At 41.3% G+C, this 122965-nt stretch overlaps 4 protein-coding genes across 14 annotated transcripts; 2 read left to right on the top strand and 2 right to left on the bottom strand.

Annotated features, from left to right (window-relative positions):
• Positions 1-21303: 21303 nt before the first annotated feature.
• On the bottom strand, positions 21304-57358 carry sh3glb2a (SH3-domain GRB2-like endophilin B2a). Of its 6 annotated transcripts, none has more exons than XM_071481778.1 (13): positions 57064-57352; positions 56387-56528; positions 50092-50103; positions 43853-43981; positions 41999-42132; positions 40711-40803; positions 38313-38375; positions 36959-36982; positions 36384-36473; positions 34625-34725; positions 32701-32902; positions 23903-24011; positions 21304-23424 (listed from the first exon to the last, which is right to left on the bottom strand). In XM_071481778.1, exons 1-12 carry the CDS (start codon positions 57124-57126, stop codon positions 23904-23906), a joined length of 1161 nt encoding a protein of 386 aa, XP_071337879.1. In that variant the 5' UTR covers positions 57127-57352; the 3' UTR covers positions 21304-23424; position 23903. The 6 variants fall into 6 exon arrangements, with proteins under 6 accessions (XP_071337879.1, XP_071337882.1, XP_071337886.1 ...); XM_071481781.1 differs by having other exon boundaries at positions 21304-22088; XM_071481785.1 differs by lacking the exon at positions 57064-57352 and adding an exon at positions 56704-57023 and having other exon boundaries at positions 21304-24011.
• Positions 57359-60943: 3585 nt separating this feature from the next.
• zfr (zinc finger RNA binding protein) lies at positions 60944-84642 on the bottom strand. Of its 2 annotated transcripts, XM_071481777.1 has the most exons (20): positions 84484-84642; positions 84225-84306; positions 81638-81920; positions 80536-80674; positions 79856-80074; positions 78254-78495; positions 77802-78005; positions 77059-77377; positions 75428-75621; positions 75205-75324; positions 74879-75024; positions 74636-74801; positions 73124-73326; positions 71383-71533; positions 70671-70812; positions 68396-68493; positions 67468-67563; positions 63733-63844; positions 62555-62652; positions 60944-62223 (listed from the first exon to the last, which is right to left on the bottom strand). In XM_071481777.1, the coding sequence occupies exons 1-20, from the start codon at positions 84518-84520 to the stop codon at positions 62041-62043; spliced, it is 3234 nt and encodes a 1077-aa protein (XP_071337878.1). In that variant the 5' UTR covers positions 84521-84642; the 3' UTR covers positions 60944-62040. The 2 variants fall into 2 exon arrangements, 1 of the variants encoding a protein (XP_071337878.1); XR_011691538.1 differs by lacking the exons at positions 60944-62223; positions 62555-62652; positions 68396-68493 and having other exon boundaries at positions 63800-63844.
• Positions 84643-88061: 3419 nt separating this feature from the next.
• uqcc3 (ubiquinol-cytochrome c reductase complex assembly factor 3) lies at positions 88062-90484 on the top strand. Its single transcript, XM_071481776.1, has 2 exons — positions 88062-88313; positions 89775-90484. Exons 1-2 carry the CDS (start codon positions 88197-88199, stop codon positions 89904-89906), a joined length of 249 nt encoding a protein of 82 aa, XP_071337877.1. The 5' UTR covers positions 88062-88196; the 3' UTR covers positions 89907-90484.
• Positions 90485-100365: 9881 nt separating this feature from the next.
• sub1b (SUB1 regulator of transcription b) lies at positions 100366-104498 on the top strand. Of its 5 annotated transcripts, none has more exons than XM_071481772.1 (5): positions 100366-100449; positions 102146-102215; positions 102610-102729; positions 103715-103823; positions 103968-104498. In XM_071481772.1, exons 1-5 carry the CDS (start codon positions 100373-100375, stop codon positions 104045-104047), a joined length of 456 nt encoding a protein of 151 aa, XP_071337873.1. In that variant the 5' UTR covers positions 100366-100372; the 3' UTR covers positions 104048-104498. The 5 variants fall into 5 exon arrangements, with proteins under 5 accessions (XP_071337873.1, XP_071337872.1, XP_071337874.1 ...); XM_071481771.1 differs by having other exon boundaries at positions 102143-102215; XM_071481773.1 differs by lacking the exon at positions 100366-100449 and adding an exon at positions 100464-100522.
• The last annotated feature ends 18467 nt before the right edge of the window (positions 104499-122965 follow it).

Genomic DNA, 122965 nt, shown 5'->3' with positions numbered 1-122965 from the left:
ATTTAAAAGAACCATGGGACTGTGCTTATTGCACTGTATTAAAACAGATTCATGGTTCATGCAGCTTTAGCTTCGTCATTGCAGGAGGTCATTAGGGCCTTCATCTGCTTTTAATTGACCAGGAATTTTGTCTTTCTCAACCTGCTTCTACTCTCCTACATGCTCTTTTAAATCTGTTATACAAGGAGACAGATTTGTACTCCTCTTCTGTCTGGAACTCAGAGGTGCAACTTTAAGATAGCGGTACAGAGAGAGTTAAAATGGTCGATGCGAGAACGCACCATCTGTGGTTGATTTACTCTGGAGGACACTATCAAATGCAATTCATAAGTGGTCTGATACATAAAGGTCAATAAAATTAATTGTAGCAGTATTGATACCATGAGTAAAAACCAGGTCCAAAATATGGCTACGCTTACTGCAGGTCTTGTAATATGCTGTATCAGATCAAAAGAACATCTAATGTGTAAATCTAGATCAGTGAAACAACTGTAATGAGGGGACAGGTCAGTACAATAAGGTTTAAGTTGGGAGATTCCTCCTGCTTCAGTCTCACTTCTAAGCAGTAAGACTAAAACAAAGATATGACACCTTTACAGCCCATAGCCCACCTTGGAGCCTCACCAGGGTTGCGGCTGGAAGTTTGTCTTCAGGGTGACACTAGGGGAAACTCAAAACAAAACATAAATTGTTCATTATTTAAGGAGCCTAAAGGAGCTGAAGGAGCAGAAAAAATGTTGTGAGTTCAGCATCAGACTTCATCCCTTTACTCACCGACAGCTGTCTCCAGCTGTGGAAACAACCACCAAGACCCAGTCCCAACATCCACCCTCATGGACTCGATGCTTTTATATGCTTCTTGCCTGTCAATCTAAATATTTATAAATATCACAAAATATTTCCCATTATTCATGCTTGGAAGAATCTTGAAGTACAACTAAGCATGGAAGGAGCGAACCCAAACGTCAAAGTTTGAAGAGGAAAGGTGTAAGACAGAACTCAGTGTGTAGTCATTTCTCTTATGATGACATGATGATGAACTCCAAATCTGCTTGCATCAGGTCTACTGTTGTGTTTACAAACAGGAAGCAGAGGGAGGGGATATAAATTTTAAAATCAAACGTCACAAACCCACAATTGTCACAGCATGTTTAAGTGTCGTCAAGGTAATGTGAAATGTCACAAACTGCTCTCCCACCCTCTTTATTTGAGCTCTTGCAGCCTCTCACACTCACTTCACTCCCTCATCAGGTGACATCAGTGAAGTCTGTGAGGGTTCAGGGCTCAGGCCTTAGGGGGAACATGGAGATTGAGCCATATGTTAACTTTTGTCTTTTCCACTGAAGTTAGCATGCTAACCAGCTAGTCCCAGCCTGTCTCATCACTGCAGCCTCCAGACTGTCCTGAAGATGTAGCCACTCAGAGGATGTATTATAACCTCTGGTCTTATAAAGACAACGATGGCTGAGGCTCTTGTCAAGCAACAATCACCACCTGCTCCTGACAAGAAACCACGTTCAGCAGCAGAGAAAAATTAGTAGCCCCTTTGAGGCTGGTGATTCTATTATTTTGATATGGGCATCCGATCACATATAAGAACATGTAAGTCAATCAATACTTCCTCACTTCCCTACACCACTGGCTCCTGCTGACGATATGAATGTTTAAAAGCACGTCACACATATTTAGACTGATTTTTAAAAAGCTCAGTCCCTTCCCAGCTGAGCAATGTGGTTTTCATCTTCATTCAAAGAAATAGAGCATTTTTTGGGCACTATTTTCAGTGGCGTATAAATAAAGTAAATCACAACCGTTGATTTCTGCTTGTGACCAAATCAACCAATCAGCGATTCTTTTTGATGTTATATTTGAATATTATTAAAAGAGATCAAACTATCAAGAAAAAATATCAAATTGAGAAACAGAAATATGTTTTTTCTGCTCTTCTATCTTGTTAATCATCTCACAGCCTCTGAAGGGTCTCTGAACCCAAGGTTGGGAACCACTGTTTGGTGCAGCAGGACGGTGTGTGTGTGTGTGTGTGAGTGTGTGTGTGATTGTGTGTGAGTCATTATAATTACATAATAATGAAGGAACATGTCACAAGAGCAAGTGTGAGTTAATGATGTGTGTTTTTGGAAAGAATGGGGCTCTAGAGGAATAAGATATGTCAGGCTCTGACACACACACACACACACACACACACACACACACACACATCTATCTTTGTGAGGACACTCATTGACATAATGCATTCCGTAGCCCCTTACCCTAACCTTAACCATCACACCTGAGTGCCTAACCCTAACCCTGGCCCTAACCTTAACCTAAACCTAATTCTAACAGTAACTCTAAAACCAAGTCTTAACCCTCAAAATGTGATTTGAAGGTGTCTCAAAAAGTGAGGACCGGCCAAAATGTCCTCATTTTCCCAAAATGTCCTCACTCTGTTAGTAAAATACTTTTTTTGGTCCTGTTACGTCCCTATTTGGCCAGGGGATGTGGGGAGTAACACAAATTTAAGCCCAGGGAAAAGGAGAGGAGGAAAGCAGAAATATACAAAAAAAAAGATAATTTATTTACAATGACTAAACACAAAGAAACATTAACGAAAAGCGGACTTCTTTGGAAAGAAGCGGTCGTTCTGCCTGAAACAGAAATACAACAAAGAATTAATTTAGCACCAAGGTCTGGGTTACCATAATCTACCGAATCCGGTACACAACTGCTCACAGCTCACACACGCACAGCACTCAAGCTGCCGACTGGCCCACTGGCACCGACTAGGTTCCTCCTCAAACTTTAAATACCAAAGCCACCTGATTAGTTAAGTGAACACTGGTGGGTTCACTTACCATGAGAACAGGGGAAGGGAAAAAAGGCGGATACCTGGAATGAGAGGAGGGAAAACACACAACCACACCTACACACGGCTTAACAGCCGTAACACCCCCTCCCATAAGAGCAAACGTCCCGTTTGCTAAAACTATAGATGAATCATCACTATTTTGGCAACCCACAATACATAGTTAGCATGTTAGACCGATGCTACTCACCACCAGATTTCAGGAAGGACACAGCAATGCAATCCCCTTACCCCCGGGAGAGTGCGTCAGCCACTACATTGTCCGATCCCTTTTTGTGCTGGATCTCAATGTTAAACCCCTGTGCCAGCAGAGCCCAACGCATCAACCGCTGGTTGTGGTTGTACATTTGAGATAGAAAAACCAGAGGATTATGGTCAGTGTATATGATCACCGGAGACGGGCTGGAGCCAATATACACTTCAAAATGTTGGAGAGCAAGGAGCATGGCCAGTGTCTCCTTCTCGATGGTGGAATAATTTAACTGATGTCGTTTGAACTTTACGGAATAGTAACACACTGGGTGGTTTATCCCATCTTCGCCATCTTGCAGCAGCACTGCACCAGCTCCAGAAGCACTAGCATCCACCTCTAGTTTAAAGGGGAGAGAGAAGTTAGGAGCAGCCAAGACAGGAGCGCTGCAGAGGAGGGACTTAGCAGCATCAAAGGCATATTGACATTCTTTATCCCACACAAATGGAACGGCCGGACTACACAGCCTAGTGAGTGGAGCCACCACCACTGAGAAGTTTTTACAAAAACACCGATAGTATCCCGCTAGGCCCAGAAAACTGCGAAGCTGACGCCGGGTAGTGGGAGCAGGATATGACAACACCGCAGCAATTTTTGCATCCACTGGACGGACTTGACCATGTCCAACCTGCTTCCCCAGGTAAGTGACAGTAGCTTTTCCAAACTCACATTTGGCGAGGTTAAGGGTCAATGAGGCCTCCGCTAGCCGCCTAAATACTTCTGCCAGGCTAGAAAGATGTTCCTCCCAGGTGTTGGAGTACACCACTACATCATCAATATACACATTACACCGGGGCACGTCCCCCAACACCAAATGCATCAAGCGCTGAAAAGTAGCCGGTGCATTTCTCATACCAAAGGCCATCACTGTATACTGTAAAAAATGGTCAGGTGTCACAAATGCAGAGATGTCGGAAGCTCTGGGGGTTAAAGGAACCTGCCAGTACCCCTTTAGCAAATCTAGCTTTGTGATGAATACCGCTGGACCGATGCTGTCAATACAGTCCTCTATTCGGGGCAAAGGAAAAGAGTCTGGTACTGTCACTGTATTAACCTTACGGAAGTCCGTACAGAAGCGGGGAGTACCATCAGATTTAGGGGCTAGAAGACATGGGGAGCTCCAAGGACTATGACTGGGCTTGGCTAAACCGTTTTCTAACAAGTACCCAACCTCTTTTTTCATTACTTCTCTTTTTTCTGCTGGACAACGATAAGCATGTTGTTTAATGGGCTTGGCCGAGCCAACATCAATGTCATGCTGTAACACACCGGTACAAGATGGCACATCACAGAACAGAGTGGGGCAGGAATGGAGTAACTGAACTATATCCTCCTGCTGATGCCTGGGCAGGTAGGACAGTTGTGACTCAATAGTGGACAGAAACTCAGAGTTGGACAGCCTACCACACAGCTGACTCTCACAGAGCTCAGTCAGACAATCATCCTCAGGCCAGGATTCAACACAAACCAAAGAAGCAGATGCCACACCGGGAGGAGCTGTTTCTGCAGTTTTTTCCTGCTTCCCCTGAGCAGCTTCTCTGGAATGGTACGGCTTTAACATGTTAACATGGCACAGGCGCGTCTTCCTTCTCCGCTCAGGAGTGTGGACAACATAGTCAGTTTCAGACACTTTGCTTTTCACTACATAAGGGCCTGAAAAACGGGCAGTGAGGGCAGAGCCAGGTATGGGTAATAAAACCAATACCTGGTCTCCAGGTTGAAAATGGCGGGCCACTGCTTTTCTGTCAAACAGTCTCTTCATGCCAGCCTGGGAGGAAGAGAGGGCTTCTTTCGCCAGAGTGGAAGCATGATGTAACTGTTCCCTGCACTGAGAGACGAAATCCAAAACATTATTCTCTGGAGAAGAAACAGACATGAACTGTTCCTTAAGCACTTTCATAGGGCCACGCACATTGTGACCAAACACCAACTCAACTGGACTAAACCCCAGAGACTCCTGCTTAGCATCTCGGATGGCAAAGAGAACAAAAGGTACTCCCTCATCCCAGTCTCTACCTGTATCATAGCAGTATTTTCTCAACATCGATTTTAGAGTCTGATGCCACCGCTCTAGTGCACCCTGTGATTCTGGGTGGTATGCACTGGACACCGAGTGAGTGACACCAAGGGACTGCAAGGTTTTCTTGAAGGTTTTAGAGAGAAAATTAGTTCCCTGATCAGTTTGTACAACCTTTGGTAGCCCAAAGGTTGTAAAGAACTTGATCAGAGCCCTAACGACTGCTTGTGCACTGATCTTCCGTAATGGAATGGCTTCAGGGAACTGGGTGGAAGCACACATGATAGTCAAGAGGAACTGGTTACCAGACTTTGTACGGGGCAATGGACCAACACAATCAACAATGACACGTTCAAAAGGCTCACCTACCGCAGGGATAGGCCGCAGAGGAGCTGGTGGCACTTTTTGGTTCGGCTTTCCCACAATCTGGCAGGTGTTGCAGGTTCTACAAAAACGCACTACATCAGCCTTCATACCTGGCCAGAAGAAATGTCTCAGAACACGATTATAAGTTTTAGTGACACCCAGATGACCAGACCATAGGTGCTCGTGTGCTAATGCTAACACAGGATGTCGACACTCAGTGGGAACTACTATCTGGTGCACATTACCCCAGTCTTCACCTGCAGCACCCAACTGAGAAACCCACCTACGCATCAGCACCCCATCATTCACATGGAATGATTGCCTGCCACCACCCTTATGAGCGCCCTCAGCAGCAGCAAAACACTTGATCAAGGAGGGATCACCTTTTTGGGCACTGATGAGTGCCTCACGAGTCAAAGGCAGGGGCACAGAGTCTGCCACACTCTCAGAGGCTACAGGAACATGATTTACTGACTCACCTACAGGGGGCAGTTTTTCTTCAGACAAAACAGAAGAAAACAAAGAGTCGGACAAATCAACGTCCTGAGCTTGCTTTCTGGCTTGGGCTCGGGTAAGAACACAAGCTGTGAACACCTCCGGATGACACTGGGCTACATCATTATGGGCAGACTCGGAAATAGGAACACTAACAATTTCAGGCGCGGGGTATACTTTACCTCCAGCTATGTCATTCCCCATTATGAAATCAACGCCATCAACAGGAAAACATGGGCAAACAGCTACTGGAAATATACCAGTGACAAGGTCAGTCTCTACATGCACACGGTGGAGAGGCGCAGGCACAAAACTCATCCCGATACCTCTAACCACAGTGCTTATATCACAGGCAGATTCCATGCTCAAGGGCAGGACGCTGGCAAGTATGAAAGACTGAGAGCCCCCAGTGTCACGCAACACAGTGACCGGGCGCCGGTCCTCTGGCTTACCTGTGAGAGACACATAGCCAGAAGAGATAAAAGGTTTAAAACATTCATCTGGCACCTTCGGAGCAGTGGTCTGACCATGGGAAAATTCAGTTTTAATTAACCCAACACCTTTTGGCTGCTTTGCAGTAGCTGCTTGCTGCTTGTGTTTTAAAGTCAAACAGTCAGCCACCAAATGACCAGGCTTATGACAAAAAAAACACTGTTTTCCAGGCTTCACACCAGACATGGGTGAGGAGGCACGAGAGACATCCCCAGGTTGCTGAGAAGAATCACGGGTAATAGAATCGCGTTTGGTAAATACAGCTTTATGTGTAAGGACAAACTCATCGGCCAGAGAGGCCGCCTGCTGCAGGGTGGTTACCTTCTGCTCATTCAAATAAACCACAGTGCGCTCAGGTACACAACTCTTGAACTCTTCAAGCAGCATTAGCTCACGCACTGAAGCAAGGTCATCAGCCTTACACGCTGAACACCAGCGGTCAAACAGCAGCTCTTTCTCCCTAGCGAAGTCAGCGAATGTCTGGCCTGACGTTTTCCTGAGGCTCCGAAAACGCTGCCTATAAGCTTCGGGTACTAACTCATACACTCGTAAGATTGCACCTTTCACCTTATCGTACACAAGGCTGTCTTCCAAAGAAAGAGAAGAACACGCTTCCTGCGCCTTACCAGATAACTTACACTGTAAGAGTATTGCCCACACATCTTTTGGCCAGTGTAAAGCATTAGCAATGCGCTCAAAAGCACTAAAATATGATTCCACCTCAGATTCGCGAAAAACAGGTACCAGGGAAATATGTCTGCTCACATCAAATGTGGTAGCTGAATCTGGGACAGATTGTGCACTAACAGGAGGAGTGCCCTTCTGTAGCTCTAACTCGCGCATCCTGATCGCAGTTTCCGCCTCCAACCTTTTCAACTCCAACTCCCTCCTGAGCTGGAACTCACGCTCCTCCCTCTCTTTCTCCATGTTCAGTCGAGCAATTCGCAGTTTCATCCGGGCCCCTAACCTGGAGCCAGGAGACGACTCAGCAGAGTCTGGATTGAACCGTGGCAATGTGACCGGCTTTTTCCCTGAACCAGTCTCCTGCACATTGGGAGTAACAGCACGTTCGGTCGCTTCCGCCCCTGGGGAATCAGAGTGGCCAGCACCTGATAATACTGTGGCCATACCCTCGGCACCTGTACCAAGATTTTCGACCTCTGACGGTAAAATTAAAATGCCTTTACTGGTCAAACCATTTAAAAGTACAGATTTTAGGTCACTTTTACGCAGAGAAGTCGAGACAGGAATGCCATAGAAGTCAGCAATAGCCAAGAGATCAGCCTTCCTACAGTGATCAAGCTGGCTCCAAGTAGGATTAGCCACAAACTCTTCCAGAACAAACGCCATACTGATCTTGAAGCGAACAATAGGCTACCATACACATGGACGGCACCACAGGATCCACCAGGTCAAACAAACAGGACTAGCTAGGCTAACACAATAGCCTGACTACAACAACTCACTATACACACCGCACAACTACCAGCGGTTGACACAATGATCCTGATGCCGGATGCCACACACAAAATGCTCAGCCTTAAACAACTTCCTCAGACCCTGCCTAACCCAAACTTTACCTGCATATCTTCTGAGGCGTACCGGGCCCGAGGCGACTTGAAAGGCGAAAACTTCAGCGGCCGAAACCCTGAAACGCCTACCCCCACCAGGGAACTGGATCCCCGCCCAGGATTACCTCAAAAATAAGAAAGGCAAAATAACAAAGAGAGTGCCCGTCGGAAGGACTGAAGCAGCCCAGCTGGACACTCACCTGCCTAACTGAGGAAGCTTAGGAAAGGCCAGAGAACACCCAAACATCAAAGTTCACTGCAACAACCACTGAAGACAAAATACCAAGACTCCAACTTAACAATAACAATTTCAGGCTTACCAACCTTCCTTTTCAGATCCCGGACGAGCCCCCAATTATGTTACGTCCCTATTTGGCCAGGGGATGTGGGGAGTAACACAAATTTAAGCCCAGGGAAAAGGAGAGGAGGAAAGCAGAAATATACAAAAAAAAAGATAATTTATTTACAATGACTAAACACAAAGAAACATTAACGAAAAGCGGACTTCTTTGGAAAGAAGCGGTCGTTCTGCCTGAAACAGAAATACAACAAAGAATTAATTTAGCACCAAGGTCTGGGTTACCATAATCTACCGAATCCGGTACACAACTGCTCACAGCTCACACACGCACAGCACTCAAGCTGCCGACTGGCCCACTGGCACCGACTAGGTTCCTCCTCAAACTTTAAATACCAAAGCCACCTGATTAGTTAAGTGAACACTGGTGGGTTCACTTACCATGAGAACAGGGGAAGGGAAAAAAGGCGGATACCTGGAATGAGAGGAGGGAAAACACACAACCACACCTACACACGGCTTAACAGCCGTAACAGGTCCTTACTATGTAGCAAGTACAAGTGCACACTCATTCACACACACTACTTGTTAGTATGAAACATGAATCCGTTTACAGGATTTATTGATAAGAAAAATGGACAGAGGGATTTCCTTTGGCCTTTCTGAACCACTTTTCCTTGACTTCGATGGAAAACATCATGAAAAGGAAAAGAAAACCACTTTCCAGAGAAAATCTGACTGTGGATGTTTGTTTTTTTTAAACAAGCAGAACTGAAATGTTGAAAGAAGATAATGTGAAAGAAATACAAAGTAGTGAAAGTTCAGCCATTAAAATAATAATAATACTGATAATAATAATAATAAGCTTTGTTTGTATAGCACCTTTCATACATGAACTAAAGCACCAAGTGCTTTACAGCAAGTAAATTACACACATCAAGTGCATCTCATGATAATACATTAAAGGAAAATATAAACATGTTTAAACACTGTAGAATGAAAACCTTTCAAATAAAATGAGATGGAATAATAAATACTAAAATAACAGCATTGTTAAAATAAATTAAGGGGGTTAGTTAAACAACATTTATGTATGTAGAAAGAGAAAGAGAAGAAATCTATACTTCTCCATAAACTACTCTGTTGTTTCTACATTGGCCTCGGAGCAGCTTCATGCTGCAGTGATACTGGTGTGAAAGAAAGTCTTCCCTTTCTTGAGAGTTGCTCATTCTCTGAAGAATTGCAGTGTAGTGGACATACCCGGCCTGGCATCAGCCACAAGCCATTAAAACAAGTTCAGAGGAAGGACATCTCTTCTTTATGATTCTTTAGATAAAAGAATCATTCTTTAGTATCATTCTTTAGATAAAAGAATCATAAATTAGGCCACAAGCCACATTCCAATCCTCACTAGGCACCAGCACATCACTCTTCGCAGACACAGATCTAAGTAAAATTATAAAACCAACTATCTGACTATTCTGTAACCAAGGTGATGTGTTTGTGTAATAAGCCAATCCCTGATCTTCTTTCCTCTATAACTGCTGAGGTGTAACATATAGAGTTAAAGATAATATCTTTCATATGACCAAACTATCACCAACCTTCACACAAGGTAAAAGACACTACAGACATCCACACTGTCTTTATTATTGTTACTATTATAATTAAATGACTACTGTGTAACCCACATATCATAGCACAGAAACAGCTCTGGTTAAGGTCACCAATGATCTCCTCATAGCCTCAGACAATGGACTTGTCTCTATACTTGTCCTACTAGATCTTAGTGCTGCATTTGACACCATCGATCATAAGATTCTATTACAGAGACTAGAGCATATGGTTGGCATTAAAGGAACCGCACTAAGCTGGTTTAAGTCATATTTGTCAGATGGACTCCAGTTTGTTTATGTTAATAATGGCTCATCTATCATCACTAAAGTCAGTCATGGGGTTCCACAAGGTTCTGTGCTAGGACCAATACTTTTCACTCTATATGTGCTTCCTCTAGGAAACATTATTAGGAGGCACCAGATAAATTTCCATTGTTACGCAGATGACACCCAGCTGTACTTATCCATGAAGCCAGGTGAGACTAACCAGGTAGCCAAGCTTCAGGTGTGTCTTCAGGACATAAAAACCTGGATGACCAGTAATTTCTTACTCTTAAATTCAGACAAAACTGAAGTTATTGTAATCGGCCCAAAAAACCTCAGAGATACAGAAAAAGTGTTTGCCCCCTTCCTGATTTCTTTTTTTTTTTTGCATGTTTGTCACACTTAAATGTTTCAGATCATCAAACAAATTTAAATATTAGACAAAGATAACACAAGTAAACACAAAATGCAGTTTTTAAATGAAGGTTTATATTATTAAGGGGAAACATAAATCCTAACCTACAGTGGTGAACCTTCCCAGGAGTGGCCGGCCGACCAAAATTACCCCAAGAACGCAGTGACGACTCATCCCAAAAGACCCCAGAACAACATCCAAAGAACTGCAGGCCTCACTTGCCTCAATTAAGGTCAGTGTTCATGACTCCACCATAAGAAAGAGACTGGGCAACAATGGCCTGCATGGCAGAGTTCCAAGACGAAAACCACTGCTGAGCAAAAAGAACATAAAGGCTCGTCTCAGTTTTGCCAGAAAACATCTTGATGATGCCCAAGACTTTTGGGAAAATACTCTGTGGACTGACTGGAAGGTGTATGTCCCATTACATCTGGCATAAAAGTAACATGGCATTTCAGAAAAGGAACATCATACCAACAGTAAAATGTGGTAGTGTGATGGTCTGGGGCTGTTTTGCTGCTTCAGGACCTGGACGACTTGCTGTGGTAAATGGAACCATGAATTCTGCTGTCTACCAATAAATCCTGAAGGAGAATGTCCGGCCATCTGTTCGTGACCTCAAGCTGAAGCGCACTTGGGTTCTGCAGCAGGACAATGATCCAAAACACACCAGCAAGTCCACCTCTGAATGGCTTAAGAAAAACAAAATGAAGACTTTGGAGTTGCCTAGTCAAAGTCCCGACCTGAATCCGATTGAGATGCTGTGGCATGACTTTAAAAAGGCGGTTCATGCTCGAAAACCCTCCAATGTGGCTGAATTACAACAATTCTGCAAAGATGAGTTGGCCAAAATTCCTGCACAGCGCTGTAAAAGACTCATTGCCAGTTATCGCAAACGCTTGATTGCAGTTGTTGCTGCTAAGGGTGGCCCAACCAGTTATTAGGTTTAGGGGGCAATCACTTTTTCACACAGGGCCATGTAGGTTTGGATTTTTTTTTTTCCCCCCTTAATAATAAAAACCTTCATTTAAAAACTGCATTTTGTGTTTACTTGTGTTATCTTTGTCTAATATTTAAATTTGTTTGATGATCTGAAACATTTAAGTGTGACAAACATGCAAAAAATTAGAAATCAGGAAGGGGGGAAACACTTTTTCACACAACTGTACACTATGTGATAATATACTGACTCTGGATGACATTATCTTGGCCTCCAGTGCTACAGTCAGAAACCTTGGTGTCATTTTTGACCAGGACTTGTCCTTTACTTCACATATAAAGCAAGTCTCTAGGACAGCCTTCTTCCACCTGCGTAATATTGCAAAAATCAGACCCATTCTCTGTCTAAAGGATGCTGAAAAGCTAGTTCATGCATTTGTTACCTCAATACTGGACTACTGTAATTCTTGTCAGGATGTCCCAAAAATTCAGTAAAAAGCCTCCAATTGATCTAAAATGCTGCAGCACAAGTACTGACAGGAGCTAGGAAACAAGATCACATCTCTCCTGTGTTAGCTTCTCTGCATTGGCTCCCTGTAAAATCCAGGATAGAATTTAAAATCCTCCTCCTCACCTACAAAGCCATTAATGGTCAGGCACCATCGTACCTTGGAGAGCTTATACTTCCCTATTTTCCCAATAGGACACTTCGCTCTCTAAATGCAGGTCTACTTGTGGTTCCCAGAGTTTGTAAGAGCAGACTGGGGGGCAGAGCCTTCAGCTATCAGGCTCCTCTCCTGTGGAACCAGCTCCCAGTGTGGGCTCAGGGGGCAGACACCCTCTCTACCTTTAAAATCAGGCTTAAAACTGTCCTCTTTGGTAAAGCTTATAGTTAGGGCTGGCTCGGGTATGTCCTGAACCATCCCTTAGTCATGATGCTATAGAGCTAGACTGCTGGGGGATTCCATGATGCACTAGTCTGTCTCTCTCTCTCTCTCTCTCTCTCTCTCTCTCTCTCTCTCTCTCTCTCTCTCTCTCTCTCTCTCTCGACTACTTTATGCCATTAACTTTGTATTTTTTTTTTCTCTCCTGTAGTTTGTGCTTCTCCTCTCTCTCTCTCTCTCTGTCCTCATTCTGCAGGTATCTCTGCCTCTGGAGCAGCAGGATCCAGATCCACCACTACTCATCATTTCTATTAACCACTGTTATCTGTCATTATTATTGATAACACTATTACCTATACAGCTGTTCCTGGTCTCTCTCTCTCTCTATCTCTTTTCTCCTCTCTCCTCCCCCCAACCCCCTTTTTTTTCTTCTCCTAAACCCAACCGGTCGAGGCAGACGGCCGCCCACCCTGAGCCCGGTTCTGTTGGAGGTTTCTTCCTGTTAAAGGGAGTTTTCCTCCCCCCTGTCGCCAAGCGCTTGCTCTTTGTGGGAACTGTTGGGTTTTTCTCTGTAACAAAGTAAGGTCTCAGCCTTACCCTGTAAAGTACCTCGAGATAATGTATATTATGATTTGGCACTATACAAATAAAATTGAATTGAATTGTTGTTTGATCAGTTAACCACTTGTATTATACTTACTTTAAGGGTTTGAAGGATGGAGGCCTCATATGAAATCCGTGTTTGTGTTGTTTTCTTCTTGTCATTATTAATGTCATTAGGTTTATATGTTGTGTCCTTTAATGTGTTATGGTCATGGTGGAATGTGGATGTGAATTTTTAGATAAATTCCAAATTAAACAGTTCAAAGGTTCTATAGAAAGTTACTTGTTAATGCCTCCAAAACATGCGCTAACTCCCAGGGGATGAAACTGTGGTGATCATGTCTTACATTGTTTTTAGCCCCTGGCTTTTAGCCTTCGGGCATTTGCTACCACGCTTTTTGCCACCGACTCTTAGCCATGCCTTTTGCCACTCCATGTTGCACCAACCATGAAGCTTTGCTTCTGGCTCTTTGCATTTCACTGTTTTGTCTGCATACTCTTTGTCTTTCTTCTGCCACATGCTCTAAGTAATTTCTCTTAGTCTACATGCCAGCTTTTATTTTTATAAGCCAAGTCAAAAACAACTGAATCAAAAGGCAGACTATTTTTGTAATTTTTTAATCGTTTTCACAGCTCCGATTTTTTAAGACAGCTGACAGTTTTAGAGGCACCTGGTCAACACCTGTCTTCTCTAAAGTTAGGCCTAAAGTTAACTATTTAGAGCATTATCTCATATCAAGCCATGAGAGACACAGACAGACAGCTGATCTGCCCACGACCATCTGCAGAGAAGCCAACGAAGAAACCAAGAGTGCCTCAGAAAGAAAGTCTGCTGGCAGACTTCACCTGAAGCTGAAAACATGGAGAGACACGGGCAGAACCATCACCTTGGTAAGAGACGACGCCTGCGGGAGCATCCACCTGTCAAGATTACTGATCAACTGCTTTGGTTCCAACCGGGTCTCCAGCTACAGCAACCCACAGTAGGCAAGATCTTAACATTTGCTCATCACTGGGTTGCTGTCAAGACAAAATAATATTCAATCATCAGATTCCATTCATAGATATGGAGGCTTATCATTTAGTTGTATAGCATATTTGTAAATAGCCACCACACATGCTCTCCAACCACTGCTTAAACTGTTCTTCTGCTCCATTTTATTCCTGCTAATCACTGCCTTTACCCTGTAAATTGTAGTGTAGCTAATAAATCTCTAAAAAATCAGTTGCGCTGTTCGTTGAAGTAGAGACTGGAGATTGAACAATTGAATTCATGGATTCATAAACTTTTGTCTCTTCAGAGACTGGTGCCTCATTCAACAAGGATTTCAAATTATAATGATGTGGCTTTGGTACGCTACAGCAGATGCAGTGTGATGAATCAAATCTCTTTAATACATGCAGCATCCTGTAGTTTTTTTTTTTTACATTTTGGAACTCCAATAGATGTGCATGTGAAGGGGTTCAGACTTATTCTCTGGCCCACCTCTGAGCTTCTCAGCAACAATCCTCACACTCAAACCCACAGAGAGACCAAATCAATACATTAATTCCTGAATCCTAAGTGTTCATTTCCCACATTCCAACCTTTTGACACAAAGTGTCAACACAATACATTTGGGAAGTTAAAATTTACATAATTCTGAAAATGTATAGTACCTTACACCTATCATGTATGTAGTCAAATACTGAACTAAACCAACAACTGGATCTAAGCAAAGACAAGTTTTACTTCAAGTTGAAGGAGAGGATTCCAATTTACTAGAGTACTTTGAATGTTTAAGACAGTGGTGTTAGGGACATATAATCTACTTTAGTCCATCCAATAAAAGAATACCAACTACTTTTTTCAACAGACCAGTCGAACAATTCTTCTGCCCGCATCAAAACCCCAAGGTTTCTAATCCTTGTAGTCAAACAGTTGATCAGCTGTTCTGTTGTGGTTTTTGTGGTGACTTCTTCTTCTCCTGATCCTGTGTGAGTGGCATGCCAATGCCACTTCTGCCATCTGTGTCTTCTTGCACCCTCGGTGATAACATTTTTATTCCTCTGATGATCAGGAATGGGTGTAGGTGTATCAGTATAAATGACTAAATATCAGTTTGATGAATTCAAGTGTATCAGTATGTAGTGTGAAGGTTGTGAATGTATGGGCTCTGCAGTGGTTAGCGCTGTCACCTCAAAGCAAGAAGGTTCGGGGTTTGAGTCCCGGGCCTGGGGCCTTTCTGTGTGGAGTTTGCATGTCCTCCCCGTGTCTGCGTGTCTCCGGCTTCCTCCCACAGTCCAAAGACATGCACGCTAGGTTGATTGGTGACTCTAAATTGTCTGTAGATGTGAATGTGAGCATGAATGATTGTTTCTCGCAGGTGGCATAGACTGTCATAGACTGGTGTTCCTGTCCAGGGTGTACCCCACCCTCGTCATCAGCTGGGATTGGCTCCACCCCCCATGACCTGGTTCAGATAAGAGGTATAGATAATGGATGGATGGATAGTTGCAGGCTCTTTGGTTTGTAGAAGCCATCTTGCTGATGACTTGATGGCCAGCTGTGAGTACACCAGCTGTGTTGACCAATCAAATAAAACTACAGCCAAAATCTTATATCAGAATTTCCCATCAATTTCCTATAGATCAGGTCGTCTTTTTGTCGGATGAGGCATCACTGAGAAAAGGTTTTGTATGCTCTGAAAGGCCTAAGCAAGGGGAGCTAAGAAAAGTCACTTTAAGTCAGTGAAAGCTCTCAGTGCCTAAAGAGTCCACAAAAAAGTCGAAGTCAAAAAGTCAGTCATGGTTAAATGTCTTCCCTATGCGTGATGTTGTACAGGGGTTGGGAGATCTCCACAAAATTTTGAATCCATCGACGGCAATAGCCTGCAAAGCCCAAAAGGATTTGTTTTTTAGTTTGTGGTTTTGGAACATCCAAAATTTGGTCTGGGCTCAATATACAACCTTCAGGAGTGATTACATGACCAAGAGTCTGCTTTTGACACAAGTTGCCCTTGTCTTATGAAACCTTATGACCATTTTCTCTCAGAAAACAGATCAGAGATACTGTCAGTTTGATGATCCTTCTGTGTGGAGCAACACACTAAAAGGTAATCCACATACTGAACAAGTGTACTACAGTGGCTGCCAATGTGACAGGTTTTCAGCAACAGCCACAGCAAATAGCACAGGACTGGAGGAGAAACCCTGTGGTATTCATGTTTATGTGTATCATTTACCACTAACAGTGAAAACTAACCAGAACTGTGAGGCGGGAGGAACAGGAAGGCTAAAATATACATTTGCTAAATCAGTTACAGAAAACCAACAGGACTCTGACTCAACCTGTGACATTAGTGTTGCAACATTTGGTACAGTTGGGGCTGGATATTGAACAGATCTATAAGAGACTGAATAACAGGAGCAATGCCTCCAACAGCTTCAGAACTGAGTACATGTGGTCACTTACAAGGTCTAAAGAAGATTTTGGCTGAACAACAACAAGAGATGCACCATTTTATATTTCCAAAATCAAACTTGCTATGAGCCCATAATCTGGGAGCACTTTACACTGGATTACAGAGACTTCTGCTCCTGAGTCTACAAGGAATGCCAGATTAGCACCTTGTACATTAAGAGTCATTCTAAGGGGTGTCTTTAAGTCTAGTGTTAACTGTACATTGCTGGTGTGTGATAACTGGTTGTTCAATGTCATTATTTGTGTGTACTTGTGTGTTTGTGTCTGTGTATTACTCAATGCTCTGACCTGCCTCCACTGTCTTCTACAGTTGTGTCAACTGGTTTCCTGGAGAATGAACAGACAGTCCTTAGGTGGTGTTGTTTATGGTATTATTTTCATTTCTAGTTTCTTTTTATTTTCTTTTTTTCTGGAGCCAAATACTACACATAGAATTATGTTGACTCACTACCAAAAAGGAATTGCATGAAACTTGGTTCCCATAACACAAAAGAATTTCATGGGAACAAGATATTCAATTCCACGAAGGAATTACATGACCTGGCAAACTTTACACTTCATATGATTCAGAACACCCTATCACTTATCAAAATAGATGGAGTGTCTGCTGGTTGCTGCCCGTATATGATGTCAGGCGGGATCCTGTCCTCCATTTCTCGGAGCAGACTCCCGCCGGTGGCTAACCTTCAGTCTAGACTCAGGCCTCGAGCAGCGGAACGTCTATCCCAACCTGGTCGCCAAATATGTGAAGGAAATTCCTTCTTTTCTTGAGAATTGCTAGTTCTCTGAAGAATTGCAGTGTGATAAATCAAATCTCTTTAATACATGCAGCATGGAGAGAGGACCATAACATGGCTGTTCTCCAAAGACTTCCAGGGTGTCTGTTAGGCAAACAAAAGGACAGCATACATTAAGGTGTTGATCGTGCCTTTTTCAGACACACTGATATTAACTTCTTGTCTGGCTCTCATGTGACATCTTCACACTCAAACCCACACAATGACACCAAATAAATACATTAATTCCTTAATCCTAAGTGTTCATTTCTCACGTTGGCCTGGTATCGGTCTGTGGTAGGAGAGAATGCAAAGCCACAACACCTAAACCTGAATTAGTGGTTAATCCTCATTCCAGTTGACAGCAATCAGAGTGAAGATGTTGCCTGAGGGGAAAAACCCTGAATGACTCAGAAAGGTTCAGGCTCGCTGAGGCCTCATAATCCAGAGAAGAGCAAACTGAAATTGTTTTAGTACCTGAAAGGCCACAACCACAGGGGTGGTGGGGCAGATCCAGAATACACTGGAGAAATAATTTCTCCCAGCTGGTCTGGACTACCTGCAGATTCCCAGAAAAGAGGAAGTTGCAGGAGATAAGGTTTCCATTGTCTGCCTGTAGTGACTCACTGACTTGAGCACCTTTCTTGTAAGTTGAGTAGATGTTTCTGAGAGGACTGTCCCACTGTTTGACAGTAAAACACAATTCACACAAACAAGACATGAAGTTATGATCTTTCAGGACAAATCAGGAATGTTCCTGCCCAGGAAGCTGTGTTTGGAGCTGCTGCATTGTTCTGTTGTGGCTGCAGCCTCATGTTGTATCTTATGTTTCCCTATGTTCCCCCTTTGTCTCTTTCTCTCTCTCTCTCTCTCTCTCTCTCTCTCTGTGTGTGTGTGTGTGTGTTTGTGTGTGGTTGTGACGCTCCTTCCCTGATTCTTGGGCTGCAGTGGAAAAGTCTTTTCTTTGTAGGAAGGTTTAAACTGGGTGAATGACCCATAAGTACCTGAGTGGCAGCCATGATAAGAGCTGTACTTATTCTCTAAATGATGAGGAAAGGAGCTTCAGTGCTTCCTATGTTATCTCCTTTAGCATAGGAAAGGTTGGACCTTCCTTTATGAAAGGAAAGAAGAAAATGCCGTCCTACAATTGCTTGCTGCAACAACATTTAAAGTGATGCACCATTGTAATTTCAATGCAGCAGACCCACACCATGTAAATGAAGAAACAGAGCATCTGTTTCATGTTTGTGACACGATCCAACACTAATGAAAATCCTTTCCTGATCAACTGAGCTCCAAATCCAGACACACAGATTTCTTCTCTTTAAATCTGTCAATCTGTCATAACAAATGTATAAAAATGTCAAAAGTTCTGACAGGATCTTCGTCTACTTATGTCTGAATATCATTTTGCTTAATAGTTTGTTTTGCTTTGTGGTTAGGAAAGGAGGGTTTATGGTCCACGTGTTATAAATAAAGTTAACACTCCTAGTGTAAGTGCTGTTGGATTCTCTAAGCACCGTGGTCATCGTTTTCTAAGTCTTTATGACCTCTCCTTCACATCTTTCCTTGACATCATGACATCTTCAACTGAGTTTAAGGAAAAGTGGTTAGGAAAGGAGACGATTTTGACTTTTCAGCTTTGGCTCGTGGCTCCCTGCTGATCACACACACACCTGCCTTCCCTCCATCTTCCCCAATTCTTCACTCACTCTTCACCAGATGTGTCTTTCACTTCCAGCCTCTCTAAGTGTTCTTGTTGAAGTGTTTCCTCATGTTATATCCCAAGTTAATTGTGTCTCAGGATCATTACTCACCATCTATCTGTCTGTGTCTGCCAGTTCTCCAACCCAGAGTCATGCCATCCTGCCCACCTCCTCCCGCCCTTCCTCACTGCTCTCCAGTCCTCTTACTCAGCTGGCTACCTCCCAGCTCATCCCACCTCCAGCCCCCTCTGCTCTTTCAGTAAATCCTCTTCAATCATCTCTCCAGGGTGGATATGGAATACAAACACACAGCGACATAAATCTGCAACCAGAGGCTGCGGGTGTGGGAGAGCTGATTAATACAATTGTATATTAATATATTATATAAATGAATAAAGAAATAAAAAGTTTAGTGAAGCAGCCTCACACGTAATGCTTTACTTATTCTGAGTTATTGTTAATAAATTACTTGTTTAGTTCAATAGTGATTGTGGACCTCCTTTCTTCATTATGACCTGAATGACACAGACACACCTGTCAGTCATAGGTCTACTGTGTTTAGATTGTGAGCAGCTCGCTCTGAGCCTCAAAACCTCTTTACAGAAACCTGTGGATGACAGAGGTCACATCCATCTTCATTTACAGTGTATGCTATGAATTCCTGAGTTATGGCCAAAGACGTGTTTTGTGAGGTTACAGTGACCCTTTGGGCCAGCATGGTGGTGCAGTGATTAGCACTGTCACCTCACAGTGAGAAGGTTCAAACCCTGGGCCTGGGGCCTTTCTGTGTTGAGTTGGAGTTTGCATGTTCTCCCTATGTCTGCATGGGTTCCCTGCAGGTTCTCCAGCTTCCTCCCACAGTCCAAACACATCAGGTTAAAGAGTGACTCTAAATTGCCCATAGGCGTGAATGTGAGTGTGTGTGGTTGTTTGTCCCTTTATGTCAGCTCTGTGACAATCTGATGACCTGTCCAGGGTGTATCCTCCAGCCGCCTGTGACCTGGTCCGGATAAGTGGTATAGATGATGGGTGGATGAATGGATGGACAGTGACCTTTGATCAGTTCATCCTTGAGTCCAAGTGAACGTTTGTGCTAAATCTGAAGAAATTCCCTCAAGCTGTTACTGAGATATCACATTCATGAGAATCCATTCTGCACACTATCTGGCTTGAGTGTTCAGTAATAAAGACCTGATTAAAATCAGCATGTAGAATGGATTCAGGACATAACACAGAAACTGAACATACCATTCTGGCAATTGAAAGAGGGAAAGATATGGCTACATAAATACGCAGTAATTGGCTAATGAAAAACAGGTGACAGAAAATTTGAGGGGGAAAAAAACACAAAGGCAGGAAGTAAAAGAACAGATACATAATGCAATTCATTTCAAGATAAAACAGGAAATGCAGTGAATTCATAGTTTTCAGACGCCTTCAGTTTTTCATATTTTGTTATGGTGATGGAGGACTGGAAGGCAGATGGAGCACAAGACTTTTTGCTCAGGTTCCTCAGTTTCTCTTGATCATCTCTGAAATATTTCTACACCATGATGGAGACCCACCAGCCACAACAAGGGCATTGAGGTAGGGTGTGCTGCTGGCCAGGTGGCAGGCGAAGGGAGGGACCTGGATGTGGGGAAAAACTTTTTTTTTTTAATTTAAAAAGGGCAAAAATTTTGTTTTTTGCCTTGTCATTAGAGGACATTGAGTGTAGATTAATGAGATGGAATATATATATATATTTTTAACATAAGACTGCAATGTGATCTCAGAACATACAAAAGGAAATTCATCCACCAGGTGTTGAGATCTTTCAGTACTTAAGGTGGACAAAGTATGTGGACCAAGAACGTTTGTGCTATAACTCAGACAGGAAGAAGTCTTAGAAACTGCAGGTAGCAGGTAGCAGGCTGCAGATTGAAGTGATGAATTTGATTTTAGTGCCTCTGTAAAAACCTTGGAGCCCAGATAAACCAGACCCAGAGTGCAGCTACCAGCTTTAGCCTGGGTAGAGCTTGGACTGGCAGAGAGGGACCACACAGTGACTCCTCTGTGAAACAATGACTCAGAATCACCCCATTATTGAGCAACTGAAACCATGATGTTCTTGTGGTAAAAGATATAGATTTTTTCCACTTAAAGTTGCATTTTACAGTCATTTAGAGGAAGTGTACCTTGAGGCACTCCTGTACTGGCTTCAGCTTTCGACCGCTGTGGTGTTTAGTTGGTTTCCTATGAAGTATTTATAAGGAAGCTGTGAAAAAGTCACTGAATTCAAATAAATCTGACTTTTTATTCAACTCTATACATTTCGTTCATTCAGGATGGTTAAGGAACAGGCAATACATATTCTCACAAAATAATAATAATACAACATGAGGTATAACAGAATCACAACAGCAGTAGTAAAAAAAAAAGCCTTTTTGAAAAGAAAAAAATGCCCTAAAATTTGTGAAATGAGCACAAGAGAGAACAGGGGACGTGATGGGATTAGACTCCTCCAACAACAAGAATTACTAGACTCCGTTCCCACCTGTTTGCTTGGGATTTTCTCTGCTGTCAGATTTTTGCATTTTCAAACATTGTGCTCGTTTCACAAAAACTCCTGAGGCCTGGCTGAAAAAAAAAAAAAACAAGAGTGCATGCATGTACACATACTGCATGTGAGAGAACGTGACCATTTTTGTGCAAACATCTCACATTAACAGACTTGGCTAAATCAATGTTCACACACATACTTGTTGGGCTACACCTGTAGCACATGCAGCACAAAGAAGACACTTAAAGTATTAACAGACAAAACAGGAACACTGCAAATCCAAAAACCACTGAGGGGAAAACCAAAATCACACAAACACGCACGTTATTAGAAGGAGCTGAAGTCTTGCATGCTGTGTGTGGTGTACTCGGAGTCTCTTGACATTGTGTTGTAAAGAGCACATTCTCTGGTTTGCAGCAGATGGCCGAAGCAGTGCCTTCCCAGCGTCTTAAGGCAGTTAAGATGGGAGTGTTCATATTTATGTGCTGCACAGTGTCCACACTGTTCACAGGGACGTCTGCAGCGCTGTGAAAAGGTGTGGGAAGCAAAACAAAAAAAACATGCGAGAAAAGTTTGACTCAGTCAAGCTAAACTGTTACTGGTGATGCTCCTTTCAAGTGTCCACACAATGTTATCATCACTTAAAATAACACAGGAATTACATTCATTTCAATTAGCAGTTAAGACAAATCTGTCTCACATCAGTGAAAAACTTTATTTGCTGTTTCAGAGTTATTGTTTTTCAGTGAAAGTTAAAAAAAGAAGATACAATACATAAGAAATGTGATTCTTTCATGTTGTATTGGAAGAAAGAGGAAGAAGAGGAAGAGGTTTCTGCACTAAAACTAGGAAGCGTTTTTACTCAAGGATTTAAAATAAACCATCAAGGGGCATGAATGAATTTTCCTTGTCTGTCTGGTGATTACAGGAAAAGTGATATGTGGAAACATTGTAATGACCAGTCATCACATGGTCACAATGATCTGCAGCCTGTTTACTTTTTCACTGAGGAGTCGGTTATACAGAGATGATCTGTCCTTAAAGGTCCATCCAGTCTAAAGGTAGATGTCCATGTGTTTTTGATTATAAAGCAGGTCTAGGTTCTATATTAATACTGTGAAAGTATCAAAGCCTCAGTCCACAGAGAAATGCACACAGCCTGTATTCAGACACTGAGCCTTAAAACCAGATGTCAGGACTTCTGGAACTTTGTGATGTCACAACAAAGCAGTCACTGCTCTCAGCCACAACCCAAACCACACCAACCTTGACCCACCATCCAACCTTGCAGGATTTGGTTTCTCTGAGTGTTTACCTGAAATCTGCTGTATTTTTATTTGATCACTCAGAAAACCTGTTGTTACTAGAGCTCCAGAGAGAAGCCTGAGAGAGGAGATATAAAACTACACTGAGATGATTTTTGGTTCTTAAAACCACAAATATATCTTCTGATGGAGATCAACACTTCATATAAAACACAGAAGAAGAGTAAAACATGGGCCTTTAACTGACTTAACTGAAGGACTCGTCATCGCCCCTGAAACCAGGATTTGTTGTTATTGCATAAAAACTCCTCAGTCAAAGAGAGACAGATCAGTGCGAGCTCACACTTCAAACCTCGACACAGAATTTAACACAAAGTCATGGTGGAGGCATCACGACTCTTGCACATTTTCCCGTCACAGTTCAGCAGTATATTAATGAACAAAGGCAGCTTTAACACACAACAAAGACACTTAAAAAAAACAAAAAAAAAACCCAAATCGTTACAACAATATCATTTGGTTGGAAATCCCACTGAAGACAGTGAGTCACAGTTTGTCAGAGCTTCATCCAACCATGGAATAGTCGACCTTTGCACCTTTGGGATACACAAATATAAATAAAAAATAAATAGGAAAAAACATCATTGTATTAAATCACCAAACAAACCTAAATAGAAGGTAACCCATGCCCCATCCTGTGCTCACTGTAACAGTGTCTCCATCATCACTGCTGACACTATGATTATACTTCACTAGGGACGAGTGTGTAATGAGTGGAGGAGGTTACAGGATGTGTAATTAATGTAAGTGAATGACATGTCCTCATGGCTTCAGTAGTAGCTCTGTGTGTGTGTTTGTTTTACTATATTCGTGGGGTCTGAAAACTGGGAGCCCATGAGTTTAAAGGGCTGTTTGAGAGTTAAGACCTGGTTTAAGGATGAGGTTATCATTCAGTTGTGATGTTTAAGTATGCGGTAAGGGGCTAAAGAATACATTATGTCAGTGACGGATCCCCACAAAGATAGCACTACAAACAATTTGTTTGTGTATGTGTGTGTCAATCTGTGTGTGTACTTTAGCTGAGAAGCTCCAAGTATGTGACAGGCACTTTTCCTTTCTGGTTTCCTCTCTCTCCGATCAGCCAGTCAGAGTCCATCCCCGGCAGCGTGTAGACTGTGATCAGCTGCAACACACAGACACAACACCGATTCAAAATCAACAACTACACAAAAGGTTAACAGAGGTACAAGAGGATTGAAACCAACTGAAAAACATTAAGAATCAACAACCTCCTCTAGTTTCATGGCAGTCATGTTCTGATTCTTCAACACACATTAACACCATAATTTCCGCTGTCTCTAGTCCTGACGTTTGTGGAGGGTCAATAATCTACTTGGCAGAAGAGTAAAATCCTGTTTTACTGACTGTAAGTCAATGTCTCACTGTTTCCTGTTAACTCTCCTTCAGCCACATCAAAGCTGGCTGAAGTTTCTGCTAATGTTAACCCCACATTGCCTGCTGATGCTCCTTCAAACTAAATTATCTAACTTGCAAAACGGACAGTTGCTTTACTGTCAAGCTCCATTTAACCCCTAAACCCATCATCAAAAATCCATCTACAAAAGAAGACGATGTTTAGCTTTTTCCATCAGCCGATCAGATCTGAACAGTCGAGGAACAGTCCGGAGCAGCTTTAGGCCTCACCCATTAAGTTAAAAAAAGAGGAAACATTCTTTCATGTCGTATTGGAAGAAAGAGGAAGAACAAACGTTTCTGCACTAAAACTAGGAAGAATTTTTACACATGGATTTAAAATAAACCATCAAGTGGCATGAATGAATTTTCCTTGTCTGACTGGTGATTACGGGTAACGGCCTATATGTCATCACACCAATCTGCAGCCTGTTTACTTCTTCACCTCAGCAGTAACCAAACCCTTTAACTGTCATGTGGTAAACTAATCATGCTGTGTGCAGCAGAGAGTCAGACTGCAGCTGCTGTTATTACTGACGTCTTTGGCTGCAGCACTAAACAGCTCTCAACGTCACAGCCAGTAACCAGAGAGAGACAGTGTGTGTTATGTTTGTGTGTGTGTGAGAGAGAGAGAGGCACTTTTCATTCAGGTGTGGCCAAATCAACCAACATAACAAGGTGATTTTACACTGAGCTCAGTAGACTTTACACACACTGAGTTATCAGTTTATTACAGCTCAAGAGGTAGAACAGCTCCACTGTCAGCGGTTCAATTCCCAGCTCCTCCAGTCTGTGTGCCAAAGTGTCCTTGGGCAAGATACTGATATTTTCCACTTAGAGTGGCATTTTACAGTCATTTAGAGGAAGTGTACCTTGAGGCACTCCAGCTCTGGCTTCAGTCATTGACTGTGGTGGTTTTTAGTTGGTTTCCTATGAAGTATTTATATAGGAGCTCCTTCCTGTCTGAACAAGTTTTAGGATTCTTATGAACTGACAGTAGGCAGATCAAATCTGCAGTATAGAGGAAAAATACCTAAAAATCACTTCTAATTTTCAACATTTTTACTATTCACTGACACTGTCACAGTGACAATGTAGGATCCTGTATTTTCCTGCCTCAGTGTTGTTAATCTTCCTGAATCTTGAGGAGGAGTCTTGAGGAGTCGTAACATTTATATACTGACAAACATCCTAATATGAACAAACATTACACTGCTTACTGCTAGCTAACTAACTAGCTCTCTCTCTCTCTCTCTCTCTCCTCCTATAACAATATTCTGTCTCAAATTTACTGCAGATCTCACACAGAGATGATAAATCAGTGTAATCTGCTTGTTTTCTTGCTGCTGCTGCCTCTTAATGCTTAATACGCAGGTTTAGTTTCCACACGCCTGCACATGCGCATAATGCTGTAATATCATAACTGATCTCAGAACAGTAGAAGCAGAGTCACAGACAGTTTACCTCGCTCACTTTAGCTGTAGCTAATCACCAGTCAAATCCAATAATCCAAGATTATCCTCAATGATCAAACCTCCACATTAAGATGCGTCCTCTCCACCTGAAGCTAAAGTCTCTGTCAACAGGACACGGTCGCACCCACGGAAATCACAGAAACCATAGCTACAACAGCCGGAATGCAAGCTAGCTTTCAGAGGCAATACTGCTGCTGCCACCAGAGGGTGGTAAATTACATGATGAATGAAACAGGCATCAGATCCTTTATGGGACAGGAAGCTGTTCTGAGATCAGATCTCTGATATCAGAGATATCGCTTCACTTCAGTATGGTTCTGACTGATGTCTATTTTTAGCTTTAACTGGGGAAACCCTGCTCGTCTTGCTTGTCACTGCTGTGATATATGTGTAGATGAACGTGGTGTGTACTGTAAAGTGATAAGTGGCTTCTAAGACTAGAAAACATTCATGATCAGCTTGGAGGATGTAGTGTGTGCTGCTGTTGAACTGTATGTCACTGCTGTTGTCTGGCCTTTACGCACTGATATTAATGGTGTGGACATGATCCTTAACAGTTGTCAGGTGTCTGGTTTTTTGTCATGGGGCTGCTGCTACAGGAAATGTTGAAGAATTATTAAAAACGAGTGGCAGTGAAGACATTCCTGCTGCTCACAGTGAACAATAGAGTTTGTAACTTCCCACACAAATCTCTGGTTCCACTTCCTTTGAGTGGGTGGTGACCTGTGAGTGACTTAGCCTAAAACATCATCATCTCATATCAACTCTGTAAGAATTAACAGTAGTGACTCAACAGAAACAGTTGAACAGGTAAAATATCACTTTATCAACACAAGCTAGTTTATTTCTGGATTTTCTGAGCAGCTCAGTGGACAGTTTCCACCTCGCTTCCTATCTAATCTGAAGTTTGTTAGTTAGGGGGGTGGGGTGGTGGTGAGCTACTCTTGGCTCCAGTGTGGAATTCCAAACTTATTTATCCACTCAGATTTCTCATGTTTTCCTGAGTCAGATAACTAGTTACACAACCTGGAGGATGTCCAACCACGATCTGATATTCACATAACATCAGTGAATGGATGTATGCTTTCATTTTTCTTGTGCCAGTTTTCTTAAAATCCAGTGGATTTACTGGAAACCAGTAAACCAGAAAATCAGGGTGATGGAACTCTTTTCACTAGATTCACTAGATTAAAGAGGTTTTTTTTTTTTTCTGGTGACTGGTGTCAGAAAATCTGATTTAATCCCCTGGGATTAAACTGTAAAACAACAAAATAAGAGAAAGTGTAAGGGCTGAAGTCTGAATGATGAAATTTCCTTCGAACAATGGGAGGGGTTCAACAGCAAACGTTTAATCCCACCCACCGTGGTTTTATTGGTTTAACTGTCGACTTTTGGCGGGGTTCGAGTACCCCATCTGGGCAGTACCCCACCTGATCAAATCATTTCTGAGGTAAAGAGAAACTTTTTAGCTGGTTTTGGCCAACAGTAGTGACTGTACCCTCCTTCCACAACCTGCCTGACCAGATTTCACTGGCATGGAGAGCAACACATTACCTAAGTGTCACACTTCTTTTCATTGAAGTGGAATTCAATTACTTGTTTCGACTGGTTTGTCCACATCATTTGAAACCATCCTGGTAGCTATCTGAAATATAGAGTTCAGTTCAGTTCACCTGTCAGTCATTTTATATTATGTATTTGTATACTGGTGGTTCATTTTTATGTGGTTTAGACTTCTATTTAAAATAAATACCTGAGATAAAATGTGTTAAAAATAAACCATTGCTTTATATAAATGTAAATCATTCAATGAAATAAGGAACATTTACTTTAACCAATTTGATTCTGTAATTACAATGAACTAAATGACATCTCAAAATTGAAAATACTCCTAGAGAAGGAGACAAGGCACATCTTGCTGCTTGTGTGTGTGGCTAAATTGTATTTTCTGAAACTTTCATGCCAATCAAGCACCTTGGAATTCAAATGAATATAGATCATTATTCAGATTTTATACCTGGCTAAGTATTGGAGGTTGAGCTTTTGCAGTCTGTAATTTGTTGCAGTAACTTGCCACATATGATAAAAGCCAACACTAAAAATAATGTTTTTTCTCTTTATGTCTTGTGCAGGTGCAGAAAAATGCATCACAGAGTGCTGCAGCAAGGTGACAGCGAGCAGTACATGGAAGGGCCCACGAGCTACCCCTGCTGCAAATACACCAACTTGACCCATCTGGTGTACTGTTACATAAAAACAACAGTAGCTACTCAGATAGTATTCAAACTGAGTGACACTGAATGAGACTCATTTTGCAGAACAATTGTACCTGTCAGTGTTATTATTATTATATATGATGATTATGTTTTTTATTACTGTTGCACTAATATGCATGTTGCATTTCACTGCTGTAGATGTTTAACGATGAGCTTATTTTAACTACTTTCAATACTGTTGGGTAGTTCAATCCACAACAATGCATCTGTCTATAAGCTCTGTTTTCAATGCATTTTCCAGCTGATCCAAGTGTTTATTTTCAATTATTTAGAATTTTTTTGAACGCATGAAGGAAATCTTAATCCTTCAGTTCATCCCAAACATTAGGGGGAAAAAAAAAATTGGAGATACGTAGTTGTCATTGAACAGGAAGGATATGAAAAGTTGTAACCTGAGAAGTAACTTTGCAGATTCATGTAGTGGAATAAAAAGTACAATATTTCCCTCTGAATGTCGTGGAGTAGAAGTATAAAGTTGAATAAAATGGAAATACTCAGAGGACAACTCCAAGTTGTCAACTCATAGTTTAAAACAATCATTATGTTTGAAATATGAAACAACGTAAATATGTTTGCAAAAGTAGCAGTTCCTGTCATGACACTGTATTCACTGACGGCCCAAATTCAATAGATGCATAAATAAAACTTCACTTTCATTATGCTGAGGCTGAAGAACTCATGCCTGACCTTCAACCTTTTCACCTCTGCCACTCTTTCACTTGTTTCTTCATTCACTGGGAGTATCAAACAGGATGTGACTGAGAGGATGAAAGGGAACTAAAACCTGGTAAACACATGTGCAGGATTAAAAAGAGACCACATGAAACCACATTCTGCTGAGGGAGGAAGTCCTCTCCTCCTCCAGAAAAAAGGCAGGTGCTTTAAGGGACAACATGGTTCACTCGCGTCCGGATGACTGTGAAACTGATGTGAATCACATTGTACAGGGAATTTTGTACAAAAGCCTGAGTCAGTGCTCTCACCACCATCGTCATCATCAAGACACCAAATGAGGAAATATGTTTTGGAAGAACGGTGCTCATGCCTCCAGTAGATTTCCAGTATATTACTGGGCATTATCAGTGCACAGAGTACCGTATATCGATGTTTGTATTCATTATTTATTCCTTTTTATTGCAGATTTCCTCTGAAGGGCCCTTAGCAATGACACAAAGTTCTCTCAGAGAGCTGGTCCCCCTGACACAGAACTGATTCATTGTCATCTACTGTTGCCTTAGTAACCAATGGAAAACACCACCACCTGTCCAAAGGTCATCCATGGATACAACATTACAGACAGCATATAGTGTGTCCATTTTCATCCACAAGGTTTTGCAAGGGATGTAATATTTTAGTACGCAATCAGACTGAGATAGCAAACAAGTGATACAAACAATGTGGTCCGGCCGGTGACAACTTCAATGTTCCCATCATTGTCTTATCACAGTGATCGGCCTTAATATGAGAAAAATTATATGTATTAATTTGTTAAAATATCATGTTTTAAATTAAGTGTTTCTCAGACTGAGTGTCAGAGTGAGCACAGAGCCTGGTAGAGAGTAGTGTACTGTACATGTGCTGTTTTCAATATTAAATCAACTCACGTAAATTCAAACATTCTTTGAATCAGCTGTTTTACAGTGTTGTTGGACTTCACTGTAACAGACCATTACGGACACTGTCTGCTCACGTAACTACGCCAGTCGACAGTTTATGATGAAGCTAATGGTTAGCTTGCCCTGAGACCGTGCTAAATTTCCTCTGACACAACGGACAAAAGAGACAAGTGTTAAGATAACATAGTCACCACAACTAAGACTTGTAGTGCCTTCGATGACATCTGGCCAGTTTACACGTGTGTGAGTTGAGTTTGATGCCACATGAATAGCACCACATGTCCTGCAATGTGTGAGGAACAAGGGCAATGGTCAAAACAACAATCAAAACCCTGCATCTCATAACGACGATCAGATGGCAGAGTGGATAAGTTAACACCAGTGTTTTGAGTAGCGTCCCGGTTGGCTAGACTCTTTCTCACATCTACTGCCACATTTCCCGTCTCTTGTCAGTGTCCTATCTAAGAAAGACATGAAAATGCAGGTCTGGACCTGACTCTTTACAATATTAAGTTACTCCAGAGGTTTTGTCTTTCTCCTTTTAAAACCATCTTAAGGAGCAGGCAGGGATGACAAGGAAACACTAGCTAATAAATACCAACTACTAAAGAAATATTATTTCTCCTGATGTTTCTCGTTATAACCCTATTTGATAATAAATGTCTTTTCATATGCCAGTATATACAGTTTGAATGCATTGTAAATAAACCTCCATTTATACAGGACTCTGTGTGTATGTGCAGTAATAGCATTTTATCAAATTTAAATCCAGGTGAATTTAATGAGGTTATTGTTTTAGTTCCATTTTCAAGTAACTAAAGGCTTCAACAACAACCACTCAGATGTCTGATCAGCTGAAACCCAACAGTGGCAGCTCAACTGATATTTACAACCTGAAAACGAGATGAGCTTCCTGCTCATTAAATGTACAGCTGGGGTCCAAAGTTTGATGGGAAAGTGGTCTCAGACTTTTGGACCCCAGCTGTACCTGAAACAACAGCTGTGACCTTCTGTTCTTCATCAGCCACTGACTCCAAGCAGTGAAGGTTCTGATGATCAGCTCACCACGGTGTTCGTCCATGGTGGACCACAAACACACACAGGCAGTCCTACAGTGGTGTTACAGAGTGAGGAGTCTTTTCCCCTCACAAACTATCTTTGTCTGAATACAGACCGGCTGCAGGACCACATCAACAAGACAATGCAAACTTTTCATTTTAGCTGTCATTTTTGCTCAACAGTTGCAACGCAGCCTCTGCAGCCACAGATGGTTACTACAGGACGTCAGCACTGTAACCCATTTAGACTGGATGTGACGTACACGCGCAGAACATGATTACGGTGTTTTTAAGACATGTGACCAATGAAATGCATTTGTGATTCGTTGAAACCCGTGTCTGGTAGGGAAATGTATTTCGCAGGGTTTTAAAAAAAAAAAGTAGTTTTATCCCACAAGAAAGTTGCAGTTTGTACAACAGCTGACAACATGAGCGAGGATAGTGATACTAGAGCAGATTACAGGAGTTACCTGGATTAAAACAACCAAAACAACAATGTAGAAGATTAAGACTGACAACCTGTTAAGCTGTTTACCAGCTAGTCTATTGCTCATGGTGAGACATGGAGGAAGAGGATGGGGAGGGGGATCGCTGAGTGAGGTAAAGGTGTGCTAACTAGAGGTAAAGGTTCACCTGATGCAATGTGTTCACTAAAACTTTTATTTCTCAGCCTCTGAAACAGAAACATGAAATTAAAACCATCTGAGACATTAAACCTTTGGTTTTTATTGTAATTGTAATTGAAAACCCTCCAGTTTTAGGTTGTTTTCATACAATGCTGGTTTTAGAGCACACCTCAGGTCTCAATGGGTTAAACTGTGTTGGGCACCACGTGTGAGTGGGGAAGAGCAGTGAAGGCCAGGTACCCCAAAAAGCTAACAGCTCATGCAGAGAAAACAAAGCCTGTTAAAAGCTCCTGCCACAAACACAAAATCATCATGTCAATAGAAACCAGCAATCGCACAGAGTTTAGAGTTACCCTACGGCTGAATCTGATCTCCCAGACTTAAAGCATCTGAATACACAGTGGTTGTGTGTTAAAATATAGCAACTCAGTGACCCAGTGACTGCCCAGGACAGGCAGGGGTCTTCTCTTGGCCGGGGTGACAACTGAAGTCATTGCAACACACAGTGCTAGTATGTAGCTTAGCTCTGCTGATAAAGCTAAGTTACAAATGACAAGATAACAAGCTAATGAGTGGCAGAGCTACTGTACTTACATAATATCACATTGACTCATCTGTCAGAGTCCCTAACCCTAACCCTCCACAGACTCTCAGTGAGGAGGATCACTGAAGCTTCAGGTCAGTAAAGACCTTGGTGTCAGGACTCAGTTCTACATCTGTTTAATCAGTGAAGGAGATCAGGTAAAGAAGTGAAGTGAAAGTCAGAGTCAGAGCTAGTTAGACATGTAAGAGAGTTAGAGGTGTTAGGAGGGGAGATGCTGTCTGAAGAGAGGAGTCTTCAACAGGGTCTTGAAGACAGAGAGGGCGCCCCTGCTCTGACAGACTTCAGGAGCTGGTTCCACCATCAGGGAACCACAGAGCAGAACAGTCTGGACCGAGACTGTCTGTGTGCAGGGATGGTGATGACTTTTTGTATATTTGAAGTTTTGCTTTAGGGTTAGTTATCCAGAGCTGATATAATGTGTCTGTCATTTTAACCAGTCAAAGGGAAAGTTGCTACTTATTTGTCGTCCATTGCCCTTTGCTAATAAACCTTTTTTTTTATTAGTGTGAGTCCAGATATTTCGTCAACCAGGAACTGGATCCAAAACTGGATTGAAGTCTGAAGTCCCCAAGAACTAGTTGTAATTTATTCAGGGATTAAGACAACAAAAAACAGAAGCACTGCCGTCAGGAAAAATGTCGACACTCAGGAAATCAAATGCTAACCTTCAGGGAAAAGGACAGACACATTATTTGAATCGGCAAATCCCACATGTGAGACTACAGGTTGATGATGAATCCTCACCTCATCAGCTAGAAGGGAGAGCTCACTGGAGTCAGCAGCATCATAGTCGTACAGGACTTTGGCCTTGCGGGTCCCTGTGGCTGGTGCCTGAACTTCCTCAATCTTCAGTGTGTCTGTCTCCACAGGGCTGCTGATGCCCTCTGCTGCAGAGCCGGCAGCAGCCATGGAGTGAGTGGAGTTCAGAGCAAAAGCATTGGGAAGCCTGAGGGAAGGTAGGTGTGATGGTAAGAAGATACAGTTCAGAATACAGACACACAAAAACAACACAAAAAACAGTGACAACAATATCAGCACACCACAGGAAACTGAGTGTATCATGGGAAAAAAAAATTGTAGGTGTTCACAGTTCAATGTAGCAGTGCAAAGTGTATATACAAAAATAGACCAGAGGGTGTTCTCCTGGGATTCATGTTGTTGTTTGCACAAACTGTTTTTTTAATAATTAATCAGTAAAAGCAATAAAGAATAAATAAAAGGATTTAGTGCATCCATGTGTACGACTGCATCAATTTGAGGCAGATGTTCTGATGTTTTAAATTGTGGCATCATGTGGGATCATGTTGCATCATGTAGGAAGGTGGCACAGTGGTGCAGTGGTTAGCGCTGTCATCTCACAGCAAGAAGATTCTGGGTTCTGTGTGGAGTTTGCATGTTCTCCCTGTGTCTGCGTGGGTTCCCTTCGGGAACTCCAGCTTCCTCCTTGCTGCCAGTGGAGTGATGCTGGGCGAGAAACAACTTCTTCTTCTCAGGTGCAACATTTAAGACCAGATTTCCACAAAAATACCAATAACTGGTTCAAATGAATGAACTTCATGCACCTGTCTACACCTCTGCACTATACGCTCTCCGCTGGCCATCAGAATACCACACTGACGGGCAAAGTGCATTTCAAGGTCAGGGAAATGCCAAACTGTTGGAACAGCATGTGCTGCTTGTTGTGGCTCTATAAAGACAGAGACTGAGCTCAGTCCCAGGCTCTTCCTGAATAATATCTGCTCCTGATGTAACCTACTGCAACAATGATTTCGAGTCTCCAGCACTGACTGATTTATGCTGAATGTATATTTAGAAAGCAAACGTGTAGGTGAGAAAAGATACACAGAGGGAAAACAAACCACAGCATACTTACACATCCTCATCAGAGCTGAGGGCGTGGGACAGTGAAAATCATCATGATTGGATGAAACCCAGAACAACGACCAGGCTGCTTTTTTAACAATAAATGTATCAATACAAAAATCTAACATGTCTGAAGTATTAGATCTCTACACCTCCTCACTATATGTAATATTATACTTTCATGAATTAGAGTTGTTGATAATCAATAACTGACTGATGAAGATGACGCTTATTTAATACAATTTAAATACATGGATCTTAAATAAATTATAAATAAAGAATTAATGATTTGAATCAGGACTAAAATCTCATGAAATATTTGGCTGCCTGTTGTTATACAAAATTCCAACAAATATTAAAAGAAAAAGATTTATAAATCATAAAGTCATCTAGCTTTAAAGCTTTTCTGGAGAACTTCAGTTCAATGTGCTTAAACTCAATAAACTTAATTCATCCTTTGATCAACAAAAATAGCTGTAGCCTAAAGCTGCTGACTTCATGCAGTAACAGAGGAGATCAGTGAGTCAGTTGACTGTGACGTCTGGTCAAAATACATTAGACCAGATTTGCGAAACAGGACGTTGCAGTGAGGAATGAGAAGCAGCCGCAGTAGTGAGTGAAACTCAAGAGCTGCAGACAACAGGTGCTGACGTGTTTATACTGACGCTGAAAAAAACATGTTCCTGGAATACACTAACTGTTCTGCCAATTGTTTGCACCATCTGTCACTTTTCACAATAATGAACCAGTCATCAGTAGCTGTTAACATCCATCGTGAAGCATAAAGATGAAGTCAGCTGCTCACCTGCCCAGCTCTTTCTGAAGTTCTTGCATATGGACGTGACACTGCTTATAATAAGCTGCCTGGGCCTCCACAAACTCGTGCAGACAGCGCAGGTGATTCACCTGCAGGGAAGCAACAACACAAGAGCACTGATTATTAAAACCTCTCTGGACTGATGAAAAAGCTAAAAGGTATCACACACAAGCCACTTTGTCTTAAACATATAACAGAATTCTGGCTCCCGCAGAAAGCAAACCCCTAAACACTAGGACCAAATGGAAGCAAGACCTGGACTGAACTTCTGATGGAATCCCTATGTGAGAAGGTCCTCACCTTCTCATACAACAGCCACCAGTTGAATTTTATCAACAGAATCTATTTCACACCAGAAAGACTCCACGGGACAAATCAATCAACAGATAGAACGAGCTCTGCCCAAGATGTAAAACAGAGACAGGTAACTTTATTCACATGTTCTGGAAATGTAATAAATTATACCTTAATTTATACAAATGTGAGAAATTACGTAACTGGGGCTTGATATTGGAGATTACTGGGTTTGAGATCCCTGGTTCACCCACACTAGCCTTACTAGGCCACAGACAAAGCCTATAAAAAGTATTCACCCCCTTGGATGTTCTCCCCTTTTATGGCTTTTATAAATGGAATCATGGTCAATATAATTTGGCTTTTCCGACATGAATTAAGAAAAAAAAAAAAAAACTCTAATGTCAAAGTGAAACAGATTTCTACAAAATGATATTAAATAAAAATATATAATGTAAAATAAGTGGTTGCGTTAATATTCACCCCTTCAAGTCAGTATTTAGTGGATGCACCTTTGGCCACAATCACAGCACTGAGTCTGTGCGGAAAGATCTCAATCAGGCTGGCACATCTGGATACTGCAATCTTACTCCATTCTTCTTTGCAAAACTGCTCTTGCTCTGTCAGGTAACATGGGGATCAGGCGTGAACAGCCACAAAGTCTCTACTGGATTCAGGTCTGGGCTTTGACTCAGACACTCCAGAACATTCACCTTGTTGTCTTTAAACCATTTCTGTGTAGCTTTCGCTGTATGCTTCAGGTCATTGTCTTGCTACAAACTAAATCTTCTCCCAAGTCGTAATTCTCTTGCAGACTGAATCAGATTGTCTTCCAGGATTTCCCTTGATTTTGCTGCATTCATTTCACTCTCTACCTTTACAAGCCTTCCAGGGCCTGCTGCTGAGAAGCACCCTCACAGTATGATGCTGTCACCACTATGCTTCACAGTGGGGATGGTGTGTTTGTGGTGATGTGCAGTGTTTGGTGTCAAATGCTAACTTCAAGGCTGTGAATATAATAATTATGTACATGTTATATTTTGTTTTTTATTTTTAATAAATTTGCAAAAGTTTCAAGCAAACTTTTTTTCACTTTGTCATTATGGGGTATTGTGTAGAGAATTTTGAGGTGAAAAATGAATTTAATCCATTTTGGAATAAGGCTGTAACATAACAAAATGTGGAAAAAGTGAAGCGCTGTGAATACTTTCCGGATGCACTGTATGTACATACTGTATATTGTATATACATGGATTTAGTATGTAGTATAAGATGTGACTATAGGTATTTAAGTACAACACAAAGGTGAATAAACTATTTTGTGTTTATATATATATCATTTAAATCAAATAAAAAAAATATGACTGGTAAAAATTCAATTTTTTAAAACTGTGGTTAGAAAAATGATATCACTGTGTGCGAGCTGATAGTAAATGTGTTGCAGCCGACATACATGTGTACTGCTGATGCCCTCCAAGAGCAGCCGTGTAACCTCTGCTTGGCGATCGAACTCTGTTTGGGCAACTCGCAGCTCGTGTTCAGCCTGAAATAGGAAGAACAATGTTAGTGACATGAGGTGTTTGGTACAATGATACAATATGAAAGACTGAGCAGTAAAAATAACCTGATAGGTCAGGTGATTTAACTGTTATACAGAAAGTCTCAAATGTTTTCATGACCCACAGCTTTCAGAAGACACATTTAATAAGGGAAGAGTTTGGTTGTTTTGTATTACTGAATTATGTATACACTCTATTGATGATAGGAGTAAAGCCTGATCCAGTCTGGAGATATGGATCCATACAGTATAAATGTATAAGTGAGCCTTAAACGAAGAGTTTGTCCGATTGTGCAGTAATGTGTGATGTAAGTGTCTGCTGTCATGTCCATTTCAGTGTGTTGGGAGTTGTCTTTGATTGTGTCAAACTGAGACAGGTAATAAACACTGGTCCTCCTAGATGTGGTCAGAAAATGGTTCATTTGAAACTGAGGCCTTAAAGTTCACAAACACAACACAGCTGTACTCACCTTTTCTACTTCCTCACTCCACAGCTGAGAGGGAAAAAAAAGAGGAAAATACAAGTTATTGCAAGGATTTCTCAGAAGGTCTTCAGAGTTCAGTTAAGTATTGACTTTGAATCTTTCCAAGATGTTGGGAACTTGCACATTATCAGATTATTTAGAGCTGGATGTTCCTGAAGAGGTTAAACACAAGAACCAGTGCAGAGTATCGTACAGCAGTTAAAGACAGAGAGAAACCCAAGGAGGTCGGCCATCATGAGAAGTGAGGAGTGGTACCATGAAATCTGTGATATGATTGTCTTAAGTCCCGAAGTTCACTCCCAACCTTTAAAATGTTTGAAAAGATGGACTAAGTCCGACCATGGTCTCAGACCTTTGGACTCTGCATGAGGCTTTAAATCAGAGCTACACTGATAATCAGCCAGGCTAGTATGAGCTCACTGCGGATCCACTGGTATCAGTTTGTTGGTCAATAAATACGAAACAGCTTGTCCATGTTACATGTTCATGTAAAAAAAAAAAAAAACAGGCAGATTCAATGTGATCTGATATCCCAAATTAATAGTACAGGCCTCAAATCCAGTATCAGTCAGTCTACAACACAGAAGATTATAGTTCTAATGTCCGTTACTGTGCTCATGTCTCAACTACAGTAAATGCACGTGTGTGTTTTTGTTTCTTCAGCTCTGTCAAGGCACCATTGCAAATATGATTACTTATTCTCTGTAGCACTCCAGCCTCTTGTTGGTGCTGACCTCCTCCTCCTGGTTTAACCTCGTGAGTTAATGAGAAACTTCCATCTAGGCCGTCAGACACTTGTTATCTGTGGTATGTCAACTTTCACCATTACAACATAGTATCAGACATGACACAGAGGTCTGGTATGTAACTCTGAGGCCACTGTTACAGAAGGAAACATCTCCAGACTGAACAGTACTGAAGGATAGATTCATAGCTACTTACAAACAGTAACTGGTACTATACAGTACATGCACCTGAAAACTGTGTTAAAGGTCCATATTTTAACTTCTCCTGTGTTTTATTTGAAGTGTTGATATCCATTTGAAGATATATTTGTGTTGTCTTTTGTTTTTGTTTTTTTTAATGAAGTCATTTTTTGGCCATTTTATGCCTTTATTAGGACAAGTGTAGAGAGCCAGGAAATAGGACAGAATGAAGGGGAATGACATGCAGGAAAGAGTCCGGCCAGCTGGGATTCAAATGTGGTGTGCGCCCGAACCACTCAGACATTGGGTCGCCCTATATTTGTGGTTTTAGGAACCAAAACAATCTCAGTCACTCAGGTCATGTCATTACATAACATTATTACATTATTTTTAAGGGATGATTGTCACCTTACCGCAGAGGCACTGGCAGAAAGCACATAGTTGCGGGGTCTGGTTTCCTGAAAATCTGGAGCCATCTACAGAAACAATAAGGTTATTTATAGATGATGCACTCAATGTATCCATGGCAACCACACTTCAGCAAACACTGTGCAAACAAACAACCAGAGAGCAGAGTAGAAATGAAACCATGAGGTTGATGAGTTACACACGTTTTTAGTATCAGTGACTCACTTCCACTACACACACCCATTTGCACTTTTGTGTTAGGTGTGTCTCACCTGATAAAAGGAAAGGTGCAGAGAGGTGATGAAACACAGCTGTATGTAAACATCCTCTCCAACACCAGTGAAACTCATGACTTATTTTTAATTCACTGACTAATCCTCTGCAATTGGGACAGTCATTGATATTACTAACCTTAAGGCTAGTTAGCAGTAGTTTACCATGCACATGCTAACATGCATAACGACTGTCAACATCAAACTGATAAAAGTCAGACTTTATTCTGTCCAACAGTGAAAACAAAAAAAAGTTTCAAGAAAAGCAGGAGTTCTGATATTCATTCATTCATTCATTCTTACATCATGGTGAAATGGTGACAGGCATTTTCAGTTAGGACCTTCTGTTTCAGGTAATTTGAGGGGGAGGAGCCAGGGATCGAACCACCGATCTTCTGCTCTACCTCCTGAGCCACAGCCGTCAGATTTAAGTACAACATCTTTAGTCTTATGGCAGCTGCTGGTAAAAGGATATCAGTCTGGAAACGTCTTAGAATGAGAAAAACTGGATTTTCTAAGACAACAGATCGAAACAAACTGTGGTCTGTCAAAGATGTTCTATTGGCCAACTAGGGACGTCCTCATGCACGGAGTACAATGAACTATAAACCATCAGTCTGTGTTTAACAATGAAATCCTGTGATTAACAAAACTTTGGTCGTTGTCTTGTCACATGAGAATTTATCAGAAGGAGGATGCATACTGAAAACTTTCATCATGGGCTTTGTCATTTGTCTGTGGCCTGTCATTAGTAATTGTGGTAACAGCTGCGTGGGAAAGTTTTTACTGCGTTTACCGGCAACACATTGCTCTTGGATTATAAAATAAATTTTTCTAAAATCTTCAACCTATTAAGGAAATATGTGACTCATGAGCTTTTTTTATCTTGAGCATTTTCTTCAGTAAAAACTCCACTACTGAGATAAGTTTAATCGAGTTTCACTGAGTACAGTAGGTACTGGTTTATTGGTTTTTTGTTTAAGGTCTCACTCATGTCTCACTCGTACACGAAGACGTCGTCAGTGTGTTTGTGTGTGTGCACCAGCGGATGCCTTCAGACTATATCTGCCACATTTTAAGATGCTGCTATTTAGTCCTGGCTCAGACTAGAGCAGTTTTAAAATCTTAACTGATTTTAAAATCAGGTTGCATCACACACATAAGAAGGAACTCAACATGTTATCGTCTCTCTAATCTCAAACATGCACGCTCTACAAGATTTGAAAATAATGGTGCATCACACACTACAGGATGTTATTAAGATTATCCTGCCAGAGGAAGACTGGATCTGTAAAACGCTCACATTACCAGATAATCTGGTCTGAACATCAGTCCAGGACCAGATTTAAGGGTTAAATCAGGGTTAAATCCGGCTGGTACCCCAGTAGTCTGAGTCCGGCCTTACAGCAGCTATTACACGTACATTTGGTTAATTATTTCTAATTTACAATCCAAATGTATTGTACTTAAATCTCCAGTCACAGAAAATAAAGCAAATCTTTCCACCATGTAGCAAATATCAGCATGAAGTCCATGCTGGTTTTTAAATAAAGACATTCATGAATAAATAAATCATCACAAATAAAAATGATTTGAACACACAGATCCTTTCAGCAGAGAGTTCATCATGTAAAATTTATATTTAAAGATCCACATAGTTTTTTTTATTTTAATTTCAATGCACCATCAGATTTTAGTACAGTTGTTTGAACACTGTTAAATAAACCATAGGAGGTGGCTGGTGGAAACATCCTCACCAGGCACAGCCCACAGTTTTTCTGAATTTGGTCGGTGGCTGGTGTTTATTTCCCATCATGCTCTTTCAAGCTCTCTCTGCAAAGAGTCAGCTGTTTTGTTGTTTTTTTCTCAGTCATTAACAGTTTCTTGCCACTAGTAAATGAATGGCACAGAAAATAAATACAAAGCAAGTGAGACGGTAGAAACGTAACGTGTGCATCAAACTCAAAGTCTTTAAAAATATCTTTAATACTCACTTCACCCTCGCACTGAAAAGGTTGTGGATACAAACAGAGTTAGTCAGCACCAGCAAAGGTTTAATCACATTACACATTAGAGTACAGGACATGTGTGGGGAAGGGGTTAGGGCGGTGAGAGGCAATCAAGGACTCACCGCAGCTTTTGCCTCAGCTACTTTAGCCTTCTTCAGACGTGTTTTACAAGCATCCAGGTCCAGGCGAAGATTCTCCAGAAGACGTCGCTCTTTCTGAAACACAAAATGACATTTCAGAGCACCATTAAAGCTCCATATTTTACTCCTCTCCAGTGTTTTATGTGAAGTGTTGAAATCCATAAGAAGATACATTTGTGGTTTTAAGAACCAGGTGGGGCTGGATGGTGGGTCCAGGTGGGCGGGGTTTGGAGCACGGCTGAGGGCCATGACTGCTTTGTTGTGATATCACAAAGTTCCAGAAGTCCTGACATCTGGTTTTAAGGCTCAGTTTCTGATAACAGGCTGTGTGCATTTCTCTGTGGACTGAGGCTTTTATAGTTTCACAGTATTAATATAGAACCTAGACCTGCTTTATAATCATATATCATATATAATATGGGACCTTTAAATCAGGCCATACCAGGCCCATGGACAAACAGCAATAAGCTTCCTAAAACCTAACACTCATTATTATTGTTATTATCATGATTATTGATAACACCATTACCTATGGGTATTACTGTTACTAGTATATGCAGCTGTCCCTGGTTTCTCTCTCTCCTCCTCCAACCCCTCTTTTTCCTCTCAACCCAACCAGTCGAAACAGATGGTGACCCACCCTGAGTCCGGTTCTGTTGCAGGTTTCTTCCTCTACACTGTTGCCAAGTGCTGCTCGTGGTGGGAAAAGATTTTCTCTTTCTTTCTATTATAATAATGCATGGTCTCGACCTTACCCTCTTCAGTGCCTTGAGATAAGCTATATGATTATGATTTGGCACTATACAAATACAACTGAAATGAAATGACAGGACTTTATCTATTGTATCAAGTAGAGATCCCAAAATTTCCAAAGATGTACATTTTGATAAATGTGTATAAAACAAAAATTATATTATAAATTATATTAATATTTTAATGTTCATTCTAATTAATTAGGTGACACGAATTGCTCCATCGCTGTAAACAATCATGATGAAAAACAGCGATTAGTCATGTTCAAATGTTGACTATTAAAAATATGACACACCATTTCATGTATACCTTGGATAAAATATAATCTGAGCCTTCAGCTGCCACAGATCTGTCTCTACAACTGTAACCTTGACCCAGTATTGTATACTGAATAAAAACATGAGAAATAAAAAAAAATCCTTCAACATCATCCAGAAGATGTGAAGTCATGGGAGAAGTTCTTATGTCTTCTACTGGAATGCAACAACCTTGATGATACTGGACCATTAGGACTCACTGAAATAGTCTTCCAATCTCCTTCCAGGAAGTTCCTGAGGGGGGTCAGGAAGCTGATGGCTGACATTTGGAGGAACTCCCTCTCTGCTGCTCCTAATCTCCTCTCACAATCGCCCACCTTGATCAAAGTGCTCCCTGCAAAAACACAGATTAGATCCAGTCACCACAAAGTCTTCACTACAGGACAGTTGAAGATACTCTAGTTTACAAGCCCCTGAATCGGCACCTGGCTTCTTCTTCTGTCTGTCATAAGATGAATCCACCATTTCTGGCTGAAGAAAGCCTGTTAGTTAGACTCATTTCAATAGTCATGTATTTGTTTCTCAAAAACACTTTCCTTATATTATTTTCTGCTATTGCCTTCTTTGCATCCATATTTCTGTCCTAATTTTGGCTGTAGTGCTTTAGAGGAGGTTCCAAAATACTGAGAAATAACCTAAAAATATTGTGATATTATTTAAAGGCCATATCTCCCAGCTCTGTGTATGATGGAGACAAAATGTGGACTTTTATCACCTCCTGTTTCTTGACTCAAAGTTAAACATAGATTCAATAGAAGTGCTCTGGGGGAAGGAACGGGGGCCAAGGTCCAGTGGCTCTTTGTAATCTACACCTCATAAATAATAAAAAGTCTGCAGCCATGATACTGTGGCACAACAACAACAACAACACACAGAGCACAATGTTGTCACCTGGACAGAAAAAGTAATTCATTGAACCAAAAAAGTTAAACGTAACTATGAGGTGTGGACACAGGGCAGAGGTCACTGGTGTTTTGTGCGTCCTACAATGCAACCAATCACAGAGACAAAGAAGGGAAGTTGAAGAGTTAAAACTGAGTCTCCAGTTAGAGTGCATGGACTTTATTGTCCACCTCACTGGAAATTTGTCTTTGGCTTCTCCCAAGTAGAGTAAAAATAAATAAAATCCATGTAACACAACACACCAATACATACATTTATAACATAAAATAGTGCAGATGAGCAGGTAGCAGCAGACAGGTTATATAAGTACTGGAGAGCAAATCTCAAATAATGAGACAGGTAACACGTGTTCCCTGATGCAGTCATTCTGTGTTCAGGGCCTGTACAGCATCTGGAATGAAAGACCTCTTTTATATCCTACAGCCTGGGTCCCTGCTGCAGTGGCCAGATGGAAGCAGTTCAGACTCTGCGTGTAGTGGGTGTTTAGTCTTCCTGTGTACAACATGGTTAAATATATTGCAAAGGTGTTGTTGTGACTTGTCAATCACCTTCACTGGAGTTTTGTAGGGCATGTTTACTTCTGCACCAAACCAAGCTGACCTGTAAGAGTGACGTTATCTTTCAGGAGAGGACCTGATCATGAGTGACAGCTGCTGCTCCCTCACTCGCAAACTACAGTCAGTCAGCCTTATTCACAGACAACATGTTGACATGTCACAGTAGAAAAAACTCAGGTTTAAATAATAACCCCCTGCCCCCACTGTGCCGAACTGCAGTTGAAGAAATAACCAGTGTGTATTATAGGAGAATACCAGTTCACTTGTGTGTCACGGCATTTCATCATTTGCACTAGCACAAAAACAAAGCCAACACCTGTGCCTGGATACATCTTCATCATACGAGTGAGTGAAGAGGAGCAGGCAGACTTGTATCGAGCAGTCAGGCGACCTTTCAACTCACTGCGTAGATTCTTTCTGAAGAATGCAGTTCCATGTACAGCTTGTTTTTACACTTGGCTGGGGTTCACAGACATTATGAACTAGGTCGCGTCCAGATGTGGTCTGGCCAATTCGATCACATTGCAGACATTTACAGCTACTGTTAACATGTTTTCCCTGAGGCATATTGTGTTCAAGTGTTTGCAGACTCACCATATGGAGTTCCTGGACCAAACTCCTTTGCAGCATCCTCCATATATTGACCCAGCAGCTCTGCATTGGTAATTCTGGACGGTGCCTTCCTATCCAACTTTTCATAGAGAAACTCCTCAATTCTGGCACCTGCATTGAAAGTCAAGAAGAGTTTAATGTACAGCTCAGATGGGGAAGAATCCAGCTCATGAAACCTTTAGTTCTTTTACTCCTCACTCTGATTAAATGAAACTACACCCAAAAATAATTACGTATGTATTACACTGTTCCAACAAGTAGGAGATAAACTGATCATCTGATCGACAAAATAAGAGGAAGTCATTATTTTAATAAAGGAGTTTGGAACTGGATAAAAAAGGCATATGAAGACAACATCTTGTGCACTGTGAACATGTGGCCTTGGTAGTCAAACATCAATGGACTAAGTAGAAGTGATTTACTACGTAAATTACACTATTACATAACCACAACAGATGAAAGTAAAACTGCTCATTTTGCAGAACTTTAGCGGCTGCGGAACATGTTCAGATGTTGTGTAGTAGCTTTCATTTTAAATTGATAAAATTGTAATTTTGTCCACCAGTCCACTCTCAGTAACCCACACAGACAAAGTGAAAATAGGTTTTTAAATTTTGTTTTCCAAATTTATTAAAAATCCAAAACTGAAATATCTCATTTACAAAACTCTTAAGACCCTTTGTTGTGGCTCCAAACGGTGATCAGGTGCTTCCTGTTTGCTTTAATTATTCTTGACATGTGTCTACAACTTGACTGGAGCCCACACACCTGTTCATATAAGGTCCCACAATTCACACTGCATGTCAGGACAAGGACCATGAAGTCCTGTGGACTCCCTGTAGACCTGTGATAAAACTGTGGCAGGGCTTAGATCAAGACAAAGGTTTAAAACCAGTTCTAAAGCTCTGATTGTTCCCAGGAGAACAGTGGGAACAATAACTGTGAAGTGGAAGAAGTGGACTCTTCCAGAGTTGGTGTCCGGACAAACCAGAACATGGGAGGAGGAACCAGGGAAGGAACTTGGTCAGGGAAGAGACCAAGAACCCACACTGTGAGTGAAAGACACATGACAGCCTGCTAGAGTTTAATCTATTATTACACAGCTATGATTATATACATTTTTCCACAAGTATATTTAGGAGCTGCAACATCTAATAAGATTTCTGCTCAATATTACAAAGCCTCATGTCGAGGTAAAGACATCAGAGCCTCCTTACTGAAGGTCTCTCATGTTTCTGGACAGTCTTATTCTTTGAATTATTCTTTTTTATTTTTTTGCTCACATCTTTGTTATTGATCAAACCAACACAAGGGTCATGACTAATTTTGGTCAAACTGATCAGAAAATTCACTGAGGCTTTAAGAGAGGACTCAGTAACTGCTGTGGCAGAAATCTGCAGCCTGCACCATGTGTGCACAGAAATGGTTAACAATGGTTTCTACACTCCACATACACAGACACATCACCACACTGGAGTAATGAGGGAGAACATCTTCAACCAGTAGGAGATGATGTGAGGACAATATTAACAGGATGAGAGAGAAGTGTGTGAAAAGTGGGCAGCCCTGCTCTGATTCTGGATCAGCTCCTCTTCTTCTGTCTTTCACTGTTCAATCTAATCTCTTACAGAGGGTGTCTTTCATCATTCTCTCTGATGACGTTAGATATGACTGTGTGGTTTTCTGTCCACATTCTGCACTAAACTCCTGTTCAGGCTAACAGACTATGAACTATGAGGCTTTAGTGTCACATGTGCATCTGTGTTGATAAGTAATATTCAGGCTCACTTCTCATCTCAGCTCCAGTAAAGTGCTGCTGGATTGACAACAGTAAGAGAGTCCAGTTTTACAAGTTAAAGGAACAAGATTCTCTGGTCTGATGAGACAAAAACTGAAACCTCTGGTCAGAGATCCAAAGACTTTGTCTGCTTATCAACTGGCGAATACCATCTTTATGGTGGTGGCAGCTTCATTCTGTGGGGGTCAGTTTTGTTTTTTTTAATAAATTTGGCAAACTTTCTGAAAACATGTTTTCACTTTGGTTACTAACTGTATACTGATGGGCAATTATCCATTAAATCTACAACACAATAAAGTGAAGGGGTCTGAATACTTTCTAAAACCACTGTATCACCTTCACAGTGTTAAATCATTGATGCATTTACCTGAAAGCAGCATTTTACTGTTGTAGCTGCCCTGCTGCTGAGTCTGACTGTGGTATTTCTACACTGTTGTTGGATAGTTTATGTTTATTAAGTGAAATCTTTATCTGCAGAGAAACCTGTGAAGGAAGTCTAACATTTATTTTTGAAGTAAAAGTGCATGAAACTGCACAAAATCATCCAATCATCCAATCAGGTGTGTGCTTAGTGTATTACTTTTTTTGTGTTTTCACTGTAACTTAATTGTGCTTAACACATGTAGAGTCCTATTTGGGAAAGCTTTCACCATCAGCCACTTTTGGGTGTAGTATTTATTTAATCAGGACATGAGAGGCTCCTTCATCCACCTTCAGCATCTGTAAATACAAAGTAACTATTGCAGAAAAAACATGGAGGACAAAATAACATGAACTCCTTGCAATACATCAGGGTGTATTAACTACTGCATGTTTCAGTGGTCACCAGAGGAACTTCACAAACATGACTAAATGATGACTTCAAAACAAGACAAATTGACTTGTTAATCCCTCTGACACGGTCAACACAGATGTAGTGTAAGGTTTCTGTTAGTTTGTCCACTTCCTGTCATGTGATCAGTAAATAAACATCACACACTATAACCTAGAAACTCTTAGAGTCAAAACCTCCGACTCACCCCAACATTATAAAAAGAGCAGGTGATCTTTTGATGTCCAACCCCTGCATGTGATGTACAATTCACACATGACTGTGACGTCTGTTAGACTTGGGTGGTATATTTGTTTTCAGACCAAAACACCTCCAAACATGTACAGGACTGTGATCCACCAGGAGGCATCTGATTGGTCCAGATTCATTCTGTAGCAGGACAACAAGTCCAAACACACAGCCACAGTCAAAGAGCTATGTTCAGAGACCAGAAGAACAAGGAGTCCTGCAGCAGATGGTCTGGCCCGCACAGAGCCCTGACCTAAGGATCATGGAGTCAGTCTGGATCACATGAAGAGACAAAAGAACTGAGGCAGGTTCTCCAAGATGCTGGAACAACATGCCTGCTGAGTACCTGAAGAACTGTGAGTAGGTGTACTGAGGAGAACTGGTGCTAAAACTATTCAACATTATTTTTATGAACTTTACTTTTAGTGCCTGTATGTTTAAATCTGATTGGCTCTGTGCAGGTTGCGGGTTCCAGCCAATCAGCCAACAGTTATTTAGTGGCCGGACATTACAATGCAATAATAGGTAGGTCATTATCAGATATTCTTCTCCGAAGTTAGTCAAGTCCACCTTCCTCTCTACGGTTAGTTGGTGTGGACCAGGTGTCACTGATCGGTGGTGGAGACCTCCTGAAATGTTGTGGATAATGAAATGGTTCCTCATGGCCTAAATATTTTGTTCACCTTTAAACCTTTTCTGTAATGTTTTGCATTTATTTTAAAAGTGTCTTTTTTTTAACCATCAGCTCTTAACAAGGCTTTGCTGCCTCTGACTGTTGTTGTCGATGCAGAACTCGTGGAAGTGGTTTTGTTTCTTTTGGGTGGGGGTGGAGGATTGTTGTCTGTAGGTTGGTAATCACATGATACATCCTTTATGAAGAAAAACCTCACTCCTGTCACATGCCTTATGTAGCATCATATCAGCTGATTTGGTCACCCACTGATTGTAAATAAATTTGTCCAGGACATTCTTACGTTCTTCTCTATTTTTTGCTGTTTCCTGCTTTTTTTCCTGAACCAACTGAACCTCACTGTGGGTGAAGCTTGTCTGTTTCCTCTTATGAAATACTGGACTTTTATTAATCAGGTGATCAGAAACACCAAGCCTCAGCTACAACAGATTTCCTGCCCCCTAGTGGACAACAGTAAGTTGATGGCACTTAAAGCAAACTGGTATGGTACTTTCTGGTATGGATTTAAAACACCTTATTACCATAACACCACCCAAGTCTAATGTCTGCCACTCAGGATAAATTCACACCATGGAATAGTTTAATCTATTATTACACAGCTATGATTATATACATTTTTCCACAAGTATATTTAGGAGCTGCAACATCTAATAAGATTTCTGCTCAATATTACAAAGCCTCATGTCGAGGTAAAGACATCAGAGCCTCCTTACTGAAGGTCTCTCATGTTTCTGGACAGTCTTATTCTTTGAATTATTCTTTTTTATTTTTTTGCTCACATCTTTGTTATTGATCAAACCAACACAAGGGTCATGACTAATTTTGGTCAAACTGATCAGAAAATTCACTGAGGCTTTAAGAGAGGACTCAGTAACCAGCTGGTTAACAGGTCAGACTGTACTTGTGGAAAACTCTGGATGCTGTGGCAGAAATCTGCAGCCTGCACCATGTGTGCACAGAAATGGTTAACAATGGTTTCTACACTCCACATACACAGACACATCACCACACTGGAGTAATGAGGGAGAACATCTTCAACCAGTAGGAGATGATGTGAGGACAATATTAACAGTATGAAAGAGAAGTGTGTGAAAAGTGGGCAGCCCTGCCCTGATTCTGGATCAGCTCCTCTTCTTCTATCTTTCACTGTTCAATCTAATCTCTTACAGAGGGTGTCTTTCATCATTCTCTCTGATGACGTTAGATATGACTGTGTGGTTTTCTGTCCACATTCTGCACTAAACTCCTGTTCAGGCTAACAGACTATGAACTATGAGGCTTTAGTGTCACATGTGCATCTGTGTTGATAAGTAATATTCAGGCTCACTTCTCATCTCAGCTCCAGTAAAGTGCTGCTGGATTGACAACAGTAAGAGAGTCCAGTTTTACAAGTTAAAGTCGGTTTACTTGTGATGAGGATCACAGCCTGTGAAAACAGTTGTATTATGGGAAATGTAGGATCCAATGAGTCTGGAGCTGCTTCTTCTGCTGCTCTAGTATGAACCAGTCTTTTCTTGTGAGCTGTCTCTTACAAGTTACTGAAGTTAGTACATCACAACATTTTCTAAATCAGGAAATGATCTGCAGGAACTCTTTGGCAGAGAAGTGATTAAAACAAAAGCAAAACAAGAGTTAACAGTGATGTTTGTTTCCACCTCTGGAGACAGATGTTGGTGATCAAAGGAATGAAGTTTGATGCTGTACTCACATTTCATTCAGACTGGTGAGTAAACAGCTGTTAATGCTAACATTAGCTATGTAGCAAAAGCAAAACGTACAAATAGCACTTTTAATTGATGGGACTCATCACACTGTGTATCATTTCTTTTCTGTGCTCATGATATTAATATTTTAATATCATTCTTATCTGTAGTTTCCTCTACATCTGTATTAGGTTCAGTCAATGTTTTTAGGTGCTTCCACCCTGATGAGACATTGTGATCTCTCAGGTCAACTTCTCTAACTACTGTTAATACAGTTAAAACTACTGTTAATACAGGCTCACTTTGCTCTGGTTAAGAAGCTGAGGAGAATTTCCTTTCTCTGACCAGTTTTTATCTTTAAAAGCACCTAAATGTTCCTTGGACTTACTCCAGAAACCTAAATTTCTTCTCTGTGTACTTTTAAGTGAGGGATTTAACAAATGATATTTTGTTAGTTTGTACTGAATTTAAGCCAGAGGGGTCTCTACACTACTCATCATGTTCAGGCTCCTCTTGGTCTGGATATAACAATGACAAGTTCACCAATCTGACAGGTTAAACCAGTAGTAGATCCTCTGAACATGGACAGAATACCAGTTATCATGCTTCAGTTTATAGCAAGAAAGACAAGCTTTAAAAAATCCCTTCCATAACAGACAAATTAAACTGTCCGGTCAGGCCCAGTGGAAGAGGTGTAATTAAAAGGCACAATCTGTGGTTAACCCACGTACGTTATGTGCTGACTCAGAATCAGCTGTGAGTCAGAGCAGGATTTAACTCTGGTCATGTCCTGCTTGAAGTGATCAGCCCTGAGGTCACACTGATGCTCTGAGTCTCTGAGCTTAAAAATGGATTCAACCAGCTTTGATCTCAGCACCATGTTCATCAGTGATTTCTCTTCTAATACTAATTCAAAGGCATGAAAGGTTTCCACAGCAGGAGACTAGAGTCAGGAGGCAGGATACTCACCAGTGTGATCAACTGTAGCATGAAGAATCAAAAAGTCACACATTAGAGCCCCCCACTCTCCAGTCAGTCATCCCATATAAACCTATAGATAGTGCTAATGTGCTACATTATGTACAAAGTGTTTGTTTTACCACACCAGGACCATACCAGTGGTTTGTATGTTTCAGCCTTTTAACTACAAATTTCATTTGCCTTTATTTTTTTGTCAAAGTTGCATTTGCAAGCTGAAGCTTTTCTGTGGATCCCTGTGGAGTTTTTGACCGTTAGTGGCGCTGCAGAGCAGCAATTTTCTGATAACTGCCCAACAGTTGGTGGCAGCAGTGCACAGAGAAGCCATGTGCCAACAAAGCAGTGAAGGAAAGTCTAGTAAACATGGATCTAAACTATGCACGTTTCTAAATATTTAAAAAAGCGGCTTAGCACACAAACAGTGACTTCAGAAAATATTCAGATCTTTTATTGTGTCGCAGATTTAACTGTAAATGGATGAAACTGCTCATCATTCTTTTGTACTGTCCGATTATTACAGTTTAAGGAGCAGTCTTTGGACATGAAACAGTGCGTTCAGAAAACATGCACCACACGCCCTCTCACCTGTTTACAGTCAGCTCCGCCCAGTGAACACAAACCAACTGGACAACAGAGATACATGCCCAAAAGAAAATGCCACATTTTTGGATGGAAGAACATTTTCAAAGACTCGGATATCAACAGGTTTTTGGATATGCACAAATATCAGAGCAACAATCTTTTAATTGGAGTTAATCAGAACATGAACTGCTGCATGTAAACCATGATATTAGTGGAATATTAATTTTCATCAGCCGTGTAACAGCTTAGAAGGAATATCGTCTTTTTCAGATAAAAGCAAAAGCTGGAAAATCTTGTGCTTGTAAACATAGTGATTTTAATGTTTGTCACAGGGATTACAATTAACTGAAAATACATTTTACCTAGGCCTGTCAGGACACGACTTATTGTACAATATATGGATATGACTTTGATCATTTTTGCCTGTTGTGTTTTCATGTGTGTTTGTCATAAGAATGTCAACTACATTTTAACCAACAAGATGCCAGAATAAACAGCAGGGTTTCTTCTACCATTATAAGATTTTTTTTCTCAGCGCTAAATAAGCAGAAAAAAATCAATGCTGAGACACGTTTCACTGTCATTTCTAGTTGTGCTGCATAATTTCAGCCTAAAAGTTTGTCAGAGTAAGTTCAGATGGACTTGGTTATAAAGCTGCACTCCACAGCTCAGGTGTGGGAATGAGAGAGGAGAGCCAGCGTTTCTTATATACAGGCTCTACCTGAGCAGCCAACAGGTAGATAACATCACTCAGTTTCAACTTGATACAAACATCATATAATGTCATATTAGTAATATAATATTAGATAATATTATATAATTATGTTATTATAATCTTTGAATGGGTGTTCTTACATTATTATGCTATTATATCATCATCAAATTGGAGGCATAAAATGGTCTTGACGATAATATCGTTTATTGTAATTATTTCTGTGACAATATAACATTCAACAAAAGCAGTTACCATGAAAGGCCCTGATGCACCTGACCACAGAGTAAAGAGTTTAAATGAGAGATTTATGTTATTTAATTTAATAAATTTGGAAACATTTCACGCTTTCATTTGATCATTATGATTACTGAGTGTTTTCATTTCCCCTTAAAATGAAATCAACAACACACAAGTGTGTAAAAAGTGAAAAGTCTGAATACTCTCTGGGGCCACTGTACATTCAACACATTTACCTGACTTCAAGGCTTCATGCATGTTGGTGAGAAACACTGAGTTGTTAACAAGAAAACTCCACAGGACACATTTAAAATTGCTGTAATTTTAGCAAATGTTACTAAAAGTTGACTTTATTCAAAATGAAAAATTTGACTTCTCAAATGTAATGAAGGAGTGAGGTCTCTGCCCCGTCACAGCTGTTTACAGCAGCTCAAACATTAATCCTGCAACAACAACAGTGTGTGGGAGAGTACATCATTATACCTTTCATCAAACTGGTTTTGACAGGTCCCCTGGTCCAATCATAAGGTGCCACGTCACCTAAGTCCCTCCCCTTTCATCCAATCAGGGAGCTATATTTTACTATAAATCCTGCCTGTCTGAACCAGTTTGTGCGTGCCAGTCATAGATGGGGGTGGGGGGGATGAAAGAACCAGCCAGCTCTGTTTCACTATCAGCTTAGCTTATCTAATCGAGCCTAAACTCACTGATATGCAGGCTGTAGAGCAAGGGAGAGATTAGCAACATCTCGCTAAATGATCAGATGGCCGTCACCTTTTGAGAAATTTGAAAAACTTGTAAATTGTGGTGTTTTAGGCACACACATGTGTGACCATTTACGGACAATGGGCATGTGCAAGCTGGTGTAAAAAGGAAACTACTGTCTACTCTCAGTTGTACTCAAGTGATTAGTTGCAGAAAATATTACAAAACAAGGAGAGCAAAGGCAGTTGTAGCATTAACATACAGGATTTCAATGAATAACAACTGCTAGCAAAGACAACAAGGTGAGAAACACTTGTAATTCATGTTTTCACTACTGGTGGCTAATAAGAGCCAATCAGGGAGAGACCTGATTTAATGAGCCATTCGCAGTTTCACTGTACCGGCCGTGTTTACGTCATCGTTTCCATAGGTTTCAGTTTTTGCCCATCCAGACTACAACGCAACCCCGGAGTTTCCAAACTAAAACGGAGCCAGCAGCGTTTCCAAAACTCAGTTTCTCGAAAACTCTGGAGTATGGACAGGAGGCGAAAACGTAGCAGAAGTGATGCATTTTTAAATGAAAACATAGTTGTAGTATGTACTAGAACCTAGTGCTGCATCTGACACCATCAATCATAAGATTCTATTACAGAGACTAGAACATGTTGTCGGCATTAAAGGAATCACACTAAGCTGGCTTAAGTCAGACTTATCAGATAGATTCCAGTTTATTCATGTTAATAATGACTCTTCTATCATCACTAAAGTCAGTCATAGAGTTCCACAAGGTTCTTTGCTTGGACCAATACTTTTCACTCTATATATGCTTCCTCTAGGAAATATTATTAGGAAGCACCACAGTGTTTCCCACAGACCAGGTAGCAATTTGTGGTGCTCCACTGACACCGTTGGGGGAATCAAGTGTCACAGTGTCGTGGCAGTCGGTGGAGTCAGTCATTGTATGCAGAGTGTATGCAGACGAGTGTGTGTGCATGCACCAGTGACGCGCTGGTTGATTTTCCCGCGCACTGCTGGCATATGCGTGCTTGTCTGTGTGTGTGTGCGTGTGCGCGTGTCTGTGTGTGTCCGAGAATGACAGAGAAAGAGCGCTATGCGGAGATGAATGAACGGAACGATATTACGTTGAGAGCATAGACTAGAGGGAAAACAACAACAACGGGAAAAAAAAACCAAAAAAAAAAATAGAATCATTCTGTGGCAGTTGGTCTCCATTCTGTGCCGCACCGCCACAGAATGGTCTATGTATGGGAAACACTGCACCAGATAAATTTCCATTGTTATGCAGATGACACCCAGCTGTACTTATCCATGAAGCCAGATGAGACTAACCAGGTAACCAAATGTCAGGTGTGTCTTAAGGACATAAAAAACTGGATGACCAGTAATTTTTTACGCATAAATTCAAACAAAACTGAAGTTATTGTACTTGCCCCAAACACCTCAGAAATACACTATGTGATAATATACTGACATCACCTTGGCCTCCAGTGCTACAGTCAGAAACCTTGGTGTCATTTTTGTCCAGGACTTGTCCTTTACTTCACATATAAAGCAAGTCTCTAGGACAGCCTTCTTCAACCTGCACAATATTGCAAAAATCAGACCCATTCTCTGTCTAAAGGATGCTGAAAAGGCTAGTTCATGCATTTGTTACCTCTAGACTGGACAACTGTAATTCTTTATTGTCAGGATGTCCCAAAAATTCAGTAAAAAGCCTCCAATTGATCTAAAATGCTGCAGCATGAGTAGTGACAAGAACTAGGAAACAAGATCACATCTCTCCTGTGTTAGTGTCTCTGATTGGCTCCCTGTTAAATCCAGAATACAATTCAAAATCGTCCTCAACTACAGAGACATTAATGGTCAGGCACCATCATATCTTAAAGAGCTTACAGTTTCCTATTTTCCCAACAGGTCACCCCGCTCTCTAAATGCAGGTCTATTTGTGGTTCCCAGAGTTTATAAGAGAATCGTAGACAGAGCCTTTAGCTATCAAGCTCCTCTCCTGTGGAACCATCTCCCATTCTGGGTCCAGGACCTACACCCTCTCTACCTTTAAGACCAGGCTTCAAACTGTCCTCTTTGATAAAGCTCATAGTTAGGGCTATCTCGGGTATGTCCTGAACCATCCCTTAGTTATGATGCTATAGAGCTAGACTGCTGGGGGATTCCTATGATGCACTGGGCTCTCTCTCTCTCCATCCCTCTCTACATTTACGTATATCATACTTCTTTATGCCATTAACTTTGTTTTTTTTCTCTCTCCCTTAGTTTGTGCTTCTCCACTTTCTCTCTCTCTCCGTTTCTGCAACAGGATCCAGATCCACCACTACTTATTATTGCTATTATTACCACTGTTATCTATTATTATCATTGATAACACCATTACCTATAGTATTTACAGCTGTTCCTGGTCTCTCTCTCTCTCTCTCCACCCCCTCTTTCTCCTCTTAAACCCAACTAGTCGAGATTCTTGTGCCGTAATTACTCTTTTTCTTCTTCGCTCATGTCGGGGAGCGCGTTCCCGTTGTGGCGATCGGCTTTTCTCTTAGGCTTGGTTTTTCTGCCCTTGTTGTTTTTGTTGTTGTTGAAATAGATACTTCTTAGAGAGACTCTTATCAGGACTCTTAGTATTCACATTTCGCAAATTCCCCACTCCCTACTCTCATTGGTGTTTAAGTTTATTTATTGTTTATATTCATTGGCTCACGAATTCCCCTACCACACATTGGTCCCTACGGAGGCAGGACTTATAGTAAAGTACAGCTCTCTGATCGCTCAAGGGGGAGGAGCTTAGTTGATGATGTGGCATCTTCTGACTGGATGAAGGGACCTGTCAAAATCAGTTTGACAAAAAGTATCATGATATACACTTTTGTGTGTTAGACAAGTGATGACTTATTTGCCCTCAGGTCATATGAGAAATTTATCTGCAGTTGAGCAACGGGTGTTTACAGATGGCTACATTGAAACAGAGCAAATACACAGAGTAAATAAGTACCATGTTTTTGAGGTTTTATAAAATGCACATTGCCGAGGAGATGGACACCACAACTGTTAAACCAAAACAAATACAATTTTTTTTCTCAGGTGAATTTCAGGTTCAGGTCATTAAAATGCTCTTGACCAAAAAGGGAGAAAATCTAAATTTTACTTGCATGCAACTTATTTACCATGTGAAATGACTTCATTTTGACACAAAAACAAAGGTAGGTTTATAAGGTATGTTTTGCAATACGATCAGAGGTTTTATGGGTGAAAACAAGCAATGCCACCAGAGTGGTCCTATCAGGATTTTTTTTGTATATTTTTTTTAGTAATATTTAAGTATGAACTGACTATTATATGAGTACTACTACTATTGTACTGTCTAATAGTATTAATGACACTGATGGCAAAAAGAAATGCAAAATTCACTGGATTAGACTGAAATTTCATAAATACCTATAACAAATATAAAGTGTTCTGTTGGTACAACAGGCCTTTAGTGTTTCCATTAACAGGTGACACACAGTATTATCCCATTCCTACAATGGCCATCTGTCACCCTCACAAAGAGGTCATAACCACCACCTTCATCTTTATCTTTTCAAAAGTGACCCAGTTGAACCCACAAGGTCAAACAGCACCAGTCATGCAAAGGTTGTAGGGTCTCACTGTATTGTTTGTCAAAGGCATTACAATAAATTGAAAATGTTCAGTCATAAGTGCTCAACCAATTACTGTCCAGAAAACATTGTTTCATTTTTCCATCAGTGTGACCAAGTCCAGTTTGGACTTTAGTTTGTTGTACATTATTGATATTTGCATCACATGGCAAATATCAGGAGTATAACGTGTCTCTTTTTAATGAACTCTTTAACCACCATTATGAGTGTTGTATTAATGAGTTAATCATCCTCTAATGCTGCATTTTACAACAGTCATGCATACTCTATAAGGAGAAAAAAACTGCACAGCAGTAGCTGTGCTAGAAGATAACATGTAGTCTTGAATAATGACAGGATTGGTGTGTTTGTGTCATACTTGGGTTGGGCTGCAGCAGGACCTCGGTCTGTCTGTAGATTTTCTCAGTCCAGTTTTTGGTGCAGTCTGCGCGGCTCATCAGGTTCTCAAAGTGAGCGTCCAGCTCAGTCTTCTCCGCCTGGCCCAACTTCTCCTCTGTGAACTGAGGTCGAGCAGACACACAACAACACACACTCTCACAGGTTAACACAACTGTTTCTTATTAATTATGACTGAAAGCTTAAGGAATACGAAATGACATCATGACGAGTCTACTCAGTCTCTACTCAGTTGACATCCTCTTCCGTGCCCTCCCCACTTGTCACCATCAAACTTACCCAAACGAATAAAAGCTAATGAATCAGGTGATACATCTGTTACAATTTACTCAGCGTTTTTAACCGACTCCGTGGTTGTTTTGTATCAGCGACCGGTGCGTTAGCTTGCCTTAAACATAACGTATCATTAAAGTGGCTAACAACACTGTCGGTAACAGCATTCACACGGCGCTACGTTTAATTACAATATCGACCGTTAACTGTTATCAGGGTGTAGCTGAATGTTAGGTAACTGGTGTTTTTCTATGCTAACATGTACCGTAACGTTAGCTCAGATACTGTACCGGAACCGTCGGTAAGTAACGTCGGTAATGGCTGCCTATCACGAGGCGTCAGCACCGTGCACGAGCATGTCATTACCTGCACGGCTCGCGTGAAGAACAGCCCGGCACCGGAGGCTAATTTCTTCACGTTAAAATCCATCGTGTTCGGAGCCGCTCGCTGCTGGCGCGACGCTGGGAGCAGACCACTCGACACCAGCTGCTGTGGCAAACGTCAGAAACCACATGACCCCCGCAGCATAAGGGTAGTTACGTCAAACGTGTCTCACCGACAAACCCGCTGGAAAGAAAAGCGTTAAATGTGATATCTCTCTTTATTTCAACAGCACGCTAAGGATAGACAATGCTGTTTCATTATGAGGTTATTTATTTACTTTTTCAAATAGTGCAGTACCAAAGGTTGGTCGGTAGATGTCACCATGTTGGCTGTATAAAAGTACCGTCTACGGCGCAGGGCTGTAACATTACAGAAGGCTTCGCTTCCCCAGCTCTAATGCAATACTAACTGCTAAGGAACATGAAAAACCTCAAAAGATGAAGATGTGTGTGCCAGCTCTCTGTTGACACTTGGTATCCACATTTTTCTTTTTTCACCCCCTTCCTGTCAGCCCTGGATTAAAAAAAAAAGCGGAATTTCTGCAGATCTATTTGAGCTTTTTATTTTGAATGTTTACCGGAAGTGTTAGTATGCTGTTGTATGATAGCATATCAACCTTCTGGCCCTATGTCTGGGTCCTCGGCCATACTTCCACATCTGTGCAGATTCTGGCTGTCAGCTTGTATTGGCTGAAACCTGGAGAACTTTCTATGTGTGCGCCAGAATTGGGCCAGATGTGGAAGTAGCATCTGAAAATCAGGCTGTATGGAACAGATAAGGGCTGTGGAACCAGGAGTATACTGGGCCAGAAGAAAACAAGCATGTGGCCCAAGTGTGGGCCGGATTTATTTGTCTATAGAGACTCCTGATAACCACAGCTGACTCTGTCAGCATCAAAGCCAAGGCATGTGGACCAGAGGACCTTTCACTTCTCATCCATTCTGTGTCTAAAGGATGCTGAAAAACTAGTTCATGCATTTGTTACCTCAAGACTGGACTACTGTAACTCTTTATTGTCAGGATGTCCCAAAAATTCAGTAAAAAGCCTCCAATTGATCCAAAATGCGGCAGCACGAGTACTGACAGGAACTAGGAAACGAGCTCACATCTCTCCTGTGTTAGCCTCTCTGCATTGGCTCCCTGTAAAATCCAGGATAGAATTTAAAATCCTCCTCCTCACCTACAAAGCCATTAATGGTCAGGCACCATCGTACCTTGGAGAGCTTATAGTTCCCTATTTTCCCAATAGGACACTTCGCTCTCTAAATGCAGGTCTACATGTGGTTCCCAGAGTTTGTAAGAGCAGACTGGGGGGCAGAGCCTTCAGCTATCAGGCTCCTCTCCTGTGGAACCAGCTCCCAGTGTGGGTTCGGGAGGCAGACACCCTCTCTACCTTTAAGATCAGGCTTAAAACTGTCCTGTTTAGTAAAGCTTATAGTTAGGGCTGGCTCGGGTATGTCCTGACCCATCCCTTAGTTATGCTGCTATAGAGCTAGACTGCTGGGGGATTCCCATGATTCACTGGGCGCTCTCTCCCTCTCTCTCTCTTGATGACTTCATGCCATTAACTTTGTATTTTTTTTCTCTCCCGTAGTTTGTGCTTCTCCTCTCTCTCCCTCTCTCTGTCCTCATTCTGCAGGTCTCTCTGCCTCGGGAGCAGCAGGATCCAGATCCACCACGACTCATCTTTACTATTAACCACTGTTACCTGTCATCATTATTATTGATAACACCATTACCTACACAGCTGTTACTGGTCTCTCTCTCTCTCTCTCTCTTCTCTCCTCTCTCCTCCCCCCACCCCCTCTTTTTATCTTCTCCTAAACCCAACCGGTCGAGGCAGATGGCCGCCCACCCTGAGCCCGGTTCTGTTGGAGGTTTCTTCCTGTTAAAAGGGAGTTTTTCCTCCCCCCTGTCGCCAAGAGCTTGCTTGTTGTGGGAACTGTTGGGTTTTTTCTCTGTAACAAAGTAAGGTCTTGACCTTACCCTGTAAAGTGCCTTGAGATAATGTATATTATGATTTGGTGCTATACAAATAAAATTGAATTGAATTGAATTGAATTCAATCCAAGAGGCTTCTTCAGTTGTGCTTTTCATCCTGTGTGGAATTATCCTTCCTTTGCCTTCAGGAAAGCCATCTGTTCTCCTGGTGTTGTTGACCTGTACCTGTAGGGTTTGGAATTTTTGTGTCTCCAGAAATCCTTTTACCTTTATTCTGTTTATCCCAGGTTTAATGTGCATCATAAACATAAACCTTTATCCCTCTTGACTGAGGACGGTAAAAAAAAAAGTTGGCTCACCTTGTGCAGTAGCTGCCGTGTCCCGCTCTGTCTCCTGTTTCCAATTGTTTTCACTGTCCCACCCTAATTTGTTGCACTTCTGTCTGATTGTCTCCCCTCTCCTACTGCATTAAGGCCCATTCCCAAGTCCCCTTTAAGGCCTGAGCCCTCTCAGACTGTTCTTATGTCACCAGGTAAGTGATTGAATGTAAGAGGCTGCAAGGGCTCACAATGGTGTCAAGAGGAATGAGACAGAACTTTGTGACATATCACGTAACCTTGACATCAAAACATTTTTGTTCTATTGTGGGTTTGGGACTTTGTCACTCTCCCTTTTCTCCCTGTTTGTGAACTCAACAGTCATGTTGAATCAGATCTGATGACTGCAGATTTGGAATTTATCATCATGTCATCATAGGATAAATAACTGAACACAGTTGTGAAGATGAATCACCGGTGAGTGAACTGTTGGCATCATGGGTCCTTAGCAACAATCTGAGTTGAGCTGCGCTGAGCTCAACGGGCCTCTTTTGTATTTGGAACAAAGAAGCATGTGGTCTCACAGACCATTCTGGTTGGGCTGAAGCCCAACAATGATGTCACAGTGAAGTTAACCTTTGACCATTTAGATATAAAATGACACTTATCATTTTATCCTATTAAACATTTGTGTTAAATTGTGTCATAATTAGCATATGAATTCTTGAGTTATGGCCAAAAACTTTTTGTGAGATCACAATAACCTTTGACCCGGGACCACCAAAATCTAATCAGTACTACACAACGTTTGTTCCTGATAGACTGCATTCACACGAACAGGATGGACATGTTGTCACGTGACCTTTGACCACCAAAATCTAATCAGTTCACCCTAGAATCAATGTAAAGATTGATGCTGAATTTGAAGAAATTCCTTCAAGGGATTTCTGAGCTATTGTGTCCATGTGAATAGGATGGACGTCACAGCTGTTCTCTTGTGTGGAGTCATAAAAATATGAAGATATCTCGAGTTTTACACAAGGTAATTAAATATTCAAACGGGTGTAATCGGTCTCAAAACACAGACCTGCAACTTACCTGAGCTGTGATCTGTAAAGAAGAGGAAATTACCTATCTGACTCCTTCAGGCAGAAAATGAGGGTGTGAGACACTGAAACTCAAGGTGAGTTGAAGTAAACCTGTCGTGAGCAGGTTGTGGTCACAGAGCAAACCGCTGGAGAAACAAAGTTTATCTGAATTATACTTTCTTTAATTTTGGGTCTTAGCAGCTGGTAAAAATTTCAATCTGCAACTGCTGTGTACCACCTGAACCATGTGGTCCAGATTCACATCCCAGCTGCAGTACAAGTGGTGGGTCATTAGGGTCCTTGTTTGAATGCAGCTGCCACTACACTTCATAATTCACTCTGTGCTCATCTCCACTTCTCTCTTTGTGCAGGCTGCTGACAAACCAGTGAGCTGCAACACAGAAAGGGAGCTGAAAACGTTCAAAATACTAGTTTGTAAAAAAGGTTTGATGCCAACCCTAGCCTGAAATATTGTTTACATTATACACCATAAGAGAAACCAAGATACTCAATTGATTAGTCTGGAAATGTATTTATTCTGCTGTTGGCACAAGGCAGAACGCAGAGCACGGCAGTCATTCACAATAGGACCTACGCTGAAGAACAGATAACATTACTGTCCCTTCCAGTGCCAGTCATGATTTTTACTCTTTTTTCCAATATTGAGTTGAATTTAGCACCTAACCAAGTTAAAAGGCAAGCAAGCCAATAAAGATCCTTATTAACCAGGGAAACTCAAATTTAAAAGCCAAAACAGTCACAATGTGAACATGGCCATGTTTTCCACAAATCAAAGATCTTTATCCAAACAATATACAAATACTTTCATATTTATGAAAACAAAAAGACAAAACTACATTTAGGGATGACAACTTCACTACGAACAAAGATCTATCAACAGATTTTAAGTTCTTCTGAATCTTTGTGCAATGCCTCAGAGGTCTTTTATCTTCAGTGTAGCATTGCAACACGCTCTGTACAGCTACTCATGTTCCCCAGAGGATCGATCCTAATGACTTTATTGATCCCCTCATGTTTCCACTTTTCCTTCTGTCTTTTATCCTAAGTGTAGCACTGGGACATAACAAGACCACAGCATCGAGTACATTTATACATATTCAAAAGTGGAACTTTTAAGTTGAGTTGGCCAAATTAATGCTTCACAAGAGTAACAACACAGCCCACCTCTGAAAGCAACTATACAGATGAATGAAGGCATTGACATTTATCGTTACTTTTCCTCCTGATCCACGACACAGAAGTCTGGCTTCAGTTTTGATGCAATGATTTTACCTTCCCCCGCAACTTAAAATCAACACAGTTCAGAGGGGAGCAGCAGCATTCATCAACACTTCTATTTAAGAAGCACATCAGGTAAAAACTGCTTCATCTAGTACAGAGAAGACTGAACCTCAGCTTCCAACAAAGAAATCTACAACTAAAACAGTACACAAATTGACATGTTTGTGTAATACCAAGTGAGGCTGCAGTTACACCGGTACATCTGTAGCTTAAAAAGAAAAAAAAAAAAAAGCCAATACACAGCAGACAGCGCATACAACACGTTAGTACATTTTTGTATGTAGATTACTTTAAATTAATAACCAAGGAGCTTAGAAACTATCATAGTCTTTCTTGTCTTTTTTGCCTTCACCCTCAAAGCTGTCTGTTCCATCACTGTTGTCACGGCGACGCTTGCGGCTGTTACGGATGTTGAAGCGAGGGTTAATCTGCGGCAGAGGATCCATGCCCAAAACTTTGTGGATCTGACGGAACGCCAGCAGCCTCAGAGCGAACTGCACAGAGACAGAGAGAATTAGTTTTTTTAGCAGAAGCCACAGGAAACCTCCAGCAGGGGGAAACTCGTCTTTATGAGAAGGGATGAAATCAAAACAAAAACTAACAAGTCCCCAAAAGCCTAACATCTCCTCGAGAAGAGCTGCTGCCAAAAAACACATAATGACAATTAAACACCTGATGGTTCCATTCCCTGAAAATACAAGAGACATTAATAACTGGCACTAAGACATTGTCCTAGTTAAAACACCACCTGAAGCCATGTTCAAATCTAATTTCTTCATGTCTCAATTAGCTTGATAGCTGATGTATAAATGTAAGAGCTTGTACTTGGGCACTTGAGGTGATGTCCTCTCTCTGTTGCTCTCCCATAGATGTCAGCGTATCCACTGGCTTCTTCTCACAGGGGTCTACCAGTCCTGGCCCACCTGTTCAAAGTAAACACTTCATTAGGTGATGTTTTATTTGATGTTTGAGCTGGGAGCTCAAACTTCACCCTGGCTTTATGGTGATGTTTTATGAGAACATGTCTGCCACAGGAAGTTTGAATATTTACATCACACAGACAGGGCATGTTTGTATTGTACATGTTACACTGAGGCATTTCTTGTCACTACATTACTTATATTAAAAAGATGTTCATTAACTTTGCACATTTTGAAAAGCCAACAGTGATGACTTAAAAACTGACCAGTGGTTACAGTGAAGTAAGACTCAACTCTCTGGGACCTTCTGATGCATTTCATAAGAGTTTCTGATCATTAGCTCCACCTACTTTCATTAACCTCAAAAAACAATTAAAAAAAAAAAAAAAAAAAAAAAAAAAAAAAAAAATTATGAAAACATTACATCTGCTAAAAAAAAGAAACCCAGGGCTGCAGATGAGTCTGACATGACTGTTGTTTTAATAGAATCAATGCTGTGGAAATGGACACCATACTAAATTCCCCAGTTGAGCTGCTGTAGTAGACTACAGAAAGTTCCACCTACCCTAAAACAACTGGCCTTAATTTGTGAGCCACTTGGCCATTTGAGAATTTACAGCATTTGCCTTTTCCCCCCCAGACACAAACTGGTATTTGTAAAACCAGAATGTGGGTGTGCACCTCACCCACACTTAAACCCAGTGATAAACATGGTTATCTAAAGCAAACTGCTGGGGGCAGCCAGTCTAACACATAACAACCTGTACAACATTGAACTGTTGTTTTACACTTTTGTTTTCATGCAGATTAATCAAACAAGATATGTCTCAAGCAAGCTTTAAGGGGCAGTTTGAACTGCTCGCAACACACCGAAGCAAAACCAAAAGTGAGCCATTTCTGCCATAACACAGGATTTACTGAAGAGAATTCCTTAGAAAAGGTCATTAGGTTCTAAGCTGGGTTACTGCCAAAAGATAGGAAAGCTAACCTTCAGCTGTTTTTGGTCCATAAGACAGAACTGCATTTTTTTTGTCTGAAGGACTGGGCAACAGCCTAGTAATATAACACTCAACATGAACTTACCAGGGAGTAAAATCCCAGAAGAAATACATTCAAAGACCCGTCTCAGTGCATCACCTGGGCTGAGGGGGGCAGAGGCGCTACTGATAGCCTTCTCAACCAGCAGCTCCATGGCCTGAACAGAGTGAACAGTGAAGATGGCTTCACATACACCTTACAACATTATATAAAAACAAAAAAGTATATTACAATTTTACATCATATATGTGCAATATTAATATCAATAACCTTTTTAAAAAATAATTTGTGTCAATAATTTTGTCATAAATGGTGACACTAGAACATTTGACAGGTGAAGTCGGCTGTTTTTTTAGCTATGGTTTGGAACAAGGACGACAACTAGCATCAGAATCTTGAAGACCCTGTTCAGACCTGGTATTAACATCCTTCTTGGGTGATCCCATCACAAGTGCACCACTGTAAGTTCAGGTGTGAGCGCACCCAAGACACATGGATGCATGGATGTGGATGCATTTGAGATCCAACCACAATCAGAGATGGTCTGACCCACGTGTGCCACATTCTTTTAGCAGGGCTGCAAATGCAAATGTGTCCTGGGCCACACTGAAGGACTGCCCACTCTCAACAACAACATATATGTATTTATTTTCATATAAAGCAGGAAGTGACATCCGATCACCAGTGGTCACTATAGATGCTTGTGGAGACGTGTTTTAAAGCAGGTGTGAACTGATGCACTTGGAGCTGACCACTTGTGATCGGATCACTGAAGACACATGTCAATGCCAGGTAATGGTAATTCCCATATCCTTGAGGTAATATGGCTACCATTCTTTGGTATTATTTTGTCATCTTTAGCATCTGGGAACGCCATTACTCAAGCTTGTTGTTGACTGCTGTTAAAGCTCAGACGTGCTGCATCTCCAAGGAACAGTGACAGTCTACTGTTGTTAACTACAGAGGACGACTGGTGCTGGCATTTAAGTGACAGCAGAGGAAGCACGAATCTTGCAGTTACATTAGTTGATTCAAGAAATTATTTGAACTTTTTAAAATAAAAAAAGGTCAAGTCCAAGTTAAATTATGAATCATTGGTGTTAAAGTCCAAGTTGAGTAGCAAGTCTTTTTTGATTTGGTTGAGTCAAAAGTCATCTAATTTATGATTCTAGTCTGGCTCAAGTCCAAATCATGTGATCATGTCATGTCAGCTGCCACTGGGGGATGTAACTCAAGTTCTATGAGAATGTATGTAGCCATTAAATGGGCTTTGCTTGGGACTAACCACCCAATCAGCTGGTAGTGACCGCACATGGTGGTCCCCTAAAAATCCCAGATGCTCGTCTCCGTTTGATCTCAGCAACATACCAAAAAGGCTAGCTGGCTGCAGTTGGAGCGCTACGTATGGACTCAGAAGTGGAGTTACATCCAGGCACAAGTATTTCTATTTTACAGTGCTCCGCCCTCAGGCAACAGGCTTTACTATTAGTTAACACAGAAGGCAATGGTCCAGGTGTGGGGTTAGGGCTTGTCACTAGTGCCATAGAGGTGCGCAGATAAAAATAGAAACGCCCCTTCGATTGCAGGGAGCAAGGTGAAGGTGCCCTGGTTGAAAGGCACTGAAGCCGCCAACACTCCCAAAGAGGCAGCTGCTTCCTCTCTCTCTCCAGTTTGGGTGCCCTGTAACTTGAGTGTGAGTGCAAGATAACCAAGCCGGAGCTCTGCTGATACCAGCACAAGCCACTATGTTTGCATGGAGCTGTAAAGCCCCTCTCTTGCCCCATTGCTGAGAAGTTTGTATTTTTCTCTCTGTTTTGGAGAGGCACAACTGCACATGCCCTGGCAATGGTTCATCTCTAACATTAATGACAAAATACAGAAGCATCTGTGCTGTCAAGAACAGTGACTGTCCTAGAGTTTACAATAGAAAAAGCATTCACTCCCTGGCCAATCTCTCATTGAGACTGCACTTAGTACCTGAAGACTGTGGCTTCTCAGCTGTTATGCTGACTGCATACACAGTATAGTGCTGACAGAGTAAGCATAATGAATGTTTGAAGCAGGTGAGGGGGAATGGGCTACACGCACCATTGTTGCTTACTTGTATCAATATGTCAGCATTACTGCCATGTGGGGCGGGCAAAGAGGAGAGGGCTTCATGCACCATTCCTGCCAGCCCTGCATTGGCCTGGAAGAGAGATGTCCTTTTTGTGACAAGGTACCTCTCCTCTAGTTATTTGATTCTCCATTGTTACACCAGCCACATATACAGCCTCTATGTTGGCGGCTAAGTAGCTCCTGTGTGAGGCAGGTGAGGAGAACAGAGTACAGGCACTGTTCTTACTTCTGTCTTATCTGTCCCACATATGTGGTGACCATCCACCTGGTGGGACCTCCTGGAGGAGTGACGAGTGTTACTGGGTCCTCACCCTTGTAAATGCCTCCTTCACTGGCACTGGGCTGGTGTGGTGGGAGCAGACAGACTCAGCAAACTGTCACCACTGTTTGCACTCCTCCTGAGGAAGCATGACACAGGCTGGGCAGGAGTCAGCTTCAAGCTAACAGCTCCAGCAGAGGTAGCAAAAAACTATTTTCATGGCTGTTGCAGGCTTCAAGCAGCAAGGTGCAGCTAAGGCAGTCCTTGATGTTGACATCCTACAGCACTGGAGGGTGGCAGAGTTGAAAAAATGGAATGACTCAGACTCAAAATGGCTGAGCAGAAAAGGGAGACAAGAGGTGTGTGCGCTGAGGTTTTATAGTCGCTACTCCCTGATTGGATGGTGAGTGCAAAGATCTGTCTCAGGTTGCCAAGGTGGGTCCTCAAAGGGTTAACCAATAACAAAGCCTGTTAGTGGGCAAAGCACGCATGAAATAGAGCCAAATTAAATTTTTGGGAACACTTTACACCTAAAAAGAGACTCAAATGTCCAGAGACTAAAGATAGCTGGCTAAATTAACACTTATCAGTGTGAGATATGCTAACTTTTGGGTCCAAGCTCAAGCAGTGTGGCATCGCCTCACCAGGGTCTCTGCAGAAAAGCCGATACCAGTGTTTCCCCTGCCTTGAGGGGGCGGCCCACCTCCCCAACAGGAACCCCACCCCCCATTCACACGCAGAGAGCAACACAAATCCAGTCCACACTTGGGACCACATGCTTGTTTTCTTCTGGCCTGGTATTTGCCCAATTCCAAAGCCTGAATCTGACCCATATAGAGTCACTATCAGATGTCACTTCCACATCTGGACCAATTCTAGCGCACACAAAGAAAATCTTTCAGCTGTCAGCCAATACTCAAGGTTAACAGCTGGAATTTGCCCAGATGTGGAAGTATATGGGCCCAACTCATGCTGAGGAAACAGGCATACATTTGGCCAAAAGTTTCAATTTGCTATCTTGGAAGAAATCAAAGAAGACACAAAAGTTTCAGAAATGTTACACCCCTACTATTCACCTAGCCCATTTCTACAAGGCAGGGAAGTCGGCTATGTTATTCAAACAACAATAATTAAGATATAATTCCAATCTTAAAACCAAATTCTGACACAAAATGAAACCTAGTTTCCACTATGAATAAATGGTTTACACGTTGTAAAAGTTGTTGGACTTCAGAAAGCCATCAGAAAGTAGGGCCTTAAAAACAACCACACTAAGATGAGAAGAATAAGTGTGGCTGTTTTTGAGGCACAGTGGTTGAAAAGGTTCCTGTGAAGGTTCCTGCTTAATTGCAGGTTATCTTTGGTCTATGTTTCATTAGAATATTTAAACAACATATACTAACCCATCCTGGGAAGGGCGACCACGTAGGAACTCGCTGACAGAGGTCTCGCAGGATTCGGATGATGATCACACAGGACTGAAGTCCATTAGCTCTAGCCTTTTGATGTAATAAAAGTTAGGTTTATGGAGGGACCAAGAGTGACAAGAGATGGACCAAACAAGTGAATCAGTTCTGTCATAGAGGTCCAAAAACTACTGTGCATAATGGAAGCTTGAGTATGGTTTGAAGTGTGTATACATTTTCAAATCAGCTGCCATTCCCAGTAGTCTTGTACCTCATAGTTAGTAAGAGAGTTCAAAGTTTGCAAGATGCACAAGAAATGAGGACTTTTCTTGCCATCTTCTAAACCCTGACCCCAGGTTTATCCAGGTATCTCACAAACAGGTAATTAAAGTACAAGAGGCCACCTGAGAGGAGAGTATAGGGACTGAAAGAGCCAAGGAAATCTGCTTTACTTTGCCTGTGCTTTTGCTCAGGGAGCAGAATCACAGGAAACTACTCAGATATTCCTTTTTCTCTCAATCCCCATTCTACAACAATATATAGAATAAAAACAATACAAATGTTGAACATGAAAGCACTTCTTGATGGCACAACTTTGTGCAAGTTATTGTGCAGCCTTATGGAATCACATGTAACCATAATGCAGTTGGAAAATTGAAAAGAGAATACAAGGATGCCAGTTCTTTGCTAGAGTTTTTTTTCCCCATATAAGAGCTTCAGATGAACTTAGATATATAATCAATACATGTGATGGACATTGACCAGATCCTTGTAGTAATAATTGGCATCCTTGAATATGTTTCTTTGTTTCAAATAGTAATATTTTCCTCATTATTATAAAACAAAAACCAAATGTGTAAAACACAAATAAACAAATAATGCATCTCATAAGGCTACAAAAAGAAAGTAAAATGATGTTCCGAACCTGGAACCACTTAGCGTGGCGCAGAGCAGCCAGAGCGTCAAGGCATTTTTGCCTGTCCAAGACGTCCGCTGGGTCTTTCACCATACCCGAGGTTACATCTAAAAATGGATTTGAAGTGTCAAAATGTGATGAGGAATGGGTGTTTGACCAGGTCAGCGAGGCTGGCAAAGAACAAACACAATGCCACACATACCAATGTTCTTTTCCATGACAACCTACAATTGGTTGCTTATTTTGTAAAAGGTTAATGACATAAAAAAAAAAATTTTAAAAAAAGGAAAAAAAAAAAAAACAAAACAAAAAAAACAACTGACTACACAAACCAACGCATTGTCAAAGTATGTTGAGAGTTACAGATTGACAGCGTGCAACATCTTAAGTCATTATCCTCTCTAAGAAGTATGAATTTACTGACTCAATATTGAAGACAAACTAATGTGTTTGGAGAGCAACTATCTGGCTAAATTATATGGGTTTAGGCTCACAAATGTTTTGAAGCCAATACTATTTTATCAGGTAAGTGTGTTTCAAAGCTGATTATTACCTTGGCGAGTGCCATGGTAATTTTGGATTTTAGATTTTCTTCACTCAAGCACTGGGACAGAGGCGGGATTCTGTGGCTAATGATGATTGTTATGAACTTGGTGCAGAGAGAAAGAAAGGGCAAATGGCTAATAGCGAGTGACCTGATAAAAAAGTGGCATGGCAATAGTAGGTGTGGCAAAGTTTTTGGGATGTGAGAAAACCTTGGTCAAAAATCCTTCCGAAGCTGTTGGGCCTTACTAAACCTCTGATGGGAGACAGTGTACTGGAATTTATTCTTTTTTTTGGTTCAGAGAGATAAAAGGAGTCTTTGTGCTGGACTTATATTACTACAAATATAAAAAGGAGGAAGCAATGGGTGCTGAAGAAGAGGAAAAAAAAAACATGAGAACTACCAGCAAACAAAAGGGGTTAGGATATCACTGCATGCATACCTAACATCAGTAGGTTGGAATAAGACCCCAACAATCATTGTATACCAAAGGCTGTACTCAGGTCCAACCATAGATTCCTTTGTCATGGCCGTCTTACCGGAACGCTTAACAATACTCCCCTAAGAATAATTTCAAATAATCAGATTTCAAAACAATAATGCACATTATAGTTTTTCTTCATCATTCTGATGTTAATTAGTTCAAAAAGAAAATATTCAAATTGCCTGACCTCATGTTTCTACTGTCAGTGAAATCAAAATGACAAATACTTTAATTTAAGCTGAATCAGACAAAATGTCTCCTACTGATCCAAATTTTGAGTCCTATGTGTGTGCAGGAAGGTGTCAATCAACTCAGGGGAGCACTTCAGAACAGGGGACCTCAGCATGGTGAACTGTTCACCAGTACACAAAAGGAAGATTTGTTTCCTGTGGGAAAATAACATCAAATTTCCTCTGCCTTCGGCCAAATCGTGGTTTAGAGAGTGTTGCAAAATTCAAAACATCTTTGCATAATTCATTCCAGATTAAATTTGAGGAACAGAAGTGCCTCCTGTTGTTTATCCTCTGCAGGAGTTGGCTTTTTGTCACCTCATCTCAAAGAAAATTTGGAGAGAAGATACTGTAATGCATGTCTCCCATTGATTGTGGCCAACAGTAAAATGGAAACAAAATCCCCTGAAACACAGGAAACAAAATAGAATCTCACCTGGGAATAACTAGACTTAACACAATGCAAACACTGATCATGCTTTGTTTAAAAAGATAGCATTTGAGAGGTAAGAGTTACAGAGCAAAAAGCGTAAGAGCAATACTGCTGGCACGAGCCTCTTTCATTTTACACTGAAATTGAACTGGTGCACATAATTAGAAAGAGCATTAGATAAGAAAAATAATGAAGTTGGGAGTCTCTCATGGGCTCCCACTTTAGACCGGTGAAAGCAGATTATTTCAATCTAATGTTTCATTACAGAAATAATGGATAATGATATTTTTCAGGTGATAGACTAAACAACAAACCCTGAAGGAAAGAGACCACAACTAAAGTTATTAATCTGATGAGCTTGCACTTCTTGGTCGCCCATCATTTCTGATTTTAGAAATCCAAAAACGAATCACACATGAAGTGCAAGTTGCTGAGTGCTCTGATTCAAAACCCAACAGAACGATCTCTGTGGTGTGCCAGCAGGACAGTGCTCTTCAGGGTGTCAACCAACATATTGAAACTGATTTCATAGAGAGAGAGCAGAAAGACAAGAAAAGAGGTGCAATGGGGATGACTGTGATGGTTTTCCCAACCTCCATCCCGACAGTTTTCCTCTCTGATGACAGGTGACGTCAGCGTGATTGTCACTTGCATCTTAGGCTCGGTACAGGACGTCAGAATGATGGCGGCTTCCTGGACAGATCCCTTCACCTCATATTTTTCTGGTGCTACCATCTGGAAGAAACCGTGCAGATGAAAACACACTGACATTATTTAAAGTCCACTGTACATACAACTAGTTGAGAATATTTTCTCAAAGTAATAGCTGTTGATCATACCTAGTTGTTGTCATCTACACTCAGTGGCCACTTTAACAGATACAGTTAATAGTTCATGTGGTGGACCCAGACTGTCTGAGTGGCAGGGGTAAGGACAAGGAGCCATGCAGAACTGTGGTATGGTTTGTCTCTTTGTGTGGGAACCTCACAGGGCACTGTCATCATACACCACTAAGTCATATGTTCCTGTCTTTCTGATCTACTGCATGTAAGCACAGGTTTGTCGCACAAGATGGAAAAACTCTCCTTATAATTTAAAACCTTGTGTGCATGTAATGTAAGTGTATGATGCTGTGTTACTGTTGAATCCATTCTACTCCATCACACTAACTTTCACTAACTCACTCAGGTTAAAATGACTAAAAATCCACACCTGAACCAACTGACTGAGTGAGCCTGAGGCAAGTACCGGTTAAAGTGGCCACTGGAGAAATAAATTGTGGTGTGACATTAGTAAAGATAGTACTGATAGTTGTTTGGGGAGGTGCTCCACGATGCGGGTGAGGAGGCCCTTGGTCGGCTTCTCCAGGCAGAGCAGAACCAGATTGACATTTTTATCCCCACGAAGAAGAAGGCCTTTGGCCAGGACTCCGACCCTCATCACTCCCTTCAGGGCTCTATACAGTTAACGAGGAAGATGGGAAGAGAAAATATGCACAAACAAAATAAAATGTGATCATACTGAACAAATTAAATACAACATTTCATCGTCTTACTGAAATAAACATGAATATCAACACTTAAAAGCCGAGAGAATGAGATATGACTGTGGGTGACCACAATAAAAACACAGAGGATACTTGAAGACAGAGCTTTGTATGTCACAAAAATTCTTAATTTTACAATTAACTCTATAACAAATGTAAATCATGAAATTATTGCTCTATTTAAACTTGTCAATGACTGCATAATTTGTAAATATTAGACATTACATCAGTTTTATTGTCTTCCAATTATGTCTCCTGTCATTATTCTTATCACGCTTGCGGTGAAGGTTGGTCTAGTTTAATTAGTTCAAGTTGGATAATAACCCTGAAAAAACAAAAACACAACAACAACAACCACCACCGGAGGTCTGAACTGAACCGTGTATTTGTAGATTTAGAGAGTCATTACACCTCCATTTATGACAAAAATGTGGTTTCCTTTCAAACATTCAGAGCAGCCAGATTGAAAGATGCTCACATTAGTGTGTTTGGACAAAATAAAATGAGAAACAACAAAACAACCTATCACTAGTTTCCACTCTTCCTGACGTTCTGTCAGACTGCTGCTCTGAGCTGCTGCAGATGGAGCTCATTATGCTTCAGCCCTTTCAACTTTCTTCCATGGCAACCACAAAAATGAAAGAAATAGAAACTACAGGAGCTGATTTTACAGGTACTGAGTTATCTAAATGACACATCTTAACAACAGACAGATCAATGAAGAAAAACTTTGGAGCAACATCAGCTTTGGTCATCTTGTCTGGGACTATAAACATTTATGATACCAGTAAGCAAATTGTACTATATTGTTTGTTTCATGTTTCATTTGACCTTTCCCTCATTTCAAGCTCTGTTGAGCTGCATGATGAGATTATACTCAGTGGATAGTGAACAGCAGAGGTAGGATGAGAGGCAGCCGCCGCTGCTCGCTGTCTGAAAGGACACTATATTGTGAACAGGATCAAAGCAAACTGTTTTTGGATGTAAATGTGAGTTAAGTTAAAAACACATGTAATGGTAGTGTAGTAAACTGTATGTTTTAAAGTAGCAATTTTGTTTCTTTTTATGTGTAAATCTGTTAATTGAGTGAAAAACATGTGTAAGTTTGTGTGTCACACAGGGCTGTGTGTACTGTGACTGAGGGACTTTGCTAGCATGGAGCATTATGTGACTTAACTCATGATGGACACAGGCACTGAAACCCTGAGAATGTCTCTTTTCCGCCCAGATTCAGGTGTGTGGTTTCATTCAGAGCTTTTTCTAATAGAACTTACAGTATGTTGGTTTAGGTGGGGTTCTAACCCTGAAGGGCTGATAAAAAGTTTTGGGGATAATAGGTCAGTTCTGTTCTGAGCTGTACTGGACCTGTGCAGGACTTTCAGAGGACAGCCTTTGCTTGAGGATAAGAAAATGTATTTCTATGCAAAGAAAGTCCAACTGTTCTAATGTCACTGTCTTCAGTAGACAACCTGACATGTAAGAACAGCCCAGAAGTCACACCTGTCTTTACAAGTTTCCTTCTTCTCTTTGTCCTCCTCCTTGGCCTTTTCCTGGTCTGTGATTATGTCAGAAACCAGCTTGAGGGCTCGTTCTGTGATTGACACAATCTTCTGGATCGACTGGAGCTCGTCTTCTGAGGGGTAGATGGCTGCGTGCTTGGTCATAACATAGCGATCGTCTGAAGAGTCAGGCCGACGGGGGGGCTGAAAGACAGAGTTAGACAACTGTTCATGGTAGCTGGATTGCGATGTTCTGACACTTCTTACAGAAAATTATATAGCGTATTTTCCGCACTATAGACGCACTGTCAATGAATGGTCTATTTTCGAATTTTTTTCATATATAAAGCGCACCAGATTATAAGGCGCATTATGCGAAACAAAACAGTCAGATAAGTCAGTCAAACTCTATTAAACGCGTTCACAATAACTCTCAACATTGTTCAAACGTTAATGAGCGTATCACAATAACTCCCAACCTTGTTCAGTTGTAACACGTTAAAAAAAAAAAAAAAGTCTCAAACAGTAATCAAACGTTAGCGTATTCACAATAACTCCTTATAGGTCCTTATACACACACACTGTAATATTATGGTGAAGCACAGTATGTATTACTCTGTGACGCTCCTGAGCCGTAATGCTGCAAGCGGTGCGGCTTTGTAGTTTACCAAAGTCGTACTGAAACATTTTGACATAGTGCCGTGAGCGCCGTGTACCACACAAAATCGCTTCGAGGTCAGTAAGCACAACCAGAATTAATCTATATATAAGGCGCTCTGCACTGTCATTTTTTGAGAAAATTAAAGGCTTTTAAGTGTGCCTTATAGTCCGGAAAATACGGTAATTAATACACCAGTCTTGTTGACATAAAGTTCCTCAAATATAAGGCTTACAACAACTAGCTGTAGCAAAGACAGACACTGCATTATTAATGTACAATTTTAGTTTCTATGGTTAATGGTAAGTCCAACGTCAAGACTGAAAGTTAACTTCAGACACAATTTCAAGTAAAAATACCCATCATTAACATCTGTTTAACATAGTTTTCCAATATAATGTAAAAAAATAAAATAAAATAAAAAAAAATCTGCTGACACAGTGTTAGTGTTGTGCTATTGGGCTAATGCTAACTCTGGCTCTCTGTACTGACCAGGGTTCAGGACATGGCTACTTTTTGAATTCCAATGAGGCTGAATGCCTTGATATAGAACCATCTTTATCTTCAGTGAGCAGAGAGACACCTTTATGACAGACACATGATCTAATCTAAGTATTTGATCTCTTTTTAAATAAAGACATTTCAAACTGGAACCTCAAACTAAAAAATAATAATGGGGGGGGGGGGGGGGAAATAATGACTCTCGCCTGCTTTCACAAAGTAGTCACACGACCCTCGGTCTGTAAAAAAATTACAATACCCTCCCCATTTTTGGGTATACAGATGAGAGGCTCAGTGTATGGTTCCTACCAGTCTACTGAGTCACACTGCACACAGACCATCATAAAGACCTACCACAGGACCCTGAGGCTGCAGGCCAGGCATGCCAGGCCGGACTCCCAGCAGACCAGGAGGGCCAGGAGGCCCCTGTGGATACCCTCCATCTGGTAAACGACGTCGCTCGTCCCAGTGGTGCTGCTCCTCCTCCATACGTCTCCAGTACATGTCTTCTTCATAACGCCTGAAAGTATAAACCACAGCTTGTCTCCAGGTTCATCTCTTACCTTCACCATTGATAAGAAATGACTGTAACCATACCGCATCTCCATTCTCCAGCGCTCTTCCTCCTCTCTTCTTCGCCAGTACTCCTCTTTCTGCATCTGCTTCCTCATCTTTTCTTCCTGAATCTTTCTGGCTCGGATGCTGGGCTTGACCTCCACCTGCAGATCTGGGTTCACCTTTTTCTACAAAACAAAACACATAAAAACTGGAATTACAGCTTCATGGTTGTATGACTCCAACAACCAGTCAGAGCTGCATCACTCTCAGAACTTCTGCTGATATACTTTCTGCTCTGAGACACCTGATAACTAATTACTACGGATCGTAATTTGTTGCTGCGGTGTAACACGTTAGCTACAAACCTTGTATTGCAGGCGATGCCTTCGACCTTTAAGGTGCATTTCCTTTGCATTTGGATCGTTGAAACTACATTCACACAGCTTGCAGTGGAAACGAATGACTTTACCTTCATCGTTTCGGACCTAAAAGTGAATTTCAAATATTAAACTCAAGATAATTAAATGTATTTCTGCTCCTGAAGTGCAGGTATGCTCAGGTCCATGTATAGAGTCTGTCAAAACGTACTTCCTCGACATAGTCGTGACCGACAGGCTGGACGTCACTCTGCAGTCCAGCCAGGGCCGACGTGGACAGAGAATCTGACACTTCAGTCTTGGGGTCCTGAGCACCTGAAGAAGGTGTCACAGGTTTAGAAGCCTCCACTTTGGCCTCTGCTCTGGGGTCTTCCATCTTCACCGTGGTCTGTAATTTATTTCCACCTGCATTTCAGAAATTACCACACAGTTTAATCATAGTGCGTCTGCTAAACACCAATCTGAACAGACCTAAATAACAACAAGGCTGTGACAGAGGAATCCTCTCTGTGATCTTCATCATGGTTAATATATCTGGCACTACAAGCATCAGGCTGGGAACACACTAGCTGTGGGTTATGTGTGGCGGCTGTGGAACACTGACACACGTCTCAGCATCAGCATCTCGCCTATTTTTCCCATGTGACAAACATGACTCCAGGAAAAACAACTAGAAAAGAAGTTGATGTCATAGTGACATCATACCAGCAACATTACATAACACCGACATCTTTTACTATAGTTGTGGTATTTTAATGATATTTTCTGTCAAAAAATATATCAAATCATAAATCAGAATTTAATTTATAATGAAAAGCTGGCAGTAGCAGTGATGCAGCTGCCACACACATGCAACACAGGCTGCTTGTTCCCAGCATCACAACCTGCTTGTATGCAGATTAAGCTCATGGTTTGCAGCTTAATCCAGCTACACAGCACAGACAGTAAAGCAGAATCTAATAACTGTTTTTTTTTTTTTTTTTTAAATGAATGATTAAATAGACACAGAATTATTTAGCAGATGGTCTGAAATATCCAGATTCTGTCTATGTACAAAGTTTACAACTGAACTGACTTTCAAAACACCAAACTCTGCATCATTCAGATCAGTGAGCACAAACCTGTGTCACTGTTTTCTCCTGCCTCTAAAACATGGAGAATTTGTTCATTTTCAAAGCAAACCAGCTACAGACACTGACTCGTGTAAACGACTTATAGCAAGGGGAAAACCAAAGACTCAATCTAGGTCTCCACTACAGAAAAAACAAACAAGTGTGCATGTAAAATAGCATTAAAATCACTGTTACTGACATCTGCCTAATTTTGTATCTGTAATAAATTAATCCTGAACGTATGGTTGATGCTCTGGTGTGAGTCCGATTAAGATCTTTTGAACAAAAACAGGAGCTGAACAAAGTGACACCCAAAAGGAGTGACTACAGTTCAAAAGACAAAAAAGGTGAGTAATTTAGTTTTTCCAATAAGAGCAGGGATACTTGCACTATTCAAGAAAACACAGTGTACTAAAGCAGAGTAGAAAACTGCTCCTAACCTTGATAATGTGTTTACACAAATCCCTTAAAGAGTGTATCACCTGTGACCTTTCACAGAACAGCTCAGTGAAGCTGGCTGTTTTTATAGTTGTTTCTGCAGTTTTTCAACCTGATCTGCTGACAGTTCAGAGCAGAACATGTCCTCATCTTCTTAAATAGATCAACCTTTACTTAACAGCAGCAGCAGACTTTCTAAAGGTGGCTGCTTTCTGATCAGCATTTGTTCAAACATTGACAGACAGTAACACTGATGTCACACGTGTTGCTCCCTCAACATGTGTTTACTAACCAACAAAATTGATCTTGGGTGCGTTGACTTTCTTCCCGGCTGAGCCAGAGCTGGCAGCAGAGAGGTTACTGGCTAACGGGTTCTTGGCACCTACAACACTGCTGCTGACAATGTTGACAGGTTTCAAGTAGGGGGGGCTCGAGCTGGTGGCAGGGGAGGTGGTGGCAGCCACGCAGAGGGAGCTGGTGGTGCTGGAGCTGCTTAGGGTGGCTGTGGTGGTCTTGCTGGGGGCAGCTGTGGTGGAGGACGATGTCTGAGTGACCATACTGGGCTCAGTAGATGGAATGGGTTTACCAAGTTTAGTATGAAGCTTAACAACCTGGAGAACAGAATTCAGAGTAAAGAAAGAGTTTTTAATCTGAGATTTCCATTTAACATAGTGACAACACATTAAACTACTGATTCCCAACAATGTAATTTATTTATGGCTTAAAAAAGGCATTTATAACCTCTGATTTTGTAGTTTCTACACTCCTTGTTTTTAGTATTCTATATTCAGTTTTATCCCTCTTAAAAGATGAAGGTGTCTCTGTGGGTAATTCTGGCAACTGGTGGGGATTTTAGCACAGACCAATAGTAAACACCTTGCATTCTGAATCTGAAAGTCTATTAAAAAAAAAAAAAAAAGAAATCTAAAATTCAAAGAGATGGATCTGCACTTGGAGCTCTGAGGACTGTCATCTTAGGTAATGGTGTTTAGGACAACCTTAACAAGACTGATAATATCCCACTCATATACATACCTTCTGGTGCTTGGCTCCGCGGATGTGGGCAGCATAGGCGTCTGCACCAGTGCAGGAAACATCACACAGCTCACAGCGGAGCTGGTTCTGAGCATTACGGGCCAACACCCCTCCACCAGTACCGCTGCTGCTGCTGCTCTGGGAAACCTTCAGTGCTGCTTCCTTCTTCTTGTGCTTTTGCCCTTCAAGATGCTCCTTGTAAGTCTATGCATTCAGGGGAGGGAGACAGAGATTGGTTGCATTGACTGATAACTATTTATCAGAGACATGAATGAATGTATTGACAAACACCAAATAAAGCAGTGAGAGGGAATGGAACAATGGCTCATTTATTTAGTATTTCAGAGGATGATGAGGTTTGTGTGTTAGACATGAGAGGATGCAAAACTCACAACTTCAAAGTGTTCACATTTAAAAACATGTGTGCTTCATGCTGAGCTCACTGGACTCACCTGTGGGCCGGCACAGCTGATCTTACAGACATCACAGTAGTGGATCTGAGGGGGTTTGGGTGGCTGCTTGGGTCGAAGCTGTTTACTCTGAAAGGGGGGCTTCTTGGTGAAAGTGTTACCCGTCCATGCTGCTGTTGCTGCGACAGCTGCCACAGCCTGTTTCTGCTGCTGCTGCTGCTGCTGCTGGTAGTAGCTGGAGGCTGCTGAGTAAACTGCTGCTTCATAGCCAGAGTATGAAGTTCCTGGGAAGGAAAAAGTGGAGGGCCACGTAAAACCTACTTACTGCTCTGTCCTTTTTTTCTATTTTTTTCTGGGTACATTTTTACACAAGTCATCTTACTTCAGCCCAGCTGAGTAGGCTGGAACAGTTGATCTTAAAAATATTATGGAGGCCAATATGCAGCAGAATTCTTATTCCTTTAAGCAGAACTTCCATGCCATTATCACTGAAGAGGAAGTTAAAGGGGAGACTGACAGTCTTAAACTGAGAGCTGGTTTTAATAATTTTCCCAAAGCAATTATTGAAAGAATCCTATTTGCAGTTTTAAGTAATCTGTAGTTCTCTATTTGTTTTCAGTACAGCCTGGTTCCCTCCGTTTGGCTTAAATCCATAATAAAATCAATCCCTAAATCCCAAAATAATGATCCTAGAATCATACGGAATTACAGGGGGATAAGTCTTCTCTCTGCTCCGGTCTTCTTAATGAGTGACTGTATTGTTATTTGGAAACATTTGGTCTGTTGGTAGACACACACACACCGGCACCATCTGCCAGTGGGAGAGGCGCGCAGCACTGGCGAGATGGGATGTGTTTTGTTACCATACAGTGATGCAGGGCTGCCCCCTACAGTGGTCATGCTCCAGACCCTTGGGAGGAGGCTGACCACCAGGTGACAAGAGCCTATCTTCTAACCTGAACTGCTCCCAGTTGGCTGGCAAAAAAAGATGACCTGCATCCTTTTTTCTGCTCCAATTTTATTGTGAAAGTCCTGACTGAAAGTTGTGATTTGCCTCTTTCTGCTGCTTTGGAGCTTCTTTGGGACCTTTGTCTGCTCACTGCTACACTTCACGCACAATGCTGTCTCCTGTTTACGAACAGTGCCAAAACCAGTCACACTTTTTGCTTAGTTCATGTGCAGTATTAGTTTGGGCAGCACTGTCAGTTAGTTCTGAGCTACTACATTTAAGTGTTTTAATTTGAGAGTTCAGTCACTGCCCCGGTTCATCCCACCAGTTGTCTCTGTTCCCAGAGGGAACACAGGACTGTGACTCCATCATCTTACACAACAGTGAACGAACTTTTAAAATTAATTATCTAAATATACAAACTTTTACTGACACGATCTGTACGATTCATCTAAAAAGATTGCCCACCCCTACACTCACGTAGGGAGATAAATATATTTTAAATTGAAAATACTGCTTCATCTTCAGTCTTGTTTTGATATATTATTCATTCATAAATAAATTTAAATAAAATTCATTGTGCACTTACTGATCCAAGAGTGAAAACCACAAACAAAAACAGCTTCCTGAGTTTCCAAGAACTGTTTTTTTTTTTTGTACCATTTCAGGCAACTGAAACTGAAGCTCAAACTCACCAGAGTAGGTGACAGCATTTGTGCTGTAGGTTGGACTTTGGGAGTAGGAGGGGACCACAGAGGCAGCAGCAGCCACAGGCTGGACCGTGGAGGTCACTGGGTAGATGGAGAAAGTGGATGAAGCTGGACTGGGAGCAGCTGGTTTAATCACGGTCACCTGTCGAGTCTGCTGGCTCTGGGTGTATGATGTTACCCCCTGGCTGTATCCTGGTTTCGGAGCTAGAAGACACAACGGTGGATACACAAACCTTTTCTTTAATGTTTAGCACAATGTTGAATGTGTGTTGTTGAATTGACTATCCTAGAACATCTCAATCATCGTTTTAATTTCCAGTCCTGGAGTAATGACAACAGGAGTGCAGTGAATGTGTTGACAGTGATTATGTGTTGACAGTGATTATGTGTTGACAGTGATTAAGGTACCTCATAGTTAATAAATCAATTACTGAGAACCTGTTAACTCAAGGTGGGCAAGGAGTTAATGCAAGGTGTATTAATGCAAGGGGTTAATGTCCAAATCAGACTGATGATCAGTTGAATAAACTTTAAACACAGTTTCACCAAAACTGAACGTTATAACCTTCGGGAAGCGAAGGTCTATTGCAGGATTGTTGTATTAGACTGCATCAGTTTTAGCTAGGTGTTCCTGATAAAATGACAACTGGGTGTACGTAGCATACCTGTCTGGTAATAAGAATCTGCCACGCTGGGTTGTGGCTGTGCAGCAGCGACAGCGGCTGTAGCAGTGGGCTGCTGGTAGTACTGCTTGCTGTCGTAGGCTACAGCTGGAGCTGTGGACCGGACGTAGGAGTAAGAGTCCTGAAAGGGACAGAAGTAAAACAGAGTTTTTCAGAGTGCGGGTAATTACCACCTATCACCACCTAAACATTTTCATTAGTGCCCATGGCTTGGCTTGCACATCAGGGAAGGTTCTCTATATTTTAGCAAGACAACACCAAACCACATTCTGAGCTTATTACAACAGCATGGTTCCGTAGCAGAAGAGTCCAGACACTGGCGGGTCTGCAGTCCAGACCTGTCACCCACTGAAAACATCTGGAGCATCACGAAAACAAAAATGCGACAAAGGAGACTCCAAACTGTTGAGCAGCTGAAATCCTATATCCGGAAAGAATGGGACATTTCACTTTCAAACCTCCAGCAACTAATCTCCTCAGCTCCCAAACTTTTACAGAGTGTTGTTAAAAGAAGAGCTGATGAACACAGTGGTAAAAATCACCCTGTCCCAACTTTTTTTGAAACATGTTGCTGGCACCAAATTCAAATTGAGCAAATATTTTTCATAACACAATACAATTTCTCAGTTTCAACATTCGATGTTGTCTTTGTTCTATCAATATGGGTTTACATGATGTGTACATCATTGGATTCTGTTTTTATTTACAGTTTAGTGTCCCAACTTTTTTGGAAACAGGTCGGTAGATCAATTTGTGAATTTGGTTAGCCATTTCTCTCCTAAAAAGAAATTTGATTGATTTTAATATTCCATTATTTGATTCATTAATCTGTTTTTAAATATTTACTTGTATTACCTGATAATGAACTACTTAGTAATTTTGTCTATTTATGAATCAATTCATATAATCTTATTAATTCCTGTTGTAACTGTCAAATTATGAATGATAAATGGAAAGCTGTAAACATTTTACATGACACCTTTGATCCTCCATAGACTGTAAAGGCAGAACATCTCATCCTCACCCCACTTTCAGGAATAAACATACAAATCAAGTTGTTTAAAAATCTGTGCAGCAGCCATACCTGGTAGTTCTGTGAGGTGACCGGTGGTGGTGGTGGGGGGACTTCAGGCTGCCGCTGAGGGTAGCCATAGTCAGTGGCCGTGTGGGTTGGCTGGTATCCTCCATAAGCTGCAGCAGTAGCAGCAGCAGCCACAGCGACAGGCGCCGGCCTAGCTACAGCTACGGTGGCTGCAGTGGGAGCGTAGGCTGCCGCCACAGTGTGCGCTGCCACAGGAGCTTGATGAACTGTGTAACTGGCCACTGTGGTGGGATGTGTGTATGCTACCCCGGCAGCTGGCTGCTGACTGGTAGGGCAACAAAGAAGAGGTGTCAAAGGTCAACTGGCCATTCGCAACTTGCAACAGGCAACAGTCAGTGAGCTGGTCACAGACACACATCATCTACACAGCTGGTCCCTGTGGTTTTCATATAGTCATGTAACTGAGTGTCTTGGGTTAAACTAATTGGGCATCTTCAGTCATAAAATAATAAAGAGGACTTATAAAGAGGCAGTTCAGCAGGTGGCCGTCAAGCACAGGTGAGGTGCACAGTGTGGACTAGTTATAGCTGCTTTGCCTTTGCTAGCTTCTTGAAATTGAACATAATCAGCAGGGAGATGGTGTTAAATTTGTTGTTCTGAATGTTTGTGGTTGTTCCTTCACGGTGCACTTTGCCCTTGCAGGTATTACAAACTGCTCCTGTACCAGCTCTTTCTCATGTTCTCATCTACAATGCAAACTACACATATTAAATGAACCCATGCAAATTTAAAAAAAAAAAAATAAAACACTAATTATTTGTGCACAGGTTGAGCCTTGTTGTATTTTCAAGTGCATCGCACAGAATGAATTAATCATTATTTTATGTGACTGAAATTGTGTCGTTAGACAGTTATCATACTGATATCTCATTTTGATAAGTTTGATTAATTTCCCAGCCCTACTCTGAACACTGCATCTCTACTGTTTACAAAAGAGTTTATTTAAGTCCTGTCTGGTATTAGAAACCACCACCTTCAAACTCATGGATCACTTACAATCCTGAAAGTTCAGTCTGTGTATTTCATCATCTTACCTGTGCCTGAAACAACACAACCCCATCAAAGCAGCCTGTTTTTTTTGGGGTTTTTTTCCCCCAAACATCATTTTGTCTGAGCTACCACTTGTGCATTATATAGATCAAATAAATTCAACAATCCCATGCTTGTCAAAACTGGTTCCATGTGTGTATCTGAGAGTGGTGAGGTTAATTTAACGATGCCAACAAGGATCAGAGGGATCCTAGGAAGAGAGGATCAAAATTGGATCCATAAGAATTTTGTGCCAGAGATGCTCAGTAACACAGTAAGTACTAAATTACAAAGCAGAAGAAGCCACCCAATACTGATTAGGTATCTGACACATTAACCTGTATCCTAGCAGAGCTGGAGCTCCTGTTCTTCTACACTAAGGTCCTTGTATTGGAACTATTATGTTGCTAGGCTGAAATGACAGACAGTTGAACTGGAGCAATGCGATGTGACATGCTCAAAGAGAGTTATTACTCCATCGTTGGAACTACAAAACCCTCTTAGTCTACTAACGTTTACACTACTGTGATGTTACAGTGGAATTTCTTGCCTCACAATAGATCCTTGGCAAACTACAAATTCTGGCTTGCAGAGAGCACACAAACCCAACAGTCTTGCTGAAAGTGCACAGACTTGACAACAGCCTTGTTTAATTTTGGCCCGTCAGTGTGCTTACGGAATTAAATGTCATTAAGGACAGCTGAAGTGTGTGTAACTGTGCAAATGTGGTGATGGTTTCCTTGAAAAACTGCTGGGCTCTCAATAAAACTTCCCTGAATAACACAGTTTTTTTTAAAAAGAAAAGAAAAAAAAACGCTTCTACACAAGACAGAAAACTTCTCTGGCCTAACGAGAACCAGCTAGCTGCTGGAGGCGGAGACACTCCTAGAGTGGACAAAAATTGGACAAATATGTGGAGTTGAGAGAGTAAACAAGGTTTGAACTTATTCCGCCAGGATTAGTTTTTCATTCCTTTCTAAACTGTTTCTGTCCCTTTACATGTGAACAGAAAAGTACAATCACGCACGTTTGTGCGCACAGTTATCCCCATATTTCAACTGCATCTTGCCCCTGTTATATAGGACAGCTTGCTTTTCACCCTGCCTGACAGCATAGTCGTTCTTTTGCCTCCTGACCTGGTCGATCGCACCAACCCTTCATATGAACAATTTATTTTGTGGTGTTACCTGGCCCTTACTCTTGTTAGAGTTATTTTCAGTCTTTGCTGTCCAGGATTCAGCCCTACAGTGACACTGTAACATCTGACGCAGTCTTCACATATATAACAATCCCTGCGTTTTCGAACAAGTATGTTGTACCAACGCGGCCTCCTTCCTTTATTAACGCAGTGCCATTTTCAGTGTGTGCTCCCGTTGACATCTAACTGCCGCAGCAGAGGGATAACCGCCCCCTCCCCCAGCCTGAACAATGGAGGCAGCCTGTACAACCTGCACAACCTACAAACTCAGCTGACGTTTGAGCTCGAAAACATTATGCAGCATGCTGTGGCCAAAGAACCGAGTACATAGGGTCCACTTACCTGTACTGGGCGGCAGCGCCATGGGTAAATCCAAAGTAATTGCCCGTAGCCATTTTGGCATCTTCACCAAGCCGGCTGGGCACTGCGGAGGACAGACATACAGGATAACGCCAAGCTAACCGTTAGCAGCAGGCTAAAACCAGCGGTCCTCGGACTGTCCGTTAACCTCAATGGCTTAATGTTAATTCTGCGCTGGGAGAGCTACTCAAGTCTGTTGATCTGACTGTAAAAGAATCTCTATGTCTTTAACGATACTTACCATAGGTGAAGGAGACTACAGGACATATGGGAATCATTGGTTTCGTATGTTCTACCGACGCCCGACTACTACACCAGCCTATTTATATGACATGTCGTACCCGGAAATTCCATCTCGGCGCCTGCGCAGAAGGGGACGATAGGGTCTTCGTTGATGCAGGTGTTTTTCATTGCATCCCTGCCTTCAGACCGAGTGAGCGTTGGATGTTTGAAATTTACACTATTAAATCTATAATAACATAATAAGACATAAACATCTCAATTAACAAATTCCCAGTTATAAACATACAAACTTAAATCCCCTGACAACAATGTTTGTCAACAATCTGTTCCTAAGTTATTAATTTGATTGTTGTTACATTCAGAAGTAAGAGTATATTTTCTGTAATATGGACCAAAACATTAGCCTCCCCATGTTAATAGGTACATTTTAGTCCAAACCTATCTGAAAAAATACAAAAATAAAATAAATGAGAGAAGGACTCAAACTCCTCTTTGTAGATATAAGGCGAAACATTCATTGTGTAGGCCCATGAATTCATTGCATGGATAGTATTTATGTAATATTTTGTGGATTGATGTCTTTACTTTTATCTAGGATAAAAATCTGTTCAATTCCAAACACTGATATTAATGTTTGGGAATATTTCTTTCTAACACTGAAAGCAGTCTGGTCACGGATAAGAAAATTATGACAGAGATAGATCCTTTCCACTGAGCCACTCCTGAGAAAGGTTTTTATGATAATAAATCTCAATTTAACAGATACACTTTTAAGCATTCTATGATCAATTCCTCATAACCCCATTTCAGTCCCCATTTCACCCAAAAGGTCAGAATCAAACACTGTAGTCTTGGTCATACCAGTCCTTGAAAAACCTTGATTGTTTCACAAGATACATGAAGGGAGAGGTAGTGCTTGAAAGCAATCTTCAGTGTGTCTGCTTGTTATGGAAGTTACCAAGTTTACTCACATTTCTATGGACACATACTCTAAAGAAATGTCCATCAGATGTCACCGTGATCTGAGGCAGTCAAGGTCCAACTATCACCTGCTCATCTCGCTCACTGATGAGATGTGTGGAGAAACATACATATAAGGCCTTTTTTTACAGGCATGTTCACGTAAGTGTGCAGTAAAAGATGATACATTGATTGTGGATGAGTTCAGCTCTGTGGCATTTATTGGAAAAGGTTGTAAATGTTACCCTGCTACAGACAAAAAAGAGATCAAGGATGAAGACCATAGTGGATGCAGAAGTTGAGTATTTGGTTGTAAAGCATTTGAGTGTAGACACGTTGCATGATATGCTAACTCTCAGTGATGGCTTATCTTATCTGTAGCCATAATTATAGTGGATTTCCTTATTCTACTTATTCTAATACAGTACAGGCCAAAAGTTTGGACACACCTTCTCATTCAATGCGTTTTCTTTATTTTCACGACTATTTACATTGTAGATTCTCACTGAAGGCATCAAAACTATGAGTGAACACATATGGAATTATGTACTTAACAAAAAAGTGTGAAATAACTCTTAACTCTTAAATAGGTCTTATATTTTAGATTCCTCAAAGTAGCCACCCTTTGCTTTTTTGATAGCGCTGCAAACCCTTGGTGTTCTCTCAATGAGCTTCATGAGGTAGTCACCTGAAATGGTTTTCACTTCACAGGTGTGCCTTGTCAGGGTTAATTAGTGGAATTTCTTGCCTTATTAATGGGGTTGGGACCATCAGTTGTGTTGTGCAGAAGTCAGGTTGATACACAGCCGACAGCCCTATTGGACAACTGTTAGAATTCATATTATGGCTAGAACCAATGAGCTAAGTAAAGAGAAACAAGTGGCCATCATTACTTTAAGAAATGAAGGTCAGTCAGTCCGGAAAATTGCGAAAACTTTGAATGTGTCCCCAAGTGCAGTCGCAAAAACCATCAAGCACTACAACAAAACTGGCTCACATGAGGACCGCCCCAGGAAAGGAAGACCAAGAGTCACCTCTGCTGCTGAGGATAAGTTCATCCGAGTCACCAGCCTCAGAAATCGCAAGTTAATAGCGGCTCAGATTAGAGATCAGATGAATGCCACACAGAGTTCTAGCAGCAGACACATCTCGAGAACAACTGTTAAGAGGAGACTGCGCGAATCAGGCCTTCATGGTCAAATAGCTGCGAGGAAACCACTACTAAGGAGAGGCAACAAGCAAAAGAGATTTGTTTGGGCCAAGAAACACAAGGACATTAGACCAGTGGAAATCTGTGCTTTGGTCTGATGAGTCCAAATTTGAGATCTTTGGTTCCAACCGCCGTGTCTTTGTGCGACGCAGAAAAGGTGAACGGATGGATTCTACATGCCTGGTTCCCACCGTGAAGCATGGAGGAGGTGTGATGGTGTGGGGGTGCTTTGCTGGTGACACTGTTGGGGATTTATTCAAAATTGAAGGCATACTGAACCAGCATGGCTACCACAGCATCCTGTAGCGACATGCTATCCCATCCAGTTTGCCTTTAGTTGGACCATCATTTATTTTTCAACAGGACAATGACCCCAAACACACCTCCAGGCTGTGTAAGGGCTATTTGACCAAGAAGGAGAGTGATGGAGTGCTGCGCCAGGAGGAGGTCAGGAAGGGGGATGTGCAGGGGGGATGTGTGTCTTTATCAAAGAAGAAATATCTTCAGAAATATTACAGTATTGATCTAGAAGTAGTAGGTGTTGAGCTTTGGGTGGAAAGAAGAAGGATTTGTGTTATAAATCTATTTATTCTCTGTAAAAGACTCAAAACTGAATATTAAGAAAGGCTTGAAGAAGGAAATGAGGTAATATGGTGTAGTCAATTCAATGTGCATAATACATTATAGGAAGGGGAGGCAACAGACTATGATGGTCAGATAGTAGAGCAACTAATGCAATTAAATGATTTGTTTGTTTAAATAATGGGCAGGGTACTAGGTTTAATTTTAGCAATGGAAGAGAATCAGTGATAGATCTAACTTTGGCTTCTACTGAATTAAGTATTGACCAATAACATAATTGGCAGTGGCCATTATTTCTGTTGCAAATGAGTTTGATATGTGTAAGATGATTCAGCTAGATGAGACTTTGAAATGGAATTTTGGTAAGGCAAACGGGGAATTATTTATTAGGTGTTGTGATTCAGAGATTGGTAAAATAGAAATGTCAACATATCGAATCTATGTGAAAATATTACTACAGCTGTAATTAAAAGGGCAACTAGGAAAAATATTATTAATAAAAGTTATGTCACAACAGGGGAATGAATAATGCTCTGAAGTAACTGAAAACAGAAACAGAACTTCAGAGAATTTAAAAAGGCATTCCTTACAGAGTTTATTAGGCTTTTTTTTTTTTCAATCTCCCCAAATTATGCAAATGAGAGGCACTAATTAAGGACTCATTTGGAGCAACAAGGGATTAAATACATAGATCTTAAAAACAATCTTCACAAAAGAATCTGGGAAGGTTTAAAAAAACATCGTGACTGACATGATACCGAACTGATATCCAGACTCAATAACTCGACAGTAGGTGGCGATAGTGCTCTGTCTGGAGGCAATTCACCATTAAAACAAAGGAGAGGAAGAAGGAGTGCCCGACGTTACCAAACTAAACACACCGGGTGCAGGAGAGGACCTCGGCCGTGAATCAGACACAGGTACCAGGCACAGACTGTGTGGCCTTCACCCGCTCCAGGATGAGCGGCATGCGAACCGTCGTGAGCTCCATAGCGGTGGTGACTGTGGTGGGCGTCGGCTATGGGATGTGGTCTATAATCGCTCCAGGAGAAGAAAGGCGGAAAGAGCTGCTCAAGGTGATTCAGCTGAATGGCTTTTCGGGGGTGTAACTGTGCTCTGTTTGTGCCTCAGGGCAACAGTAGTTTTTAGTTTTTAAAAGCTTTTAACGTTTTGTACCAACCTCGCCCTCCCAATGGGCGGATCAGCACCTCAGCATCAGTGGAGGAGGGCCACACCACGTCACATCAGATTTTCTAATAGCAGAGGAAACCACACGATCATAGGTGTTCCATAGGCTCCTCCTATTCTCTTTGCACAATGCCACTACATGGTGTAAACAAACTGACAGTGCGCCACTTACATAAACTAAGTAAACATAATGTATTAAAGAATATAGCAAAGTGTGACATTAAAGTTCAGCCTCATTTATGCGCTATGAGGTCCCGTTTGTGCCACACATCTGTCCACATGCGCACTCCGCTGTTGGTCTGAGCATTAAGTAACGTGTGTCATCAAAGTAAGCTACATAGCATACGGTCACAGTGTGAAACACAGTTAAAGCAGGTCTTGCATAATATATTGCATTATATATATTAAACAATACAGCAAGCAACAAAGTTCAGCTGCATTTATAATCATTAAATTCATAATCTGAAAAAACATCAGGCTACAGCAAAAATTACTGCTTCCATCAAAATGCACAGTTTATACAAAAAGCACGTGAGTACAAGTATGACTTGCACCAGCAAACATGACAGTGCAGGACAGCCGGACTTAGTCTTGACCAATGACACAATTTTCTGTGTCGGCTCCTTTTCAAATAAACTGATGAACTGTGAAGTTGGTCTGGGAGCAGTTGCAGATCCTGTAAACAGTGGAGCACAAACACTCAAGTGTGCATTGCGAGATTAGTGAACAGTTGATGTCTTTGGCACAGGAGTGACCCCCACTGATTTCTCTTTTTATCTGCTGTACAAATACAGTCAGCTCAGGGCCTTCAATGGAGAGTTGAAGAGATGTGCACTTGGTGACTGCAGTTCCTCCTCCAGGCCGTACCACTGGTGGACTCCAGAGTCTGAATACTTATGTTAGTGCAGTGGTTAGCGCTGTCAGCTCACAGCAAGAATGTTCTGGGTTCCAATCCCCCCATGACCCTGTACAGATAAGTGGTATAGAAAATGGATGGATGGACCGCAACAAAACAAAATGTGGGAAAAAAATCAAAGAGTTCTGAAGACCCCTTTTTGAATGCAGTGCATATGCAGAATCTGGTGTTACCTACTGTCCTTCTGTAAGCCTGTGTTTTATTTTAAATGAAAAAAAGCTGTTCATCATCACAAATTCTTACATACTAGTCAGAGTTACATATGAAGGTGCAAACGCTATTTTTACAACTGAAAGTAAAATGTGAAATTCTTACGCAAATAAGTTCTGTAATTTGCTTCAGAGACTCTTGTATTTACCACATAAAGAGATTAGGTAAACACTTGTGTTTTGATTTATTACATGTTTCTGCCTCTTGCTGTGCTGCCCGTCAGAATCTGCCTGAGTCAAACCCTGTACGAATGGAGGAGACGAGGAGGAGGAATGCTTTGGTGATGCAGGCACTGAAGGAGGCAGCAGAGACCGACGACAACCTTGCAAGAGGATTCGGAGGATCTGGAAAATAGACTGATTTTCATTTATTGAATACTGCGGGCATTCATGGCTACAACCTGTTTAAATAAAGATGGACTTTATATTATTTTACTGGACATTTGTTGACTAATCTGCAGCTTCAGTGTCTGCATTGTATGTGAAACTCTCCTAACCCAAACACATCTTTTCAATCTTATTGAAAGCTTAGTGATGATCTGGACTGGTTTTGGACAGTGTTCACACATGTGAGGTTAAGTATAAGGATATTTTATAGATTTATTACCTCCAAATCCCATTAAAGGGCTAAAAACAACATGAATGTAATGTAAGTGTAATATTGTGTATGTATATGTCACATACAGTGCATCCGGAAAGTATGCACAGCGCTTCACTTTTTCCACATTTTGTTACGTTACAGCCTTATTCCAAAATGGATTAAATTCATTTTTTTTACCTCAAAATTCTACACACAATACCCCATAATGACAAAGTGAAAAAAGTTTGCTTAAAACTTTTGCAAATTTATTAAAAATAAAAAACAAAAATATAACATGTACATAAGTATTCACAGTCTTTGCTCAATACATTGTTGAAGCACCTTTGGCGGCAATTACAGCCTCAAGTCTTTTTGAGTATGATGCTACAAGCTTGGCACACCTATTTTTGGGCAGTTTCTCCCATTCTTCTCTGCAGAACCTCTCAAGCTCCATCAGGTTGGATGGGGAGCGTCGGTGCACAGCCATTTTCAGATCTCTCCAGAGATGTTCAATCGGGTTCAAGTCTGGCCTCTGGCTGGGCCACTCAAGGACATTCACAGAGTTCTCCTGAAACCACTCCTTTGTTATCTTGGCTGTGTGCTTAGAGTCTTTGTCCTGTTGGAAGATGAACCTTCGCCCCAGTCCGAGGTCCAGAGCGCTCTGGAGCAGGTTATCATCAAGGATGTCTCTGTACATTGCTGTATTCATCTTTCCCTTGACCCTGACTAGTGTTGAGGAAAAGAAAACTCTGAGTCTAGTTCCAAGTTTGCTGTGGTGGTGTAAGTTTATTGGAGTTCCAGGTCATGGTGAGCCTACCGACACAGAGTGGGTCTGGTATCAGGAACTGCTCCAGAATGCAGGGCCAGTGAACAGATATACCCTGTCCCCAGGTGTGGTCACAGACAGTTCATGAATGGATCGTATAGTGGATGTGTATTGGTTAGTCATGAGCAACAGGTAACTGTCTTACAGAAGGGTGAACTCAGTAGGGGTCAGGGATGGCTCCCAGACAAGGTCAGAGACAAAGAAACAAAAGGACAAAGGCTTGACACTCAGGTAGTATGATCAAGGCTCTGGTCAGCAGGGGGGCGGAGACGGGGAGGGTAGACAAAGGAGTATGATCAGGAGACTGATCAGCAGGGGAGGGGAATGGGAGGGAGCGACATTTGGTTGGGATTGCTGCCCCAGACGTGTAATGGCAAATGTCCCTTCCAAGAAAATGTATGTTGCATATGTAGATTTTCTTCCTCAATCCACCCTTTTTTTTTTTCAATAACAAAAGATAGACATAAAGCAAATCGAACAAAAGGTAAACATAAAGCAATATCAAACTTAAGCAATAAGAGATAAGGTCAGGGTTAATCAAGTAAAAGTAAAAAAGGATAAAACAAAGTCAGTTTTCATGCTTACTCAATCAAAATCGATGTCAATTTTATACAAAAAGTCAGAAATTTCATCCTCTAGTTGTGGATTAGATTCAGTTGTGGTTGTATCTGAATACATGATTGTAGCAGTTGTTTTAGTAACCAGTGATTTGCAAATGGATTTGATGCAGGTGATTAAAAGGCTGAAAATGAGCAATGCACCAAATCCAAGTAAAGTAAATTCAAAGATTAAGTAGCCCAAAGATCCCAATTTCCCTTTTAGCCAATCAAACAAACTGGTGTCAACAGGATGATGTAAAGTCTCGGCAATGTTTATCATGTGATTGGTTATTTCTTGGATGGTAGCATTATGATCAGGTATGAACGTGCAACATTCAGTTCCAACAATGGCACATGTTCCTCCTTGTGACGCCAATAGATAGTCCAGTGCCGCACGATTCTGTAGCGACATCATTCTGATGGCAGTCATTTCTTGTGAGAGTGTGTCTATGCCAACGACGATGAGGAGGAGGGTCCACCGGAGGAGGAAGGACCTTGCTGGTTTCTGCTGCATGGTGGTGGCGGTGTCCTCTTGCAGTGGGATGCGTGGATCCACGTAGGACGACCTTCACACTTGACAGCTGTGTTAGTGGTCAGCAGGACGTGATGTGGTTTGGACCAGCGAGGTTTGAGGGCGTTCTTCTTAGAACCACATGACCTTCTGTTGCCATGGCGCCGCGGATGGCTGCCTCGGTGTGTTGGTGCGCATTTTTTTGCCTTATTTTCTTTATAAATCCAGTTTTCTGCTTTGGTTTCCGGAGCTCTTTCACCAGAGAAGAGCTCATTAATATCAGAGAAACAACTCCAGTGGATTTTTTTCCTACTTTTCTCGACTCATCTGTGGGATTATTGGACATTTTGGTCAGAGGTCACTGACCGTTACTCTCGCAGTGAAACGCCGGAGGAGAGGAAAACGTGCCGGTGCGCTTGCGCGTCTCCGCCGGCGCGGACTCCGCACACCTCTCCCAGGTATCTTTCTCTCCAACGTGCGTTCACTGCCCAACAAGCTGGGTGGGCTTCGGCTGCTGGTGCGGGGGAGCAGAGACTTTTCCTCATCTTCCGTCCTGTGCTTCACGGAGACGTGGCTGTGTGGATCGATTCCGAACTCTGCGCTGGAGCTGGCCGGCTTCCAGCTCTTCAGAGCGGATCGCGACACAGAGCTGTCCGGCAAAACCAAAGGTGGAGGAATCTGCTTTTATGCAAACAGTGGCTGGTGCAGAGACGTGACAGTGATCCTGCAGCACTGTTCTCCTGACCTGGAGACTTTCATCATAAACTGCAGGCCCTTCTACTCCCCCCGTGAGTTCACCTCAATCATCCTGGTCGGTGTTTACATCCCACCACAGGCCAACGTGCAGGAGGCACAGCGGGCGCTCGCAGACCAGATACTGTGTGTGGAGCGGACCAACCCGGACTCCGTAGTTATTGTACTTGGTGACTTTAACAAAGGGAACCTCAGTCATGAACTGCCCAAATACAGACAGTTTGTTAATTGCCCGACCAGAGAGGGGAACACTCTGGACCACTGTTACACCACAATCAGTGGTGCTTATCACGCCGTCCCCCGGGCTGCACTGGGCCACTCTGACCATGTCATGGTCCACCTGATTCCCACATACAGGCAGAAACTAAAACTGTGTAAACCTGTTGCGAGGACATCGAAGCAGTGGAGCAGTGAAGCCATAGAGGATCTGCGGCATGTTTGGACTGCACTGACTGGGAGGTGTTCAGGACTGCTTCCAACAGTCTGGATGAGTTCACAGAGGCTGTGACGTCATACATCAGCTTCTGTGAGGACTGCTGTATCCCATCACGCACCAGGGTGAGTTATAACAATGACAAACCCTGGTTCACAGCTAAGCTCAGTCAGCTCAGGAGGCAAAAGGAGGAAGCTTTCAGGAGTGGGGACAGGGACAGGTTTAAAGAGTCCAAGTACAGGTTTAGCAAAGCGGTGAGAGAAGCTAAACGTCTGTACTCTGAGAAACTTCAGCTCCAGTTCTCAGCCAACGACTCTGCTTCTGTCTGGAAAGGGCTCAGAAAGATCACAAACTACAAACCTAAACCCCCCCACTCCATTAATGACTTCCGTCTGGCCAACGATCTGAATGAGTTCTACTGCCGCTTTGAAAGACAGTGGGACAAGCCTGACACTAACCTCCACATCAGAGCCACATCAGAACCCCCCTCCTCCCCTACCAAAGGAACGTCTCTCTCTATCCTGGAGAGAGATGTCAACAGGCTTTTTAAGAAGCAGAACCCCCGCAAAGCAGCCGGTCCTGACTCTGTCTCTCCATCATCCCTGAAGCACTGTGCTGATCAGCTGTCTCCAGTGTTCACGGACATCTTCAACACCTCACTGGAGACCTGCCACGTGCCAGCCTGCTTCAAATCCTCCACCATCATCCCTGTCCCCAAAAAACCAAGGCCCACAGGACTAAATGACTACAGACCCATTGCCCTGACCTCTGTGGTCATGAAATCATTTGAGCGCCTTGTCCTGTCCCATCTCAAATCCATCACTGACCCACTCCTGGACCCCCTGCAGTTCGCCTACAGAGCCAACAGGTCTGTAGACGACGCCGTCAACATGGCTCTCCACTTCATCCTCCAGCACCTGGACTCCTCAGGGACCTATGCCAGGATCCTGTTTGTGGACTTCAGCTCTGCCTTCAACACCATCATCCCGGCTCTGCTGCAGGACAAGCTCTCCCAGCTGAGCGTGCCTGACTCCACCTGCAGGTGGATCACCGACTTCCTGTCTGACAGGAGGCAGCACGTGAAGCTAGGAAAGCACGTGTCTGACTCCCAGACCATCAGCACTGGATCCCCGCAAGGCTGCGTTCTTTCTCCTCTGCTCTTCTCCCTGTACACCAACACCTGCACCTCCAGCCATCAGTCTGTCAAGCTCCTGAAGTTTGCAGACGACACCACTCTCATTGGACTCATCTCTGATGGCGATGAGTGGTTTGTGGTTTGGACCAGCGAGGTTTGAGGGCGTTCTTCCGTCGGAATTCTCTGATGCACACCCAATCCCCTGGTTGGATGTCGTGTATGGGCAATCTTTTACCCAATGGTCTGTCTCACCACAACAGAAGCAGTTGCCTTTGCGGTCTGGATTTCTTGGCTCTGGTCTTCGATTCCACTTCCTTCGTCTGAAGGGTCTCCTGAATCTGCCACCTCCTCTGTTTGCTCCACCTGTATAGTGTGACACTTGAGCCAACATTAGCATTTCCTGCATTTCACAGTCTTTCTGTTCACAATTATCCCAGTGATGTTGAGCTATCTCCATAAGTTCATACATTGTTTTCCCTGTCCAACCAACAGTTAATTGAACTTTAGCCTTGATCTTTGGCTGAAGGCTGTTTACAAACACAGTTTGCAAGTACCCAGGTGGAAGTCCATCAATTTGGCTTTGGGACAGGCCACAGTTCTCCTTTGTCATCACCTGTAATCTTTCACACAGTTCTCGAGGGTTCTCATTCTTCCCTTGTCGGATTTTGTTGAGAGAAGTGAAGTTGATCTGCTGCACTACCTCCTTCTCAACTGTTGCAGCTATTGAGCTGTAAAATGTTTGTGCTTGTTCTGGTGGAATTTTTGCAAACTCAGCAGGGTCACGGGGAATTTTACAAGCATCCATCACCTTTTGTTTCACGTCAGCTGGCAAAATCAATTTTAACAGTTGCACGAGGTCAGGCAAGTGAGGACTGTATATGGCACATACTGAATCCCATTCGTCTAACCACTTCTGCTTGTTTTTCCTGACATCTTTCAGGAAATCTCCCACAATTTCCTTGAGCTCCCGCCGGTTCCAAGGCTTATAGACAATGTCTTTTCCCATGGTAATGAGCGGGGCAAGCATTGTTGGAGCTGCTTTCTTCTGTCTTCCCCCTTTTCTCATTGTAGTCGATCCCTCTGCATTGTCCTGGCTAGTTGTTTCACACCTTCTGTACTCCAAAATCCAATCATCATCATCATCATCATCGTCATCAGCAGCACTGCAGTCTTTTAAGCTTTTTAAAGGGTAAAGACTTTCCACTTTTGTAACTCGGTCGGTGGCTCATCTACCTGGAAATCTGTTTTACTTTTACTCTGTGTTGTGTTAGCTTTGCATTCTTCTAATTGGGCCAATAACTTTTTATTTTGGTCAGTGAGGGCAGCTATTTGAGATTCAGCATGACGGCGTCTGCTTTCATCTCTCCAAAGTCTGAGGGAGGCAAAATGCTTATTCCTGTCTCTACGACAACTCAGTCTGTCTCTCAAATTCTTTAACCTGGTTTGGTCAAAAGTGCCATTCTGGGGGAATTTTAGGTGGCCATCATCAACAGTTATCTCGGCCCATGTCAACACAAATTTTAAACTGTCTCCACCATAATTGTCAAACATTTATTTTGCAGGACCAGTCACCTCTCTCTCTGACCTTCCACTGAAACAACCTCCCATTGTCTGTCTGTAAGATCTTTCTTAAAAAAAACTTAAAACCGCTTGCTATTGCTCACACTCACTTTCACTCAAAGCTCTGCTCAGAATCCACAGGTCAGTTTACACAAAATGGGCGAACAAATCAGCCCCACAGCTTTAGTTTCAATAGTCCCTCTCTGGACTAAACTCAAAGTGTTCCAAACACTTAGGACCACGTCCAAACACAATCACAGGTTCAGCTACCTGGAATATTTTGACCTTCTTAAGAGCAGACAGATTCTATCACGCAACGCAAACAAGCTCACAATCAAGTTACTCGTACAGACACGGTTACCCTATCATCACTCCTATTCACAACCACACAGCAAACTTACTCAAAACCACGGATGGCGCGGCTGATTGGTGGACACTGTCAGAGTGACCATCGGGTTCTTGCTCAGATTGGCCAGGCGGCCAGCTCTAGGAAGAGTCCTGGTGGTTCCAAACTTTTTCCATTTACAGATGATGGAGGACACTCTGCTCATTGGGACCTTCAATGCTGCAGAATTTTTTCTGTACCCTCGCCCAGATCTGTGCCTCGATACAATCCTGTCTCGGAAGTCTACAGACAATTCCTTGGACTTCATGGCTTGGTTTGTGCTCCGACATGCACTGTCAACTATAGGACCTTATATAGACAGGTGTGTGCCTTTCCAAATCATGTCCAATCAACTGAATTTACCACAGGTGGACTCCAATCAAGTTGTAGAAACATCTGAAGGATGATCAGTGGAAACAGGATGCACCTGAGCTCAATTTTGAGTGTCATGGCAAAGGCTGTGAATACTTATGTACATGTGATTTTTTTTGTTTTTTATTTTTAATAAATTTGCAAAACTTTTAAGCAAACTTTTTCCACTTTGTCATTATGGGATATTGTGTGCAGAATTTTGAGGTAAAAAAATGAATTTAATCCATTTTGGAATAAGGCTGTAACATAACGAAATGTGGAAAAAATGAAGCACTACTTTCTGGATGCATCTTATTCCTCTGTGCAATAGAGCCCCATTGTTTCAAAAAAACAATTGAAAACACATTAATGAGTCACTGTGGTGCAGTGGGTGACACAGCTGACAGTAGGGTCAGAAAGACACAGAAAGACAGGCTCCTCTGGACGGTTGATGTTGAGATGTGTCAGCTACCTGAATTGTGTGAAGCATTCATGTGGGCTTGAATCTGAGGTGCTGTTCTTGTCTTGTCTGGTGTCTTGGTCTTCCTTTCCTGGGTCAGTCCTCATTGGAGCCAGTTTCAACAGAGCCTTTGATAGTTTTTGTTTCTTACATTGGTACAGTTTTCTGGATTGACTGAGCTTCATGTCTTATGTTAGATGTCGTTTGTCGTTACTTAGTTGAACTGCTCTTGACATAATATGGATTAGTACAGTTGTCCAATAGAGCTATTTAATGTATACCAAGATTACCACAACACAACACAACCGATGGTCTGAAACACATTAAGAAGACTAGGAATTCCACTGATACACTTTTGACAGGAACATCTGTTAACTGTTAATGACCTTTTGAACCTGGTTAAGATAATGCTAATATTATGCAAAGCTGTCATCAAGGTAAATGGTAGCTACTTTGAAGAATCTCAAATATGAAGCATATTTTGTTTTTGTTTTTTTACTTTTTTAAACTTTTTTTTTAACCTATTTTGAGAATTTCCCTAAATAAAGTATTTCTTATCGTATCTTATCTGTGTAATTTAATAGTTCTGATGTCCTCAGTATTGTTCTACGATGTAGAAAATAATAAAAATAAAGAAAACCTATGAATTTTTTTTTATTTTTTAATTTTCTTTGTAAATTCAGTTTTCTGCCTTTGCTTCCGGAGCTCTTTCACCAGAGAATAGCTCATTAACATCAGAGAAACAACTCCAGAGGATTTTTTCCACCTTTCTCGACTCACCTGTGGAATTATTGGACATTTTGGTCAAAGGTGCACTGACCGTTGCTACGCCGGAGGAGAGGAAAACGTGCCGGTGCGCTTGCGCGTCTCCGCCGGCGCGGACTTCGCACACCGCTCCCAGGTATCTTTCTCTCCAAGGTGCGTTCACTGCCCAACAAGCTGGATGAACTTCAGCTACTGGTGCAAAAGAACAGAGACTTTTCTTCATCTTCCGTTCTGTGCTTCACGGAGACGTGGCTGTGTGGATCGATTCCGGACTCTGCGCTGGAGCTGGCCGGCTTCCAACTCTTCAGAGCGGATCGCGACACGGAGCTGTCCGGCAAAGCGAAAGGTGGAGGAATCTGTTTTTATGCTAACAGTGGCTGGTACAAAGACGTGACAGTGATCCTGCAGCACTGTTCTCCTGACTTGGAAACTTTCATCATAAACTGCAGGCCCTTCTACTCCCCCCGTGAGTTCACTTCATTTATTCTGGTCGGTGTTTACATCCCACCACAGGCCACAGCAGATACTGTGTGTGGAGCGGACCAACCCGGACTCCTTAGTTATTGTCCTTGGTGACTTTAACAAAGGGAACCTCAGCCATGAACTGCCCAAATACAGACAGTTTGTTAATTGCCCGACCAGAGAGGGGAACACTCTGGACCACTGTTACACCACAATCAGTGGTGCTTATCACGCCGTCCCCCGGGCTGCACTGGGCCACTCTGACCATGTCATGGTCCACCTGATTCCCACATACAGGCAGAAACTAAAACTGTGTAAACCTGTTGTTTACAAGAACCTCCAAGAACCTCCAACTGCACCAATTACCAAAACAAATTCCTTGTATGTGGAAACATACTTGGCAATAAAACTGATTCTGATAAAACTTATTCTGATTCTGAATGGTTGGGTGTGTTTAAACTTTTGACTGGCACTGTACGTATAAAATAAAAACATATGTAAAAAAATTATATATAAAACCTATTAGAAATTGCAGCAATTTCATACATTGACATATATGTATATAGTCCATGTAGAAAATCCCCACCTCTTTCCACATCCCTCCTTCACCTCAACTCCTTCTACCCCTCCTCCTTCCCCTCACGTCACTGGAGGGCGGAGCTGAGAAGTTCATTTAGGCAGGTAGCTCACCTGGGGCAGGCCTTTCTGCCCTGGAGAACAAAGGAGCTGGCTGCCTAATCCTCATCCTCCCCAATTCCTGATTGTTGAGCTGCGTAGTTGATGTGAATTATTCATTTAAGTTCCACACACTCTTAATTTATTTTATAGTTAATTGAATTGAAGAATATTATCGCTACCTTCTACTCTTTATTAAGTTTGCATTACGATTACCAAGTTTAAGTACACTTTGATTAACTGTTAATTGATTTGAATATATCTGAGTTGTGTGGACTATTATTTGCTGTTCTTTCGTTTTCCTTTTCATCAGAATCAACCAGCTAAACAATAAATGAGATGAACTGGATCCTCTGTGTTTGTGGCATTGTTTTAAACCAACAACTCATTGCGTTGATCTACCATAAACCGGAACCAGTCCCTTCACACACCCAGCAATACTTTACAGTCCATACAAATATGTATGTTCATGTATGCTTATATTGTAGACATATGTAAATATACTGTATACCCATTCCAAAGCATGTCAATAGGTTTATAATAATATACAGTGGGGTCCAAAAGTCTGAGACCACTTTCTCAGAATGGGAAGATAGACTTCTTTAAAATGTATGAGATTTTAATTAGAAAAACATATATAAGCATATAGAATTTTTAAATGCATGTTGTTTTAGTAAACTTGTATATATAAATTAAATACATATTGTTACCATATATGGTTGGAACATGTTATACCCATATAAACATTCATCATAGATATTTCTATGTAGGGGTATTTCAAATGGGTTTTAAAATTCAATCTTCATATAGCCAAAGGATGTATATATGTGATAGTAACCTTATAACTTTCATATTCATAATTCATATATTACATTTCTGCGTGTTTACACACAGAAAGATCGATTTTTTAAAATCCCCTTATGTTTTTGAAGCATCTAAAAATGAATTGTCTTTAAAACCTTGGAGGCATGTTGACAGTAAATTAATTCATGAAAACTACTTAACTCCCGAATTGTATTTAAATAATGCCCTCCATCGCACGTTATTTTTCTTTTTAACTATATATAATTTTGTCATTAAGTGCTGAAGTTGAAGGCAACTGGACTTCTTTTGATTCTTGAAGACGTTTCACCTCTCGTCCAAGAGGCTATATATAATTTTATTATAATTTACTTTACTTTATTTCTTAATTGAAGTAATTTCTTTGATGTATCAGTATTTGGGTAGCACACGTGCTAAGATATGGCTCAGATGTGTTGCAATAACTTACAGTCATGTCGTACACAATCATGTTTGAACTTTTGTTTTCAATAAAGTGTACGAGAAAATGGGCGGAACTGTCACCGGAAACTCTTTCACCTTTCCGCTTCCTGTCCAGAGACCCACACTACTACATCACATAATGTAAGCGTTAATACTTTGAAAAGAAAAGCTAAAACCTGTGTTTGTGACGGTTTGGGGTGTAATAGAAGAACAGGTCGGTGTTTCCCTGCACAGCTGTTATTGTACGGTATATTGTTAGAGAAATTTAATGTCCTGTTTCTAACGACACAGCATACATGTGCTAACGTTAGCTACCGCGGCCAAACCGTCCAGATAGCGTTTAGCTAGTTTAGCTAATTAACGTCCGTGCCTGTAGACAGGTTTAGTCTTGTTACAGGATCAATTGGTCGATCAACTGGGATCTCTCCTCAGTTTGTATGAGAGAGTGTCGGTGGGGTTACTAGAGGACATGTGAGTCCAAGTAGAATCTGCCTGAAGTCAGTGAAAATGCGGACGTTGTTACGTATCGTTCAGTTCTGACTCTAAACACCTGAGCAGCCTCGTCTTACAGATACGGAACTACTGCTGTACTTTAAACTGGCCCCAGCTGTGCACTACGAGGTAATGATCGCTTTCTCGCCAAGGCCATTTCCAAGCGATGTTTGCAAAACTTCCGGGGTTGTTTAGCAGCACCATGGATGTATTATAAGACCTTATTATTCTTATTGTTCTTATAATACATCCATGAGCAGCACTCACCTCTGGCCTGAAGGCGGCCGCGCTCCCATCATCCTTACAGACTCCTCCAAACATCTGGATGAAAAATGATCCCGCTTGCTACGGTCTAAATAGATTTTAACCTGTCCCCAAGGTGACCGCCAGTCTCCCCTCGTAGTCTGGATTGGAAAACAGCATCTGGCCACGGCAGGGTGGTTAATTTACCACAAGGGAGGCACAAATTGGGCCACGCACAACACAGTGGCTTCAAAGCTTAGTTTGGATCTTTAGTCTGAGCTGCCAAAAAGAGGTTTTACTGTGTATAAGTTAACTCTCAGCTATCTCATAGGCCATTTGTACACAGTTTAATTATCTGTTGGAGGTGGGATGATAGAAATATTACCTGCACTAATCAGCGAGTACATTATGTAACATGCTATTACATTTGAGAAAAAAAACAAAAACAACTACAAGCTCAGTCAGGTAGTGTTGGCAATGTCTGCTTACATTTCACCTTTCTTTGATTTTAGGTGAGCGGATTTTAAATGTAGTAAACAATTTACATGATGTGATTATAAATGTAATCAGATAAATGAAACAATTATAAATAATTTGTTAACATAGTGTATTTGGTTGATAATGAAAGCCTCATGTCCCTGTAGAACATCCTGTTATGTTACAGTACTAGTCTCTGTGATTTGCCGGTGGCTACAATTCTTTACAGAATGACAAATTTTATTCCCAAAAAACATTGCACATATTTTTTTAATCCTTGTGCCATAGCACATTTTCCAAATGAATTTTTTATCATTGAAAAGTCTATCTTAATACAGTATATACATGTCCATATGTATTTTGACAGAGTTGTTGGTCACTGTAATCATTCCTCCTTTCCGCACACTTTTAAGAGACCACCTCATAGTGTATAGAGACAAATGATTCTTTAGCATCTTGTAAAATATTCTGTTTAAGTTACACACACTGAAGAATGTCATTACCTCCAAGCATCTCATTTAAATGAGAGGTTTCATGTGCAGTTCTACCCAAAGCACATCAGTTTCCACAGAGAGCATCCAGAGTAAACTGTCTTTTAAATTATATTTAATCCCCATCTCAGCAGAATGCCGAAATCAAAGGAAGTGCTGTCCTCCACATCTGGAAGCGACTCCGACAGTGAAGTGGAGACTAAGGTTTGGGTTTTAAGACTGATTTTTTTTGTACTTGATCCATATACTTTGAAAATATCTTGGCAACAGAAATTAAGCACTGAGAGCAGATCTTATTTTGTGATAGGCAATGTTGGGTGACTGACTGTTTCACATTTGCACATTTCAAAGATAGATGGCACGAAGCCATAAGCACAAAGGATGAGCAACTGTTCTAGAAAATAACTGGTCCTTTGATTAAAACACTGAAGGAAACAAAAAGGATAGAACTTTATAGTCCAGAGTCAACTGGTATATACAGAGTGTAACTTCTGTATGTATCACTCAACCCAGGACTATAAATCTTGAACATTTGCCGTCTTTGACAAGGACACAGTAAGGGGCAAGAATTTGAAAAATACTTGTCTGTTTTTTTTAGGCAAAGAGGAAGAAGCCCAGTGCACCAGAGAAACCAGCCAAGAAACCAAAGAGTGGAGAGAGCTCCAAGCCAGGTGGCTCATCCAAGGGCAGCAATAATGGTGATGACAACATGTTCCAGGTGGGTATTACAAGTGTACTGTAGTTTCAGTTTATTACATAGAAATGTTAAAACTCTCCAGAAATTACATTTCATTTCAAACCATTTTAGACATTTGAAAGATTCATTCTAAATATAGGCAGTAGATATTCGTATGTAAAATTTCACACTCATTAAGTTGAATTATTTTCAATGTCACTAATCACAAAGTCAGCACAAGGGGAATCAGAACCTGTACAGGACCTAATGTGTCCATCCTTGTTGGACACACACTGCCTGCGTTGTGTGTTTGTCTGTGGCGGTTGCATTGCTGACCTGCTGCAGCTCACACGTGTGTGTTCACTCCGGCTCTGTCTGCTGCGTCACTGCTACTGTCTTCGTACAGTTTGCAGGATAGGATAGGATGAGTAGGATGGATGGAGTGTTGGATTTCTCTTCATTATAAATTCAGATGTATTATTTATTTATTTATTTATTTTTAAGATATTTTTTTGGGCATTTTTGCCTGTATTTGACAGGACAGTAGAGAGTGACAGGAAAGGGGCAGAGAGAGGGGGAATGACCCGCAGGAAAGAGTCGGGCTGGTCGGGAGTCGAACTGGCACTCGCCTTCTAAGAGCATCAGCTCATGTGGTACGTGTCCTCAGCACTCCACTATCGGGCCACCCCTAAATTCAGATTTATTTTGACAGAAAATGTCACTAAAATGCTGCTAAAATGTTTGAAATATAAAGTTATATTTTTCATATCTGTGATATATTTAGATTAAGCCTGGACATTGAAACTATAGTGAAGTGTCAGTTTTAAGTCATGTTGCTGGTATGATGTCAGTATATCTAACCCATTAATATCGGTGCCGGAATGAAAACAAGATGTTCCACAGCCATTACACACACGCAGCCAGTGTATTCCCAGTGTTAGACCCTCAAGTTGGATTCGGAAAACTCCCCTTTAATGGGGACCTCAGGTAGAGCAACAGTTTGCTTCATTGAGTTTGCTTTTTACAGATTGGGAAGATGAGATATGTCAGTGTGAGGGACTTCAAAGGTAAAGTCCTGATTGACATCAGAGAGTACTGGATGAACCAGGATGGGGAAATGAAGCCAGGGAAAAAAGGTAATGACATGAGTAACATTTAGATTACTTTTAGTCATATACGTATATTTATCTGAAGAACCACACCAGGACCTGGAGAGCTGGATGTTTGATGTTTCCAGTGGTTTGCAGTTGTGGTGAAGCTCTGTTTTAAATCTCTTGCAGGTATCTCCCTGAATCCTGAACAATGGAACCAACTGAAGGACCAGATTTCAGAAATCGATGATGCCATTAAGAGAATATAAGCATTCCTGTCAGCGTTAATCTGTGGGCTCATCATTTTTGTAAAAAGCCTGGGATTGTTTTCTACTTGTTTAATTTGTAGTTGTGTAGATCTAGCGCCGTCTGCATATTCCTGTTTGTGTGTGAAACTTGTGTTCAGCTGTTGTAGTGGAGGTGTGGGTGGATGAGTAGGTGATTGATCATCACAGTTGGTGGGTAAGTTGCATCAACAGTGATGTTTTTGTATCAAATAATAAAAATGAGGCACTAGCTTAATATTGTTGTTCAGTTGATGTTTAAGTTTGTGTTCACAGTTTGACCATCATGTAAATAGAAATCATGAGACTTCATCTGACCTTTGTGTTACATAATACTCAATATTCACCTCTGAAAGGCAAGCCCAGACTGTCACATTGTACCTGTGGGTAAATAGATTCATGGGTCAAGCTTTTGAAAATAAAAGATACCATTACATGAACTGGTATATTAAATTATTGAAATGATTGCATCACCTAACCAGGTTAGTGTTGACTGAAAGCTGCTTTGTCAGTCACAAAGAATGTGAGTGTGAACCAGTGAATGAGGCTTGTGTGACTTTAGTGTGTAAACAAAACTTGGCAGATGTTTGTGAGAAAATAAAAGATCAAGTGACACCATAATCATGATTCAACAAATGTCATAAAATAACTGTGCACACGTATAAATACACATAGACCAGGCCTATGTATAAGTCTGAAGTATTCGGTTTTATTTCCAGTATGGTCCATTGAGATCAGCCCAGGAGCGCAGTATAAACTTCATCAGTTAAACAGACGTGTTTCTGTGAGGGAAGATCAGGTCACTCTGCTTCATAAAGCAGCTCTAAATACTTAAGTCATCATGGATACTTCGCTGTTATAGACCAGCCTGGTCCTGGTCAGGCTGGTTTTCAAGCTTACCTTCACCTCAGGTTACAAACTATCTGTTGGACTGAAACATGTTTTCTCCAAAGTTCCTCCCCAGGTTTTTTCTGCTGCACTGTGAACATAAGTGTGTGAGCGTGAGTCAGCTGTACTCACAATTAATTACGCTGTTAACATTATGTGCTTCTAAATCCCTCAAAGTGAGGAACATGGTCACTTTAAATGTCAAGTAGATAAAAATAAACAAACAGACATCCAGAGATCTGTCTACTCAGAGGGACAGTCTGAAGACATTTAAACAGTGTTTTACCAGATGGGGGCCCTTATGTTGCTTAAGAAACACAATTGATAGAGGACAGTTTTGAAAAAGTACTCAGTATCTCATGTTCTGCCCACAGTTTGTTAGCCTCAATGATTCACAATAACACTGTTATGAAGTGACAGTGTGTGATTGTGTTCAGGACCAACAGGGGGCACCAGTGCTGTTGGTGTAGCCTGAGTCAGTAGTGTCATGGGCTAATGCCAAGTGATCCCAAGCAGCTTGTCAGAGGAGGCAGAAATGTTTGGACCACGGGAGTTTCTGTAAGAAGTTCATGCCCTGTGCTGTCATGAGCACAGAGCTAAGGTCCAATCAAACCTAAGGGCACTTTATGTGGAGTTAAAGGAGCTAAGGGCCAAGACAGCAACTACACGAAATAACAACAGGAGCTTCATAAACTGCAGATGTTGAGGTTCTGCAGAGGGGCTCTCCCAGGGGACTAGGTAGTAGTTGTAATACTAAGTAGGCTAATGCTGCCATCTAGTGTTGAGGATGAGAAGGTCATCTTCCTGTTGTATGGTTTGATCTTTGTGATCACTGTGTTTGTGTTGATGATGAATTCACAGGAATCTGATGGAGAGAACAAGACACAATACAGCTGCAGTTATTGATCTATCATCTGATCATGTATTGACAGTTTGATGATGACTCATGGCATCAGTGATTTGAATAAGTGATGTGACAGTTTGAAGATGGTTGAATGTGCTGCTTTGTTTCCATGAATCAAATCAAAAACACACTTACACTTCCTCACACCTGGTCTCATCCATAGAACTCCACCAGGCTCCACCCTGACAGGAGGAGGGGGTTCAAACCAGCACGTTCTCTATCAGCATGCAGACAAGGACATTTCATGGCTTTCATTCACAGAGTTTTATTATTCTGTTCTGATGTAGGCTTGTATTGTATCTACGGATGTACATTCACAGCACCTGTCCTGCTGAAATTTGGAGGATTTACACATGGACACTTAAAAATGAGTTATACTGTCACAGGAACTACAACATCACATTCACTGTATTAATAATACAGAGTTATGATAATGATAATAATAATAGTTATGAATTGATACTGGAGGTTTGGATGGTGATGTCACAGCTGACGTATTCACTGAATCAGATAAACTGAGTCTCTACTGTTCATTTTGTCATATGATATGAACAGTGACACTGGTGTTTGTATGGAACTGATTCAGACTCAAGTGATGACTGCCCTCCAGTGGTCACTGTGAGTAACGGTGACACCTGTGATACATATTTTTTTTAGAAATAAAAACACTGTGAAAAGATAATTTAAACAATGGATAAATAACTAAAGATTATAAATAACTAAAGATTATAATAAGTCACATCTATTCATTGTGATATCAGAAATGAACACTAACATAACAAAAACAAACAAACACACGCACACACACACACACACACACACACACACACACACACACACACACACACAAACACACAAAAACAAGTCTTAGTTTTTCTGGTTTAACTGTGAAGTACATTGACTCCTCATTGATGGTGACGTGTCGCCCTCTGGTGGTAAAAAGATAGACTGCATGATGTCAGTTTAATGACCACAGATGAAATGATAAAGAATTAAATCTTTTTATTTGAATTGTACTAATGACTGTTGTTAACCACACTGATACTAACACTGATGTCTTCAGTACAAACATTAATGCGTCATATTGTTGTGGATGGAACTGAACTGTTAAAGAGACTCAAGGAGAAACTATCACGATCACTGCCCTCCAGTGGTCACTGTCAGTAACTACAACTCTCCACATACACCACTGATAATAGTACTGAGACTCACACCGACATTGTTACACATTTACTGCATTATTTTAGGTCTAATGTTCATCAACATTACCTGAACACAGATATTATTACTACTGTCCTCCAGTGATCACACTTGTTATTAGGTTGACTATGTATTAATCAGTATTGATGACGACATTAAGATGAGGACTGGTAATAGTTTGAAAAGTATTCTATATGATCTTCTGTCCATGTTCCCATGTGTGGGAAGTGAGGATGCACTGTCAAAAATATGACATCCAAGGTGATGGTCAGGAGATACACCCTAAAAATGATCAAACAAAACGCATTACTAAAGGAATCACAGGAGATATGCTATAAAGATTAATAACAATAATAATACAGACATACACTGTCGCCCAGGGCACCATACAAGCTAGAACCGCCACTGGTGACACGGGACCTCTCAGAGTTGATGTATGGACATCCATGAGTGGATGGGACCTGAGCTGCCATTTGCCTGTTTTCTCTAATAACTTAAATCCAGACATCTGATGACTAAAATCGATGACCAAACTGTATCTTAAAATGTGACTTAAAACTGGATAAACCAGAGGATGCACTGTAAAAAGCACATGTGGGGAAGTGTAGTAAGTGAGGCTGCACTGTTAAAAAGCACAACAACCAAGGTGAATCTCTCATTTACACACAGGATCTCTGGAGCTCAGAGACCATCAGGGTCCTGGTCTCCTTCTTATTGATGTCTCAGTTAGTCCAGGTCCAGGTCTAGAAGAGTCCTGGTTGTTCCAGACTTCCTCATGTCAGAATGATGGAGACCACTGAGCTCTTGAACCTTCACTGAGCCTTGACACCATCCTGTCTCTGAGCTCTGCAGTCGCTCCTTCCTTCCATATCACAATATCCATTTATTAATCATATCTCAGTCTGTAACATTTCTTATCCTTTTCCTCATTTTCAAATTTTACCACATTATTCATGTCTTTTAAATCTTTTATCTCAGTTTGCAACTCATCCAACATCCAGTTTACTGAGCTTATCAAACAAACACTTCCTCTGCAGAATCAGACTAAAATCTGTGTCTATACTCAGGTCTTTGAAGCAGTTCATGGTTTTTCGTTTTTTGATTCACTTGGCCTTCAGTGCTCTAATCAGTTTTCTCTACAGGTGAATGTGTACCTGGATTGTTTGGCCATTGAGAGATCATCAGAATCAGAATCAGAATCAGAATCAGAATCAGTTTTATTGCCAAGTATGTTTTCACATACAAGGAATTTTTTCTGGTGATTGGTGCAATTGATCATACTATGTTCCTTAATATAATCGGTGGGCTAACAACTTTGGTGACCCACACAGCCAACTACAGGAGGTGTACCTCACCTCCACAAACTCTCCACAAACTCCATCCTGACTTGGTGGATCCTATACTACACATGAATCAAGAACAGGAACAGTGGTTCTGAATAACTGCATGTGGATGACATATAAATGTGTACACACTGCCACCATCTGGCTTTCAAATCTACCTACCAAATATCACTGCTCTAACATCTATTAGCCCTTTTTCCATGATACTGTATGTACTGATATGATAAATGTTTTATGTTTACAGCAGTCGGTATGTAAGGAACAATTAAACATGTTGCAGCTGTGTTCTTTCCATGTCCACTGTGCATTGCATTGTGCGACGACAGGTTTAATCAATTCATTTAATTTATTTCACAGAAATAGAATACACAATAAAAGCATATAATCATGAATCACAATGGGTAAAAACGGGACACCCCAATAAGCCTGAAAAATCAACACCACAATTAATATAACTTACATTGACCTGTCCAGGAGTACCCCGCCCTTGCCCTTTGTCAGCTTACATTTTATTGTCCTGTTGTCATCCTGTTTTGTCAAACATCAGCTCTGAGCACATCATCAGCCTTTCCCTATTTCACACACACACACACACACACACACACACACACACACACACACACACACACAATTGCCAGCTAGCCTTTCAACAATAAGACCATTTCCCTGAAATGTCAGGGTTTCCCCCGGCTCTCCGTAAAGTTCACATCATCTTGACGGCTGCTGAGAAGGAAAGTGTGATGGTAACTGTTTGAACAGAATTTATAGTTTACTGGTGGCCTGTGAAGTTAGGACATGGGAGCAAAGTGTTTGTTGACATTTCCCAGGCACTTGCTGCTGTGTGGACATATGTCTCCAACAAAGAGCGACACCTAACAAAGCCAGGCTGGAAAACATGCTCTTCAAACAGTTGCACCTCCTCATCACTGTTTACCCATGCATGCCTGCACTGTCCACTCCTCCCTGCTTTGGCACAAATGACTCAGAGTTGAAGAAGTGCATGAGGCCACAGCTTGACAATCAAGTAAAATAACATACTGGAGATTCTTTGTATTTCCATGACACCTGGTTCCAGTTTGAGTGGCACTGGAATCTGCTTTAGGAACAACAAAGTGGAACTTAACTGTTCTTCCTTAAATTCAACTTATTAAATCTTTCAGCTTTTTACTCAGACTATACTGACCAGCGCCTCTCTTCTTATCCCCCACCTGTTCATCATCATTGGCACCAGAAAACTGGTCAAACTGTGCCTGCTCTCTGAGCCTGTGCCTGATCTATACATCCCACTCATGCTGCGTAGACAATGCTACCACAGCTCTGCCAAGAGACCATATTCACACGCCAGCTATTTTCCTCTGACGTCACGCTCAGGGTGGGAAGCCACTTTAATGTCTGATTAAAACTGATGCAAGAATGGTGAAACAGCTGGAAAAAAAAGAACTTATTTACCACTACTTTCATTTGACCAAATTGATAAATAGACTGATGACTATGCGAGGATCCCCAGAAGTATTTAAAAAAAAACAGGGATACAGCATCTGGATTGAATCTTATATGCACATGTTGAAGGCAAGAGCAGCCCACACTGGAAACTCTGTAAATTAATCTTAAGCCAGCAAATGTAAAGTTTGCAATTAACATAAATGTCAGTGTTAGCACTACTAAAATTGTCAGTTCACCAGCTTGTGCAAATGTTAAACTGACGTTACCATGAAACTAATGTTATATAGTTTCATGATCGACCTGCATCAATAATACAGTAATGTAGAAAGCAGAACAAGTGCATCACTGCTAACTAAACCTTTTTTAAAAATCTTTGTTCCTAAATGAATGGCTGCTATTCCGCTTGTTTCTGATAGGGATCACATTACAAGGTAATATTAAATGACAATTGTGTGGTCAGCTGAAAAGACAGAGGAGGTAGCTCATGTCCCATTGCAAATTTGATTACATCCAGTGAGTTTTACTTCCAGGCTTAACTCAGCGTTTTTTAGGGTCTGCGATGATATTTCTGAATTAATTTACACCTTTCCTATTGTATCATGTTACATTATCAAATGGTAAATTTAGCTAGGAAGTGGCAGAATGCTAACATTAGTTGTTGTCTAATGGCAACTTATAGGTTATCAAATATGTTGTTTTAGCTTGAAACATGTCCCTTTGTCCCTCCAGATTTTCACTATCCATTACTTTTTCAGTTGCTTCAGGAAGCGGTGAAATGACAACGATGTGTCAGATTCCCTAGTTACATGAGTTACAACCTGGTACACACCAGTACAACATTGTCCTTTCGGTAACAGATTTTGAGTTTCCCACCCTGAGCGTGATGTTAGAGGAAAATGGCCGCTGTGTGAATGTGGTCTATGAGCTGCATTTAACCTTTATTTAACCAAGAAAAGTCTAATTGAGATTCAAACAACAACCCTCCGATATGACCTGTTGCAGTGTCTCCTGAAATAAGGCGAATACAGACAGCAGGCGTATCAGACCTTAGTTGTCATGGTTACTATAATAATGGTCATGGCTTGGTTAGGTTCAGGAAAAGATGGTGATTTGGGTTAAAATAAGTACTACCTCAACTTTGTTGTCATGGTTACAATAATAACAACAAACGGTCAGGGATAATAGAAACAGCATAAACTGCTACTTTCACATGGAAATCGAACACCGCTCTCCTGTGTCATATTCATCCACCCACCCCAACCTCTTCCGGACGTGGACTTGCTCTATAAACTACGTCACCGCACTTTTCCCTTTGCCCCTGTCATCATTACTACGACCACTAGATGTCGCCTAGCAACAAAACCTTACTATGGGTCATAACAACCTGCTGACAGACGACCTGTGGGCTCGTTTTTACAGGAGAACAAACTTGATTAAAAATCTCTTTTAGTGAGCGTCCTGGCCGAGATAGGCAGCAGCACAATAAACAGAGATGCAGACATACGTTTTACAGAGACAAATATGCAACTTCAAGGAGGCAGCAAGAATGTTTTGGAAAGGCGGCACAATACACACTGAAGCAATGTGTAGTTATAGTACAGAGTAGTTTCAGTTCAGCTGCTGTATTAGCTTTTATAAACACCTTCTCTATCTGCAGCAGACTTTCCTTCATGGTCCAGTTTGTTTCCATTTGGCCAGTTTTACATAATTTCACTCCTTTTCTTATATTGTTAGTTTCATGTCATGTTATTTATGATGTACTTATGAATATTGATGAATATCATATCATGATGAACATGTGTGAATTATATTGAAATAAGAAGCTGTCAAATTGACTGACCTGCTGTTGCTGTGACTCATGTCAGTTGTGGTTCTGAAGTGTTGATCTCTGAACCCGGATGAATGTGATTTTAAAACTCTCACAGGCGACGCACATGTGGATGGATTATGGTGCATCATGTCTTCCAGATGTTTACAGAGGAAGTTCTTCACAGAGGGACAGATTGTTAAACATAGTGAGAGATGTAAAAACCTTCTTGTATAAATACAGGAAATGGCTCAGGCCGTCCCAAACGTGTTTATTTACAAACAGCTCCTCATTTATTTTGATGTCGTTTGCTTCTCCTGTGTGATTCAGCCACTGCCAGCTCCTCTCATTCATGTACTCTGGTCTGAATGGGCCAGCAAAGCAAGCACAGTCAAATATATGAAATATATAATGGACTCTATGTTATGTTGGGAAATTTACTGCAATTAAATAATTGTCAGTGTAGTTAATAAACACTTCACCCGTAATTACAGGGTCAAGGTAATAATTATAGGAAATCATTAATAGTCAATTATGGACCAGTGCTGATAATGGATATGATATAATCCAGATGTTAAGTTTACAGCAGAGGCTGTCATTTTCATCACTACTTTGTGCTGTAACCAGCTGCATGCTAATAAAAATCTGTGTGTGTGTGTGTGTGTGTGTGTGTGTGTGTGTTCATGTAAACATCTTGTGTCATTATTGTCTACACTCCATGACCATGAAACTGTGGTTGCCATGGTGTCAATGACAGTAACTTCTGTGCTGGTTTATTGCCAGTGTAATAAACTGGTGTTGCAGCACAGTTTAACTTGTACTTGATTCTTTGAATTGTGTATCTTATATTGTGTGTTGACTTTAAAGGACCAGCATGTGCTCTTCTTACACACTTTAAATATGTAGACGCTCCACATTCCTCTGCAGAGTCTCCAGGGGGTTTCATGTTTGGATTTCCTCACACATCAGACGTCCAGTGGACTTTATTTCCAAAACACCAGAGACGCTATGTATTGTGTTTTTCTTCAACAGAAGAACCAGTTCCTAAAAAAAAGACTTGTGACTTGTGTCTGATGGAGGATAAAAGAAAAACAGGGCTCACATTCCTCATCCCCACATTTCCAACATTCCTGTGGTAACTCGCCTGATGTTCACTAAGATCAGAAAACCCATATTAATCTCATCACACCATACTACACTCCACTGCAACACTTCAGAAATAATTCTTAAATTTTCACCTTTACAGGAAACAAAGAGAGTGACAGAGAGAGAAAGGGAGAGAGAGAGAGAGAGAGAGAGAGAGAGAGAGAGAGAACATTTACACAAGTGATACCAATTTCAGACTGACAAATGTCCATCACTTTAAACAGGTGGATGTAATGAAACTGACCATAATGACAGTGTGAGAGTGTGAGTGCTCAGTGAAGCTCGGAAATTTACATGAAACAAGATTCTCCCTGGTTTAATGATCTCAGTGGCAAATTCAGGCTCTGAGTCTCTCTTCTGATTAGCTGACTGTTTTCCAATTAAAAATATAGCAGATTTCAGGTAAACACTCAGAGAAACCAAATCCTGCAAGGCTGGATGGTGGGTCCATGTGGGCAGGGCTTGGGACATGGCTTAGAGCAGTGACTGCTTTGTTGTGACATCACAAAGTTCTAGAAGTCCTGATGGCTGGTTTAAGGCTCAGTGTCTGAATACAGGCTGTGTGCATTTCTCTGTGGACTGAGGCTTTGATACTTTCACAGTATTAATATAGAACCTAGACCTGCTTTATAATCAAAAACACATGGACATCTACCTTTAGACTGGATGGACCTGTAAAGTTAGATGCACTACATGCCCATCCTTCACCATAACCTCCACCATTACATATCACATCCAAAGCAAGTATGAGATTCAGACCGGAGGCCAGATGCAGAAGTCTCTGTAGATTCATGACTAAAGCCAGAAACATTCACACACATTCTTTTGGTCAGAATATTAAAGTCGTGTTGTGTTCACATGATTCACGTGTTTTATTAATCTCACTTATTGAGAAGTTGTGTGCATTTGCACGAGCCTCATTTCCACTCCCACATTTCACCATAAATGGATGAAGACTGGATGAATCCATCAGTCTGCAGACAACAACACTGTCTGAGCCACAAGTTATCAAACACAGAAAAGAGCGACTGCAAAGACACACAACTGGACTGTCTGTTGGTGGATCACAAACAGGAGCTGATCAGTGAACTTTAGATCAATAACTGTAAAGTCCTGTTTGACTCTGACCTTCATCTGTCAGGACCAGAGTCTTCATCAGGTCCAGACAGGCTCAGACTGTGATCAGTGGATATTCAAATACAAACAGTTCACACAGTGACTCACAGTAAATCATGAGGATACAACCTGCCTATTGAACAATGCTAAAGGAAACACTGAGCACACAAACAATTATTTCCATTTATGAACTGGGTGAATTGTTTGTGAAAAGCAAAACGATCATGATGATGAATGAAGCTCCATGAAGTGGTCTATTCTGTTTTATGTTAAAGTCTGTGTCTCCTCTTTATTTCTCATTTTTACTTCACTGTAACTTTAACTTGGCTGCTCTAAAATAACACATGTACACATGGTCAAAAGAATGATGAGGTGATCACAGTCACATTCTGTTCAGAAATACTGATTCATGTGTGGGAGATGGCGTACACATGGTTTGTGTGTGTGTGTGTGTGTGTGTGTGTACGCATCATTTATGCATCTGGCCCCTGGAGTCTCGACCTCTGCTGGTCATTTGACAGACTTTTATAAACAGTGAGGATCGTATCATTTACCGATCGCCCAACTGTGGGCTCAGCAGGCTGTGGCCCAGTGATGCTGCTACAACAGTGAACGACAAACCATGAAAGGCAATTTGACAAAGGAATGCTGTGTTATTAAGGAGAAAGGCATGTGAAGTACTAAAGTGGTTTAAAGCCTATAGGTTTGAGTGAGTATCTGTATATCACGGTGAAGTGAGACAGCAAGGCTCTCATCTGTGTTTCATAAATCTGCTCTGAAGCACGTCCCCCTGTGGTTTTAAGGGTATATGTTTGATAGACCTCAGACTACATACTCGGTTCTGCACATTTTAGATATTTGTTAAATTTGTTAAATCATAGTGTAACAGTGGTTCTTTTGCATATCTATTCTTTTTTTTTTTTTTTTTTTTACAAACAGACAGGAGACTTAACCATCAATTTTACAACTTTGACGAATAAAAACAGCCCCTGCGAGAGTCACATGTTGCTAAAAGTTAGATTTTCATTACACAGAGGAAACATGGAGAAAATGGAGATGACAGAATAAAACAAGTCAAGTTTTGAGACTTGATCACTGCTGACTAATAATAATACAGACAGAATAGATCCATCACAGATAAGCAGACGTGTTGACGTCTGCAGTGTCAGGTTGGAATGCATGTCTAAAGGGGCCGGATGAACTATGTTAATGAGAAGCCATGTTGATTTATAGCAACTGTTAACTGCTTTTAGTTACTGCAGCTTCCAATCACCCTTACAAGAAATGAGGTGGGCAGACAAAAGCCGGTCAAACTTTTCCTCTTTGAGCGCAGCTAATTGACATTCCTGTTGTCAAAGTAACAAGTTAAGCGGAAACTGCTAAGCTAGTAAGCATAATGCACTGTTTCCTTGGCAACCATTGGTGTGGAGGCAGCTGTGGGCAATTCTCAACAATGATCATGTGACAGCTCTTCAAACTGGTTATGAGTCGACTATTTTTACATTTAGACTGAGAAGCTCAGACTCCTAAAACTAAAACCAATTGACTGCATTTGTCTTAGTGTGTGTGTGTGTGTGTGTGTGCGTGTGTGTGTGTGTGTTTGTGATAGAGAGAGAGAGAGTAGGAGAGAGAGAGAGACATTTCATTATAATCAGTTGTAAATTGAGTAAACTGTTTGCAAGATCTCTTCTGCTTAGTCCAAACATTCATCTTGTCTGTAGCCAAGACCAGCAGAAAAAAAGATCCAAATTTGCTGAGGGGGGGTTAACAATAACTAAATGTTCTAAGAGCATTTCAATGAAAACATCAGCTGTAATAATTAATTACAGAGGGCTTTTGAGAAATTATGAATGAACAAAATGAAATAAAGCTTGACTCCCAATTCAGGGGCCACATTCTTCAGAGGACGTGTTCTACAAAGGTGTGGCCCTTTGAAGCCGCCGTAGACCGCGGAGGCTGAACCATAATGAGACAGTCTGGCCTACGGAGAATTTGTGTTTTGTGTCGTCAGCTGTACTCACCCTGCGCCCTGGCAAGTGATAGATATTTTATTTGGATTTTTTCAAATATGTTTTCACAGATGACAAAAAAACTTGAAATGATCCGGCCTCTGTAATATTGTGGTAATATCATTATCATGATTTCTTTTGGTCACGATAATCATGTTGTGAAAATCTGATATCGTGACAGCCTCAGTTTATGTTTAAGAGACAATGGCCTCTAGCTGCCGGAGTAATTATGACTCTTGACACTTCTGCACCAAGTCACTCTTAAGGAAGTTATATCAAAAAGGATGTATTTTTTCATGTAATTTGGATGATTTATGGTCTTTTCCGTATTGCACTGAGTCTGGGTGCTTTTGGGCGACCTCAGTACCTGTGGTCAGCTAAACTGCAAAAATGTGCAGGTCACAACCACATGCAGCTTTTTGAGCAAAATAAAGCCGATTCAATTTGATGTATTCTTTGGATCAGTTCAACATTCTGCACAGTATCTGGTTGAATGGGACCGCTGACACAAACCATGGGACTGAGTTAGACCAGCTTTATGGAGTCTCAGAACTGGTTTTTCAGACGTGCTGTTCAAACACATCGGAAATCAAGTGTTTGTAGTGTTTGGAATGGCCGCACAGGAAGCAGAGCACAAAGCATCATACATCAGACGTGGTATTGTTTAAAAATGGTGATAACAACGCACATGTTCAGACAGTGTCTCCAAGGAGACATTTGTAATGTTGTGCTCAGTTGTTCACGTGAAAAGATTTCTCCTCACAGCCGGCCAATCACGGTGGGAAGTCTGTGTGAATGTTAACGTTAGGTTTTGTGAAAGTTACAGAAAATGGTTGACACAGACACAGACATGGATTAAGTAAGGATTATAAATCCCTCTCTGGTTTGTTTGTGCAAGGTTTTCTGCACGTCAGCACGGTGTCTATTTCTTTAATGTAATATGATGTGGTATTAAAATCAGTGTGGATAAATAAGAAAGGAAAGGCTGAGAAAGTTTGTAGTGCCGCTCGACTTTCCAGCTCTTTGGTGTTTTCAGTGTCACACTCTGCTTATTTGCTGCCTGCTTTAGTCAGGCAGTCACTGATAAGGCTTCAGAGCAATGCTTGTTTTCCCCTTCCTCACTCCTCCCATGAGATGTTAAGTGCAGGGAAATGAGCAGCCAGTGCTGTCGTGTTGATGTTCAGATCTGGAAAACATGAGGGAGCAATTTATCCTTGATGCACTCTCAGATTAACACAATAAACATTTCACTTCATCTGACTTTGATGTATTAATGAGATGACACATACACAAATCAAACTAACTCTAACCCTGCAAATGGGAACAATGTACTTCTGACAGCAGTCTGATACAGAAGTTCCATAATGACTTGAAAGAAGAAACATTTTCTAGAACTGAACCAGTTGGAAGTATTTTGTGTATTTACATACTTGTCATTACATAATTTTATATTCAGGAATATTTTATGTTCAGGATTAAGACCACCTGATCACACATAAAAGAAAAAAAACTCCATGCTGACATGACTGCATCACATCCATGCTGCAGGTCTCCTGTTCTACCACATCCCAAAGAGGGTCTACTGAATCCAGGTCTGAGACTGAACTGGACTCACCATCATGTCAATGAAACCAGTTTGTGACATGGAGCATTATCCTGCAGGAAGTAGCCATTAGAAGATGATGAAGGATGAACATGGTCAGCAACAAGACACAGACAGACCAAGACATTCAAACCAGGACTGATTGGTTTTCAGGCCCAAAGTGAGTCCAGAAAACATCCTCCACACCATCACACCATCGCTGCCACCACCTGGGAAGGTTGGTCCATGGATCCAGACTCTGACCCTACCATCTGCTGCCTCAGCAGAAATCCAGATCCATCAGACCAGGTCTTCACCTGTCCAGTGTTGGTGTGTTTGTGTCCACTGCAGCCTCAGGTTTCTGGTCTTGATGACAGGAAGTGGACCCTGACGTGGTCTCTGCTGTTGTAGTCCATACACCTCCAGGTAGACATGTTGTTCACTCTGAAGCTTCTCTGCTCAGCTGAGTTGTAAAGAGTGGTTATCTGAATGACTGTACTCTTTCTGTCAGCTCCAATCAGTCTGTCCATTCTCCTCTGACCTCTGACCTCTGTCATCAACAAGCTGTTAAAAAAATGTGAACTTTGAATCTGATCCAGGCCCTTTGCTGCAGGTCGTCTCTTCTCTCTCCTGTAACTTTGCTGTCTTTCTCCACTTTGCTTTTACATATGTCCAGTGTTCTGGCAGCACTAGACATATGTCAGTGAAGTGAGCCCAGTCCTGTATCGCACTGCGTTCTCTCATGTCCTGCATGATGGGCACACAGAGCGCTGGCAGAGACTGACACATCACGGCCCACTGGGATTTGTCCCACTATACCTGATGGCCAGTCTGGGGTTTTTGTACCAGGATGGCGTGCACACATAGTTTGCCAGTGGTCAGAATGAATATCAATAAGTCATTAAAATCAATCAAATCCAATATCAGTTTGTTAAGTCTACCTTTTGCTCTCTTCTCTTTTGTTTTCTCTTCTTTCTCTCTCTGCTTCTCACATCAGCCAGGTGTTGCTTTTTCAGTCCTTTCAAATTAAAAGCCTTCTGGGGAGTTGTGTAAATGTGGCTTCATGTCACTGCAGTGCTGGGTTGCCACTGCACTATGTATGTGAGGGAAACCCTGAAGCTGACTGACAGACCTTGTTCAGTCTCTGATCTGATCACAGGAGGCTCCGTCAGACTGTAGTGTGTTCGTTACAATGAGCTCTTCATATATGCTCCGCTCTTCTGTTACACTAGGTTTACATGTCCATTTGAAATATGTGTTAAATATGTTTTTTCATCTGTGAAGTGACACAAATGTCCACTGCAGCACTCTGATTACTACATATCCTACACACTCATGTGCTCTGTGAAATGACATGACAGCCTGACTTTACTCACTGTCCAGTTCCATCTCAGGCAGTGTGCATCTTCACCGGGAGATCTAGAGTCTGACACTCGATTCATTTCATCTCAGCTGTCCCAAGACAGGACAGTGTCATCCCTGTCCTCTGTTGAAGTCAGTGAAGTTGTGCCACACTCCTCTGCTTGTTAGGCTTCATATCGATTTAAAATACCTGTATCCAGGTATAAATGATGTCACTTCAGCAACAAAAGATCCTTTATCCACAATGAGAACCAAACTTGATAAAGTAACTGTGTCTCAGTCTGTTATCTGTCGGCTCTGATCCTGCAACATGACTGAGTGATTTTGTCAGAAAAGAGTCTAAAGTCATCAGATTCATGACACAAATCCTCATTTACTCAAACATATACACACACACACACACACACACACACATACACACAGAAAGAGAATGACAAAGTGCTTTCTGCTGGTTTCAAGATGTGAGGTGCACCCCACTGCATTTTTTGTTGAAGCCTAAAATCTAAAAAGAGTATTTTTTGTTGCTAAGCAACCACCAGACCACCTGTCCTTCGCCTAACCATGATTTTGTTGTGAAGTAAACTCACAGATCTGTAGAGGAGACAGGGGACAGTTGCAACACTTTTTACATTTGTCAGTTACTTAGAGCCTTGTTGTAGACCAACCAAACTTTTTTATATTAAACAAAGCTCTGTTTGCTAATCACCCACACCATTCAAAGATGATTACATACTACATATCATTCACAATATTTATTTGAATGGAAGAGTTCAGATGTTGCAACATATCAAAAATACATAAAATTTCACCCATTTACTTTTGCTTTTTGTCTTAATAAGCATCGTATTCATTGTTTTACAATAATATCATAGTATTATTTATTTAGTAATATTTACCAAAGAGTTTACTTTTGATTTGCATAGAACCCACCTTGAGTCAAAGGCATGATTCATTTCATTGCTTATGATGAACAGAACAAGTAAATATGTAATATGAGAGAGGCCAACAGAATACTAAACACAATAACTTCAGACCAAAACCCCACAGAAACCAGCTACTTCCTGTCCAATCGGGGACTCAAGCTCATTTCTCAGGTGCTGATTCCCCCACCACAATTTATGACATGACATATGATCTGGTTGCATGTGGTGCAAACGTGTTGAGGCTGACAGTAAAGAAGTGATGCATATAAACAGGTCTGATACATGTTTATCACACAGAACCACAGTCTGTGGTTTAATGGGTTGTGAACTGGCGCTGGAACAATAGTCGGGTGCAGTGGCTGTGCACCACTTCCTTCTCGTCGTCACAGTGCGGTTGCCAAGTTTGCAAAGCTGAATTTCAGTCATGACCGTGGCCTGGTAATCTGTTCAATTAGGACTTTTGTATTTTATATTTTGTAAGGTCTGAAAAAAATAATGAATTTATTGTTGACATTAAATAAAAGGTTTGGTTCATCTGCTGTATCAGAAACACTCAGGTGGAATCCCAATATTTCACTGATTATTTTGTGAAAGACCAATTTTTTTTTATATATATAATTTGTGAAATTAAGTAAAGACTTATGATTGATTTGGTTCAGTCATAAATATGAAAAAACAGAATGGTATGCAGAGGGAAAGTTAAACAACCATAAAGCATGTACGGGACTAATGAGAAAGGAAGTATAAAGTAAAGGAGGAAGGAAGACATTTCTTCCCAAGCTGAGGGGGAACACATTCCTCTGCAAATTGTCAACTTGGCCATGGAGAGTGTGAGAATTCAATCTGATAAAAGGTTTTTGACGTCACCTAAATCAACAGATCCCGATGGATAATGTCCAAATCGACATCATAGACTTTCTGATAGGGTAATAGGGAAATGGCCAAAATGAGATTTCTTTGTTGAGGCTAACGCTGAGTGGCTCCTTTTTGTGATGTTTACAACATTGATGCCAATCAAACCTCAGGCATCACTCCAAACATCCCGCCTGATGCCACTGTTTGCCAACCTCACATGCAACTGCATAATGTCAACACAACCTTCTCTGCAAAATGTGAACTCTCAATTAATTTCAATTAAAAAAAACAACACAGGAATACTATAAAAAATATTGTGATGGCTGCTATTTGAACAGGTTTTAAAATTACAACAGCTTAAAGTCAAATTTGATTCCTAACTGATGATGGTGTCAGATTAGTCCAACATGTTCTATATGTACCACACACAAGTCAGGCTGGATGATGGCCATTCAAAGCCAAAGGTAAAAAAAATAAACATATTTTTGATGTACTTACAGTTAGTGTTTGCAATCCATGTCACCTTTCACCTCTGCCCCACTACAGCATCTTACAGCTACAGTAACTAGTTTCTTTTCAGATCAAGAGTTTACATTAAAAAGACTGTAAAATACAACTTATCATGAAAGATTAAACCAATGATCCACAGTCTTTTTGGCTGTTAACAATTCCACCAAATAAAGATTTTTTTAAATAACTGTTTAAGAGCTAAAATCATCCATATTACTCAAAAAACAAAGATTAGTAAAGTAAAAAAGCACAAAAACAGAAGATAAGATAAGATAAGAAATGAGATAAACTGTGAACATTATGTTGGTACATTGATAAAAATGAATAGATCTGGACGGCATTATGTTTGTTGCAAGATGTTTTTGTCGGTACAGATGAACAGTAAATGAAGATAAACAAACAGAAGCAAGTTTTTTGAAAAGATGACAAAACACAGTTGCTGATGTTCTGTGTTTCCACTGAGTGATTGTTATGTTAATAAAGCTGGATTTTCTTCTCTCACGATATTGTTCTAATGAAACGTGATGACAGATTTCCAGCAGTCTGCCTCTCGGGCGAAACTGGCTCCCTGGGGCCTGATCTGACAGGGGCCATGAATTGAATGTGAAAAAGAATTTGTCTGAAGAACCTCATGTCAGCGTATAAATTCTTCTGCAACATTTGAAAGTGTTACCAAATTCCTGTTTCCATTTTAAGTTTCCAATTTCAAACTGTGTATTGAGCGGGTTAATGGAAACACACCAATTTAGACATTTTAGTCTTTTTTAGTCCTCACAAGATTAGTCAGCTAGGTTTGGTTTTGGTCCCGACCAAGAGTTCAAGAGTAGTGTTTTAGTCAAATTTCAGCAAACTGCTTTCAGATACGACTTCATCCAAATTATTTTAGCTTAAATGAAAATGAGCCAAAAAAAGACAGCTTGTATGACTGAGAATGTAGCTTTGTAGAGATGGTGTCTGGTCTGATGTTTTTGACTTAAACAACACATCCAGATGTGAAAGAGAATAAAGCAATCAAGTCTGCAAAGATGCAACAACATTAGAAAATCAGACTCTTCTAATATGATCTAATCACTGCTGTGATGTTAACTTCCTGTTTGATGACACAAACACTGAGAAAATCAGATCCCTGCACAACAGTCCTGCAGCAGGTTCAGTTTCATCAGGACTGTGCCACAAAGTGTTGATATCATTCTGTAATGTTGTGTAGGCCTTAGTGGCCATGTTGTCATAGACTCTGTTCTACTCATTACTGCTTTACCATTTAAATACATTTGTTAAGAAAATATGTGCAACCTCTACACACACAAGAACTACACAGGTTCTCCTGCTCACCAGACTGTCTCCTCACACCAGACCAGTCTTCTGCATATGTTGTGCATTTTAATATCCTCACAATAGACTGTATAGCAGGGAATGAAAATCAGCCCAGGACATTTGAGTTGGACTGGACCACCAGAACCCATTTGGAGACTGTGTCACATTTTACAAGAATCATGAAGTAAAGGATTAAGGAATCATTTATTATGATGTTTGTGGAACGAGCTGTTAAAGTTAGCATTTATAGAGAGAGAGAGAGAGAGAGAGAAAAGCAGTAAATACAACACCAGACACATTTTAATTTGAGTATTTTTTCTTCCCGTAATAAAATCGCGTTGATCTGAGCTGATCACAGACTGTGAGGACTTTAGCTCATTAGAGTTTCTGAATAAACCAGAGTTACATCTTCCTGCTGAAGAAACTCATACTAGATTCCTGTTGACGTCTGACTTCTGCTTATTCTGTAAAACTCACTGGGAGCTGTACTGGGAGCTGTAC

Source organism: Trachinotus anak, unplaced genomic scaffold (assembly GCF_046630095.1).
Source record: "Trachinotus anak isolate AG129_WGS33_773 ecotype Australia unplaced genomic scaffold, CSIRO_AGI_Tana_v1 ptg000008l, whole genome shotgun sequence".
NCBI classification, from domain to species: Eukaryota; Metazoa; Chordata; class Actinopteri; order Carangiformes; family Carangidae; genus Trachinotus; species Trachinotus anak.
This window is presented reverse-complemented; position numbering and strand designations above follow the sequence as displayed.

Bases quoted from the DNA above. Each gene is read 5' to 3' on its own strand.
- sh3glb2a (XM_071481778.1), bottom strand. From the start codon at position 57,126: ATGGATTTTAACGTGAAGAAATTAGCCTCCGGTGCCGGGCTGTTCTTC. The intron at 56,529-57,063 runs GTAATGACATGC...GCTCGACCTCAG, and splicing joins TCTTCACGCGAGCCGTGCAG to TTCACAGAGGAGAAGTTGGG. The intron at 40,804-41,998 runs GTGAGTCCTAAT...TTTGTGTTTCAG, and splicing joins GAGATTGGAAGACTATTTCA to AAAGAGCGACGTCTTCTGGA.
- zfr (XM_071481777.1), bottom strand. From the start codon at position 84,520: ATGATTCCCATATGTCCTGTAGTCTCCTTCACCTATG. The intron at 80,675-81,637 runs GTATGGCTGCTG...TGTCCCTTTCAG, and splicing joins TCACCTCACAGAACTACCAG to GACTCTTACTCCTACGTCCG. The intron at 62,224-62,554 runs GTACAAGCTCTT...GTCTCTGTGCAG, and splicing joins ACATCACCTCAAGTGCCCAA to TTCGCTCTGAGGCTGCTGGC.
- uqcc3 (XM_071481776.1), top strand. From the start codon at position 88,197: ATGAGCGGCATGCGAACCGTCGTGAGCTCCATAGCGGTGGTGACTGTG. The intron at 88,314-89,774 runs GTGATTCAGCTG...GCTGCCCGTCAG, and splicing joins GGCGGAAAGAGCTGCTCAAG to AATCTGCCTGAGTCAAACCC.
- sub1b (XM_071481771.1), top strand. From the start codon at position 100,373: ATGGGCGGAACTGTCACCGGAAACTCTTTCACCTTTCCGCTTCCTGTC. The intron at 100,450-102,142 runs GTAAGCGTTAAT...TCCCCATCTCAG, and splicing joins ACACTACTACATCACATAAT to CAGAATGCCGAAATCAAAGG. The intron at 102,216-102,609 runs GTTTGGGTTTTA...TGTTTTTTTTAG, and splicing joins ACAGTGAAGTGGAGACTAAG to GCAAAGAGGAAGAAGCCCAG.